This window comes from Coregonus clupeaformis, chromosome 20 (assembly GCF_020615455.1).
Source record: "Coregonus clupeaformis isolate EN_2021a chromosome 20, ASM2061545v1, whole genome shotgun sequence".
Lineage (NCBI taxonomy): Eukaryota > Metazoa > Chordata > Actinopteri > Salmoniformes > Salmonidae > Coregonus > Coregonus clupeaformis.
In genome coordinates, this window is record NC_059211.1 from 43,770,454 (window position 1) to 43,902,110 (window position 131,657).

Consider the following 131,657-nt stretch of genomic DNA (forward strand, 5'->3'; position numbering starts at 1 on the left):
TCAGTCAATACGGAACATTTCAAGAACTTTTAACGTTTCTTCAAGTGCAGTCGGAAAAACCATCAAGTGCTATGATGAAACTGACTCTCATGAGGACCGCCACAGGAATGGAAGACTCAGAGTTACCTCTGCTGCAGAGGATAAGTTAATTAGAGTTACCAGCCTCAGAAATTGCAGCCCAAATAAATGCTTCACAGAGTTCAAGTAAGAGACACATCTCAACATCAACTGTTCAGAGGGGACTGTGTGAATCAGGCCTTCATGGTCGAATTGCTACAAAGAAACCACTACTAAAGGACACCAATAAGAAGAAGAGACCTGCTTGGGCCAAGAAACACAAGCATTGGTCATTAGACCGGTGGAAATGTGTCCTTTGGTCTGGAGTCCAAATTGGAGATTTTTGGTTCCAACCACCGTGTCTTTGTGAGACGCGGTGTGGGTGAATGGATGATCTCCACATGTGTATTTCCCACCGTAAAGCATGGAGGAGGTGGTGTTTTGGTGTGGGGGTGCTTTGCTGGTGATACTGTCTGTGATTTATTTAGAATTCAAGGCACACTTAACCAGCATGGCTACCACAGCATTCTGCAACGATACGCCATCCCATCTGGTTTGGGCTTAGTGGGACTATCATTTGTTTTTCAACAGGACAATGACCCAACACAACTCCAGGCTGTGTAAGGGCTATTTTACCAAGAAGGACAGTGATGCATCAGATGACCTGGCCTCCACAATCCCCTGACCTCAACCCAATTGAGATGGTTTGGGATGAGTCGACACGGCAGAGTGAAGGAAAAGCAGCCAACAAGTGCTCAGCATATGTGGGAACTCCTTCAAGACTGTTGGAAAAGCATTCCAGGTGAAGCTGGTTGAGAGAATGCCAAGAGTGTGCAAAGCTGTCGTCAAGGCAAAGGGTGGCTATTTGAAGAATCTCAAATATAAAATATATTATGATTTGTTTAACACTTTTTTGGTTACTACATGATTCCATAAGTGTTATTTCATAGTTTGGATGTCTCCACTATTATTCTACAATGTAGAAAATAGTAAAAATAAAGAAATACCCTTGAATGAGTAGGTGTGTCCAAACTTTTGACTGGTACTGTATATACTAGGCGGTGTCAAAGGAAGGCCCAAAAAATTGTCAAAGACTCCAGTCACCCAAGGCATAGACTGTTCTCTTTGCTACCGCACGGCAAGTGGTACCGGAGCCCCAAGTCTAGGTCCAAAAGACTCATTAACAGATTTTACCCCCAAGCCATAAGACTGCTGAACTAATCAAATGGCCACCCGGACTATTTTACACTGCTGCTACTCGCTGTTTATTATCTATGCAGTCACTTTACCCATACCTACATGTACAAATGACCTCGACTAACCTGTACCCTCACACATTGGTCAATACCGGTACCCCCTGTATATAGCCTCATTATTGTTATTTTATTGTGTAACTTTTTATTTTATTTCTTACTTTAGTTTATTTAGTAAATATTTTCTTAACTCTATTTCTTGAACAGCACTGTTGGTTAAGGGCTTGTAAGTAAGCATTTCACGGTAAGGTACCTGTTGTATTCGGCGCATGTGACAAATACAATTTGATTTTGATTAGATTTACAGTTTTTTCCAACTGCTTACACACAAAATCTTTTCATGTCACACGATTTTTGAAACCTCTCACTCAAAGTGCAAAACTACACACTAAATCTCCAAAACCATAAGCTATTTCTCAGCCTTTGACTCAGTTGTCAATTGCATAAAACACTTTTTTCAAAACACTACACACAATTCTCTACCTAAAACACAAAAATCTAACAGGAAGTGACTTGCTTTCCTTTTGCAAACACAACCAATCAAAATGCTACACTTATTCACCAGGTCAAACACACTCTCCTCACATGTGCAAACACTAATTGCTTAACTGATCACTAACCAATCACTGCTTTACTGTAGTATAGGACTGTTTTGAACAATGGATGCCAACAATGGACAGAGAGCAAGAGGAGTAGGAGGGAGAGGCAGGGGACAACAACGAGGACAAATTCAAAGGCGAATAGTTGGAAGAGGAGGAGTAGGAGGAAGAGGAAGAGGAAGAAGAGGACGAGGGCAAAGAAGAGAAGGAAGGAGAGCCATCTCTGATGAGATTAGGGCAACACTTGTTGATCATATGATCAACCACGGTTTGACCATGAGAGAGGCTGGACTGAGAGTCCAGCCCAACTTGAGTCGATTTACAGTGGCGTACATAATTCGAACCTTCAGAAATGAGAACAGGTATGCAACTATCTAATGACTATTTTAGCATTACAGTAATGTACTGTAAAATACGTATGACTGCATAGTATTGCATAAACATTTGTAACTCTAAGCCATCCATTTACTGCACTGCATTGAATGAATGAGGTTGGTTATCATGCTGTACTACATTTTTGTGTACATTGTTTACAGTTCCTATGCTGAACACATACTGTGTTTGAATTCTGTACAGAGTGGAAAGGCAAAGACATCATGGAGGACGAGGACGCTTGTTTACAGATGTACAAGAGACTGCAATTATAAATATGGTTTTGGCCAACAATGCAATTAGGATTTGAGAGATGAGAGCATATCTTGAATAATGACACCATATTTAACAACATCAATGCTGTAAGCCTGTCGACCATACAACGCATCCTGCAATGGCACCAAGTGACGATGAAACAACTTTACAAGGTGCCATTTGAGAGAAACTCTGACAGTCAAGAATCTGCGAAAAACGGGGTCCTCCATCACAATGCCACACTGGGTCCGTACAACACCGGCCATATGCTCACTTTTTTGGATGCAATTTACACAATGCTTGTCCCTGATCCAGATCAGGAGCCTGCTAGATTTGTGGTTATATGGGACAATGTTAGTTTTCACCGGGCTGTTCTGGTCCAAAACTGTTTTGCCACCCATCCACAATTTGTAGTTTTGTACCTACCCCCATATTCACCTTTTCTAAATCCTATAGAGGAATTATTCTCAGCCTGGCGCTGGAAAGTGTATGATTGCCAACCCTATGCCCGCATGCCCCTTCTCCAGGCAATGGAGGACGCATGTGGGGACATAGAGGTTGCCTCTGTCCAAGGTTGGATACGCCATGCTAGGAGATACTTCCCTCGATGTTTGGCAAGAGAAAACGTATCTTGTGATGTGGACGAAGTATTGTGGCCAGACACAGCCCGGAGAAGAGATGAAGCGTAGCTTAGCACTGGTGACTGCCCCCCCCCCTACCATTTCCTGGACTGCCCCCCCCAGGACCCCCCACATACATTTGTGTTCTTTACTGTATTCTAAAGAATATACTTTTGGTTTACATATGTTTATGGTTTTATTGTATGCTACTGTATACAACAGTAATGTTTGGCCTAATAAATATTTTCTGTTTCTACATTGCATTGGTGTTTACAGTGTACTTGTTACCCCTCTCAGCAGATTACTTTCACTGTAGAACATTGTATTGAAATGTGTATATATAAGCCTATGAAAGACCTACGAGATTTAGAACAACAGTGTTTACATGGTATATCCAAAAATGTACAATTATGAAAGTAGTGTTTGCCATTTGATGCAAATGCTTCATTCTGACATGTGTTTATGGCATTTTGAATGCAGTGTTACATTTTGAAGGAGATGTGAGGCATTTTGGATTTTGTGTGTGCAGTTTTGGGAATTGTGTGTAGAGTTTTGAAAAAAGGCGACAGTTTTGAAACCGTGTGTAAGCAGTTGGAAAAAACTGTAAAACGGACGAGTCAGCGCCAAACGTAGCGGTATCTTGCCTTACCTGAGGAATAGGGTCAGAGCGCCCTCTAGTGATCGATTGGCCTTATTGGGCGGAGTCAATGCAGTATTCCCGCCCTCATTTTTTTTTTTTTTTTTTTATCCACTGACGTATGTAGGAGAGGGTAGCAACAGTTGCCTCGAGACCCCCGCGCCATAGTGACTGTAGCCGTGGAGACAGTTACTTACCAACGGGCGCAACACTCAGCAGCAACTGGAACACAACGAGCAAGTGATTTGAGAGAGTGGAAAGAGAACACAGCCAGGGCAGAACTTATACAAAGCAAAGGTGACTATATCTTTACAGAGTTGAGACGATACATTTATTCTAATTTGGCATAACGATACTGTGGTATTGAATGCATACCGCCATCAATCTCTTTCACACCCTACCTGCTACTTTCCCTTCGTCGCATTCACCCCATAAATCTTCTAATGTCAAGCATTAACGTTACGTAGACAGCCAGCTAACTAACGTCGTTTACTCCATCCAACGATTGCTTGTCAGTCATTTATATAAGTTTACCAGCAAGTTAACTGTCTTATTGCTAGCGATTTAGCTAAGTTAGTTCCACATTTTGTCGTAATGTTTCCATTGTTATACACACGGGTTTAAACCTTGTGCCAGATTGTGTGCAGACTGGAATGTTCAGTTTATTCTGCTATCATATTTGCTTGTTCTGATGTGGCCAAGCTTGCCAGCTACAGGTTGTAGCTAGTTAGCCAGGTTAGCTAGCTAGCTAACTTTAGCTAACTAATCTCATGACATGGGTGAAATGTTACCGTTACATTTTACCTTGTGGATGTGACTTGTGACAACTTGCTGAAATGTTGTCTAACTCAGTCTAAGCTAGCTAGCTCGATAACACATGATGCACAGCGAATTAATTAACCTAAACCAGCAGTCAAACTGTTTCACGCACAGTTTAACCGATTGAGTTAACGTTAGCTAGCCAGCTGGGCCAGGTAGCTAGCTAGCATTAGCCTACCTCAAATAGCTAGCCTAGCTGTTCCAAATTAATTATATTTTACCAACACCATCTCTAAAATCTGCTTACTGACGTTGATATACGTTGTCAATGTCAACTCAGGATGAGACCCATCATATTGCTTTTAAAACATGGAACAGTGGCGCGAGCTGATCTCCAATAGCTCACTAACGGTAGTACTCGTTATTTGCAATGTTTATTACCGATCCTGTTACCAACAAGCGGAAAGCTCGTCAACTTGCTGGCTACGTTAAATTCTGGATGCCACTGTCGTGTGTCAATCTCGTTTTGGGGAGGGCGTGCGATGGTGGAGTAGTTTATTTGGCATGATTTTAATAGGAGGCTGTGTGAGAACTGCTTTTGAAATCTGTAATTTGCCCATGGCAAATATACTGAACAAAAATATAAACGCAACATGTAAAGTGATGGTCCCATGTTTCATAAGCTGAAATAAAAGATCCCAGAAATGTTCCATACTCACAAAAAGCTTATTTCCCTCAAATTTTGTGAACAAATTTGTTTACATCCCTGTTAGTGAGCATTTCTCCTTTGCCAAGATAATCCATCCACTTGACAGGTGTGGCATATCAAGAAGCTGATTAAACGGCATGATCATTACACAGGTCCACCTTGTGCTGTGGACAATAACAGGCCACCCTAAAATGTGCGGTTTTGTCACACAACACAATGCCACAGATGTCTCAAGTTTTGTGGGAGCGTACTATTGGCATGCTGACTGCAGGAATGTTCACCAGAGCTGTTGCCAGAGAATTGAATGTTAATTTCTCTACCATAAACTGCCTCCAACACACCACAGACGACGTGTTTCAACGCCAGCCCAGGACCTCCACATCCAGCTTCTTCACCGGCGGGAAACCGTCTCAGGGAAGCTCATCTGCATTCTCGTCGTCCTTACAAGGGTCTTGACCTGATTGCAGTTCGGCGTCGTAACCGACTTCAGTGGGCAAGTGCTCACCTTCAATGGCAACTGGCACGCTGGAGAAGTGTGCTCTTCAAGGATTAATCCCGGTTTCAGCAGTACCGGGCAGATGGCAGTCAGCGTGAATGGCGTCGTGTGGGTGAGCGGTTTGCTGATGTCAACGTTGTGAACAGAGTGCCCCGTGGTGGGATTATGGTATGGGCAGGCATACGCTACGGGCAATGAACCCTATTGCATTTTATCGATGGCAATTTCAAGGCACAGAGATACTGTGACGAGATCCTGAGGCCCATTTGTCGTGCCATTCATCCGCCGCCATCACCTCATGTTTCAGCACGATAATGCATGGCTCGATGTCGCAAGAATCTGTACACAATTCCTAGAGGCCGAAAATGTCCCAGTTCTTCCATGCATACTCTGGATCGATGTGTACAACTGCATGTTCCAATTCCCGCCAATATCCAGCAACTTCGCACAGCCATTGAAGAGGAGTGGGACAACATTCCAAAGGCCACAATCAACAACCTGATCAACTATGCGAAGGAGATGTGTGGTGCTGCATAAGGCAAATGGTGGTCACACCAGATACTGACTGGTTTTCTGATCCACGCCCCTACCTTTTTTAAAGGTATCTGTGACCAATATATGGAATCCATAGCTTAGGGCCTAATTAATTTATTTCAATTGACTGATTTCCTTATATGAACTGTAACTCAGTAAAGTCTTTGAAATTGTTGCGTGTTGCGTTTTTATATTTTTGTTCAGTGTAGAGACTGTATTCTGCTATAACAAGATACTAACTAATAGTAATGCAATCACAGAATACAATTCTTAGCTAACTATCAATATTCCCCCTTTTCCACACCTTTAAAAACATAATTACCAAATAGATGTTACAGCTAGGTGGTGCTATGATAGTTATTCCTCCTTAGTGGACCTTTTCCATTTTGTTTTCTTTCCATCTTTGTGGGGAATAAGTTTGAGTGTGTTAATATAGATGGTCCATGTGGAAATTGTCAGTCAAATATTTTAGACATCTCACCTGAGAAACACATTTATTCATTATTGTACAATTCAGATGAATGTGGATCAGAATCACCTTTATTCACCAAGTACATTTACACATACTCAGAATTGTACTTAGTGATATGGTGCTGCTAGTGATAGAGTTTAAACAAAGTTGATACATCAAATCAACATTTTATTTGTCACATACACGTGTTTAGCAGATGTTATTGTGGCTGTAGCGAAATGCTTGTGCTTCTAGCTCTGACAGTGCAGTAATATCTAACAATTTCACAACATATACCCTATACACACAAATCTAGTAAGGAATGGAATTTAAGAATATATACATATATGGACAAGCAATGACAGAGCGGCATGGACTAAGATACAGTAGAATATTATAGAATACAGTATATACATATCAGATGAGTAGTGCAAGATATGTAAACATTATTAAAGTGACTAGTGTTCCATTTCTTAAAGTGGCCAGTGATTTCAATAGGCAGCAGCATCCTCTAATGTGCTAGTGATGGCTATTTAACAGTCTGATGGCCTTGAGATAGAAGCTGTTTTTCATTCTCTCTGTCCCAGCTTTGATGTACCTGTACTGACCTCGCCTTCTGGCGTCCCGAGTGGCGCAGTGGTCTAAGGCACTGCATTGCATTGCTAGCTGTGCCACTAGAGATCCTGGTTAGAATCCAGGCTCTGTCGTAGCCGGTCGCGACCGGGAGACCCATGGGGCGGCGCACAATTAGCCCAGCGTCGTCCAGGTTAGGGGAGGGAATGGCCGGCAGGGATGTAGCTCAGTTGGTAGAGCATGGCGTTTGCAACGCCAGGGTTGTGGGTTTGATTCCCACGGGGGTTACGAAAAAAAATAAAAAAATAAAAATAATAATGTATGCACTCACTAACTGTAAGTCGCTCTGGATAAGAGCGTCTGCTAAATGACTAAAATGTAAATGTAAAAAAATTGATGATCGCGGGGTGAACAGGCAGTGGCTCTGGTGGTTGATGTCCTTGATGATCTTTTTGGCCTTAATGTGACATCGGGTGCTGTAGATGTCTTGGAGGGTGGGTAGATTGACCCCGGTAATGCTGTCGGCAGACCGCACCACCCTCTGAAGAGCCCTGCGGTTGCGGGCGGTGCAGTTGCCGTACCAGGCGGTGATACAGCCCGACAGGATGCTCTCAATTGTGCATCTGTAAAAGTTTGAGGGTTTTAGGTGCCAAGCCAACTTTCTTCAGCCTCCTGAGGTTGAAGAGGCTCTGTTGCGCCTTCTTCACCACACTGTCTGCGTGGGTGGACCATTTCAGTTTGTCAGTGATGTGTACGCCAAGGAACTTGAAGCTTTCCACCTTCTCCACTGCAGTCCTGTCGATGTGGATAGGGGGGTGCACCCTCTGCTGTTTCCTGAAGTCCACGATCATCTCCTTTGTTTTGTTGACGTTGAGTGAGGTTATTTTCCTGGCACCACACTCCCAGAGCTCTCACCTCCTCCCTGTAGGCGGTCTCGTCATTGTTGGTAATCAAGCCTACTATTGTTGTGTCGTCATTATATGGATCCCAAACTAGCCCATATTCATTTGTCTCAAAGGTCAGATAGACTTCAGGAGACATTGACTGTAACAGCTTGACTCCGCTTGTCTGAGCTCAGTCCAATTTTCTAGGTACACGTCATCACTACGGGGATGTTACACCTATTCAACAGAGCCAAGGCAGTTAATGAGTCCTATCCATGATAGTGACACATTGTCCAGGTCTCATTGATTTCTCTTCAGAGCTGAGTGCCCATACCAGGGGCAACGGGTAGCCTAGCGGTGAAGACCATTGGGCCAGTGAACTCACTTTTCTAGACAGCTTTCAGACAGTCCTTTGTGAAACCAGTTTGCTGTAGCGGCAGCAGTTAAGTGTTTGCGGCATGAAAATTCACTCTTTTAATTAACTCTATCTGGTTTCTGGTAATGTCATACACCGTCACAGGTGCATGTCAACATAGGATTCATCTCTGAAGGCAGAGAACGGAATGATGCATGTTTTAGATGCATTATTGATAGGGCCCAGTACCCGTTTCCTTTCATGAAATGGGCCGTATATTGTTTTTTGTATTTTCATTAGCTGGTCTGTATATTTATGAGAATTAGGTTGATGGTGACTTTTTGAATGCCATCTGTTAATGGGTATTTTGTTGGAGAACGTTGGTAGCCAGCGCTACACTGAATATAGTTTCCTTCAAAACAACGTTTTTCCTTGCAGTCTAATAATTTTACTAATCACCTGATTTTGAACAAGTATTAAATCAATGTTTAAGGGATTATTGCACTTATTTTGACAAAGTAGCCTACTTATGAAAAAACCTAGCTTTGATTGGTCACACCCACACTAGCTACAAAGAAAATAATGTCCCTGAAACGCCATGCACCCAGAATCTCAGCATGCTGCTGTTATGTTTACATTGCAACTTTATATTTACAAATACACCCAAAGTCATGGAAAGAGAGGGGGTGGGCCAGGGGGGTAATGTGTTATTCTGTGAAAAGTCAGTGTTTTTAAATAGGTTATTTTTTTATCTCCCTGGATGTGACGGTATGCATCGTTTTGGCTTGCAGAGGCAGGTCAGGAGGAAAAGGTGCTCAATAGAGGAGAGTGAGACAGCATAGAAAGCAGTTGGTACTGCCTAGTTAAACCCGTTCTGAGGTTTTGTACTAATTTGTATTTTGGGAAGTGGTTGTCTTTCTTGTACTCTTGAAAAGAACAAGCCAAAAAAACGTTAATTTGGTGGTCCAGGTGAAAGAATACATGTGTTTTGGGTAACTTCCGACATGTTTTTTATTTTGCTCTGTCTGCCTGATATCTGTCTTCTCTTGCTACGTGTACACCAAACATACATTGACCTACACACATTCACATGTGCGCTACACCGTAGAGCCTACACTTGTATACTGAAGAGCAGCGAACCAGTGGTTTCGTTATTGACGCAGCCTGGGATCGTGGTCATGCTTCAGTGCCTCCCAGCGATGGATGCCATGGTGACCTGTGATTCACTGCTGCCGCCTGTGGTCCAGGTTTAGTCTTGTCTGTACTCCTCCCATGGTCCCCTGTCGTGAGCAGTGTCCACAGTAACCCTATACAATGTTGAGGTTTTAATGGACTCGTCTCTGGTACAGTGCAGCTCTCAAATGGACAGCTGCAGTTGTCCCTGGGTGGGGAGGGGGTTGACCCGAGACGGGTCACGTCCACTGTGTGTGTGTTCATGCTGTATTTAGCTTATCTGGATGAGGCCCAGCTCAGAGGAGAGGCTTTCAGTCCAATACCCGGCCAATGGCTGCCCGATCAGTTATTGAGAGAAGTCCTGCACAAACTGTAACAGACTGCTTGATAGAAGCAATTATGCGTGTCGCAAATTAAAAATGTTAGCCTAAGAACTTAATATTTTCAAAAAATTGATATCATGACAGAGTAATCTCTATTGTGGGCAATGGCTCACTGACGGTGCATTTGCCAGAACTCAATCAATCAATGTGTGTTGATGATGGCCCATTTTTTGTATTATCAGCCTTTGAATTGTCTTAGTAGCTTTGATTCACATCTTATTTTAAAAGCATATAGTTGGCACTGGCAGGCAGTGTGCCTAATTATATGTAGATGTCGTCACTTTACAGGTATGGTGTTTAGATCCAAGAGCATTTCAAATTGGGTTTCGTCCTTGCTGTGCTTACTGAACCATCTGGTCTCTGTACATTTGATTATCTGACATTAACTCAGATTTTTATGAGATGCACCAAAACTCCAGTCAGAAATGTCATGAGTTCACTGAACAGAGCTGAGGCACAGAGAATAGGATGAATACCTTTGGGGAGTTGTTAATGTGTGTAGGCCTACATTGAAAATATTGGCGTGGTGGTTTTCTATATAAGAAAGGGGCAGGACTCTGGTTAAGTTTTTCCTATTTTGTCATTACAACGTACAGAGACGACACTTGTACAAAACCAACGAACGAGAGGGAAATTGTTTCATCTCAAGTGTCCATGTGCAGTAAATGTGTTTTGTCTTGCAGACAGTGTTGAGTTGTCGACACAGGTAGTGCAGTTTGTAAATCATAAAGTAGGCTTTTGTCTCCAAGCTACTGAGAAACAGTCTCACCAGGTACAAAAAACATTACCCATGATTGGCTCTCAGTAGCAACATGTTAAAACTTGTTATGAAATGTTATTCAGTGTCTCTCTCTCTCTCTCTCTCTCTCTCTCGCTCTGTCACCAGGGGCATTCTTTACATTCCACCTCGTTTGTATCGTAGCTACACAACTGCTAATTGAATTTCCTGCCACAAACCGCAGACAGGGTTCAGATATTTGCATCACAATGATAGCCCCTCCTTTCCTTTCAGCCAGGGACAGTATACTCCCCCAACCCTATCCCCACTTTCTCTCTGGTTATTTTCTTTTGTGGAGCTTTCCTTGGTTAAAATCAATTTTTTAAATGTGGATGTTTTTTAATTTCTGAAGTAAAAAAAGCAACAAGTGTGACTGAACTTGCTTCAAAATAATGACTATGTCCTGTGAGTCATTGGGAAGAAATGTTCTCAGATTTCTGAGCAGGCTACTTACTGCTTCTTTGCAGTCTTCATTTGTCTGTAGGGCTGCACTTCAGAAGCCCTTTAATGAGATGATTTGACAAGGAACTGGGCAGAGGAGGCTCGCAGGCCTCTCAGGTGGAAGGCTTCCTGGGCTCCGGGTAGAAAGCACTCATCAAAGACTATTCTCACTACGAGATATTTACATTTGACATTTTTAGTCATTTTAGCAGATGCTCTTATCTAGAGCGACTTACAGTTAGTGAGTGCATACATTTTCATACTGGCCCCCCTGGGAAAAGAACCCACAACCCTGGCGTTACAAGCACCATGCTCTACCAACTGAGCTACACGGGGCTCTAGGGGTTTTGAGAAAATACCCTTGGCTAAACCTTTTACTGTAATGTATCCTGAGCCTTGTTCTAAGGTAACTTCAATATGCTATGTAGCACGGGTTGGAACAGAAATTATTTTCCAATCGTTTAGTTCTGAACAGAACCATTATTTTTTTTCGTTCTGTTCCACTGTTCCGACCTGCAAAATAACGTTTTTAACCGGTTCGAACCAAAAGAAAGTACCGCTTTATGTTGTTCCTTTTTAAACCTCTGAAATATATATTTTTAACATTTAGCTCGACAATAAATGACTTCACCAATCAGTGCGGATAGAGCAGGTTGCAATGGAGCGGGCAAGCTATAGACTAGTTATTTACATGTGTGATGGACAGACAAGCGTAGGGCGCTAGATGTAACTGAAATTTCCTGGTGGGGAGAGAACAATGGAGGGTAAGGAGGATGCTTGGCTTGAAGCGCTGGGCATCTTGGAATGACACAGCCTACATCAGCTGAATTAGGCCCACAGAATATACAGTGCATTCGGAAAGTATTCAGACCCCTTCCCTTTTTCCACATTTTGTTACGCTACAGCCTTATTCTAAAATTGATTAAATTAAACTTTTCCTCATCAATCTACACACAATACCCCATAATGACAAAGTGAAAACTGGTTTGTAGAAATAAACATATCTTATTTACATAAGTATTCAGACACTTTTCTATGAGACTCAAAATTGAGCTCCGGTGCATCCTGTTTCCATTGATCATCCTTGATGTTTCTAAAACTTGATTGGAGTCCAGCTGTGGTACATTTCAATTGATTGGACATGATTTGGAAAGGCACACACCTGTCTATATAAGGTCCCACAGTTGACAGTGCATGTCAGAGCAAAAACCAAGCCATGAGGTCGAAGGAATTGTCCGTAGAGATACGAGACAGGATTGTGTCGGCACAAATCTGGGGAAGTGTACCAAAACATTTCTGTAGCATTGAAGGTCCCCAAGAACACAGTGGCCTCCAACATTCTTAAATGGAAGAAGTTTGGAACCACCAAAACTCTTCCTAGAGCTGGCCGCCCGGCCAAACAGCAATTGTGGGAGAAGGGCCTTGGTGGGAGGTGACCAGGAACCCGATGGTTACTCTGATAGAGCTCCAGAGTTCCTCTATGGAGATGGGATAGCCTTCCAGAAGGACAACCATCACTGCAGCACTCCACCAATCAGGCCTTTATGGTAAAGTTGCCAGACTGAAGCTACTCCTCAGTAAAAGGAACATGACCGCCAACTTCAAGTTTGCCAAAAGGCACCTAAAGGACTCTCAGACCATGAGAAACAAGATTCTCTTGTCTGGTGAAACCAAGATTGAACTCTTTGGCCTGAATGCCAAGCATCTCGTCTGGAGGAAACCTGGCACCATCCCTACGGTGAAGCATGGTGGTGGCAGCATCATGCTGTGGGGATGTTTTTCAGTGGCAGGGACTGGGAGACTAGTCAGGATCAAGGGAGAGCTGAACAGAGCAAAGTACAGAGAGATCCTTGATGAAAACCTGCTCAGGACCTCCGACTGGGGCGAAGGTTCACCTTCCAACAAGACAACGACCCTAAGCACACAGCCAAGACAACACAGGAGTGGCTTCGGGACAAGTCTCTGAATGTCCTTCAGTGGCCCAGCCAGAGCCCGGACTTGAACCCGATCGAACATCTCTGGAGAGACCTGAAAAATAGCTGTGCAGAGACGCTCCCCATCCAACCTGACAGAGCTTGTGAGGATCTGCAGAGAAGAATGGGAGAAACTCCCCAAATACAGGTGTGCCAAGCTTGTAGCGTCATACCCAAGAAGACTTGAGGCTGTAACTGCTGCCAAAGGTACTTCAACAAAGTACTGAGTAAATGGTCTGAATACTTATGTATATGTGATATTTCTGTTTTTGCTTTGTCACTATGGGGTATTGTGTGTAGTTTGAGTGGGGAAAAAACAATTTAATCAATTTTAGAATAAGGCTGTAATGTAACAAAATGTGGAAAAAGTCAAGGGGTCTGAATACATTTACATTGAAGTCATTTAGCAGACGCTGTTATCCAGAGCGACTTACAAACGGGTGCATACTTTCCAAATGTACTGTACCAACAGAGGAGAGGCTTCTTGTGTGCAGCCTTATTAACTACCTTTTTTGTAGTTAATAAATCCAATCTGAAATGTGATAACTACAATATCCTTAACTAGCATTTAAATAATTAATCCATTCTGCTCTAATTAAAATCGATCCCTAATTTCTGAATCATGCTTGTAACGTTAGTAGGCTACAGTAGCCTATGCTTGGGATGGTTTGAGTGAGTGGGGGCTTTGCATAGGCGCTTTGTTGCGTTTTTTTTGTGGGACTGAACAAAATGGCTGTAATGTAAAATAACGTCATTAACCGGTTTCTATGCTTTTAAAACAACGGTTCTGTAACAGTATAGATCACTGTCGTTCCCTGTTCTGATTCTGTTCCTCGAAACATTTTGTTTTCGGTTCTGTTCCCTGAATCGGTTCCAACCCTTGCTATGTAGGCTGAAAAGCAATCTAGCTATGGTTCAGCTAACGTTGGCTGACATTAGCATTCCGCTAACTAACTTAGCTAGTAAGTTAGCGGCAGTAAGCCAGTAGTATGTGAGGAGGATGCAGACATTTTGTTTAGTTTGCTACCTTGCTCTGCATAATATGAATGACACTGAATGATAACATTACTGTACTTTTTATATTCGTCTGAGAGGGGTAAATGTTAATTTTTGCTATGCTTAAGTTACTTGATGAAGAAAATGTTGTTAGCTAGCTATAGTAGTAGCTGTGCAACCTTGTCTGTGTTATTTTCTTGCAGCTCAATTAATTAGTGTATGGATAAGAAAATGAAACATTTAAATGTCTACACATGGCTAATATGCTTGTGAATTGTTGCATTATTGTCCCCCGCGATGAAATCGGGGAGGGACTATGGATATGTCTCACGCGATATCTGACACCGCTGGCCCAATTTTGACAACTTGGGTGGATGATGAGTCTTGCCATAAAGATCTGCCATTTACAAAATTACACTGATTGGCCCAAGGGGGGCGCTATAGTAATCAACTGAAATTCATTAGTCACATGCGATATCTCAATTAGCCAAAGGGGGGGGCGCAGCATCATTCATGGGGGACGACATGTTTACTATTGCCTTGTTCAAGAGTGTAATAAGGTTTTGTTATATCCTAATCAAGAGTGTAATATGGTAAATGAAAAGTTGCTTGCATAGTTGAATAGGTTGCATGCTTACTGTCTAGAGGCTACTGTGATATTTAAGTTACATTTGAGCTTTGGAGCTAGAATGTCATGTCGACAAGCCCCCGAACCCTCTCTCGGCATGTGACATTCCATTGCTAATGCAAATAGAAACGTTTATGTACATATTATGTAAATTGATATTTAGTTGCTTCAACTCTCTTCAGTCTGAATAAACCCAAATTGTCATTCAGACAAATTGCCACATTTTCCTTCCTCTATGACTACATCAACCATTTTCAAATATTATTTTTTACCAATGTCAGGTTGTCATGGAGATGTAGTAACAACAGATGTTGTTTCTCTATTCAGAGAATGTCCTAACTGGCTGGGGCTTTCTTCTAACCTGATCTTAATAATCACGTTTGAACTGGCTCCAGACACATAGATTCAACGCCCACATGCTCACGCTGAGTCCTTGTACCAATGATGACACACCCTTTGTGCTTGACTGAAACAGCCCTTAAATAACTGCCAGGATAGTATTTGGCCACTTAGCAGTCATAGAGATTGTCACCTTATGATGTTGTTGTGTTGTGAGGATAAAAAAGACTGGTCGAGTCACGTCCGTCTGATAGTAGAAGAGGTCATCATACTATCCATTGCATGAGAAACCATTTGTACATTTTAATGAAAACAATTTACTGGGTGACTCATTGGTTTGTTTTAATGTAGTGCTCGTGAAAGCATTTGATCAATTGCTGTGTGTCATGTCTGTGTGGAGTGAATCCCCTGGCAAGGAAATGGAGATTCCTCTTGTGAGAACCTGCTACTTGGTTTCAGAGACAAGGGTGCTAGCTGGAGGCACTACCTCTGCCAGCTACGGAGGTAATCTCTCAGCTATCTCTCTCTGTGGAAAAAATTATTCACACCTGCACAAGAGCAACTGAAAAGAGATCTGAAATGCACTTTGTTTGTTTGACTGCTCTCAGCCTGTCTTCTACGGGCAGGTACTGCTTGCACATTTAGTCTTTGAAAGTGAAAATATAATATGCACATCTGGACAGGAAGCTAATGTGGGTTTATATTGAAATATTCCTGGGATATGATTATGAAAATTCATAGTCCATGGCGTTCCGTGATAGCGTTGGAAAACAGCAGAGGCATTGAATTTCACTGAGCCTGATGTTCATTAGTCTTGTCTCAAATCACAGCTGCAAGATTAGTCAACCTACCTCCATGGATATGGGTTTGTCTTAGATTTTAGGACCAGGTTAACACAAAGTGCATGCCATGGAGTAGGGCTGGCCGGTATACCGTATTTTACTATATACCGGTATTGATGCACGGACCGGTTTGTGTTTTTACTTTACCTTCTATAACGGTATTTAGATTTTAGTCATTTAGCAGACGCTCTTATCCAGAGAGACTTACAGTAGTGAGTGCATACATTTTCATACTTTTGAATGTTTGGTTTGTTAAATGTGATACGCTGTGTGTAACGTAAATTTTTTAAATAGTTTGCTTCACTACTTGAGTCCTCTCTCTCTCCATGCCACGCCACTTTCCCCTGTCACTCAAGGAGCGCATTTGTTCCTGTGATCAAGAGACATTTGTGTTCAGTCTCTGCATGGTCAATTCAGCACATGCAACAATGTTAATGACAACGATGCGGTTTTCACTTTGCTTCTTAATATAAATCCACTAGCGTTCTATAATTACACTAGTAGTTTGTGTTTTTTACATCTGCAAACAGCTAGTTTGTCTTTTCTTAGTAAGTTGGGCCGAAATCGTGTTAGCCGCTAATGCTAATCGCTAGCTAGCCAATAAATGTACTGCGTCAGAGCAAACGTAATTAGCTATACAGCCTGATAATACCAGTGATGGTGTAGAACTACATCTGCATAATTTTTGTGTAACAATATCTTCTAAATCAAAGAGGAATACACGAAGCAAGTGCTAGTGTAGTAAGAAATCCGAGGAAGATTTCTAACGAAAGCACACGTAATGTAGAGAATATTTCGCATGACAGAGTAGCTATAGTTGAGTTTTTCCTTTGCCAGTATGGGCTTTGCATCTTGCTGTGTACGATTCATAAGTTGCCGTTTCGACCTCTGTTTTGACACTCAAATATGGAAACAAGGGTATTCTGGAAAGCTTGAAAAGAGGTGTCTACAGTGCACACTTTACCCATTTACTAGTCGAGTCATACTGTCTAGGCTATGTCTTTAAATTTTGTGAAAGTCTACATTGTTAAATTCTAAATGGTAATTTAAGGCAACATGGGGCACTACAAAGCAGTTCTATTGTTTGCATTATAAGTGAATTATTATAGGAATGCCTTAGGTTGTGGTTTCATCAGATGCCCACAATCTGCTGGTGTATTTGTCTGCGCAGATAATGGCACCAATTCCATGGCATGAAAATATTTTTATTGGACTTTTGACATTGAGTTGGTAAATATGCATTGATGAGCATCACTTAGTGATGTTAAATTTGTTTTTGTCTATGCTATATTTTCTAAGCTATATGCTTTGTCTAGGCTATATATAACTCTGCATGCTAGCTGCCACGTGGGAACAGTTTTTTTGTTTTGTTTATTTTCACAAAGTTTTTCTATCTCTATGGGCAACAAGGTGGCATGAAAACAAAGACCTGATGTTCCCTCAACTCTGTCATCACCCCCGCTGGAAAAACAGGAGATAAATGTTCATTAAAGAGAGAGACACCCACATGCAACAGATTACCTTCAGGACTCTAGTTCCTCCCTGCCCTTCTGGTTTGTTTTCCAGCAGGTTGACTTCTCAGAACTATACTTTCTTATCCTTTAACACAGTATATTCAGCTTAGGGGTGGATGTAGAATGGGGATGGGAGGTGGTGGAAATCTGGAAAGGGTTACAGAGGTGGGGGATTGGGGGAGGTGTATGGGTGAACACAGTCTCTATGGCAACAGTTTCATAATTCTTGGTCTGTCAGGCCTGCACTCCACATGGTGACGGGCTGTGGGCTGTAGTGGTAACCAGAGGTGGAATCAGGGAAAGAGAGTGGATCCAGGATCAGTGGCTGGTTTAGCGGCTCCTTGAACGGCTCCTCTCCTCTGTTAGCTGGCCAGGTCCCCTCCTCTCCCTCCAGCCTCACCATCTGCAGACCCCAATAGCTGCTTTGATTGGATTAGCCATGAATTAATGAGACCGGCTTGAAGAACAGCCTCGTCGTGGAAATCTCTTATCATATCTTAATTCGCTTTTTGTGTGAGTGCAGCGCCTGTGTGCTATGGTTATGGGTTTTTTAATAGAATCAATAAGGAGCCAACCTGGGTTTCTTACAATGGGGATGGCTATTGGATTTGTTACCCAATAAAGATTACATTGATTGAACTCTTTTCAGAGTATAAATGCAGGTATTGAAAGCCTGTTCCTTCTCTGTTTAAGTATATTTATCTGTTATATAACTGAACAAATAGGCTAGGGATTGGGGGTGGGTGTGGGGGCAGGATATGGTGAACAGAGGACTCTTGGATAAAACTAAGTGCACAGACAGACAAGGCTAGCTGGAATACAAGCAGTGGTGTACAAATGTCCCCCCTAAACAGGACTTTAATGGCACCAAGTGTCTGCTTTATTGCCTGGTTGTTTCAACTTCCGATGTGCAGTAAAAGCCTCCGGAGTCGGACTAGTCTGTGCTCTCCTCTCCAAGGTCTCCTTTCTGCTGCATGGATTATAAAAGTTGGAAAAGTCATTTGTGCTTGATTTTCAAAGTAATTGTTGTTTTTGGAGCGGAGAGGTGTAAACCAAGCTTAGAGAATTGGCTGTTGCATTTCTGATGACTTAAACATTCCTCCTTTATTTGACCACTGAGTGCATAAAAAAGAAAACACTACATTCTGCCTTCAATCTAGTTGAAACCAGCATGGAGTTAACATTTTTATATAATCTTTCCTCTGCATGGTACTGGAATTAGCCTGCCCTCTGTGTCTTCCCCCCAGTGTCTGAAATTAATAGCTTACGTATTTATTGTTGTAAGTTTCTGCTTAGTGTGAGATAGAGGGATCAGTTGGGGGATGGCATTGTTTGGTTTGGGAAGTATTCTGTTGGTTGCATAGCAACAGGCTCCTGGAAACGGGAGTGGACGGTGTTGCCACTAGCAACCGTTGTTGCTCTGCAAACAATGTGGGCCAGTGCAAACAAGAGCCAAGACTGGGCTCCTGTTTTTAATTGAACATCTGTATGTGTTTTTCTCTGAGTGCTGTTTTCAGTTAGATTTGTCATTGACAGATGTTTAAATCTTGTCCATATTTTCATGCCAAATAGCAGGTATGTTTTATAGAACTGCACATTTAATTTTAGAAGTCTAAAATGGTCAAGTTCTTCATTCTTCCCTTTCCCTCACGATTCGGTTGACTCTTTAACAGAGGGAAATTGGTCCACTCACGCAATTGTCTTAATTGCTCATTTGTGATTTGCTTGAGTGAAAACCGGCTCCTTTTGTAGGGGTTTGTGTGTGAAGTTGTCTCGGGGCTGTGAGGAGAAAGGCTGTTTTTAAAGTGCAGCCCATTCACCGTTGGGTTCTACAGTGGTGTGCTGGGGCTCCCCGCTGTGTTCCGCCTTTGTGCCGCTCATAGCAGCTGGTGGGGAATTTGTGTGGCTTTTAACCTTTACTGGGGGTTCAGATCATATTGGCTGCCTGCCTGCCTGCACTTTCTCCCTCCTCCAGTCCAACGCATGGCGCACTTCACCACTCCTACCAAAGCTCCCATTTAATTGAGCTTTATGCATGAAAACCTAAAGGACAAAGCCCAGGTTTATGAGCTGCTGCACCACCCCACCCCACCGCTCCCTCTCCATCCCTTCATTGCATAATAACCGTGCTAAGGAAAGAAGTCCAAAGATAACTGCAGGGATTGTTACCAGTGTATTTATAACTCAAGTGACACTCTACGAACAAATGTATTTCCTTTTAAAACATCTGACCGCTGGAGCTTTAAATAAAAATGTTTTCCCTTTTAACTTAATTCAGAAAATCCTAAATGAGTTCTGCGATTATTTGCTTTGCCACAAGGAATAATGCAAGAAATGGACAAAGGAGGATTGTCTGTCTCTAGGGTCTACTCTGGACCCTTACAGAATGGTGTTAATTTTGCCTCCTCTCTGACAAATACATTTGAGAGGGACCAGAGGGGGCTGCACGTGACAGAAGTTGTTTGTGACTGTTTAGAGAGGTTACACAGAGAAGGACTTGGCTTTGTCTTCTCAAACAGCTTTACAGTGGGGGAAAAAAGTATTTAGTCAGCCACCAATTGTGCAAGTTCTCCCACTTAAAAAGATGAGAGGCCTGTAATTTTCAGCATAGGTACACGTCAACTATGACAGACAAATTGAGAAGAACAAAATCCAGAAAATCACATTGTAGGATTTTTAATGAATTTATTTGCAAATTATGGTGGAAAATAAGTATTTGGTCACCTACAAACAAGCAAGATTTCTGGCTCTCACAGACCTGTAACTTCTTCTTTAAGAGGCTCCTCTGTCCTCCACTTGTTACCTGTATTAATGGCACCTGTTTGAACTTGTTATCAGTATAAAAGACACCTGTCCACAACCTCAAACAGTCACACTCCAAACTCCACTATGGCCAAGACCAAAGAGCTGTCAAAGGACACCAGAAACAAAATTGTAGACCTGCACCAGTCTGGGAAGACTGAATCTGCAATAGGTAAGCAGCTTGGTTTGAAGAAATCAACTGTGGGAGCAATTATTAGGAAATGGAAGACATACAAGACCACTGATAATCTCCCTCGATCTGGGGCTCCACGCAAGATCTCACCCCGTGAGGTCAAAATGATCACAAGAACGGTGAGCAAAAATCCCAGAACCACACGGGAAAACCTAGTGAATGACCTGCAGAGAGCTGGGACCAAAGTAACAAAGCCTACCATCAGTAACACACTACGCCGCCAGGGACTCAAATCCTGCAGTGCCAGACGTGTCCCCCTGCTTAAGCCAGTACATGTCCAGGCCCGTCTGAAGTTTGCTAGAGTGCATTTGGATGATCCAGAAGAGGATTGGGAGAATGTCATATGTTCAGATGAAACCAAAATAGAACTTTTTGGTAAAAACTCAACTCGTCGTGTTTGGAGGACAAAGAATGCTGAGTTGCATCCAAAGAACAGCATACCTACTGTGAAGCATGGGGGTGGAAACATCATGCTTTGGGGCTGTTTTTCTGCAAAGGGACCAGGACGACTGATCCGTGTAAAGGAAAGAATGAATGGGGCCATGTATCGTGAGATTGAGTGAAAACCTCCTTCCATCAGCAAGGGCATTGAAGATGAAACGTGGCTGGGTCTTTCAGCATGACAATGATCCCAAACACACCGCCTGGGCAACGAAGGAGTGGCTTCGTAAGAAGCATTTCAAGGTCCTGGAGTGGCCTAGCCAGTCTCCAGATCTCAACCCCATAGAAAATCTTTGGAGGGAGTTGAAAGTCTGTGTTGCCCAGCGACAGCCCCAAAACATCACTGCTCTAGAGGAGATGTGCATGGAGGAATGGGCCAAAATACCAGCAACAGTGTGTGAAAACCTTGTGAAGACTTACAGAAAACGTTTGACCTGTGTCATTGCCAACAAAGGGTATATAACAAAGTATTGAGAAACTTTTGTTATTGACCAAATACTTATTTTCCACCATAATTTGCAAATAAATTCATAAAAAATCCTACAATGTGATTTTCTGGATTTTTTTTCTTCTCATTTTGTCTGTCATAGTTGACGTGTACCTATGATGAAAATTACAGGCCTCTCATCTTTTTAAGTGGGAGAACTTGCACAATTGGTGGCTGACTAAATACTTTTTTCCCCCACTGTATATTGAGTGAGTCCCTATTTGATCAATGGTTAGAAAACGATTGACACATGCCAGCCTAAAGTTTTTGAAGAATTTCAACATCAGCTCCACCATTGAGGCTATTACTCATCTAGACAGCCAATCCTCCTGTGTGGAAAATGTCAGTGGCACACCCGGCTCGGTCTGTTGTGGTGAAAAATAACATTTCACAATCATGTTTCACAATTTGTTGTTTGATTAGCCTAGGTATGGTGTTGCTCACAACTAATTGTCCTCATGCCCTAATGTTAATCTATTATTTGCCATCAGTCTTTAACTTGGTGTACAGCTCTGAAGCAATTTGCCACCAGAATATAAGCAATCGGCATTTTACATTCACTCACTGTTGAACGCTATTAGAACAAGTCTCTTAAGTGTCATAACAGATTTGTAAGAAATACTGGCATTTAAAGTGCTGGGGGTGTTCGAGCAGAGGAAGAGCTGAACAGCACCTGTTGCCCACCCACTATCTTGATTAAATCATTATTAATGACGGTCTAATCAAACCGTATTAAAAGCCGCCTGTTAATGTAAGCTATTCATGCTTCAGGCAGTGTAGTACTGATCTAACCGGCAGCAAGCAGTGTTACTGTTTACATATGAGCTTTGATTATGGTAGATATGATAAAGCTTTGTGTATTATTATCCTGTGTAATGATAGGGCTTTTATTGCAGTAATTGTAGCCTATATGTAGGGAGTGTTTATCAGTGTGTAAAATTATTTTCCTAATTCAGCCTGTGCCTGCCTGGTATGGTGGCCTTGTTTTAAAGTGGAACTGACAGCGGTTTAACTACTTTGCAGGTATGAAACAAACCGACAATCATATCAGTCAAAAATATAAAATTCCTAGTTTATGCTACAAAACCAGCTTTATAAGAGGTTTTAAAAATTGGTTCTGTTTGACAAAAAATTCCATGAAGCATTGTTGGCAGAATAGATGGATGCAGTTCAATCCGTGATTTAATATAATTCACCAATAACTTTTCATGGTAGTACACAAAATATTGCTATCAGGTTGTAAATCATAGCTGGCCTGATACATTGTTTGCTGCCTCCACCCATTTGGGATGCACTGTTTCAGTTTCAATGACTCAACATTTTGGACAAAAACAAACTAATGTAACTAAGGCTGGGAATGTCAATACAATCAAATTAGCAAGGGCAATGATCACAAGTCAATCATAACATGGCTAATAGGCAGGTGTATCTATTTATGTAGCTATTTAGCAAGCTAATAACACGGAGCCTAACGCTAGCTAGCTGCTGGGAGGATGCCATGTCATTGAAGGAGTGGGTGAGTGACCGACTTCTTCCCCTCATATCGTTTTTTTGGTGGCTACAGCTACAGATGCAGGTGTCATTTGGTTAGCTGGCAAGAAATGTGAATCGCTTTGCTAGCTACCTATGCTGACCTTTAACGACTGTTATCCAGTTAGCCAGAGTGAATTTACGAACACAAGAGATATGCTATCTACTCTGATTTCAGAGCTCTCTCGTCTGAGTGTGCCAGAGCGCAGAATAACTAATGAATTTACAAACACGCAACACCCGCTGAATATGTCCGGTGTCAGTAAACGTTGGCAAAAAGAGTAATTAAATTGTTGCCAGCAGCACAGTTAGTCACTAAAGCTCTAGATAACGTTAGTGACTACGTAATGTAAACAGCCTAACCAGCTCTGCTAGGGCGAGTAAAATGGTCAGTGAGGTGTTCTCTCATTTGTGTCTGGAAGTTGCTAGCCAACTTTAGCCAGTTAGCTTGGGGATTGACTGCCGTTGTGAGGAACGCTCGGTTTAACCCTACTTCTCGGCCAGAGTGTCCAGTGTCAATAGTGCAGTGTGCGCTCTGAACGCTCGGAGAGCGAAACGCTCTAAATCTACGAACAGACAATCTGACAACGCTCAATTTATGAACGACGCAGAGCGCACTCTGACACACTGGAGGCAATTTACGAACGCACCCTTAGTTGTAAATCAAAAGTATTTGGCATCGATCAAATGGGCGGGCAGGCAAGTTCCCATTCAGTTGTCAAAACGTGGTTTGGGACAAGCATGCCTTGGCAGGCAAGCTGCAGAAGGATGAGCAGGCTACTATTCCCCATTGTTTATTAGTGCAATTTTAATGGCCAATTAGCTGAAAAAGTTTGAGAGGGTTTATCGAATGTTCCCTGGTTAAATTCTAGCTCATCTCGCTCTGGCTAGCATTTAGTTGTTGATCTTGTTGTTGATGTGCATAAATGAGGGTGAGAGCCTACCTTTCCATGGTTGTTTGATCAATAGGACTGTAAAAGTTCCCATATATATGAGGACTCCCGTGGTATTTTCATATTTGCAGAAATCCATTCATGTGTATTTTGTGGCTTTTGGTGAATGCGTTCTAATGATCTGAAGTCGCGCTGTTGCTACTGCCTGCAAACACACAGTCCAGTTCAAAGTGAATAATGGCAGGCCCGTGTGGTAAATGGCTTATTTGTATTGTAGCTCTGATTGACTCTGGTGCACTGGTCTGCGTAGTCTCCGGTCCTGGATGAGACAGATGGTTTTATTTACTACAGTGTCTATTAATTGTCCAAACGCACGCTATAGAATTTTTATAAATGCCTTACTCTACATCATTCCCAAACATTCTATGAATTTATGAAAACGTGAAAATTACCATATCTAAGTGCTCGCGTGTCAGAAAATGTAAAATAAAGCGGTCATATTTTTCCTGGGGGTGTATATGAACAGATTTTACTAAGATTTCATGTTGCTAAAACGCTGGCAGTTCCACTTTAAGGCAGCTCCTCCTGGCGACTGACTGACCTGAGGATTAATAAGTAATGGCAGTGGCATGTCTAAGGAGCGATTTCAGTGCCAACAGAAATTGTATTTGAATTTGATTTCAGTGCCAACGGATTGTATTTGAATTCAAAAAAAAATTTGTATTAGGATATTGAATTAGTAATGCACAAATTGAATATATCAATTCATAAATTGAACTTTCATGACTTGAAACTGAATCTAATTAAAATTCAATTTAATTGAATATGTATACACTACTGTTCAAAAGTTTGGTCACTTAGAAATGTCCTTGTTTTCGAAAGAAAAGCAATTTTTTTAACCATTAAAATAACATCAAATTGATCAGAAATACAGTGTAGACATTGTTAATGTTGTAAATGGCTATTGTAGCTGGAAACGGCTGATTTTTAATGGAATATCTACATAGGCATACAGAGGCCCATTATCAGCAACCATCAGTCCTGTGTTCCAATGGCACGTTGTGTTTGCTAATCCAAGTTTATCATTTTAAAAGGCTAATTGATCATTAGAAAACCCTTTTTCAATTATGTTACCACAGCTGAAAACTGTTGTGCTGATTTAAAGAAGCAATAAAACTGGCTTTCTTGAGACTAGTTGAGTATCTGGAGCATCAGCAATTGTGGGTTCGATTACAGGCTCAAAATGGCCAGAAACAAAGAACTTTCTTCTGAAGCTCGTCAGTCTATACTTGTTCCGAGACATGAAGGCTATTCCATGCGAGAAATTGCCAAGAAACTGAAGATCTCGTACAACGCTGTGTAGTACTCCCTTCACAGAACAGCGCAAACTGGCTCTAACCAGAATAGAAAGAGGAGTGGGAGGCCCCGGTGCACAACTGTGCAAGAGGACAAATACATTAGTGTCTAGTTTGAGAAACAGGTGCCTCACAGGTCCTCAACTGGCAGTTTCATTAAATAGTACCCGCAAAACACCAGTCTCAACATCAACAGTGAAGAGGTGACTCCGGGATGCTGACCTTCTAGGCCGAGTTGCAAAGAAAAAGCCATATCTCAGACTGGCCAATAAAAAGAAAAGATTAAGATGGGCAAAAGAACACAGACACTGGACAGAGGAAGATTGGAAAAAAGTGTTATGGACAGACGAATCGAAGTTTGAGGTGTTCGGATCACAAAGAAGAACATTTGTGAGACGCAGACCAAATGAAAAGATGCTGGAGGAGTGCTTGATGCCATCTGTCAAGCATGGTGGAAGCAATGTGATGGTCTGGGGGAGCTTTGGTGGTGGTAAAGTGGGAGATTTGTACAGGGTAAAAGGGATCTTGAAGAAGGAAGGCTATCACTCCATTTTGCAAAACCATGCAATACCCTGTGGACGGCGCTTGATTAGAGACAATTTCCTCTTACAACAGGACAATGACCCAAAGCACAGCTCCCAGCTATGCAATAACTATTTAGGGAAGAAGCAGTCAGCTGGTATTCTGTCTATAATGTAGTGGCCAGCACTCTGAGCTGTTGTGGGAGCAGCTTGACCGTATGGTACGTAAGAAGTGCCCATCAAGCCAATCCAACTTGTGGGAGGTGCTTCAGGAAGCATGGGGTGAAATCTCTTCAGATTACCTCAACAAATTGACAACTAGAATGCCAAAGGTCTGCAAGGCTGTAATTGCTGCAAATGGAGAATTCTTTGACGAAAGCTAAGTTTGAAGGACAGAATTATTATTTATATTAAAAATCATTATTTCTAACCTTGTCAATGACTACATTTCCTATGCATTTTGCTATATTTCCTATTCAAACTCATTTCATGTATGTTTTCATGGAAAACAAGGACATTTCTAAGTGACCCCAAACTTTTGAACGTGTGTGTGTGTACATTGAGGGAAAAAAGTATTTGATCCCCTGCTGATTTTGTAAGTTTGCCCACTGACAAAGAAATGATCTGTCTATAATTGTAATGGTAGGTTTATTTGAACAGTGAGAGACAGAATAACAACAAAAAAATCCAGAAAAACGCATGTCAAAAATGTTATAAATTGATTTGCATTTTAATGAGGGAAATAAGAATTTGACCCCCTATCAATCAAAAAGAGTTCTGGCTCCCAGGTGTCTTTTATACAGGTAACGAGCTGAGATTAGGAGCACACTCTTAAAGGGAGTGCTCCTAATCTCAGTTTGTTACCTGTATAAAAGACACCTGTCCACAGAAGCAATCAATCAATCAGATTCCAAACTATCCACCATGGCCCAAAGAGCTCTCCAAGGATGTCAGGGACAAGATTGTAGACCTACACAAGGCTGGAATGGGCTACAAGACCATCGCCAAGCAGCTTGGTGAGAAGGTGACAACCGTTGGTGCGATTATTCGCAAATGGAAGAAACACAAAATAACTGTCAATCTCCCTCGGCCTGGGGCTCCATGCAAGATCTCACCTCGTGGAGTTGCAATGATCATGAGAACGGTGAGGAATCAGCCCAGAACTACACGGGAGGATCTTGTCAATGATCTCAAGGCAGCTGGGACCATAGTCACCAAGAAAACAATTGGTAACACACTACGGCGTGAAGGACTGAAATCCTGCAGCGCCCGCAAGGTCCCCCTGCTCAAGAAAGCACATATACAGGGCCATCTGAAGTTTGCCAATGAACATCTGAATGATTCAGAGGAGAACTGGGTGAAAGTGTTGTGGTCATATGAGACCAAAATTGAGCTCTTTGGCATCAACTCAACTCGCCTTGTTTGGAGGAGGAGGAATAATGCCTATGACCCCAAGAACACCTTCAAACGTGGAGGTGGAAACATTATGCTTTGGGGGTGTTTTTCTGCTAAGGGGACAGGACAACTTCACAGCATCAAAGGGACGATGGACGGGGCCATGTACCATCAAATCTTGGGTGAGAACCTCCTTCCCTCAGCCAGGGCATTGAAAATGGGTCGTGGATGGGTATTCCAGCATGACAATGACCCAAAACACACGGCCAAGGCAACAAAGGAGTGGCTCAAGAAGAAGCACATTAAGGTCCTGGAGTGGGCTAGCCAGTCTCCAGACCTTAATCCCATAGAAAATATGTGGAGGGAGCTGAAGGTTCAAGTTGCCAAACGTCAGCCTCGAAACCTTAATGACTTGGAGAAGATCTGCAAAGAGGAGTGGAACAAAATCCCTCCTGAGATGTGTGCAAACCTGGTGGGCAACTACAAGAAACGTCTGACCTCTGATTGCCAACAAGGGTTTTGCCACCAATTACTAAGTCATGTTTTGCAGAGGGGTCAAATACTTATTTCCCTCATTAAAATGCAAATCAATTTATAACATTTTTGACATGTGTTTTTCTGGATTTTTTTGTTGTTATTCTGTCTCTCACTGTTCAAATAAACCTACCATTAAAATTATAGACTGATCATGTCTTTGTCAGTGGGCAAACGTACAAAATCAGCAGGGATCAAATACTTTCTTCCCTCACTGTGTGTGTGTGTGTGTGTGTGTGTGTGTGTGTATATATTTTATATATATATATATATATATATATATATATATATATATATATATATATATATACACACACACACACACAGAGTTGGGAAAAAAAGTATTTAGTCAGCCACCAATTGTGCAAGTTCTCCCACTTAAAAAGATGAGAGAGGCCTGTAATTTTCATCATAGGTACACGTCAACTATGACAGGCAAAATGAGAAAAACAAATCCAGAAAATCACATTGTAGGATTTTTAATGAATTTATTTGCAAATTATGGTGGAAAATAAGTATTTGGTCAATAACAAAAGTTTCTCAATACTTTGTTATATACCCTTTGTTGGCAATGACACAGGTCAAACGTTTTCTGTAAGTCTTCACAAGGTTTTCACACACTGTTGCTGGTATTTTGGCCCATTCCTCCATGCAGATCTCCTCTAGAGCAGTGATGTTTTGGGGCTGTTGCTGGGCAACACAGACTTTCAACTCCCTCCAAAGATTTTCTATGGGGTTGAGATCTGGAGACTTGCTAGGCCACTCCAGGACCTTGAAATTATTCTTACGAAGCCACTCCTTCGTTGCCCGGGCGGTGTGTTTGGGATCATTGTCATGCTGAAAGACCCAGCCAATGCCCTTGCTGATGGAAGGAGGTTTTCACTCAAAATCTCACGATACATGGCCCCTTTACACGGATCAGTCATCCCTTTGCAGAAAAACAGCCCCAAAGCATGATGTTTCCACCCCCATGCTTCACAGTAGGTATGCTGTTCTTTGGATGCAACTCAGCATTCTTTGTCCTCCAAACACGACGAGTTGAGTTTTTACCAAAAAGTTCTATTTTGGTTTCATCTGAACATATGATATTCTCCCAATCCTCTTCTGGGTCATCCAAATGCACTCTAGCAAACTTCAGACGGGCCTGGACATGTACTGGCTTAAGCAGGGGGACACGTCTGGCACTGCAGGATTTGAGTCCCTGGCGGCGTAGTGTGTTACTGATGGTAGGCTTTGTTACTTTGGTCCCAGCTCTCTGCAGGTCATTCACTAGGTCCCCCCGTGTGGTTCTGGGATTTTTGCTCACCGTTCTTGTGATCATTTTGACCCACGGGGTGAGATCTTGCGTGGAGCCCCAGATCGAGGGAGATTATCAGTGGTCTTGTATGTCTTCCATTTCCTAATAATTGCTCCCACAGTTGATTTCTTCAAACCAAGCTGCTTACCTATTGCAGATTCAGTCTTCCCAGCCTAGTGCAGGTCTACAATTTTGTTTTTGGTGTCCTTTGACAGCTCTTTGGTCTTGGCCATAGTGGAGTTTGGAGTGTGACTGTTTGAGGTTGTGGACAGGTGTCTTTTATACTGATAACAAGTTCAAACAGGTGCCATTAATACAGGTAACGAGTGGAGGACAGAGGAGCCTCTTAAAGAAGAAGTTACAGGTCTTCGAGAGCCAGAAATCTTGCTTGTTTGTAGGTGACCAAATACTTATTTTCCACCATAATTTGCAAATAAATTCATAAAAAATCCTACAATGTGATTTTCTGGATTTTTTTTCCTCATTTTGTCTGTCATAGTTGACGTGTACCTATGATGAAAATTACAGGCCTCTCATCTTTTTAAGTGGGAGAACTTGCACAATTGGTGGCTGACTAAATACTTTTTTTCCCCCACTGTAAAGCTGTTTGAGAAGACAAAGCCAAGTCCTTCTCTGTGTAACCTCTTTAAACAGTCACAAAACTTCTGTCACGTGCAGCCCCCTCTGGTATTAGTACCAGTCAAAAGTTTGGACACCTACTCATTCAAGGGGTTTTCTTTATTTTTACTATTTTCTACATTGTAGAATAATAGTGAAGACATCAAAACTATGAAATAACACATATGGAATCATGTAACGAAAAAAGTGTTAAACAAATCAAAATATATTTTGTATTTGAGATTCTTCAAATAGCCACCCTTTGCCTTGACAGCTTTGCACATTCTTGGCATTCTCTCAACCAGCTTCACCTGGAATGCTTTTCCAACAATCTTGAAGGAGTTCCCACATATGCTGAGCACTTGTTGGCTGCTTTTCCTTCACTCTGCCGTCCGACTCATCCCAAACCATCTCAATTGGGTTGAGGTCTGGGGATTGTGGAGGCCAGGTCATCTGATGCAGCACTCCATCACTGTCCTTCTTGGTAAAATAGCCCTTACACAGCCTAGAGGTGTGTTGGGTCATTGTCCTGTTGAAAAACAAATGATAGTCCCACGAAGCCCAAACCAGATGGGATGGCGTATCGCTGCAGAATGCTGTGGTAGCCATGCTGGTTAAGTGTGCCTTGAATTCTAAATGAATCACAGTGTCACCAGCAAAGCACCCTCACACCATAACACCACCTCCTCCATGCTTTACGGTGGGAACTACACATGCAGAGATCATCCGTTCACCCACACCGCATGTCACAAAGACACGGCAGTTGGAACTAAAAATCTCCAATTTGGACTCCAGACCAAAGGACACATTTCCACCGGTCCAATGTCCATTGCTCGTGTTTCTTGGCCCAAGCAGGTCTCTTCTTGTTATTGGTGTCCTTTGACCATGAAGGCCTGCTTCACACAGTGTGTCTGTTACTTGAACTCTGTGAAGTAATTATTTGGGCTGCAATTTCTGAGACTGGTAACGCTAATGAACTTATCCTCTGCAGCAGAGGTAACTCTGGGTCTTCCATTCCTGTGGCGGTCCTCATGAGAGCCAGTTTCATCATAGCGCTTGATTGTTTTTCTGACTGCACTTGAAGAAACTTTAAAAGTTCTTGAAATTGTATTTTCCGTATTGACTGACCTTCATGTCTTAAAGTAATGATGGACTGTTGTTTCTCTTTGCTTATTTGAGCTGCTCTTACCATAATATGGACTTAGCCCTATTTGGTAAAATACCATTTTCTGTATACCCCCCCATACTTGTCACAACACAACTGATTGGCTCAAACGCATTAAGAAGGAAAGAAATTACACAAATTAACTTTTAAGAAGGCACACCTGTTAATTTAAATGCATTCCAGGTGACTTCCTCATGAAGCTGGTTTAGAGAATGCCAAGAGTGTGCAAAGCTGTCATCAAGGCGAAGGGTGGCTATTTGAAATATATTTTGATTTGTTTAACACTTTTTGGGTTACTACATGATTCCATATGTATTATTTCATAGTTTTGATGTCTTCACTATTATTCTACAATGTAGAAAATAGTAAAAATAAAGAAAAACCCTTGAATGAGTAGGCGTTTCCAAACTTTTGACTGGTACTGTATATATATTCCCTAATCACTCAGAGATCGATAGATCTAGAGACACCATATTTTATCACATAAACTAGATTAACCATAATTTTCTCAACTCACTTTAATGGGAATGTAGTGATGTTTTTCACAATTTTCAATGACTATTCATGCTTAGCCCTACAAATCAGGTGCACTCCAGCTGTTGTCATTTGCACTGCTCGTGTCTTGATAGAATTAACGTTTTTAATCTCTTCACTAACGGCAAACTCATCTTATTATGACATTTCCATGGCTTGACACAAGGTAATTGACCCCCAGAATCATAAAGATGTATATTTTTTACTTAGGCTTGTGTGTGGCTGCTCGGCCATGTAAACCCATTTCATGAAGCTCCCGACTAACAGTTATTGTGCTGACGTTGCTTCCAGAGGCAGTTTGGAACTCAGGAGTGAGTGTTGCAACTGAGGACAGATGATTTTTACGCGCTACACGCTTCAGCACATTGGCGGTCCCGTTCTGTGCGCTTGTGTGGCCTACCACTTCGCGGCTGAGCCGTTGTTGCTCCTAGAAGTTTCCACTTCACAATAACAGCACTTACAGTTGACCGCGGCAGCTCTAGCAGGGCAGAAAGGTGGCATCCTATGACGGTGCCACGTTGAAAGTCACTGAGCTCTTCAGTAAGGCCATTCTACTGCCAATGTTTGTCTATGGAGATTGCATGGCGGTGTGCTCGAATTTATACACCTGTCGGCAATGGGTTTGGCTGAAATAGCCGAATCTAATAATTTGAAGGGGTGTAGGTAGGTAGGTAGCATTCGGAAAGTATTCAGACCCCTTCACTTTTTCCACATTTTGTTACGTTACAGCCTTATTCTAAAATTGATTAAATAGCTCCTGAGTGGCGCAGTGGTCTAAGGCACTGCATCGCAGTGCTAACTGTGCTACTAGAGATCCTGGTTCGAATCCAGGCTCTGTCGCAGCCGGCCGCGACCGGGAGACTCATGGGCGGCGCACAATTGGCCCAGCGTCGTCCAGGGTAGGGGAGGGAATGGCCGGCAGGGATGTAGCTCAGTTGATAGAGCATGGCGTTTGCAACGCCAGGGTTGTGGGTTCGTTTCCCATGGGGGGCCAGTATAAAAAAAAAAAAAAAAATGTATTCACTAACTGTAAGTCGCTCTGGATAAGAGCGTCTGCTAAATGACTAAAATGTAAATGTAAATGTTTTTGTCCTCATCAATTCCCCATAATGACAAAGCAAAAACAGGTTTTTAGAAATGTTTGCTAATTTATTAAAAATGAAAGGTCCCACAGAGAACAGTGCATGTCAGAGCAAAAACCAAGCCATGTGGTCGAATGAATTGTCCGTAGGGCTCCGAGACAGGATTGTGTCAAGGCACAGATCTGGGTAAGGGTGCCAAAAAATGTCTGCAGCATTGAAGGTCCCCAAGAACACAGTGGCCTCCATCATTCTTAAGAAGTTTAGAACAACCAAGACTCTTCCTAGAGCTGGCCACCTGGCGAAACTGAGCAATCGGGGGAAAAGGGCCTTGTTCAGGTAGGTGACCAAGATCCCGATGGTCACTGACAGAGCTCCAGTTCCTCTGTGGAGATGGGAGAACCTTCCAGAAGGACAACCATCTCTGCAGCACTCCACCAATCAGGCCTTTATGGTAGAGTTGCCAGATGGAAGCCACTCCTCAGTAAAAGGCACATGACAGCCCGCTTGGAGTTTGCCAAAAGGCACCTAAAGGACTCAGACAATGAGAAAGAAGATTCTCTGGTCTGATGAAACCAAGATTGAACTCTTTGGCCTGAATGCGAGGTGCCACGTCTGGAGGTAACCTGGCACCATCCCTACAGTGAAGCATGGTGGTGGCAGCATCATGCTGCGGCAGGGACTGGGAGACTAGTCAGGATGAAGGGAAAGATGAATGGAGCAAAGTACAGAGAGATCCTTGATGAAAACCTGCTCCAGAGCGCTCAGGACCTCAGACTGGGGAGAAGGTTCACCTTCCAACAGGACAAGACCGTGAACACACAGCCAAGACAACGCAGGAGTGGCTTCGGGACAAGTCTCTGAATGTCCTTGAGTGGCCCAGTCAGAGCCCGGAATTGAACCCGATCAAACATCTCTGGAGAGACCTGAAAATAGCTGTGCAGCGATGCTCCCCATCCAACCTAACAGAGGTTGAGAGGATCTGCAGAGAAGAATGGGAGAAACAACCCAAATACAGGTGTGCCAAGCTTGTAGCGTCATACCCAAGAAGACTCAAGGCTGTAATCGCTGCTAAAGGTGCTTCAACAAAGTACTGAGTAAATGGTCTGAATACTTATGAAAATGTAATATTTCTGTTTTAATTATTTTATAAATTTTTATAAAAAAACGGTTTTTGCTTTGTCATTATGGGGTATTGTGTGTAGATTGATGAGAATAAAAAAACTATTTAATCAATTTTAGAATAAGGTTGTAACGTAACAAAATGTGGAAAAATTGAAGGGGTCTGAATACTTTCCGAATGCACTGTGTTTTTTTGGTTTTGGGGGGGTTGGGGGCACCCCCGCCTTGCAGGGCCTGCGGGTGCGTGCTATGCCACTACTTATAAGTGAGGTATAACTATAAGAAATCTAAGATGTCCAATTTTATCCAGCTCAGGGCTCCAGCTATGCATTTGATTTGCTAACTTGCTAGCTAAGTGGTTAGATGTCAAGATCAAGCTTCTTGGTACAGCCGAGACATTCAATCCCCTCCTGGATCAAGATCCCTGTTGCCTAAATAGTTTTGTGCGTACATAAAAAAATGTATTTTTATAGCGCCCCTTGTGTGCACATTCGGTAATACCGTATACCCCGGTTTGGTACAGAAACTGAATGACGGTATGAAAATCTGGATACCTACCAACCCTAATTGTTAGGGCGGAGACATGAGCATCTCCTCATTATGTACAGATCTCTAACTAAGGTAACATCTTTTAGGGAGCGGTAATGAAGTGACCAATAATGGTTGCAATTGAGATCAGCTGTGTGCTATTAAGGGTTTAACGAGACATCAGCTTTCGATAATCTAGTGCCATTGATCGTTGCAATAGGCCGCTTGTTATTTGATTATATTCCTATAGGCTACATTCTGTAGGCTACCCGTGTGAAAACCAATAATTAACTGTTTATTACCCTGGTTGAGTTGATGAGCTGATTTGGGACATCAGTTGATTGACAGATGTAGGCCAACTGTAGAACGATCAACTTTTCTCCAGTGTAGATGCTCACGCTATATATAAAATAAAATAAAATAAAATTGCAGAGGTGGGTAGAGTACCTTAAATCTGTACTTAAGTAAAAGTACCGTTACTTATATTGTAATTTACTCAAGTAAAAGTAGCCCTCTTAAGAAACCACTTGAGTGAAAAAGTGTCTGGTCAGAAAACAAAGTACTAGTTACAAATTTAGTTTAGTAATTTTTTACACCTTCTGGTAAGCTATGACAACAAACAAAAAGGACAACAACTTTCAAGTACATGTGATGGTGAATGTTTAATTTTTCACTCAGAATGAAATATCAAGGGACAGGTAAGTATTACAACAGTCAAACAACAATCAATATCGAAATTTCACTATCAATCATATTACTAGTATGAAAATCGGACACATTTTAGCATGGAATTAAACATCAACGTAGGTATTTAAGTAAGAATCGTGTTGGTAATAAATAATCAAACAGTGCAGATATCAATTGCCATAGTCGACTCAATCATCTTTTTCCTGCCAAGGTAGGATTTACCCTCCATCCTCCTTCTCTTGCGAACCTCTCCTTTCCACTTTGAAGGGTATTTTCATTTCTTGGCTGGCCTATTTTCCTCACCCTCGGTTGTTTCACTACAAGCTGTAAATAAAGACATACACACAAAATGTATTTCTAGAATATGGCACAAAAAGCGTACTGAGATGATACACTGACTGTATGCCGTGCGTATAGGCCTTGTCATAAAAACAATGACACACACACACACACACACACACAAAGCTTACTGAGATGATACACTGACTGTATGACGTGCGTATAGGCCTTGTCATAAAAACACAATGACACACACACACAGAGTGAGAGAGAGAGCAATGGAGTGGGAGGATGCTGCGCTGGACTGACCGGATGATCTAGCTAACGTTAGCTAGCAACATGGTTGACACTGCAGCTAGTTAGCTTGCGCAACTTGCCACATTGGCTTCAGAAACCGCCAGAAGCTTCTGTTTACCACAGAGAGCGTTTGAGTCTATCTGTTCTCCGCTACCTTTCCTAACTGGCAAAGAACAAGGATGTTGTCTCTGGTTTTGAATCTGAATTTAGAGAACTGAATCTGAATGCATCTGAGAAGTTGAATATATGAACTTGAAATGATAGTTTGTAAACTTCATACACAGACAATGAATGCAATATCTACCGTATTGAAAATGAATATATACATACTGAATTTGAATATTCAAATTGAATTTGAAAACTGAACGCAATATTAATTACATTCAGTTTTAAATAATGAAATGCAAGTTAAATTTCTTAATTCAATGATCCAATTTGTGCATTGCAAATTCAAATTTTTTAAAATTCAAATTCAGTGTTATAATACAAATTCAAAATTATGGAATTCAAATACAATTTAATTTTGCACTGAAATCACTCCATACTTATCCATGTCTGCTGACTGATTAGGCATTTGTTTTAGCTCCCGATCTTCTAGAGGTGTGCTGCCTTCTTCCCTCCTGCAAGACCCTCAACCCCTTTCTTTATTCCTCTCTCCTTCACCTCCTCCCTTGCTTTGTGGCCACATTTGAAAGTTCCTGTGCATGAGCTTTATAAATAAGAGAAAGGACAGCACAGTGGGGGGAGGGAGGAGAGCGGGGCAGAGTTAGGGGTGGTCGTCATGGATTCCTCACCATAGCAACCGGCAAACGTTTACAAAGCATTGAGGAATTTCCTGATATCAGCTGGATTATTGGAGCCCCCAGAGAACAGTTCTCATTAGAAACAAACACTGGATATCATCAGGCCCTGGCGGGGGTAGGAGCCCCACTGCCATTTCAATCTTTTTTCTCTCTTCTTTGGAGGGGCTGTGAAAGTTTTTTTAGTTTTTTTTATCCCCCCAAAAAAGTTTCCCCTTGCAGTTCCATTCTTCTCAACAACCCATCCCTCTCCCCTCTCCCCTCTCCCTCTCTTTCTCGCTCTGAAAGAGAGAGCCTTTGTGTCACTACATTTTTAGCTCGCCTCACTCCCTTTTGCCATGCTGTGCACATTTTCACCCAATGTTGGAGAGAGAGAGTGTTTACAGTTTGGAGGACCGGGCCTCCTAAATCCTGACGATACTCACAACTGTTTTCACCACAACTTTTTAATCTGCTTCTTTCCTAGCAGCTGGACTTATACTAAGCAGCTGCTTAGTGTTGCTGGCTTTACCAGTGTTGTTAATATTCCAGTAATAAAGGCCAGAGGTGAGGTGTCTCTAGGACTCTGAGGTGACTTGGCAGGGGCCTGGGGCCTGGTCTGGACCCCCTCCTGGGCAATATGAAAGCCCTGGCCCTTCTCTCAGGCACGCTGTGAAAAGCCCATTTGTTTGGCATGGCAGCACATGCGCAGACCAGGCTCTGAGTAGGGATGCATGCTGGCTGTTCTCCTGTCCTGTCTGGCAGGGCTGTGTGTCTTGTCTCTTGCCTTGGATATCCTTGTGCTCACTCCTCCTCTTCCCTCACTCCCCCATCTCTCCTCATCCCTCTCTCCCCGTAGGTTCCCAGCATGCAGAGTTCAGAGGGAGGGTCCGATTCGTCATCCAGTGTGGCGCTGCGTACGTCCACCTCCGCCCAGGCCCCCGTGGTGCAGCCTGTCCCAGCCTCACAACAGGTAAACTACTACACTATCAACAAGGCAGGTCCTACAGGCCCTAGTTTTGTCTCACCTGGACAACTGTTCAGTCGTGTGGCAGGTGCCACAAAGAGGGACCTCGGAAAATTACAATTGGCTCAGAACAGGGCAGCAAGGCTGGCCCTTAAATGTTTTATGTATTTAGTTTTGTTTTGGTACTTTATACCCCTTTTTCTCCCCAATTTTGTGATATCCAATTGGTAGTTAGTCTAGTCCCATCGCTGCAACTCCCGTATGGACTCCGGAGAGGCAAAGGTCGAGAGCCATGCGTCCTCCGAAACATGACCCTGCCAAGCCGCACTGCTTCTTGACACACTGCTCGCTTAACCCGGAAGCCAGCCGCACCAATGTGTCAGAGGAAACACTGTAGCCACAGGAGTCGCTAGAGCGTGATGGGACAAGGACATCCCGGCCAGCCAAACCCTCCCCTAACCCGGATGACGCTGGACCAATTGTGCGCCGTCTCATGGGTCTCCCGGTCGCAGCCAGCTGCAACACAGCCCGGGATCGAACCCGGATCTGTAGTGACGCCTCAAGCACTGCAATGCATTGCCTTAGACCGCTGCGCCACTCGGGAGGCCCCGTGGCCCTTAAATGTACACGGAGAGCTAACATTAATAATATGCATGTAAATCTCTCATGGCTCAAAGTGGAGGAGAGATTGACTTCTTCACTACTTGTTTTTGTAAGAAGTGTTGACATGCTGAATGCACCGAGGTGTCTGTTTTTAAACTACTAGCACACAGCTCGGACACCCATGCATACCCCCACAAGACACCAGAGGTCTCTTCACAATCCCCAAGTCAAGAACAGACTATGGGAGGTGCACAGTACTACATAGAGCCATGGCTACATGGAACTCTATTCCACATGATGCAAGACGTAGAATCAGATTTTAAAAAATGGATAAAAAATACACCTTATGGAACAGCGGGGACTGTGAAGAGACACACACGCTTACACATACACATGGATTGTGTATTGTAGGTATGTGGTAGTAGAGTGGTGGCCTGAGGGAACACAATGTGTAGTGAAAAGTGTTATGAAATGTAATCTAGTATTTTAAATTGTGTATATAACTGCCTTAATGTTGCTGGACCCCAGGAAGAGTAGCTGCTGCCTTGGCACCAGCTAATGGGGATCCTTAATAAATCAATACACAAAACCAGGCTGTACTCTCTCACATGCAGCGCAGTGGGTCTTTCTCACTCAACCATAACTCTACCTCACAGTACTAGGGCTGTGGCGGTCATTACATTTTGTCAGCCGGTTATTGACCGTTAATTAACACATTTAGCATCTCCAGGCCTCCACACATACAAGCCACTGATGTGCGCCTTTGGAACATCTACATTAAAACAATTATAATCAAATTTTTTAATAAACATCACAATAAATCCATTATTTATTTTAGTCGGGTGTAAAGAAACATTATGATATGAATAAAAAATATGCTAAAAAATGACTAAAATGTATTTCAGAAGAACAGAGTAGGAGTTAGCCTAATGTAGGCCTATGTTATCTGGCTATGCTCCATGCCATAGGCTGTAGGCTTGTTCATTTAGCTGACAAGATATGCTTCTAAATCCCGTGACATTATTTTATGATTGTATAGTAAGAAGAATATAATTTAACTTAGCTGACTAAAATAGTAAGGATCTTTTTCCCATTACAGAGCGAGTGTGCATATGAAGTGGTTATGTTGAGCTAAAAGTGAACATTTGAAACAGGTCCTATATGCTAGATTTAGAGTTATTTGGCAACTTTAGTTGTGAATGATACAAACCTTAGAATGTGTTAGAAATCAAACATATATGGGCTGCATGGTATGACTGTAGGCTATTGATGATTTGAGAAAGTAGAAAAAAAAGCTTGAGCTCTGTTCCTTGCTTCAGGCTGCACAGCTGTTCTCTCATCAAGTGATCATATTTTCACCCATCAGACTATTCTCAATTTAATCTACTCTTTACTAATATGTAAAATTAGTTTAGATTTAGAATGGCCCACCATCAAATGAGCAGGGGAAAAAATACATGTCATCTGTATGCACTCGAATAGCGAATGGAGGCCGCGTCGGTCCGTTTTGTAGGCTACTTCGGGTTTATTGCAGAGCATGAGCTTAATATGAGCAGCTAGGGCTGGGCGGTATACCGTATTTTACGATATACCGGTATTGATGTACAGACCGGTTTGGGTTTTTACTTTACCTTCTGTAACGGTATTTGAATGTTTAGTTTGTTAAATGTGATACACTGTGTGTAACATCTATTTTTATAGTTTACTTCGCTACTTGAGTATCTCTCCGCTCTCTCTCTCTCCATGCCGCTTTCCACACTGACATAGCCCCGCCCCTGTCACTCGAGCGCATTTGTTGTTCCTCGACCACTAGACTTTTGCGTTCAGTCTGCGTGCTCAATGCAGCACATGCAACAGTATTAATGACAAGGATGCTGTTTTCACTTTGCTTCTTAATATAAATCCACTAGCGTTCTATAATTACATTGTAGTTTGTGTTTCTTACATCTGCAAACTGCTAACTTTGTATTTTATTAGCAAGTTGGGCCTAAATCTTGTTAGCCGCTAATTGTTAGCTGCTAATGCTAATCGCTAGCTAGCTAGCTAGCTAATAAATGTAAGAGTAAGAGCAAATGTAATTAGCTACAGTGGGGAGAACAAGTATTTGATACACTGCCGATTTTGCAGGTTTACCTACTTACAAAGCATGTAGAGGTCTGTAATTTGTATCATAGGTACACTTCAACTGTGAGAGACGGAATCTAAAACAAAAATCCAGAAAATCATATTGTATTATTTTTTAAGTAATTAATTTGCATTTTATTGCATGACATAAGTATTTGATCACCTACCAACCAGTAAGAATTACGGCTCTCACAGACCTGTTAGTTTTTCTTTAAGAAGCCCTCCTGTTCTCCACTCATTACCTGTATTAACTGCACCTGTTTGAACTCGTTACCTGTATAAAAGACACCTGTCCACACACTCAATCAAACAGACTCCAACCTCTCCACAATGGCCAAGACCAGAGAGCTGTGTAAAGACATCAGGGATACAATTGTAGACCTGCACAAGGCTGGGATGGGCTACAGGACAATAGGCAAGCAGCTTGGTGAGAAGGCAACAACTGTTGGCGCAATTATTAGAAAATGGAAGAAGTTCAAGATGACGGTCAATCACCCTCGGTCTGGGGCTCCATGCAAGATCTCACCTCGTGGGGCATCAATGATCATGAGGAAGGTGAGGGATCAGCCCAGAACTACACGGCAGGACCTGGTCAATGACCTGAAGAGAGCTGGGACCACAGTCTCAAAGAAAACCATTAGTAACACACTACGCCGTCATGGATTAAAATCCTGCAGCGCACGCAAGGTCCCCCTGCTCAAGCCAGCGCATGTCCAGGCCCGTCTGAAGTTTGCCAATGACCATCTGGATGATCCAGAGGAGGAATGGGAGAAGGTCATGTGGTCTGATGAGACAAAAATAGAGCTTTTTGGTCTAAACTCCACTTGCCGTGTTTGGAGGAAGAAGAAGGATGAGTACAACCCCAAGAACACCATCCCAACCGTGAAGCATGGAAGTGGAAACATCATTCTTTGGGGATGCTTTTCTGCAAAGGGGACAGGACGACTCCACCGTATTGAGGGGAGGATGGATGGGGCCATGTATCGCGAGATCTTGGCCAACAACCTCCTTCCCTCAGTAAGAGCATTGAAGATGGGTTGTGGCTGGGTCTTCCAGCATGACAACGACCCGAAAAACACAGCCAGGGCAACTAAGGAGTGGCTCCGAAAGAAGCATCTCAAGGTCCTGGAGTGGCCTAGCCAGTCTCCAGACCTGAACCCAATAGAAAATCTTTGGAGGGAGCTGAAAGTCTGTATTGCCCAGCGACAGCCCCGAAACCTGAAGGATCTGGAGAAGGTCTGTATGGAGGAGTGGGCCAAAATCCCTGCTGCAGTGTGTGCAAACCTGGTCAAGACCTACAGGAAACGTATGATCTCTGTAATTGCAAACAAAGGTTTCTGTACCAAATATTAAGTTCTGCTTTTCTGATGTATCAAATACTTATGTCATGCAATAAAATGCAAATTAATTACTTAAAAATCATACAATGTGATTTTCTGGATTTTTTTTTTAGATTCTGTCTCTCACAGTTGAAGTGTACCTATGATAAAAATGACAGACCTCTACATGCTTTGTAAGTAGGAAAACCTGCAAAATCGGCAGTGTATCATATACTTGTTCTCCCCACTGTATACAGCCTGATAATACCAGTGAAGGTGTAGACCTAAATCAGCATGTTGTTTGTGCAACAGTACCTTCTAAATCAAAGAGGAATACGCAAAGCAAGAATGTTAGCTACATGAAGTAGCTAAGAGAACATTCAATGTAGCCAAATATTATAGGGTCCCCTAGGAAACACTTAAGTGATAATGCCAGAGAAGCCTGTGTTTTGGAGGATATATTGGCACGGGTGTTGTTTGTTGAGGGACGGCAAACCGTGCCAATATATCCTCCAAACACCGGCTTCGAGGGCATTATCACTTTTGTACAACGGGTTACCAACATATTCAAATAATGATTGACATATTTTCATTAAACGTTATTTTGATGAATTTATTCATACTATTTAATCCTTCCACAAGATGTAGTCCCGACACAAATCTAGGGCTGCTACCCAAGCCGGCTGGTCGTTCGTTATATCGGTTGCCAGAGACGCGACCCAGTCGTTCGTTCTAAATGTTCCATTGCCATATTGGCCGGCAACATTCTTATCCCTTGCTTGCTAGCTAGCCAACTACGGCTAATTTATAGTAACGTCAAACAGTGTAGCCAGAATAACAACAGTAGTTGCATTTGTTTTAAGCTGTTTTCTAGTGACATTTATTTGGATACATCCATAACAATGAGCTAATGAAGCGCGATGTCGCCTGGCATAGAAAATGTGCTCTCTCGTCAGGACACTGTTGTTCAGAGGAGCTAGACAAGAACACAGCTAACACAATTACTTCAAACTGAAGCTGGGAAGACTGCAAACTAGCTGCACTTTGTTTCGTTTGACCTTTCTTTCAATTTATATTGATTTGTATATATCCATTAAAATGATGCCAGCCCGACTCCTGTGGTGGGCTTGGTGCAGTGCACGCTGACACTGTCGCCAGGTGTACGGTGTTTCCTCCGACACATTGGTGCGGCTGGCTTCCGGGTTAAATGGGCATTGTGTCAAGAAGCAGTGCGGCTTGGCTGGGTTGTGTTTCGGAGGACGCACGGCTCTCGACCTTCGCCTCTTCCGAGTCCGTACAGGAGTTGCAGCGATGGGTCAAGACTGTAACTACCAATTGGATACCACAAAATTGGGGAGAAAAAGGGGTAAAAATGATGCCAGCTGACTGGCTGAGAAACGCTGCCTGCCTGTCTGTCTCGTCTAGACTCCCGACACGTTCATTACTATGGGACAGCTGGAGATAAAAATTTAATATTGAAACAATGTTGCAAATGTCGGAGACGGAGGCAAGGTTTTTACAAATCTCTGCTGTTGAAAACTAAATGTTACTCTAAAATAAATGAGATAATGTCTAGATGCTTTTTTATAGTCGAGATCAAGTTTATAAATTGCCTGGCTGGGCTGATGAGACAATGGATTGCACAGTCAGATGGAGCAGAATAAATCAGCATTTTAAGATCATAGATTTAGCCGGTGGTAACTTGTGGAATAGACACCGGCTGGAATGCGGTTTTAACCAATCAGCATTCGGGATTAGAACCACCCGTTGTCAACAATTGTCAACATCCTACCATATCACAATAACTCCTCCCTGGCATTTTCATTCGTTGTCATGTCAAACAACACTATTCAAAGTGGCCACTATTATATTCTAACTATAGAATTTGAATAATCATTCTATTTCCATGATTCCAACAGTTCACCCAAATGTTTTGCTCTAAATCGCAAGTCAAATCACAATTACAACATTTGGTTAAAAATAAGGCCTCGATTGTTTGCCCATATCGTGTAGCCCTACGTGGCAGTGTGGAAATGATCTCGAATGAGTGCAGGAAATGCAGAAATTGCTGAACGTTTAATTGAACAGTATAAAACAATCAGAATGGAGAAAGACCCATTTGAAATCACTTAGAATGTATGCATTACCACCCTGTCATACCGTCCAATTTTTAAAAAAATACCGTGATATGATATTTGGGCCATATTGCCCAGCCCTATGAGCAGCTGAGAAATAAATATAAGAACACTTATTTCACGCCACGCATCAACCACTGTTTGAGGAGCATGCACTCTCTGCCCGACAGGTGATATTCCGCCTAAACTCTGTATGCCATGGGGTCTCCAACTTTGTTCCTGCAGCTACCCAGTGCTTAATTTGGGAAACCAAGTGAAATCTGTTCATGAACATCGATAGTAACATGTTTTCAAAACGAAACATATTTCACTAAACTGTTGACAGCCCGTCTGCACGCTCTGGAAAGGCATAAAGGAGAGAGAGGAGGAGATGGAAACGCATGGTGGTGAGATATTCTGTATAGCCAATTTAATGATGGAAATATAAAAAATACCCTTACCAGGCTATTAAAAATCAAATTCACTAATTGTAGGCTAACAGTAAGCTACCCTGCACAATCAATGAACCAACAGCATTGCCTAGGGCTATACATTCTCTCCCAGACTCATGGATTGACATTTTGGAGCGTAGCATAAGGTAACCAGTCCATCCAGTATGCATAATAATACGGTCCACACTCAAAGGCGATTATTCAAATTTGTTTAATTTTGGAGTATAGGCTAGACCAATTATGTACCAAAGACATCTTAAATCAGTTTTGTTTTCGTTTTTTGCCATGCGGAATATGTAGTAGGCTTTGTATAATGGCACAATCATAATTTTAATTCAGGATTTATTTTTCTGGCTTGGGCTCATAAGCCTATGCATAAGCTCTAATATGCGTATGAGAGTTTTGAATCAATAATCACCTTAGAAAGCACTGCCCATTTCATTGTGTTAGTCTTTGAAACAACATCCACAACAACCATGTTTTACACTGTTTCAACCTGCTGTTGAACTTCTTTCTTCAAATTGATCATCACAGTTATGTGAGTTTTAAAAGTATGATAGGCCTACTGTTTTGATAAGTGTTTGATGTGATTTTCAATTGCATTTGCATTGATGTCAGAGTGGTTAGAGGGACAATAGAGCCCGGAGTACCAGGCCATTAGGACCTGATGGTAGTTAGCAAGTTGGGTACTACCAAGGCATGTCCAGAGTTCATAAAAGGAGATTACCGTGACTCAACGGTCACGTGGAATTTTACTGTGGTCATGACTCATGACTGCCGGTGTGGCAGTAATATGGTCACTGCAACAGCCCTACACAGTACGCTACATCACAGCATCCCACCTCACTCCCAACACACAATATTCTCCCCAGGGGAGCCAAGCCCCTCACACAATGTACTGGGAAAGAGCAGCAGAATGTTAAAAGGGAATTCTCAACAGATTTATTATACTGCAGAGCAATCCTTTTAATGTGAATTTATTTCCAGTGTACAGTATATTAAGAACCACCAAAATATATCAACAAGCATTAGCTTAGATGTGGCTGAAGGCATCATGAATCATTTGATATCATGTTGTCGTGTGTGATCAGATCTGGCTAGGCAGGAGTTTCTGATCAGTACAAGTAGGACCTGTAACCTTGTATTGCCACAGCTGTTCGGGGAAAAGGACATTGGTCGACGAGAGAATCCGTAGAAACCAAGCAGTAAATATCCTTATGTTAATATTTTTGGATAGTGCATTGTATGTGCCTTGACAGCTGGCTATGCTTGAGAGAAGCCATTGCTGAACTATATGCCTATACTACACCACAGTCTGCCTCTCACATACTGTATCTCAGGCTCTTAGAGGGAAACATATTTTAGTTGTCATGAACACACATCTCCATTAACACTCCCCTGAAGAGGGATACCAGGAGTGGTCGTCTGCGACCGCCAAAGAAAAACGTTGGATCCAAACGAACATACATTGTGGTCGCCTGTAATTAGTGAAAGCCTAGAATGGACTTGCACAAAAAGATGTTGGCTGCACTGCTGCTGGATAGGAAATCATTGTATTTCCCACCAGCATTCACTTCATATTTGTCTTAGTTGACAGAAGAAAGGTTTTGCACAGTATACAGTGAGGAAAAAAAGTATTTAGTCAGCCACCAATTGTGCAAGTTCTCTCACTTAAAAAGATGAGAGAGGCCTGTAATTTTCATCATAGGTACAGGTCAACTATGACAGACAAATTGAGAAAAAAAATTCCAGAAAATCACATTGTAGGATTTTTAATGAATTTATTTGCAAATTATGGTGGAAAATAAGTATTTGGTCACCTACAAACAAGCAAGATTTCTGGCTCTCACAGACCTGTAACTTCTTCTTTAAGAGGCTCCTCTGTCCTCCACTCGTTACCTGTATTAATGGCACATGTTTGAACTTGTTATCAGTATAAAAGACACCTGTCCACAACCTCAAACAGTCACACTCCAAACTCCACTATGGCCAAGACCAAAGAGCTGTCAAAGGACACCAGAAACAAAATTGTAGACCTGCACCAGGCTGGGAAGACTGAATCTGCAATAGGTAAGCAGCTTGGTTTGAAGAAATCAACTGTGGGAGCAATTATTAGGAAATGGAAGACATACAAGACCACTGATAATCTCCCTCGATCTGGGGCTCCACGCAAGATCTCACCCCGTGGGGTCAAAATGATCACAAGAACGGTGAGCAAAAATCCCAGAACCACACGGGGGGACCTAGTGAATGACCTGCAGAGAGCTGGGACCAAAGTAACAAAGCCTACCATCAGTAACACACTACGCCGCCAGGGACTCAAGTGCCAGACGTGTCCCCCTGCTTAAGCCAGTACATGTCCAGGCCCGTCTGAAGTTTGCTAGAGTGCATTTGGATGATCCAGAAGAGGATTGGGAGAATGTCATATGGTCAGATGAAACCAAAATAGAACTTTTTGGTAAAAACTCAACTCGTCGTGTTTGGAGGACAAAGAATGCTGAGTTGCATCCAAAGAACACCATACCTACTGTGAAGCATGGGGGTGGAAACATCATGCTTTGGGGCTGTTTTTCTGCAAAGGGACCAGGACGACTGATCCGTGTAAAGGAAAGAATGAATGGGGCCATGTATCGTGAGATTTTGAGTGAAAACCTCCTTCCATCAGCAAGGGCATTGAAGATGAAACGTGGCTGGGTCTTTCAGCATGACAATGATCCCAAACACACCGCCCGGGCAACGAAGGAGTGGCTTCGTAAGAAGCATTTCAAGGTCCTGGAGTGGCTAGCCAGTCTCCAGATCTCAACCCCATAGAAAATCTTTGGAGGGAGTTGAAAGTCCGTGTTTCCCAGCGACAGCCCCAAAACATCACTGCTCTAGAGGAGATCTGCATGGAGGAATGGGCCAAAATACCAGCAACAGTGTGTGAAAACCTTGTGAAGACTTACAGAAAACGTTTGACCTGTGTCATTGCCAACAAAGGGTATATAACAAAGTATTGAGAAACTTTTGTTATTGACCAAATACTTATTTTCCACCATAATTTGCAAATAAATTCATTAAAAATCCTACAATGTGATTTTCTGGATTTTTTCTCTCTCATTTTGTCTGTCATATTTGACGTGTACATATGATGAAAATTACAGGCCTCTCTCATCTTTTTAAGTGGGAGAACTTGCACAATTGGTGGCTGACTAAATACTTTTTTTCCCCACTGTACATATAATAAGGAAGGATATTCTACCAAAAGTCATGTAGAAATTCCAGTCAAACTCCCTGTTTCGTTTGTGATTTTCTGGTGCTCTTTAGGGGCTTAAGGATTTGTATTTTTTCTTTTTTTGTGTCGATTGGCATAGTGTGTGTTTGCTTGTGCATCTTATGTGCTTACCAATAATGGTGCGTGTCCTCTCCACCCAGAGAGTGCTGGTTCAGGCCACAGGCTCGGCCCAGAAGGGAGCGCAGGTGCAGCAGCTGTCAGTCCCCCGGGTGCAACAGGTCCCTCAGCAGGTACACACTCTCATCACCACCCCTCCTTCCTTCTCTCCAGCTCCCAGGACACTCAGTCAGTCAGGCTTTATCCACACGCACAGCATGGCTCCAGCACAGTAGCATCAGACATATTGATACCGATCACATTCTCCACTGTATTGTAAGCTTTGTTGCTTTTGAATGGTATGGGTTTCTAACTGATATAATTGCTGTTAGATCTCAATCTGTTGTGCTTCAAGTGCTCAGCATGGATTTTCTTTATTCTCAGTATGACACTTTGGTCCCACTGCCACCTACTGCCAGTACTGTGGTAATATATGATCAAGATAATGATTATGGAAGACATGAGTTACTCTGTTTCTTTTGATTACTAACAAGCATAGGATATCTATCTAATTTCAAGGAATGAAAAACAGCCTAGAAGTGGATACTCCCTCTTGATAATAATGCTCAAAGGTTGTGTTTCTCTCTCCATAGGTCCAGCAGATCCATCATGTCTACCCCTCCCAGGTTCAATATGTAGGAGAGGGAGGAGAAACAGTTTACACTAATGGAACCATGTAAGTACTGCGGTGCTCTTCATTTAAGGCAATGGAACGTGTTCCAGCTGCCTTTAAAATACTTCTAAATAGAATACCATTAAAAGATGCACTATGCAGAAATCGCTCCGCCATTTCCTGGTTGCTAAAATTCTAATAGTTTGGCTATTTTCAGTTTGTGACAAAACAAGCAAGTATAGTGTAGAGAATCATTGTACCATCTAAACCGCTGTGAAAAATATTTTCCATAACCAAAAATATTATATTTTCAGCTGTTGGAAGCTGGTGTACAAAAACGAAACCGATCTACCGCTTCTTAGACTTGCTTTCAATGAGTGACAAATCTATAACACATATTTCTATGTGAATTTGGTCGAGTCACCCAAAAAGTTACATATTGCAGCTTTTAAAGCTAATTGAACCCCTAACGTGAGATTGTAGATGTGTAATATTATAATAGAAACACAAACTAAGTGAATGTAATGTTATGTGATTGCTGTTTCATTCTGTATAGATCTGAGGTCATACCTTTACATTATGGCACCTCTCTCCCTAGCCGGACAGCCTACTCCTATAACCCTGAGGCCCACCTGTATGGCCAGGGCAGTGGAGGAGCCTATTTTGACTCTCAGGGCGGGGGTGCCCAGGTCACCACGGTGGTCTCCTCGGCCAGCGGTGTGCCGCCCCACGGCATGGTGGGCATCGCCATGGATGTGGGCGGCAGTCAGATCATCTCAGGCGGCAGCACCTACCTGATCCACGGCGGGGGCATGGAGGGAGGCCGCCACCACGCCTCACACTCCTCCCGCTCCTCCTCCACTATGGTGAGCACCTTGGATGAGTTGCATATACTCTGTGTCCTTGTTGGGACTTAAGGATTTAGTAGGAAGAATTATGTTTCCAGTCCAGTAGGTATCTCCGTGAAATTATTATGATGTGATTATGTAAGTCCATCAAACCTGATGGAATAGAAGAGGCACCAACACCTTTAGAAATGAATGCCCATGTCTGAGAGTCAGTTATTCCAACTCATCCCAAACATGAGGGATGGTTTATGGTTTCCATTACTAAACTGCTTTTTAAGCCGTGCATGGATGAAAGTATTCTCTATGAAGTGTGTATAAATCATTAGTTACACCAACAAACAAATTGCCCTGCCGTAGCAGACACATTCCCTGCCTTGCGCTGCTGTGCCTGTGACGCACACTGGTGTGCCTTTCCTCACCGCTGCCTGCCTGGCCGATCTACTGAGCCTCAGGGAAACCTGAGTATGGGGGTGGGCCTCAGCCTTCCCAGTGCCCAATGGAGTTACGAGAGAAGCGGGACAGGGGAAGCAAGGCGCAAGCTGGTTTAAGTAATTCAGCTATGCCTTGTTTTGGAGTTTTTCACAGGCACTTGTGCGCCCTGCAAAACAAAGCAACCCCTGGGCCTCATTACCATTTGGCCAACAGCCATTGGGAGCCTTTTTAAGGCTTTGGAAGGATGCCAGGTTTTTTTTTTCTCAAGTTTGGCCGCTATACCACACATCTTTCTGTGGGTGTTTCCCCCCCCCCCCTCTTTTCTTTTACCCCCTAAGCTTTAAAGCCCATGGTTTTGTAATTCGCTATGCCTGCTAGTTTAACTCCTATTTTCTCTAGTCCATGAGACTGCAGAAAAAAAGTCTAAATGATCTGGTAAATTCATTGAAATGGTCCCTTTGGGATAACAAATGGAAAGAAAAGATGGGGGATGATATAAAATATGGAAATCTGTTGCTCCTGTAGGAAAACATTTCTATTAGGACAGTATTTGTGTTTATAAATGGGTTTCAACAGTGACTTTTACATATAACTTCTCAAGTTTTGCATTGTGTGATGATTTTCTTTGGGTGTTAGGTGGAATTTGTTGACTCATTGTCATTGAGCATGGTGTGACCCGTGGCCCTGATTGCAGAGTTAATTTGCATATGTTAGTGTCAGACAAGGAGGGCCTTCAGTCAGCAGCTTAACCCCTTGAGTCCCTCTCATTTGCATGCTTTTTCAGCCAATAATGAATTTGGCCGCAACACTGACAGTGTAATGGAAATGCAGAGATCTGGCTGCTGCTAACCTTCTTATTTCCTTTCTGTTTTGTGTTTTTGTTTTTCCCTGTCTACCCCCCTTCTTTCATTTTCCTCATTTTTTTTCTTCCTCCTGTTTCATTTTTTGCATGCTCATTTTTTTTCTTTAGCTTGAAATGGCGATTGAAAACCTCCAAAAGTCGGAAGGGATTGCAACTCACAAAAGCAGCCTGCTCAACAGCCATGTAAGTCAATCAGGAACTTTCTTTGAAAAGGACAAGAAAGACCTGCCTTTGTCTCCCTGGCGCTACCTTACCTCTTCACTGTGATCTTTTCTCTTTCTGATGAAGGGTACATACTTACAGACTACTGCTAGCCTCAGTGTGCTGTGACCCAAAACACTACATTGTCTGACCAGAGATGTTCTTTGCATCTGCTGCCACTTGTTTCTCAACAACAACTTATTGATTGGGTGACTTGCTGCTGGCTGAGCTTGCCTTGTCCTTGTCTTGACAGAAGCTACACATGTATTTAACCTGTTGCTTTTTCAGATTCTCCATCCTCCACATGGTGACAGCTACGTGATTGTTATAGCCACATAACGCCCTCCACCTTTTTCTACTGTCAGTGAAGCACACATTCCCACTCGAATTAAGACACACTCACTATTTGTCAACAATTACATGTTGTATAATGTGAGTCGGTGTGTTGGCGACACATCTCCATAATAACAGTGTGATATGGTAATGAGATGCAGTACTACTTGACTCTACTTTATTACTCCATCAGAGCTGCCATTCAAACCAGCTATTTTATTAGACGTTAGGGGGTTATTCTCCATTCCAGTTCTTAACCCTCGGTCACCTCTAGAATCTCTATATTATTGTCATCAACTCCACGCTGTGTCTGTCACACTCAGTCTGGCCACCCTGTATATTGAGATAAATATCCATGTGTTTTATATTTCTTCTTTTTACGTACCATTCACCATCCACACAGACGGGTAAATCATTGTATCTACCCTGTTGGGGAATAGGGGACAGCAGAGTTCTATTTTTCTCTAGTGGACAGGTATAAAATGAGTGAGCAATTATCACATTAAATATACTCATTCACTCCCTCTGACAGTTTTAACCCAAAATCTAAATTCTCTCTCTCATGTTTAAACTCACTAAACAGGTGGTTGGAGTGTGTGTGTGTTTCTGCTCTCTGTTGATGTGGTAATAGAAGATGGTGCACTCTCTCTCCCTCTGGTTGGGCAGACAGCTGCAGGATTGGAGTAGGGTTGAATATTTTCCCGGTATTTTACAAATGTTCCATCCCGAGAATAGATCATTTTCCTCCCAGGTAACCCAGTATTTCCCGCCAAAACCGGAAGTGTCATTCAAAAGCATTATAAAGCACATAAATGTCTGGATTTGATAAGAGCTTTGAACAGCATGAAAATTCTAACCTGATGCTACCTGAGCCTGATTAGCCTTATATTAAATACATTTTATGAGCCCTACATTAACGACATTTAATGAGCCCAAGCCCAAAAAATACCAAATGATTGTACCGTTATCCAATAAATATATGATATAGGCTACTGCACATTAAGCACGACAGAAAAACATAAAAGCACATACAGTTGAAGTCGGAAGTTTACATACACTTAGGTTGGAGTCATTAAAACTTGTTTTTTCAATCACTCCACAAATTTATTTTTAACAAACTAGTTTTGGCAAGTCGGTTAGGACGTACTTTGTGCATGACAAAAGTAATTTTTCAAACAATTGTTTACAGTCAGATTATTTCACTTATAATTCACTGTATCACAATTCCAGTGGGTCAGAAGTTTACATACACTAAGTTGACTGTGCCTTTAAACAGCTTGGAAAATTCCAGAAAATGATGTCATGGCTATAGAAGCTTCTGATAGGCTAATTGACATCATTTGAGTCAATTGGAGGTGTACCTATGGATGTATTTCAAGGCCTACCTTCAAACTCCGTGCCCCTTTGCTTGACATCATTAGAAAATCAAAAGAAATCAGCCGACCTCAGAAAATACCTCCACAAGTCTGGTTCATAATTGGGAGCAATTTCCAAACGCCTGAAGGTACCACATTCATCTGTACAAACAATTGTACGCAAGTATAAACACCATGGGACCACGCAGCCGTCATACCGCTCAGGAAGGAGATGTGTTCTGTCTCCTAGAGATGAACATACTTTGGTGCGAAAAGTGCAAATCAATCCCAGAACAACAGCAAAGGACCTTGTGAAGATGCTGGAGGAAACAGGTACAAAAGTATCTATATCCATTGTAAAACAAGTCCTATATCGACATAACCTGAAAGGCCGCTCAGCAAGGAAGAAGCCAAAACCGCCATAAAAAAGCCAGACTACGGTTTGCAACTGCACATGGGGACAAAGATCGTGCTTTTTTGAGAAATGTCCTCTGGTCTGATGAAACAAAAATAGAACTGTTTGGCCATAATGACCATTGTTATGTTTGGAAGAAAAAGAGGGGGAGCTTGCAAGCCGAAGAACACCATCCCAACCGTGAAGCACGGGGGTGGCAGCATCATGCTGTGGGGGTGCTTTGCTGCAGGAGTGACTAGGATCTAGTTCTCAAAATAGATGGCATCATGAGAAAGGAAAATTATGTGTATATATTGAAGCAACAGCTCAAGACATCAGTCAGGAAGTTAAAGCTTGGTCGCAAATGGGTCTTCCAAATAGACAATGACCCCAAGCATACTTCCAAAGTTGTGGCAAAATGGCTTAAGGACAACAAAGTCAAGGTATTGGAGTGGCCATCACAAAGCCCTGACCTCAATCCTATAGAAAATGTGTGGGCAGAACTGAAAAAGCGTTTGCGAGCAAGGAGGCCTACAAACCTGACTCAGTTACACCAGCTCTGTCAGGAGGAATGGGCCAAAATTCCCCCAACTTATTGTGGGAAGCTTGTGGAAGGCTACCCGAAACGTTTGACCCAAGTTAAACAATTTAAAGGCAACGCTACCAAATACTAATTGAGTGTATGTAAACCTCTGACCCACTGGGAATGTGATGAAAGAAATAAAAGCTGAAATAAATCATTCTCTACTATTATTCTGACATTTCACATTCTTAAAATAAAGTGGTACTGACCTAAGACATGGAATTTTTACTAGGGTTAAATGTCAGGAATTGTGAAAAACTGAGTTTAAATGTCTTTGGCTAAGGTGTATGTAAACTTCCGACTTCAACTGTAGATGTAGCTAGCTATAGGCTCCAGTAGGCTAATCTTTCTGCGTTGAACTTTATTATTATTGTATTATATGGGCTGGAATTACGCACATCGTTCAAACCACGATAAAGTGGAAGAGAACATGCAATTCTGGTGCAGCACATGCAGCCTACAAAGTAACATGTATAGGCTAGCGAATTTGATTTTAATTTTGAAATATAATAGGGCCTATTTGTATAATAAGTAGGCTGATGCATATATACCTTTCATAATATTTCCCATTTTTTAGCCTACCTCTTTCTCTCTCGTTGCTTCATTCTTTTCTCGCTTTCAACATTTAAATGAAATAAGTTTTGTTGTCCTTATCTTAATCATTTTAATGACATCCTTGAATAATATACAGTAGGACTGGAATTTGATCCAAAATGCTTTCACTTCTCTTCACGAAGATTGAATAGTTATGGGTCTGAATAAATAACTGCTATGGCTTACCGCCATCGCACATTCGCTCTTCTTTCAAACTACCCGTGAGTTCTATTGGCTGCTGTATTTAACATTCAGCCAAAAAGAACTTGCGTCCTCTTCGAATAGTCTATTGGTATAAGAAATGCACACAAAAAAAAAGTATGCCGCATTGAAGGTCCCCAAGAACACAGTGGCCTCCATCATTCTTAAACGGAAGAAGTTAAGAACCACCAAGACTCTTCCTAGAGCTTGCCGCCCGGCCAAACTGAGCAATTGGGGGAGAAGGGCCTTGGTCATGGAGGTGACCAAGAACCCAATAGTCACTGACAGAGCTCCAGAGTTCCTCTGTGGAGATGGGAGAACCTTCCAGAAGGACAACCATCTCGGCAGCACTCCACCAATCAGGCAGAGTGGCCAGATGGAAGCCGCTCCTCAGTAAAAGGCACATGACAGCCTGCTTGTAGTTTGCCAAAAGGCATCTAAAGTACTCAGACCATGAGAAACAAGATTCTCTGGTCTGATGAAACCAAGATTGAACTCTTTGGCCTGAATTCCAAGCGTCACGTCTGGAGGAAACCAGGCACCATCCCTACGGTAAAGCATGGTGGTGGCAGCATCATGCTGTGGGGATGTTTTTCAGCGGCAGGGACTGGGAGACTAGTCGGGATCGAGGGAAAGATGAACGGAGCAAAGTACAGAGAGATCCTTGGTGAAAACCTGCTTCAGAGCGCTCAGGACCTCAGACTGGGGCAAAGGTTCACCTTCCAACAGGACAATGACCCTAAGCACACAGCCAAGACAACGCAGGAGTGGCTTTGGGACAAGTCTCTGAATGTCCTTGAGTGGCCCAGCCAGAGCCCGGACTTGAACCCAATCGAACATCTCCGTAGAGACCTGAAAATAGCTGTGCAGCGACGCTTCCCATCCAACCTGACAGAGCTTGAGAGGATCTGCAGAGAAGAATTGGAGAAACTCCCCAAATACAGGTGTGCCAAGCTTGTAGCGTCATACCCAAGAACACTCAAGGCTGTAATCGCTGCCAAAGGTGCTTCAACAAAGTACTGAGTAAAGGGTCTGAATACTTATGTAAATGTGATATTTTAGTTTCTTATTTTAAATACTTTTGCAAACATTTCTAAAAACCTGTTTTTGCTTTGTCATTATGGGGTATTGTATGTAGATTGATGGGGGAAAAACAATTTAATCAATTTTATAATATGGCTGTAACGTAATAAAATGTGGAAAAAGTCAAGGAATACTTTCCGAATGCATTGTATTTTGGATGCAATTTTCAATGGAGTTGATGGAGAGAGCGAGGGACTGCGAGAGAGTGCTCGTACGTGCAGTGATTTAAAGCAACGATATTCGAGTGATAGGCTGTTTTTTAAAACTCTACAGCTGCAATAAAACAAAAAAATAATATTTTTACAATTTAAAAAAACAATGTGACCTCTGAAAGCCAGATGGATGGGTAAATTAAATGCGCGTTCGGTCTTTATATTACTGTAACATAGGCTATGCTGCAGCAAGTGTAGGCCTACCTGTCACAAGAAAAAAAGTTACCATGAGATGATAGGTCTACATGCATTGTGAACTGCACACCATACTCAGATGGGTCTGTCCCCACCCTGAGTGTTTCTTCATAATGCAGAGGCCGTAGTGAACCCAGATTTAGACATCGCATATAATTTAACAGTTCCATTTCACGCCATGTTGTTCATATGAATAATAATTTACCGGTGTCTCAGTTATTTATCCTGGGGAAAAAGGAGTGGTTTTGGCCGGTAAATCTCGGTAACCGGGTTCCCGCCATTCCACGCTAGGATGGAGGTGTACTGTAAGGATCAGAGTGCAGCAGACATGGCCCAGTAGGTGTGACTAACTGTGTTTCTGTGCTGTGTGTGTTTAGCTGCAGTGGCTGCTGGATAACTATGAGACAGCGGAGGGGGTGAGCCTGCCCCGGAGCTCCCTCTACAACCACTACCTGCGCCACTGTCAGGAGCAGAAACTGGACCCGGTCAACGCTGCCTCCTTCGGGAAACTCATCCGCTCCGTCTTCATGGGCCTCAGGACCCGCCGTCTCGGCACTAGGTAAGACCATGATGATAAGGGTGAGGGTGATGAAGAGCAGGATAGTGTTAATGATGGATTGGAATGATTGATTGATGTGGTGATAATTAGTATTTATTCTGATAAGACTGATTACAAAGCTGACTACAATATTTGCTTATTAACCCCCGATGTTCCTGTTTGTTCCAGGGGCAACTCCAAATACCACTACTATGGCATCAGACTGAAGCCAGACTCTCCACTCAACAGACTGCAAGAGGACTCTCAGTACATGGCCATGAGACAGCAGCCTGTGCACCAGAAACAAAGGTGAGCCCTCCCTCTCACATCCTCCTCTTCTCTAGTTCTCTTTAATCTGTCCATACTGTCAGCCAGAACTTTAATCAAGTTCATTTTTAGCTTTAAAAAAAAAAAGATTTGACTTCATGTCCCCTGCCTCTGCCCAAATAACTTTTGTGGATTTTTAAATGCTTCTCTGCAGCAGAGTGAAATGGTGCACTCACCCATATTTCAGATACATGCTTTATTTAACCTCTCACACCTGTCTTCATTCTCCACCCTCTCCTCTCCACTGTTCTTTTGTGCTTCCTCTCCTCTCCCAGTCATCCATTAGTTCTTCCCAGCCCCACCCAACATAGCTGTGCTGCCCTCTCCCCTCTCCGCAGGTTCAAGCCCCTCCAGAAGGTGGATGGCATGGGGGACAGCCTGTCAGGAGGCTCCCAGCATTCAGCCAGCACCCCAGAGCAGTCTGTGGCAGCCCAGAGCCAGCACCATCAGCAGTACATTGGTAAGGAGCGCCGCTAGCCACACTAACACTCAGACAGAGCATCAGGTCCCCTGTACCAAAACGGAGCTCACATTAATGCCATAGTTTGTGAACACAGGATAAAACTGTGGTGATTTTTAAAAATCACCTCACTTCAAAGGATTATTAGACACCACTTTGTTGTTTGGGATTTAACCGTGTGTCATTGTGTCTGCAGATGTGTCCCATGTCCTGCCCCCGTTCCCAACCCCTGACCTAGGCACCCAGCCCCTCCCCGAGCGCATCAACATGAACGATGTGAAGAAGTTGCAGAACCTGTACAGGGACCACTGTGAGGTACGTACACAACAGCGCCAACTAGCTGCAAACTCTGCACTGCTCTGGTGTGGTCTGGTCTGGTGCAACAAGCGCTGCCAGAGAGAGAGGCTGCAGCCATCAACAGGTGTCCCGTTCAATGTTCTTTCTAAGCCACACAGCTCCTGGAGACAAGAATTTGCTAGCCCACGTAGATGAACGAGATTGATCTTCACTAAAATGTACACTAGCTTTCCTTATTTGCTGTGGAAATTGGGATTGAATCAACATAATCAATATTTTTCTGTGAAACAAACCAAATGTAACTTCATGACTGAGTTGGTGATTTTGTTTTAGGCTGAGGAGCAGTTTTGTTCTCTTATAAGTGTTTTTTTCCATCACCCCCCATCGGAGAGTAGCCTATATGCGCATTTGAGATCCCAGAGCAGCGTGTAGCCGCGTGTGCACATTTGTTGATATTCTTTGCTAGTTAGTGAGTTACTAGCCCGGTTATAGCTAATTTTGGTCAGGAATGGGGGAGTTTTTGCTTCCTACAAGAGCACAAAACTTGAACATACAGTGCCTTCAGAAAGTATTCACACCCCTTGACTTTTTCCACAATTTGTTGTGTTTCTGTCTGAATTTAAAATGGATTACATTGATATTTTGTGTCACTGGCCTACGCACAATACCCCATAATGTCAGTGGAATTATGTTTTTAGAAATGTTTACCTGAAATGTATTTAGTCAATAAGTATTCAACCCCTTTGTTATGGCAAGCCTAAATAAGTTCAGGAGTAAAAATGTGCTTAACAAGTCACATAATAAGTTGCATGGACTCACACTGTGTGCAATAATAGTGTTTAACATGACTAGCTCATCTCTACCCCACACATACAATTATCTGTAAGGTACCTCAGTCGAGCAGTGAATTTCAAACACAGATTTGAGACCAGGGAGGTTTTCCAATGCCTCGCAAAGAAGGGCAACTATTGGTAGATGGCAAGAAAAAAAGCAGACATGGAATATCCCTTTGAGCATGGTGAAGTTATTAATTACACTTTGGATGGTGTATCAATACACCCAGTCACTACAAAGATACAGGCGTCCTTCCTAACACAGTTGCCGGAGAGGTAGGAAATCGCTCAGGGATTTCACCATGAGGCCAATGGTGACTTTAAAACAGTTACAGAGTTTAATGGCTGTAATGAGAGAACTGAGGATGGATTAACAACATTGTAGTTACTCCACAATACTAACCTAAATGACAGAGTGAAAAGAACGAAGCCTGTACAGGATACAAATATTCCAAAACATGCATCCTGTTTGCAACAAGACACTAAAGTAAAACTGCAAAGAAAGGAACATTATGTCCTGAATACAAAGCGTTATGTTTGGGGCAAATCCAACACAACACAACACAACACATCACTGAGTACCACTCTTTATATTTTCAAGCATGGTGGTGGCTGCATCATGTTATGCGTATGCTTGTCATAGACTAGGGTGTTTTTTATGATAAAAATAAACTTAATAGAGCTAAGCACAGGTAAAATCCTAGAGGAAAACCTGGTTGTCTGCTTTCCAACAGACACTGGGAGACAAATTCACCTTTCAGCATGACAATAACCTAAAACACAAGAACAAATATACACTGGAGTTGCTTACCAAGACGACATTGAATGTTCCTGAGTGGCCTAATTACAGAACCTTACAGATAATTGTATGTGTGGGGTACAGAGATGAGGTAGTCATTCAAAAATCTAGAAATGTTTAATTCATTTGTAAAAATGTCTAACAACAATTCCACTTTGACATTATGGGGTATTGTGTGTAGGCCAGTGACACAAAATCTCAATGTAATCCATTTAAAAATGCAGGCTGTAACACAACAAAATATAGAAAAAGTCAAAGGGTGTGATTACTTTCTGAATCCATGTGGAAATGTTATTGCATTTTCTCCATTGGTTTTGTTGATAGGCCACTCTAATAGGCTTACATTATGCTCAAATAGCCACAATAGCCTATTGGCCACTGTCTGAAACTGTAACTTAAAGTGGGTATAGCCTCTGTGTTCACAGTTCATGTGTGCCGGAAGTTGCACAGAATGTTTGCAAAATTTGTTTCTGCTCACAAGACCTGTAATTTGCTCAGTGCCAAAACCTTTTTTGGGAATATTTGAGGGAATATTGGTCCTGTCCTAGTTTATGTACAGTGGCTTGCAAAAGTATTCACCCCCCTTGGCATTTTTCCTATTTTGTTGCCTTACAACCTGGAATTAAAATTGATTTTTTTGGGGGGGGTTCGTATCATTTTGATCTACACAACATGCCTACCACTTTGAAGATGCAAAATATTTTTGGGTGAAACAAACAACAAACAACAAATAAAACAAAAAAACTGAACTTGAGCGTGCAGAACTATTCACCCCCCCAAAGTCAATACTTTGTATGTCTCTATAAGCTTGGCACATCTAGCCACTGGGATTTTTGCCCATTCTTCAAGGCAAAACTGCTCCAGCTCCTTCAAGTTGGATGGGGTTCCGCTGGTGTACAGCAATCTTTAAGTCATACCACAGATTCTCAATTGGATTGAGGTCTGGGCTTTGACTAGGCCATTCCAAGACATTTCCCCTTAAACCACTCGAGTGTTGCTTTAGCAGAATGCTTAGGGTCATTGTCCTGCTGGAAGGTGAACCTCCGTCCCAGTCTCAAATCGCTGGAAGACTTTCCCTGTATTTAGCGCCATCCATCATTCCTTCAATTCTGACCAACATCCCCACAGCATGATGCTGCCACCACCATGCTTCACTGTGGGGATGGTGTTCTCGGGTGATGAGAGGTGTTGGGTTTGCGCCAGACATTTTCCTTGATGGCCAAAAAGCTCAATTTTAGTCTCATCTGACCAGAGTACCTTCTTCCATATGTTTGGGGAGTCTCCCACATGCCTTTTGGCGAACACCAAACGTGTTTGCTTATTTATTTCTTTAAGCAATGGCGCTTTTCTGGCCACTCTTCCATAAAGCCCAGTTCTGTGGAGTGTACGGCTTAAAGTGGTCCTATGGACAGATACTCCAATCTCCGCTGTGGAGCTTTGTAGCTCCTTCAGGGTTATCTTTGGTCTCTTTGTTGCCTCTCTGATTAATGCCCTCCTTGCCTGGTCCGTGAGTTTTGGTGGGCGGCCCTCTCTTGGCAGGTTTGTTGTGGTGCCATATTCTTTCCATTTTTTAATAATGGATTTAAAATGGTAGGATGTTCAAAGTTTCGGATATTCTTATAGAACCCAACCCTGATCTGTACTTCTCCACAACCTTGTCCCTGACCTGTTTCCAGAGCTCCTTGGTCTTCGTGGTTTCCCTTGCTTAGTGGTGTTGCAGACTCTGGGGCCTTTCAGAACAGGTGTGTGTGTGTATATATACTGAGATCATGTGACACTTAGATTGCACACAGGTGGACTTTATTTAACTAATTATGTGACTTCTGAAGGTAATTGGTTGCACCAGATATTATTTAGGGGCTTCATAGCAAAGGGGGTGAATACATATGCACGCACCACTTTTCCATTATTAATTTCTTAGAATGTTTTGAAACCAAGTAATTTTTTTCACTTCACCAATTTGGACGATTTTGTGTATGTCCATTATGTGAAATCCAAATAAAAATCCATTTAAATTACAGGTTGTAATGCAACAAAATAGGAAAAACGCCAAGGTGGATGAATACTTTTGCAAGGCACTGTATGGGGGAAGTGACATTTCAGAGCTGGTGCTAGAACCTCCTTAGTTACTGTTGAATGTGGCTGATGAGAATACCAACTCCCTGGATGGGATACAATGATCAGTGAGTGAAATATTTAATGGTAATTTTTGGGGGACTTTTCAAGCTACAGAGAGCGAGAAGGAGAGATACAGAAAGGGAGAGGGCCCTGAAAAGCTTAATTAAAGCGCTGAAGCCGTGGGTTTATCATATTATCCGTGGCCTCCCCCTGTCCAGCCACACCACGCTCCTATTGTTCCAGCCTCCTTTCATCTCAGCGAAGCCTTTAAGACATGCCAATTAACCTTTCAGCGCGCTGGGTGGACATCTTGGTGTCTTTGTGCTCACCTCCCCCTGGGCCTTTGTGTTGCCTTGTCTGTGGATGGGCACATGGGCTCCTGCCTTTATCTTCCCGGTGCATTTCTGTCACTCTCACAGCACTCTGTGTGTGCATTTGAATGTTTATGCGCTTTTTTCTTTGTGAGCAAACAACGATCTGTTAACTTTATACTAGGAGGATTATTAATGGTAATTGAAATTTACACAGCAAATAAAGGTAACAAGTGTACAAAGGACAAATCAAGGTGTAGTTTCAGGAATAACCTATTCCTCACCCTGCATTAAGTGGAAACAAAGCTGTAGATTTTGTATTTGAACATTTGTTCAAGCAAGCAATGCATTAATTATCTCTACACATCCATATTCATTGGCTTTGGCTTCCATACTTGCATTTATTAATGTCAAAGTTGATATTGATAAGAGCCAAATATCCTGTATCAACCACGCCAATTAATCCTGCTGTTGAATCTGAGTTGAATGATAAAATGAGTAATAAAAACTCCAGCCTGAAAGGAATAAATCACAATCAAAACCACATTAAGAAATGAATGTGTGTTGGGGCAGCGTTAAGGAACCTCAGTCCCAGCCTGCTCCTCTTTCTCTCTGCCTCTCTTGCTCTCTGTCTCTCTCCAGCACGCAGTTTTTCCTGTGTGGTGAAACTGGGGAGGTAAAACACTTGTTTGTAGGGGCAGGGGAATTCTCCTTTTTGTTTTGGAGTTCAGTGTTTTAAGCTGTTGCTGGGGCAACGGTAAACACGGTTGCCATGGTGATCCTAGGAGAGGAAGCAAAAACATCATGTGATTGAAGGAAAGCCTATACTGTGCTGGGCTGTAACTGGAGAAGGGGAGCATGTCCTGCCAAAGGAGAATCTCTGGGCATGGTGTGAATCATAGTGAAGAGAGACACTGTGCCACAGAGCACTGATAGATAAAACATACAGCTCACTGCTCATCCGTTACTGTGAGGGTGGCCTGCGGCTTCGCTGTCTAAATGATGTGCTATTAGAACCTACCGTAGGCTATATCTGTGACCTTTGTTGTGTGTACCATCTGGAATGTTATATGAAATTATTTTTTACAAATTCTCACTGAAGTTGTCTCCTTTTAGCCCATGAAGTTACTGGAAACTTGTATAGAGTTAGTAAATCTGTAGTATAATAAATCTGTCATGGATGTGTTGCAGTGGAGTGTTGATTATAGTGTGTAGCACATGCTCTAAGTGAGAGTTCAAACAGGAATGAGGAAGTCACGTGTGGGTGGGGAGTTGAGCCTGCCAATGTCACAGGGAGGTAAACGCTTATAGCACACACTATAATCATTAAGGCCGGGATGATACTAGTATCGCAATATTTTTTTCCATGGCAAAAATGAAAACACGAAGCAGACAACTCTTTGGTCATTTAAAAACCTGCTGTATGTAAAATATTGTGTGCTTTAGCTTGGAAAATAAATACATGTGACTGGATGACAACATAATGATGTTTGTTTCCAACATTAGGGCTGTTTTCCTAAATAAGTTAAATCCGCTTCATGTTTTGTTTCCTTGCCACGATACCGCGATACTGGTATCATCCTGGCCCTATAATCCATGCTATAAAAAGATTTACATTAAATTCATATTAGTTTAATTCGTAGTAAATATCACTCTCAAATATGATCCTCGTTGTGGTTTGGGATCAATGCGTTGGAAGGAAGGCAGCGTTAAGCTTGGCCTCAGACTCTAACTGAGGGTTCAGTTGGGAGGCTGCTGCAGAGAAACTTTGTGTGTCTGGTTGCCATGGCTCAGCTCTGTGTGTTTTGTCCTCCCCCTCCTCCCCTCCTCTAGGCTACTCTGGATGTGGTGATGAACCTCCAGTTCCACTACATTGAGAAGCTGTGGCAGACCTTCTGGTATTCAACAGCGCCATCTAGTGACGGAACCACCACCATCCCCAACAGGTCAAACAACTGAAGTACTCTATTTTAATTAGGAAAAACATGCAGGCATTATATGTATGTTTTCTGTGATTTTAAAACTGTGCTTTTAGTGATTATATGTTGTGTGTCTGCAGTGATGAGGACATGGAGGGGGTGATCCCCAGGCAGAAGCTGATTGCGCTGTGCAAGTATGAGCCTGTCAAGCTCTGGATGAGGAACTGTGACCACATCTTGTACCAGGCCCTGGTGGAGATCCTCATCCCCGATGTGCTGCGGCCTGTCCCCAGTACGTTCACCTAAATACATTCAACACTATTACTACACTTCATCACTGCTACTCCAACTCAAACACATACTCCTCCCTAGTCATTTATATTTATTCAGGTTCTGTTTTGTATTACAGGCACTCTCACTCAGGCCATCCGCAACTTTGCCAAGAGTCTGGAGGGCTGGCTGACCACAGCTATGAGCGACTTTCCCAATGAGATTGTCCGCACCAAGGTACAGAAAACACTCCAACATCCTGATAGTCTCCCTGGATACTCCCAGATATACAGTAGTAACGGTACACTGAGAGACATTCCCTGGTGAAGTCAACCATCTCTCCCCTGTGCGTCTTCTAGGCGGCGGTGGTGAGTGCATTTGCCCAGACCCTGCGTCGGTACACCTCTCTGAACCACTTGGCCCAGGCGGCCCGCGCCGTGCTGCAGAACACCTCTCAGATTAACCAGATGCTCAGCGACCTCAACCGTGTCGACTTCGCCAACGTACAGGTACGCCTTTTACCTATCAACACCTGTTGATAGTTATGACTTCTGACTCTGTGTCTATTCATATGTGTTTGTACCTCCTACTTTGTATATCCTCTCTGATGTGTTTTGTGTGTGTTGGTGAACAGGAGCAGGCGTCGTGGGTCTGCCAGTGTGACGAGAGCGTGGTTCAGCGGCTGGAGCAGGACTTCAAGGTGACCCTGCAGCAGCAGAGCTCTCTGGACCAGTGGGCCGCCTGGCTGGACAACGTGGTCAACCAGGTCCTTAAGCCCCACGAGGGCAGCCCCAGCTTCCCCAGGGCCGCACGACAGTTCCTGCTCAAGTGGTCCTTCTATAGGTACGGACCCAATCTATATATGTATACAGTTTATTAGGTATCCCACCCTGTTCACGAAAACGGTTCACTCCTACAGACAGTGAGGCACGTGGTCGTGGCTTGCTATATAAAGCAGGCAGACAGGCATCAAGGCATTTACAGTGCCTTCGGAAAGTATTCAGACCCCTTGACTTTTTCCACATTTTGTTACTTTACAGCATTATTCTAAAATAAATAAATAAAAATCAACAGCAATCTACACACAATACCCCATAATGGCAAAGAGAAAACAGGTTTTTAGACATTTTTGAAAATGTATTTAAAAAAACAGAAATACCTTATTTACATAAGTATTCAGACCCTTTGCTATGAGACTCGAAATTGAGCTCAGGTGCATCCTGTTTCCATTTGTTCATCCTTGAGATGTTTCTACAACTTGATTGGAGTTCACATGTGGTAAATTCAATTGATTGGACATGATTTGGAAAGGCACACACCTGTCTACAGTGAGGGAAAAACGTATTTGATCCCCTGCTGATTTTGTACGTTTGCCCACTGACAAAGACATGATCAGTCTATAATTTTAATGGTATGTTTATTTGAACAGTGAGAGACAGAATAACAACAAAAAAATGATTTGCATTTTAATGATGGAAATAAGTATTTGACCCCTCTGCAAAACATGACTTAGTACTTGGTGGCAAAACCCTTGTTGGCAATCACAGATGTCAGACGTTTCTTGTAGTTGCCCACCAGGTTTGCACACATCTCAGGAGGGATTTTGTTCCACTCCTCTTTGCAGATCTTCTCCAAGTCATTAAGGTTTCGAGGCTGACGTTTGGCAACTCGAACCTTCAGCTCCCTCCACAGATTTTCTATGGGATTAAGGTCTGGAGACTGGCTGAGCCACTCCTTTGTTGCCTTGGCCGTGTGTTTTGGGTCATTGTCATGCTGGAATACCCATCCACGACCCATTTTCAATGCCCTGGCTGAGGGAAGGAGGTTCTCACCCAAGATTTGACGGTACATGGCCCCGTCCATCGTCCCTTTGATGCAGTGAAGTTGTCCTGTCCGCTTAGCAGAAAAACACCCCCAAAGCATAATGTTTCCACCTCCATGTTTGACGGTGGGGATGGTATTCTTGGGGTCATAGGCAGCATTCCTCCTCCTCCAAACACGGCAAGTTGAGTTGATGCCAAAGAGCTCCATTTTGGTCTCATCTGACCACAACACTTTCACCCAGCTCTCCTCTGAATCATTCAGATGTTCATTAGCAAACTTCAGATGGCCCTGTATATGTGCTTTCTTGAGCAGGGGGACCTTTTGGGCGCTGCATGATTTCAGTCCTTCACGGCGTAGTGTGTTACCAATTGTTTTCTTGGTGACTATGGTCCCAGCTGCCTTGAGATCATTGACAAGATCCTCCCGTGTAGTTCTGGGCTGATTCCTCACCGTTCTCATGATCATTGCAACTCCACGAGGTGAGATCTTGCATGGAGCCCCAGGCCGAGGGAGATTGACAGTTATTTTGTGTTTCTTCCATTTGCGAATAATCGCACCAACTGTTGTCACCTCCTCACCAAGTTGCTTGGCGATGGTCTTGTAGCCCATTCCAGCCTTGTATAGGTCTACTGTCTTGTCCCTGACATCCTTGGAGAGCTCTTTGGTCTTGGCCATGGTGGAGAGTTTGGAATCTGATTGATTGCTTCTGTGGACAGGTGTCTTTTATACAGGTAACAAGCTGAGATTAGGAGCACTCCCTTTAAGAGTGTGCTCCTAATCTCAGCTCGTTACCTGTATTAAAGACACCTGGGAGCCAGAAATCTTTCTGATTGAGAGGGGGTCAAATACTTATTTCCCTCATTAAAATACAAATCAATTTATAAAATTTTTGACATGCGTTTTTCTGGATTTTGTTGTTATTCTGTCTCTCAATGTTCAAATAAACCTACCATTAAAATTATAGACTGATCATTTCTTTGTCAGTGGGCAAACGTACAAAATCAGCAGGGGATCAAATACTTTTTTCCCTCACTGTATATAAGGTCCCACAGCTGACAGTGCATATCAGAGCAAAAACCAAGCCTTGAGGTTGAAGGAAACTCTGCCTAGAAGGTCAGCATCCCGGAGTCGCCTCTTAACTGTTGACATTGAGACTGGTGTTTTGCGGGTACTATTTAATGAAGCTGCCAGTTGAGGACCTGTGAGGCGTCTGTTTCTCAAACTAGACCCTCTAATGTATTTGTCCTCTTGCTCAGTTGTGCACCGGGGCCTCCCACTCCTCTTTCTATTCTGGTTAGAGCCAGTTTGTGCTGTTCTGTGAAGGGAGTAGTACACAGCGTTGTACGAGATCTTCAGTTTCTTGGCAATTTCTTGCATGGAATAGTCTTAATTTCTCAGAACAAGAATAGACTGACGAGTTTCAGAAGAAAGTTATTTGTTTCTAGCTATTTTGAGCCTGTAATCGAACCCACAATTGCTGATGCTCCAGATACTCAACTAGTCTCAAGAAGGCCCGTTTTATTGCTTCTTTAATCAGCACAACAGTTTTCAGCTGTGCTAACATAATTGCAAAAGGGTTTTCTAATGATCAATCAGCCTTTTAAAATGATAAACTTGGATTAGCAAACACAACGTGCAATTGGAACACAGGACTGATGGTTGCTGATAATGTGCCTCTGTAAGCCTATGTAGATATTCCTTTAAAAATCAGCCGTTTCCAGCTACAATAGCCATTTACAACATTAACAATGTCTACACTGTATTTCTGATCAATTTGATGTAATTTTAATGGACAAAAAATTTGCTTTTCTTTAGAAAACAAGGACATTTCTAAGTGACCCCAAACTTTTGAACGGTAGTGTCTATATATATATATATATATATATACACACACACGTTTCCCCTATATTAATTTATCGTTGCCACCAAATCATGTCCACTGCAAAAAATTCTAATAAAAACATGTTTAGAATGTAGACGTATGCCCCAGGAAGACCATTTGCGGCCAAATATATTGGCACCCTTGCACTTTTCTTAGATATGTTGGAAATGAAAAATACTTTGTCTCCACATCTTGTTATTGTATTTGACGTTGCAGAACCAATTTTATTTTGTAACCTTATGTCAAATGGCATGGACAAAATGATTGGCACCCCAGAGCTAGTAATTTGTTGAAGAGCCTTTGGCCAAGATAACTGAGCTTGCTATACCTTTCTACTGTCCATTTTCACCACTTTTCAGCAGCAAACTGCTCAAATTATTCAATGTTTGAGGTGTACCCTACACCAACTTCTGTTTTCAGCTCTCGCCATAGGTTATGGATGTGATTCAGATCTGTACTCTTTAGCAGTCTTCACATCGGCAGTTAGAAGTGACTTATATTCTATTTCTTTGCATATCCGATTCGAATCTAACTAGTTTAATTGTTTTCAAACAAATTAGTGAATGTGCTGGAAAGCTAAACAGCTACCTAGCTAGCTGGTTGACTGCTCAGGCGAGCCAAAAATGACTTGTTTTGAAAGTTGGATCATCTTATACTTTTGAGGCTAAGTGTTCTTACCCTATGATTTTGAACATTCAAAGCAACTGGGAAACTTCCATGGCAGGCATTGTTGTCACCTTAGCTTGCTACATAACTTCTGAGTGATACGAAACACAAGCACCACCACCAGCCTACACCTCTGCACACCTGTCGTTACTATGACAACTAGCGTAGCCTTGTCAGCAAATGACTGCTGTCTGACACACACATCTGATTTGGTCACTTGTAACTTTGCCATTTGGACAGTCAGTAGTCCAAAACGGATTTGAAAAACAAAACGGATTTGAGCATTAAGGCCTGCAGTGTGAACAAGGCTTTAGCTGGCTACTCCAGAACAGTCCAGTCTTCTTGAACCATTCCATGGTGCTTTTGATGTGCGTTTGGGGTTGTTGTCCTGCTGGAAGACCCACAACCTTCAACAGAGACAGTTTTTGGACACTGGGTTGAACATTGCACTCCAAAACACCTTGATAATCAGCTGATTTCATGATGTCTTGCACACGTTCAAGGCCCCCAGTACCAGAGGCAGCAAAGCAACCCCACAGCATTATCGAGCCTCCCCCATGTTTGATTGTAGGGAGGGTGTTATTTTCTTTGAATGCTGACATGTGGGCAAAATTGCCATTAGAAAGGAGCAGCAAGCTCAGATGGCTACACGAAGAGTTTGTCTACAGTCATCTTGGCCAAAGACTGTGCACCCAATTACTAGCTCCGGCGTGCCAATCTGCAATGTTGAAAATCCCAATTACAAGGTGTGGGGACAAAGTTTTTTCAATTTGAACTTATTTTAGAAGAAATGGGTAATTATTTAAGAAAAGTGCAAGTGTGCCAATATCTTTGTCCGCAACTAAATATGCAGCATAAATGTAAAATGTAGCTGCTTTTCACTAAGGTGTGGTAGTATTTGCAGGCTGATGAATGTGGTTAGCTTTGTGTGGCAGGGGCACATTAAAGCTCAGTGGGGCTGCGTTAATGTAATCTCTCTCTGATGGCCCTCTCTTTCTCTCTTCCCCACAGCTCCATGGTAATCAGGGACTTGACCCTGCGTAGTGCAGCTAGTTTTGGCTCCTTCCACCTAATCAGGCTGCTCTACGATGAGTACATGTTCTACCTGGTGGAGCACCGCGTCGCCCAGGCAACCGGAGAGACGCCCATCGCTGTCATGGGAGAGGTGAGTGGGAGGGCTTTTATGTACCCGTTTCCTTGAGCGATTCTGTGGAACTCCTGCAAAATTCACTGAAATAATTATGCGTATTTCATGGCACACCAGTTTCCGTGGTCTAAGTTTTTGGTAATGAGTAATATAGCCTGTTTGTTGACAGCATATAAATCTGTTAGTCCATTACTAATCAAATTTCTCCTCTCTTCTGAAACACAGTTCAGTGACCTTAACTCGATGATGCTCATGGACAAAGGTAGGTCTGCTCCCCCTGGCTCCTAGTGTTTGACTTGTTTTCTCTATCAGTCTCAATGTGGTATAGAACTAGACGTTACCTAGCTCGTTAACTGCTGTTTTTCCCATCTCAGACCCGTCCTTCTCCGATGACATGAGTGACATAGGCAGTGACGAGGGCCGAGGGCCCAACGAGCCGGCCGTGAAAAGGGAGAGGATCGAAATCAACCACTCGCTGCAGGAGATCTGAGACCGGATGAGGCAAGGCGAGGGCCATAGCCCAACACCCCAGGAGCCCTGCTGCCGCCCTGGGCCCTTCTGGTCCTGTCAGCACACTGAGAGTGGCTAGGCTAGCCCGCTACACTGCCAGTGTGTTCAGTGTATATAGAGAAGAGTACTAGGCTCAGCCCCTACCCTACCACCCCTCCTAGTTAGTGTAGTTAAAGGGGGGGGGGGGATCTTTATCCCAGGGAAAACAATGAATGCTCACCAAGGGAGGCTGGTTTGACCTTTATAGGGGTATACAGTTCTAATTTCTCTCCGTTCACTTGTTCCCGTTTTGCAACTGTGAATAAGGATGACTTTGTGCAGTACCCATGTTGGATACGTGTAACTTGGTATGAGTGGTGTGTGTTTCTTATCCTTTATTAGCTGTGTAATTTCAGTGCCTTAGATAACTCTTTAACCGCCACTACTACAGATGTCTATCTCCTCCCTCAGCTGTGCCTCTACCGCAGTATGAATGTATTGTTTCAGAACCTCAGACATTCTAAAGCACCTTTAAACCTGTAGGTGTAGGAGTATACTATACATGTTGCCTCTGTTGCTACTGGCAGCTCAACCCACATTGATGCAACCCACTGACCCAAAGGACTTGTCCCTCTCCTACCAGCGCGGCCACTCTTGGCTCTGTCAGTAAGCCCCTCATAATTGATTGGGAGGGAGGGACCTCTATCACCCTGGCCGTATGAGATGATTAGTTACCTCATCCTTTTCTATGTTCCGTTCTTATGAGGCAACTAAAAGAGAGAAGCCACTGTTACTGTTAATTCTACCAACTCCCCCTAACTCAAGTAACCTTCTCCATGTATATATCACTTTTCATCCAAATGATAACGATTCTATGGTGCCATTTGGCAGAAACTCAATTTCAGGATGCACACAAGGCTAGTCTCATTGATCCATGACTGTAGAACTTTGGGGGTGTTTCTACATGTCACATCCCAGAGTCTAGGACAAGCCAGTTGCATCTATGTTGATGAGACATTTAGATATGTTTAAAAGACAAAGGAGAGTGGTTGACTGTGTTCAGGAAACCACCAGATTGTACGTATATATGATGATCTACCTTCTGGGTTAACTGGAGGTGTCTGGCATCCATTTTGTGGAGCTGTATGTCTGGCCCAAACTGGGCCAAATCAAATTTCTTAAGGGATGTAAAATAGTATGTATTTACCAAAACGTGAAAGAGCGTTGGACCTCCGAAGCCAAAACCCTCAAAGGAAACTCTAGATGCATCTGTTCAGTTCAACTGATGCTGTTAGTTCAGATAGGCTTTCCCCCTTACCGTTACTGAAATGGACTCATTCCATATTGATTGGAGGGAAATATTCAGAATCTCCCAATCCATGTTTATTCATTCATATTGCTTGATATATGAAAATGCAAACTGCTTTTGAGTCGGTTACTCTTAAGATTTTATGATATAGCCGTACAATTGTACTGTAGGAGGCCTGATTGTGCAAAACCAACAAACTGTTAAACTTTCAAATATAAATATTTCTTAATAAGATGTAAAAAATGTGTGTTCATCAATGGCCTTTGGTATCGCTTGGTCTTTCCCCAATCATTTATCTCTCCCCACACTGTATGGTTTGTGTTTTTAAAGGGGATGTCCTCCTTGCTTTGATTATTTAGTGGCTGGGACTGATGTGTACGACGCAGACGTTTGTCTTGTTTTGATAATTTTCTGTGTCATCTGGTCAACACATCAATATTTAACTAACAACGTTGATATTTGGGGTATAAGTGCCCAATTAAGCTATGAAACGGCATTCGCGGAGACTGCATTCACAGTAAACTGTGCATATGTCTGCTCAACCGGAAATTACAACTGACATGGAGCTTTTATTTCTAAACACTTTTGTTTGAGTTTCCCCTGTTCCCCCTCAGATTTTGTAGTAGCTATGAGACTTCTGAGCTTGAGTTATTGAAGGCTCTTTGTAACTCGTGCCTGTCACAGTACTTTGCCTTTAAGTGCGTTGGAAAGTAATTTCTGTGTGTACTTTAATGTTTCTTGTAAATCTGTTTTGACTTGGCTGAGGATAATTTTTTTATAGAACTAGATCTGGTTCTTCTGTATTTTGAACCCTTATTTTTAAACCTGTTCTTGACTACACTTTACCTAGCCTGAGGGCAGACAAGTCTGTAACAAACTGCATAGTTCAACTGTATTTTGTACTGGTCAATGTGTAATAAATTGGTATTAAACCATCTGTTTGGCCAAGTTTGTATTTATTTCTTAAATATCAATGTCGAATGAAACATTTTGGAAAAACAGCAGCTTTACTAGCATTTGTGTCCTGGCAAAAGAAACGTTATTACTGGAACCGCTCACAATGATTAAGTGCTCTTTTAAATTCGTATCGCGGAAGTTCAGCGTTGGTGTGATTGCCTTTAAATTGTAGTGTTCCGCGTGACCTTTACATTTCTATCGTGCAATCTGTAACCCTTTAGCGATAGATTGAATAGAGAATAAATATTCCTTATTTACATTTAAAATTCACGTTTCCATGGCAATTCTGTTCGACAAGTATGTTTATTTATTCATACACAATTGATCTCTTCAATAAAACCAACTTCATACATCCAGTTTTCAAACTCCTGATATAAAGGCACACGAACACAATGCAAACAGAACAAGATTCTGTACAAAGAGAAAAGGGTACACTCCCCTGGAAAATGGCGAGGATTGTGTGTACAACGCAGAGCTGAACGCCAAAAAAAATAAAGGCTAGGTCCCAAAATGAGTTTGGTCCATAGCGGCCAGGACACCATACACGTCAAGTGCAGGAGAATGAGTCTGAGCACGGTGCGTGGTCCCAACGTCAAAACCATCCCAGTCTGTCTGTCCTCTCCCTCCTGGAGGAATAGGTCGATATGGCCCAGAGGGCTAAAAGTGCAATGTGTAATCCAGTAACTCCCAACGGTGACCTGGGCACTCCTACTCCTCCTCACAAGGTGCAGCCTGCCATGTACTTCCCTGCCAAGGAGACAAACATATGAACATTTCATGGATTTCACACGTCATACTACCTTGTGAAACTCCAGGGCCCACATACTGTATCTTATTGGCCAGGCCTAGTAACAGATGGTGTTCCTCTACCTGTGGCAAATCTCTTCTTTACCAGGGACATACGGTAGTGGTTGCCCACCAGTTCCACGTCCATGCCTGAAAGAGAGGCCCCGGATCCAACAAACTGGACTGCCAGGCTGGGGGGAGGGCCGCGAGGAACCTCTAGGCACTGCCAGCTGGCACACAGAGTGCCAGAGCCTGGAACAACCAACAAGTGACACATTCTTCAGTTCCCCTCCACTAACAGGAGCAAGTTAATCACACTGACTTGTGGTATTGTCTATGTGGCAATCGGACAGTACAATCTGTTATCACCAGGTAGATTGGTGGCCAGACTGGCCACTGAAATGATTGCAATGAGTGCCTTCAGAAAGTATTCATACCCATTGACTTATTCCACATTTTGTTGTGTTATAGCTTGAATTGAAAATGGATAAAATATTTTTCACACAATACCCCATAATGACAGTGAAAACATGTTTTTAGAAATGTTAGCAAATTTATTGAAAATGCAATACAGAAATATCTAATTTACATAAGTATTCACACCCCTTTGCTATGACACTCCACATTGAGCTCAGGTGCATCCAATTTCCTTTGATCATCCTTGAGATGTCACTACAACTTGATTGGAGTCCACCTGTGGCCAATTCAATTGTTTGGACATAATTTAGAAAGAAACACACCTGTCTATATGACAGTGCACGTCAGAGCAGAAACTATACCATGAAGTCCAAGGAACTGTCCGTAGATCGCCGATATAGAATTTTCACAGGCCTATATCTGGGGAAGGGTATAAAACAATTTATATAGTGTTGAAAGTTTCCAAGACCACTCATCATTGGGAAATGAAAAATATGAAACTACCCAGACTCTGCCTTGGGCTGCTGTCTGACCAAACTGAGCAACCGGGCAAGAAGGACCTTGTTCAGGGAGGTGACCAAGAACCCAATGACCACTCTGACAGAACTACAGAGTTCCTTGGCTGAGATGGGAGAACCTGCTAGAAGGACAACAGCCTCTACAGCGCTTCACCAATCTGGGCTTTATGGGAGAGTGGCCAGAAGGAAGTCACTCCTGAGAAAAAGGCTTGACCGCACGCCTGGAGTTTGCAAAAAGGCACGTGAAAGAGAAAAAAATGGAACTCTGAATGCAAAGCACTATGTCTGGAGAAAACCAGACACAGCTCATCACCTGTCTAACACCATCCCTACTGTGAAAAATGGTGGTGGCAGAATGGGGATGCTTTTCAGCAGTAGGGACTGAAAAACTGGTAAGGAAAGAGGGAGCCAAATACAGGCAAATCCTTGATGAGAACTTGCTTCAGAGTGCAAACGACCTTGGAATGTAAATCTTCGCACCCAGTCTAACAGGACAATGACTGCAAGCATACAACCAAAACGACGCAGAAATGGCTTCAGAACAAGAATGTGAACGTCCTTGAGTATACAAAAGTATTGACTCGGGTGTGAATACTTATGTTGTGTTTAGATGGTACGAGGTAGACAGCAAACCGGATGTCATTGTTTTCAATGAGAGCACGACAGTAAATGCCGTTGAGGCTGGCGGTGAATGCTGTCTGCCGCCACGGTTAAAATATTTCAACTTTTGCAGTCTGCTGTTGCGATGTTTTCTACCGGATGTAGATTTGCACTGTTTATTTGCACCGGATGTTTGTTTACTGAAATCACCATAGCACGCATACCGTTGTGCTGGCTTGCTTTTGCCGTCAGTCTTTCTTGCCCCGCTATGCCGACTGGTATGATATTTTTTGCGTCCTTCGTCTAAATGCAGCATTATGTAAATGAGATATTTTTGTATATAATTTAATGAAATTTGCTAAAATGTATAAAAACATGTTTTCACTGTCATTATGGGGTACTGTGTGTAGATGTGTGAGGATTTAAAAAAAATCGAATCCATTTTGAATTCAGGCTGTAACACAACAAAGTGGAATAAGTCAAGGGGTATGAATACTTTCTGAAGGCACTGTACCAAGGAGAAAAAGGTATTTGTATAGGGCGAACAGTAAAGGAGTTATTGTAACCTTTCCGAGATTCTGATCACTGCCTATAAATGATGATGTTCAGGCATTAATATTCCCCAAACTTCCCTCTATTCATAAGGCATATAAATAGCCGTGTTACCCATCTCTCACTCACGGGCTCAGCTTTCATATGCTAATCTTGATATTTAGGACTATGACACCTTCATAGAGGCTGCATATTAAAATAGAGAAAAGGGTGGCACTCAATGCAATTATGTTGTCAAAGACTTGTAAGAATGTACATTATACTGCATTTATATGTCCTTATCTATCATTTCTATGGCTAGAATATGACCGATATGTGGCCATTAAGTGAGATGGGTGTACTGTTGACAGGTCAGTAACCTTTGCTTTGGTTGGTGGGGGAGAGGTTGGGTAGTTTCCACAGTAGCCGTCGTTCCTCAGTATTCCTGTGAAGGCAGACAACAAAAGGTCAGTGAGGCCCACCCAGTCTAAAGTATCCACACCCTCTCCCTTGACCTTCTACCATCCGCCCATTCTCCTGTTCTCCCCATTCATCCACCCTTCATCTCTCTGCCTCCCTTCCTTCCCTTTCCATTTCTCCTCCCACTCCCCACCCATTCATCCTTTCTCCTTCCCTCTATCCCTTCATCCCTCCTTCCATTCCCACCTCCCACTGCTCACCAGGATGCGGGGGGCTGGCACTGCAGGTCTGTGGCGGTGTGGTCGAGGGGTAGCAGCACCTGCACAGCAGTGAGCTGGGTGGAGGGGGCGGTGGCCGGGCAGCAGTGGTAGTCCAGGGACACACGGGTCACTGTGCCACTCCGCTGGCACTCTGCTGACAACAGGAGGGGAGCGCGACCAGGGTCCTGGGACGACACCTGAGAAGGGAGGGAGGGAGAGAGAGAAAGGAGAGAAGGAAGGAAGGAATGAGAAAAGAAGAACAGAGTTGGGAGAGGTTGTTGATGTTAGGACAATGCTGTCATTTGGAAGATAAGGGAAAATGTGTTTCTTGAAGAATACTTGAAACTTCAGATGACAGAGGGTAAGAGAGTTCCACTGTACTTCACTCACTCACCTGGTACTTGAGTAGGGCCACGTTATAGTAGGACGCCTGGGGGTTGAGCTCAGCCTCTCTCTGCAGGTAAAGGTTCAGTGCCTGCATGTTGAACCAGAAGTCCCTGGTGTCTGGGTCACTCTGAGAGGGGTCACTGTGGAGAATAACACACTCAAGAGAATGAGATATATCCTACCATTTCAGCAATCTGTCTATATATCATAACACCACAACCAATCCCATAGCCCATATTAATCTACCTGTAGAGCAGCTTCTGATTGGGCAGAAAGTGGTCAACCCGGGAGATGTTGACCAATCGAAAGCTGAGGACCGGGGTGTTGGGGTTAGCAGTGAAGATACGAGTGATTCCAGCAGGAAAAGACATGGTGAGATCGCCTGTGATCTTCACCAGACACCTGGAGAAGAGAGAAGAGAAACACGCACACGCTTCGCCTTCAGCAGGCCCATGTATAAAAGGTAATAACATTGGATCTGGTGTAGAGAGAGCTTATGTATACTGACCGGTTATGCTGTCCACCTTTGAAGTAAGCGTTGATGTATTCTGTGATGGCTGCAGCCACAGGCCAGGACTCTTGGGTGCTCAGGGAGATCGGGCTCGGCCCGCGAGACAGATGCACTGTGGGAAAAATAGCCATGTCTAAGACACAAGTTCAAAGCACAATGTCCTTATTCATAAGTGCTTTATGCTATCTTTAAAATATTGGTATGAAAATGGTTGTGTTCAGACTAACTGTGTAGGCGTGTGTGGTCTTGGTGCAGGTGTGAGAGGGGGGAGGGCAGCCCACCTCTGGCAGGGCTGGTGGTGCGGGTCTGGGCCCCCCACTCACTGGGGCTGGAGGAAGAGGATGAGGTGAAGTCTGGGCTGGGATCCGGCAGAGGAGATGAGCACACTGACCTGGACTGAAACACAACAGGGATAAATAAGGGTTACAGTGTGGAGGAACCAGAGAGGATGTGTGGAGAATGTCATCGTTCAGAACATACCCCCTTCACTGAACATTTTCTCTGCTCAGCTCAATCAGAAACATATTTTAGTTGTAACTTTTTTTTTTCTACAGTCATCAATCATGTTTGGAAGAATGAACAGGACTACTGTTCTAGCCTTGCTTGTCAGACTTATAGCTGTAAAAGCCACAGGTCTGTGAGTGAGACCAGACCGGAGCTGCTGTAGTCAGGTTGATTTCCCTGAGGACACTCACTCTCTCACAGCCACTCAGTCTGCCTGAGGACCTCTTGGCTCTGGCTGGTCTGGGAGGGGCTGCCACCAGCAGCTCTGCACTGTGCTGCCTGAAGCTATGCTTCAAACCTGGAGAGGAAGGAGAGAGGAAAGACCAATATTACAACCTGTAAGACAAGAGGAAGTAGTCTAAAAGACTGTGTGGCGTTTTGAATAGTGTGAAATATATTTGGGGAAATATATATTTTAAAAAATATACAATCTCAAAATATAGCTAGTGCATAGACATTTGAGCCCAGTAGTGCAGTGTGTAACATTTGTACCTTTGTGTGAGCCCATGTTGCAGGATTGCTGTGGTGCGTTCAGGTCCAGACAGTTTTGGTCTTTGTCAGTAGAGAAGCACAGGTCCTCCTGTGGCCCAGAATGCAGTGTGAGAGGCAGGCCACTCCTGCGTGGCTCGCTTTCACTGCGTGACTCGCGCTGCTTCCTCCCTCCCTCATTCACCACTCCACCCAGGGCCAGAGACGCAGCAGAGGTCCCCTCACTGAAGGGGTTGTGGACAGAGTTCCAGTGGACCAGCTCCTTCTTCGGCTGGGATAAGGGGAGGGAGTTGGAGGTCAGCCAACTACTGCTGACACTGTGGGTCAGGACCCCTGTCGCAGCAGCCAGGGCTGACTGGTGGGTGGGGCTGCCAATCATAGTGATGGCGAATGGGTCGTCAGGTGATTCTGGGGGCGGGACGCTACGGTCTCGTTTCCTGTCCATGTCCTTGCAAAAGGAGGAGGAGGGGGTGGGGAGGGTTTTACTGTCACTTAGGGAGATGGCAAAGGGATCGCTCCGTACCTCTATCCCCCTCCCGTCTCTGGAGGGGCGCGGGGGTGGGGGGGCCCAGGCGTCAGGGGGGGGCAGGGTCTCTTGGGTGATGGTCCTCTCAAAGGCGGCCAGAAAGGGGTCCTCAGGAGGGATGTGTTTACAGCTCCACAGGGCCGGGTCCGGCTCTGGAGGGGCCAGGGACTGGGAGAAGACTGGGAAGCGGAGGGCCGAGAGGTCCATGTCAGGAGGGAGGCGGGGGGACCGAGAAGCAGCTGCCCAGATACTGGCAGGGTCGTCCTGGGGGTGGGTGCTGCGTCCTGGGGAGGGGTCTCTAAAGGCAGTAAGGAAGGGGTCTGCTGGCCTGCCCAGTCCTGCTGGTTCTTTACTCTGACCTGCTGATGGCCACGCTGCCCAACCAGCCGTCTCAGGGGAGGGGCCCAGGGTCTGATGGGAAGGTGAATCCAGCCCAGAGTCCTCTACGTTTTCAGGAGAGGAGGAGTCAGTGGAGAAGGCAGCATCTGGAGAGAACAAGGGCAGACGATCATTCTACTATCTGAAACAGTATGTATCATACATGCATACATAGGACCAGGAGTTTTTACTGACTATGTGATGGGGAAAAGCTTCTGTCCCTAATTTTCATCAATCATATATAATATTATTAGTATTATTATATTATCATTCAATTATTATTAATATTATCATATTAACATGAACTATATTTACATTCAGATGCACCAAAGACACTCTCTGCTCTCGGTAGCTGCTCTCTACTAGCAAAGCTTTTAGACTTAAAGGCCGACTCCAGAGGAGGTCCAAAGAGACTGTCTGAGCGTGATGCAGTAGAACTCAACCTAGAGGGTGGGATGGAATGAGAGAGGGGAAGAGAGCGGGAGATTATGCATTACCAGGAGCCAATAAAAAGCATAGCCAGAGATAATGTCAGGATTTGACAGAGTGATGCAGCACAATCATCAGATCTCGGGCTGGCTTCCTCTCCCACAGCATCTCTCTACCTCTCTATCTCCCTGCAGCTCACAGCTACAGCTATGAACGTCAGAGAGAGGAGAGAAGAGACGAGACTGACTGACATTCACTCACCTGCTGTGATCCGGACTTGAGGTGGATCTGCGTAGGCCGTCCTGCTCTCCCTCTGCAAAGTGTACGCACACACAGACAGTTAGTGAAGTTTAATTCGTGACTGCTCCCCAATCAGTCCCAATCAGGAGGAGATGTGATTAACTAGCGTGCTTATGGAGGGCAGTGCCGTAAGGGAATGCCCATTATCTTCTATAATGATAAATAGCAGCCATTAGCCTGGATCTCTAAGCAGCATCAGCCCAGCGCTTTATGCTACTGTTTTAATCAAGGCACTCATCGTTAATCATGCCTGCTCATTTCCCCTGCTTTATCCCATCTCCTCCGCAAATAGCCTCCTACTGTAGCATCACAGGCTGCTATTCCCCTCCTAATAAACCATGTTCCAGGCAGACCGAGGTGTGACTAATAGACAGTGTCATTCAGCCAAGGTCAGCCACCTCTAGGATGTATTACTGGACGGATACGCACTGCTAAGACTAGCCAGAAGCAATACAGTAAATCACATTCACAACATCACTTCAGACTGGTAGTAACATTAAAGATTGGGTAATAGTATCCTTGTGCATGAATACCATATGAAATGGACGTTTATGACCTTTCAACGCTGATAGAATACATTGTGGTGAAATGATAAAGTAAGTAAGAGGCAGGGCAGTGGAGAGTGGACTGCTGATGCTGCAGAAACAGTCGTGTGGAGAGAGTGCTAACTCCACTTACCCCTGTGGGGGGCGCCCTCTCCCTCCCCCTCTGAACAGCCTGTAGTACTGCCGTTTCCTGTGGAGGAGACAAGGATTCAGAGAACGTGCGCGCGCCCACATCCACATATAAATGTACACGTACAACACAGACAGAGACAGACAGAAACCCAACTATTTTCAACAAGAGTTTAATGGAACTTACTGGAGAGATGACGTTTCACTGACACCTGGAACAGAGGGAGAGCAGATGTGTTAATTACACTTTCTGGAAGCATCTAAATAATGAAGAATGTTTATATGTTACAACAACATGATGACATAATACCAGGAGAAACAAACATGGCACAATAAACAGATAAGCATTTCTGAGCTCCTCTTTTTCATCAATTAATCAATTGGTCCTCTGTAGCTCAATTGGTAGAGCATGGCGCTTGTAACGCCAGGGTAGTGGGTTCGATCCCCGGGACCACCCATACGTAAAAAATGTATGCACACATGACTGTAATTCGCTTTGGATAAAAGCGTCTGCTAAATGGCATATTATATTATATTCTGATACCACCATGTGAAAATGAGCGACACATTTCACCTCATCCATGCTTCCCCTCTGGTCCTGTATCCCCTCCTTCCCCCTTTTCTTTTCCCATCGTACCCCTCTGTTGGGGGGCAGTGTGAGTGCTCCCACAGTGGCCTTCAGCTCCATCTCTGTAGCAGCAGAGTTGCTGCTGCCCACCGGGCGGATCTGGATGTGGAACTTCTTGGGCTCTTCGTCGTCAAAGTCAGAGTCGCTGGAGTAGAAGTCGTTCTCCTTGTCCTCCGTCGAGCAGCGTAAGGACAGAGAGCTGGGTTAAGGAGCAGTGACCTGAGATAGAGGCTTGAATGGAGGGAAGAAGGCCTAATGCAGCTTGCCAAGGACAACTTTGGGAGTGTCAGGGTTTCCATTGTCCTATATTATACAGACACAGTGACAACCTCATCTATGAGTTTAGAAAGCAGTGGAAAATGTTCCTGTAGGCTTGCTTGAGCTTTATTGCAAAAATGTTTTCACTCAGGCATTTTATTGAGGATAATCCTATATGGCTTTATTAATCCCCTCTGGGGCCAGAAAATCAATGCATGTAGACTAGAGAGTACAGGACTGCTGTGACAAACACAGAGCTGGAGTGCACCAGAGGTGACAGCGTATAAAACAGACAACCACAACATCCTGCACCTCCAGCCAACCTTATCTCCATCCTGTTCTTACACGTTCATCTGCATGCATGTGTGTTTGTGTCGGTTTGTTCACAGGTGTGTTGTGCCTGAGAGAGAAACAGATCTAGTGTCAGTATATTTGGCCGTTACATAAAAGGCCTGATGGGTCTAACAACTGTGCTCTGCTGAGGAGACAGTGACAGAATGACAAGGTAGCCTGCTATCATGGCCCCCATCGCCCCAGCCTCATAATGGACTGGAGTTGGACTAAGGACAGAGAGAGCATTTCAGTCCATTTAAATGTCCCTTAGGGAAAGGGACAAGGGAAAAGGGGATACCTAGTCAGTTGTACAACAATGCAACTAAAATGTGTCTTTCGCATTTAACCCAACCCCTCTGAATCAGAAAGGTGCGGGGGGCTGCCTTAATCAATATCCACGTCATCGGCGCCCGGGGAACAGTGGGTTAACTGCCTTGCTCAGGGGCAGAACGACCAATATTTACCTTGTCAGCTCGGGGATTTGATCCAGCAACCTTTCAGTTACTGGCCCAACGCTCCTACCAGCCAGGCGCCAGGGAGACCTAGCTAATGTTCTATTAATCTAATAGGAGACGGTCTAGAGCAGGGTTCCCCAACTGGACATAAAAAACTGTAAAAACACCAGGAAATCAGCTCCAGGTTATTTTAATTTGGGAAATCTGTTCCCAAGTATTTCCACGCATAATAGAGAGACACGGGATCATATACAAATGTAAGGAAGGTTTGAAATTATTACGTTTTAGTCAAATATTATATCTGTTTGGGCTTCTTGCGGTCAATTTGCAGTCTACAAATTATTTGTAATTATGTTCCAGCCCCCCGACCATCCGCTCAAGCAAATAATCATCCCACGGCTGAATCTAGTTGATGATCCCAGGTCTAGAGTGCTTTATAAAGACAGAATACTCTCTTACACAGTGGCAGGAAGCCTTGTTTTCATTATGACAATAAAGAGGTCTGTCAAAGGCAAATATTACTACAATATAGTAGAGAGATAGCCTCTCATCTGATAGTCAGTGTCACTGCCTGGAAAGGATATCATTCTGATTGACGTCGCCTCGGATGACAAACCCCTCCTCATCCACCTCCAGGGGAGAGTTCTGTATGCAGAATAGAGAATACCCAGCAATGTCAGACACTAACATAAATACTTGATCCTAGTGTTTGATATGCTTAATAACAACCCCCCCCCCCATGTGACACTTGTCTGTTAAAACAGTCCTGGCAGCCCACTGATCTCCACCCAACCTCAAAAGCCCCTTCTCAGAAGGATAAAAATAGGCAAGGTAACCCAACACTGCCAGACACGTCATTGTCACACATATGACTACTCTCCCTTGCTCATACACACGCACAAATGCACACCGTGACACACACACGTCGATGTGTCTGTCAGTAAGTTGGCAGGGGGAGCAAAGTGATGTGCTGTTTAAACCACCACCACCACGTATGTAGAACTGATAATGGATAAACTGCCATTGACTTGATGGTTTTCGTGCCACTGTGTACAAGTGTAAATTAGCATATACTCACTGGTGTCTCCGTCACAGCCGAATCCCTGCAAAAAGCAACACATAGGTGAATGTAAGTGACAAGATAATATCACAGATGAAGCTGACAAAAGAGAGTGCGGGTAATTGGGATTTATCATCCGTTTGTGTGTGTGTCTGGGCTCACGTTGAGTCTGGCTCTTTGTCCCTCTTGCCCAGTCCAGGAATCCTGAAGGCTTTTCCTCGACTCTTCTTACTCCCCTCCGGTACTAAAGCTGTCATGTACTCCTCAAACCCCACCAGGGCTGCCACACATAGGGACACACCACAGTGAGGACAAATGGGACACATGCTGGGATCAAACCATCTGTTTTTGGTGTCTGTGTGATATACCTGGTCTGTCCTTCCCTGTGCTCTTCTGCTCTGTAAACTTCTGGATGAGGTTATCTATGCCGATGTTCTCCACGTTCTGTTTGAACTCCTCATGGACCTGAACAGAGGACAGAGGGGCTCGTTACAGTCTGAAGAGAGAATAAGCATGCCTGAGAGAGAGGGGTTTGGAGTGTGTGTGTTGTGGATGTGAAGTTTGACTATAGCAGGAGATAACCCCTCAGAGAGGGCAGTTAAATCCCTCCAACCAGACTCATCCTGTGGCCTCCTGGGTCAGTGCCTGGGTGACCTACCTGTCCCACCTGGACGTGGGTGTCCTCTATGGAGTGGGAGTATCCCTTGACCAGCTGTTTCATCTGCCTCAGGTGGGCCTCCTCAATGTCCTGGAACTTCTGTACCCAAGAAGGGAACACAAGAGTGTTCAAACACCAAGATCGGTCCTAATTACAGCAAACTACCCCAAAGCACACCAAAACGCTACTCAAAATACCCACAAAACATCACAAAATGCTAGCACAAACTACCTCAAAGTGCAGTTAAGTAGTAAGAACTGAAACCCAAAGAACCCCAAGACACAAAAACAAAAGGCACTTATCAGCCATGGCAACTGTAAAGGAATAGAACCAGGCACAGACCAAAGCAGGGGAGCAGGGAGCATAATCGTTCCCATCCCAGGTAATAACCTGGTACTAATCACAACACTGCATGTGGGCTAGAGTAATGGCTTGAAAGAACAGGTCATTTCCCCCTGTCATGTTCTGGGCTGTAGTCTTCATAAAGCCACACTGAGCTCTCTCTACCTCACTCATAATTAGGGACATATCTCCCATTGTAGCTATTAAACAGGTAATTGGTCACCAGGATTCCAATCATCATTTCATACCCAAATATAGCAACGTTCATCGGGTTTGTTAAGGGTTTCCTTGGAAACTGCAGGTAGCCATGGAGATGTGTTCATTGTGAATAAAAGGGGTTTATGTTAATTTAAGGGAACTGCAGGATTGGGACAAAGTGTTATAACATGTCTGGTTCCTCCAGGGCGTCTGTCTAACCCGCCCCAGGACCAGTGGACTGACTGACCTGAGCTGATTCGCTCATCTTCTGCTCAAAGTCTCCCCCCACGCGGTTATACTTCTCTATACACACAGCAAACAACTCGGCAGCTTTCTTAGACTTCAGCTCCGCCTAGTGAGAGGAGAGAGAGGATGATTATAGCCTTTATCCAGTCATTAGTTAAACCTTTATTTATCCTGGTGAGAACAAATGATCTGTTATAATAATAACCTTGTTTGACTATCTATCTTAGCCTACCATTAGTAGTCAGTAAACTTCCAGCAACCATTCATTTATAAACAGTAGGCACCCTGTGGTTATATAACAGTTAAGACAGCTCTACTGTAGTTATACAGAATGACGCCTAGTGGACAGACCTTCTCCAGTTCTTTCTGGGGGGCTCCCTCTTTCCTCAGTCTGTCTAGCTCAATACACTTGGCGTGGTAGCCCTCCCTGGACTTCTGGAGATAACCATTTTGGACCTGAACCGCCTGAACAGCCTCCAGGGTCCCTACCTGCTCCTCCTTGGTCTGTGAGAAACAAACCACGCACATATTATTAAATGATTGTAGATTGGCCGTTATAGATGAGAATATAGTGAGTGATTCATGGGGGGGATAGTTTGGGCATGATCATGGAAATAAATATATGGTGAGAAGAGGGGCTTCATCATGTTACCTTGCGGTGAACTTTGACCTGCTCGTCACCATACTTGTTGATGTCCCGGATGAGGTCATTCATCTTGCGCATCAGCTCTAGGTGGCAGAGAGACAGCTTGTCTGATGACACCCGGAACACGTCCCACATAGGAGCAAACGTCCTGAGGGCCACACAGCAATATGTCACCTACATTATATAAAGTCCTAAGGCCAACTTTTTTAAATCTAATAATGACATATACTGAGTGTACAAACATTAGGAACACCTTCCTAATATTGAGTTCCACCCCCTTTTGCCCTTAGAACAGCATCAATTAGTCGGGGCATGGACTCTACAAAGTGTCGAAAGCGTTCCACAGAGATGCTGGCCCATGTTGCTTCCAATGCTTCCCACAATTGTGTCAAGTTGGCTGGATGTCCTTTGAGTGGTGGACCATTCTTGATGCACACGGGAAACTGTTGAGCGTGAAAAACCCAGCAGCTTTGCAGTTCTTAACACACTCAAACCGGTGCGCCTGGCACCTACTACCATACCCCGTTCAAAGGCACTTCAATCTTCTGTCTTGCCCATTCACCCTCTGAATGGCACACATACACAATCCATGTCTCAATTGTCTCAAGGCTTAAAATTCCTTATTTAACCTGTCTCCTCCCCTTCATCTACACTGATTGAAGTGGACAAGGGATCATAGCTTTCATCTGGATTCACCTGGTCAGTTTGTCATGAAAAGAGCATGTTGTATACTGTGTACATTTTCAGAGGTGACTTTTGTTTGAATGGTAATATGACATTAAAGTCCATCTTTATGGTGCATTTCTAGAGTTAAACAAACCAAAGCAACCCAAAACAACACACACAGGAAGTGAAGAAGACAGAGAGTTCTGGGATGATGGAGTAGATCACATCCCTGACCTATGACCCAGTAATCATAGACCCTAGAGAATCATAGACCCTAATCATACAGACAAACTACTGTACATCCTGTAGGCAGCCTGCCAACATATGGAACAGTTGATTTCATTATGATAAGAATACTGCTCTCTAAACTGAGATGTTGATGACAACAGTTGTCTAATATACTCACCCTAGTGGGCTTCCATTGCTTGCCATCTTGGCCAGTTTGCTCATGGACTTGGAGTAGGTTTCCTCGATGGCAGCCCTGAGAACCCACAGATAGATAAGAGTCATTCCCTATGAGCCCCTGGCTGGCCAGTAACAAACCAGGCAGAGTGATATTCTACACAGTCTCAGCATTGGAAATCCTGCATCCATGGCTAAGGCACTGCATCTCAGTGCTTGAGGCGTCACTACAGACCCCCTGGTTCGATTCCAGGCTGTATCACAATCGGCCGTGATTGGGAGTCCCATAGGGCAGCGCACAATTGGCCCAGTGTCGTCCGGGTTTGGCCGGTGTAGGCCGTCATTGTAAATAAGAATTTGTTCTTAACTGACTTGCCTAGTTAAATAAAGGTAAAAAAAAAAAATCCAACTGCAGTTGAGCTACTAAACCTACACTCGTACCCTTCTGGCTCACAGAAAAACTATTGCATATCTTACTAGCATAATACGTCATATTATTATGTACAGAGCATAATAAAGAACAAACATAGTGCTTAAAACAGCCAGGCAAAGGGAAATAAATATTTAGCTTCCGTACTGTGTAAATGTTGCCCAAACCCACATTTGAATAATAAATGGTCTCATTTTGCAGGAGGAACATAGACCTTTAATAACCATCTGTAGTCCCGTGGAGAAAAATTACAAAAGTAGACGAGGAAAGAGCAAAGAAATAAATAAATCGAAAACAAATCGCTGCAGTTTCACAAGCCTCCGGCAACAGAGAAATCCCTTTTTAAATTATATCGAGAAGTAGTACACCCTGGGGTAGCTACGCCTACAGAAAGTTAGAATATCTGACATTTCTAATCAACCACTCCTAGATTGACCTTTTAGATACATCAAACTTCCCCATCCAGATTGAGAGCGAGCTTTAGGCCCATTGAGAAGAGCGTGGGAAATCAATCAGCTCAATCGGTTACTCCGTCTGTCCTGAGGGGAAACACAGCTTCTCTACAATGTCTCATTTCATTTCCTGACTGCCACTTTGTTGTCTCCACGTAGATAACCAAATTTCCTCCCGCCTGTGGGGAATGTGCAGTGGTTCGGATCTTATGAATAAAAGTCAAGATTATGACATTGGTCTGACAGTCCCAGGCTTAAATACTACAATGAGTCTTCTACCTCCAGCTAATTTACTCATTAAGAGATTGAATAAATACAGAGGACTGCAGGGAAAACAACCGAGAAGGAAGATTATTCAGACTGAGCATGTTACCTGAGCTGAGTGCCCAGATAACATGCAAAACACTGCTACTGCAAATGTGTGTGTGTGTGGTAAGACAGGGAGCTCCTTGTCTTGTGGGCTGGGTCTTGTCTTGTGTGAGAGTGTGTGCATCTGTTAGCACTCCTGTGTGCTGGTCTGTCCAAATGCAGCACAGTCGTGTGGGTTAGAGGGTAGGGGTGACAGGGGAGAGGAGCGGCTCCATCAAAGACATTACTATGTAAGGAAACGGCAAGGCCCTGTATCCTGTATTGGATAAAATTCTTTATATAATATTTTTATTCACAATGAATGAAAGATAAAATGTAAAGACATTGTACATTCTTCCCCTTTTTGTCCCCCCTCAGAATGCCTCCAAACACAAAGTAATTGAGTTACAGTGGGGGGGAAAAGTATTTAGTCAGCCACCAATTGTGCAAGTTCTCCAACTTAAAAAGATGAGAGGCCTGTAACTTTCATCATAGGTACACGTCAACTATGACAGACAAATTGAGGAAAAAAAATCCAGAAAATCACATTGTAGGATTTGTTATGAATTTATTTGCAAATTATGGTGGAAAATAAGTATTTGGTCACCTACAAACAAGCAAGATTTCTGGCTCTCACAGACCTGTAACTTCTTCTTTAAGAGGCTCCTCTGTCCTCCACTCGTTACCTGTATTAATGGCACCTGTTTGAACTTGTTATCAGTATAAAAGACACCTGTCCACAACCTCAAACAGTCACACTCCAAACTCCACTATGGCCAAGACCAAAGAGCTGTCAAAGGACACCAGAAACAAAATTGTAGACCTGCACCAGGCTGGGAAGACTGAATCTGCAATAGGTAAGCAGCTTGGTTTGAAGAAATCAACTGTGGGAGCAATTATTAGGAAATGGAAGACATACAAGACCACTGATAATCTCCCTCGATCTGGGGCTCACGCAAGATCTCACCCCGTGGGGTCAAAATGATCACAAGAACGGTGAGCAAAAATCCCAGAACCACACGGGGGGACCTAGTGAATGACCTGCAGAGAGCTGGGACCAAAGTAACAAAGCCTACCATCAGTAACACACTCGCCGCCAGGGACTCAAATCCTGCAGTGCCAGACGTGTCCCCCTGCTTAAGCCAGTACATGTCCAGGCCCGTCTGAAGTTTGCTAGAGTGCATTTGGATGATCCAGAAGAGGATTGGGAGAATGTCATATGGTCAGATGAAACCAAAATAGAACTTTTTGGTAAAAACTCAACTCGTCGTGTTTGAAGGACAAAGAATGCCGAGTTGCATCCAAAGAACACCATACATACTGTGAAGCATGGGGGTGGAAACATCATGCTTTGGGGCTGTTTTTCTGCAAAGGGACCAGGACGACTGATCCGTGTAAAGGAAAGAATGAATGGGGCCATGTATCGTGAGATTTTGAGTGAAAACCTCCTTCCATCAGCAAGGTAATTGAAGATGAAACGTGGCTGGGTCTTTCAGCATGACAATGATCCCAAACACACCGCCCGGGCAACGAAGGAGTGGCTTCGTAAGAAGCATTTCAAGGTCCTGGAGTGGCCTAGCCAGTCTCCAGATCTCAACCCCATAGAAAATCTTTGGAGGGAGTTGAAAGTCCGTGTTGCCCAGCGACAGCCCTAAAACATCACTGCTCTAGAGGAGATCTGCATGGAGGAATGGGCCAAAACACCAGCAACAATGTGTGAAAACCTTGTGAAGACTTACAGAAAACGTTTGACCTGTGTCATTGCCAACAAAGGGTATATAACAAAGTATTGAGAAACTTTTGTTATTGACCAAATACTTATTTTCCACCATAATTTGCAAATAAATTCATAAAAAATCCTACAATGTGATTTTCTGGAGAAAAAAAAATCTCATTTTGTCTGTCATAGTTGACGTGTACCTATGATGAAAATTACAGGCCTCTCTCATCTTTTTAAGTGGGAGAACTTGCACAATTGGTGGCTGACTAAATACTTTTTTTCCCCACTGTACATGTCAGAAAACAAAACAAAAGTGTACAACAATGTTACTTCAATACAAGCAAAAATGTAATAGCCTAACAATTTCAGGTGATTAGGTGATCTTCTAGGCCTATAGCAGTAATCTCAAAGGGTGGGGGTGGGGCCAAGAGTACTAATCTGGAGGAAGTGTTTTGCAGCTGGTCAAAATAGGATATCATTGGGTACCAGGTGGAATAATATGAGTTGGTTGACCCTCGAATGGTATACTTAATTTTTTCTAATTTTAGGAACAGCATCAGATCTTTGAGCCAAAGAGAGGCTAATGGAGGATTGATAGATTTCCAATCCAATAAAATCCTTCTGCAGGCTAACAGGGAGGCAAAGGCAATGGCATCCAGCTGTCTATTGGTCAGAGGATTGTTGTTTGGTACTCCAAAAATAGCAATTTCTGCACTAGGCTGCAACTTTATATCAAATGCTTCAGAAAGGGTTTTAAATATAATGGACCAATAATCTGCCAGACAGGGACAGGACCAGAACATGTGGGTCAAGTCTGCCAAGGAGCCTTTACACCTGTCACAGGTACCATCAATATTTGGGTAGAATTTGGACAATCTGGCCTTACTGAAATGGATACAGTGAAGTACCTTAAACTGTATAAGGCTGAGCAGGGCACAAGAGGAGCTTCCATTTACCCTAAGTAAGGCACCATTCCAGACTTCATCAGAGATCTCTCCACCAAGTTCCCTTTCCCACTCAGATCTGATTTTATTGAGTGACGGGTTATCAAGGGACATTATTATCTCAAAAATACGGGATATGAGTCACTTTAGTTGAAAAGGTGTTTTCCAAAGGGCATCCAGACCCGATCCGGGTGATAGAATTAGAAAGGTTGGGCTTTGAGTGCGAATAAACTGGCGGATTTGGAAATACCTAAATAAACTTGAATGGGGTAGATTCAATTTGATAAAGGTCTTCGAAATTGGCAAAGGTGCCATCAATATAAAGATAATTAAACTTAGTAAGGCCAATCCGCTGCCACAGCCTGAAAGCTGAATCCAGTTTGCCTGGAAGGAAGAGGTGATTATTACATATAGGACCTTGAATAGAGAAATCACAGAATTTAAAATGTTGACGGAATTGAGTCCAAATTTTAAGAGTATTGACAACAATTGGATTGGATGTGTAGCGCAAAGCTGAAAGAGGGAGATTGGAGGTGACTAAAGCTGACAAAGAGGAGGAGAAATAGGAGTTGGCTTCTGTTTGACACCAGTCAGTTTCTAGGGTACAAAGCCAGTAAACAATCATTTGTATATTCACTGCCCAGTAATAATACATAAAGTTAGGAAGGGCTATTCCTCGGTGTGTTCTATCTCTCTGGAGGAATGCTTTATGTATTCTTGGATTCCCACCGCCCCATAAAAAAAAAGATATAAGCTTATCCACTGAAGTGAAAAAAGCCTTTGGTAAAAAAAGAGGGAGACATTGGAACAAATACAGAAATCTGGGCAATACATTAATCTTGATACAATTCACTTTACCAGCTAAAGTAAAATGGAGAATACTCCATCTCTGAAAGTCCAGTTTAAGTTTGCTAATCAGGGGAGTAAAGTTCTCATCATGGAGGGAAAACAAGGTATAGGTGATCCTGATCCCTAAATATTTAAAGCCAGACTTGGACATGGAATAGTATCCCGTGGAATTTGTAATGCTATTTAATGAATAGGAAAACATTCACTTTTTGAGAAATTCAATTTTTAACCCGAAAACACACCAAACATACGCAGTAGGTCCACACGCTTCAGGGTCTGAGATATATAAAAGCAAGTAATCTGCATACAAGGAAACTTTGTGTTCCAGTCCCCATCTGTAGATACCATGTATTGAGGGTGTGTCCTTTAGCATAATAGAAAGGGGTGAGGGCGGCAGGTAGCTTAGTGGGTAAGAGCCTTGTGCCAGTAACCGAAAGGTTGCTGGTTCTAATCCCCGAGCCGACTAGGTGAAAAATCTGTCGATGTGCCCTTAAGCAACGCACTTAACCCTAATTGCTCCTGTAAGTCGCTCTGGATAAGAGCGTCTGCTAAATCACTGTAAATGTAAAATGGGTTCCATCGCCAGGACAAATAACAGAGGGGACATTGGACATCCCTGGTGTGTGGCCCTTGATAATGGGAAATACTGTGAACGAAGTTTGTTTGTAAGTACTGATGCCTTGGGTGATGAGTACAACAGTCGGACCCAGGAAATGAAGTTTGCATCAAAGCCACATTTTCCCAGTACAGAGAATAAATATTCCCATTCTACCCTGTCAAATGCCTTCTCCGCATCTAAAGCGATAACTACTTCAGGAACGTCCGAAGATGCAGGAGAGTGTATGACATTAAGCAGACGTCGAATGTTAGAAAAGGAGTGGCAACCCTTAATTTACATTTACATTTACGTCATTTAGCAGACGCTCTTATCCAGAGCCTATCTGATCCGTTGATATGATGTCTGTCATAGTGGATTCTTTTCAAGAGGCAAGCAATTTCGCTAATATTTTTACATCTGCATTTAAAAGGGAGATCGGTCTGTATGAGCACACTCAGATGCATATTTACCGGGTTTTAACAAAAGTGTGATCGACGCCTCTGTCAGGGTTTGGGATAAAACACCCTGGTCCAGGGCATTTTCAAACACAAGCAGGAGGGGGGCCAGTTTGGCAGAAAACCTATTGTAGAATTCTATTTTTTTTGTTGAAAATATTATTGATTTCAGTAGGACTAACTGTTAAGACACCCGAGGTGTTGTGAATGAGGGATCAGCTGTGAGGCAGATTTGCACTTGAGTTGATGAGCTAGAAGTCGACCAGCCTTTTCTCCATGTTCGTAAACAAAACCGCGTGCGCGGAGTAGCTGCTGCTCAGCCTTATCTGTGGATAGTAAATTGTACTGAGTTTGAAGACTCAGCCTTTCTTTGTAAAGTTCTGGTGATGGAGAGGCAGAGTATTGTTGGTCTAATTCCAGAATTGCGTTGATCAGCTGTTGTTGTTTAATTTTCCGTGGTTTATTGAGAAGACAGGAATAGGAAATTATTTCGCCTCTAAGAACAACTTTAAGTTTTTCCCAAAGTGTAGATGGAGAGATCGATTCTGTTCTATTTGTCTCAATAAAGACATCAATTACATTCGATAGAATGGTGCAGAATTAATTGTTTGAAAGAAAAGATGAGTTAAGTCTCCATGGGGGGCGATCTGTATAGTTTACATTTACATTTTAGTCATTTAGCAGACGCTCTTATCCAGAGCGACTTACAGTTAGTGAGTGCATACATTTTTCATACTGCCCCCCGTGGGAATCGAACCCACAACCCTGGCGTTGCAAGCGCCATGCTCTACCCAACAATGAGAATGAGAGGTCGAGCGACAGAGGAGCATGGTCACTAATAACAATGGCAGAGTATTCTACTTTCTTAACAGAGGGGAGAAGGGGAGTGGTGCACATGTGAAAAGAAAGACAAATCTTTGTTACTGGGAAAAAGGAATCTCCATGGATCGACACATCCCGCCTGGCTCATGAATGCAGACAAAACGCTGGTCATTTTTGAGGGAGATATTGATGTAGGGTTTGAGCGGTCCAAGACTGGGTGTACCACACAATTCAATTAAATAGTGTGAGTTGAGATTGGGCAGCAAAGAAATAAGTTTGTTAATAAAATCAACATCATCCCAATTGGGAGCATAAACATTTACAAGCAAAACAGAGGTGTAAAAGAGAGAACCAGATACCATAACAAAACGCCCCTGTGGATCAGAGTCAGCAGCGGTACATTTAACCTTTTTATGAATAAGTATTGCTGTTCCCTTGCCTTAGCATTGCATTTTGAATGGAATATTTGTCCTACCCAAGCTTTATGGAGTCTACTATGATCTGCTGTACACAGATGTATTTCTTGTAAGAATGCTGGAATCAGTATTTTTAAAGGCAAACTTCAAAACCTTAATGAACGTTTGAAAACTAACTTTTTCAAATGGACTGATGTGTTGAAAGAAAAAACTAATTGAGAAACATCTCACTCCTCCCCCATATCCCATCACTACTGTACCACCCCTCCCACACGTCCCAGCCCAAACAACACCTCACCTCTCACGGACAAACTCTGCCAGCTCCTTGGTAGCAATCTGACCATGCTTCATGTTGTGGTACAGCACATCAAAACCTGCATTCTTCTCCCCCTGCAAAAACACAAACACCTTGGGTGAGCCACAGAATTATATTATGCTGTATCTCTATGGGGTGAGCTTTATAGATTCTTCAATATGGGAGATGTGATTATTTTTTATATTTATTTCATATAAAAATTCTGTCAACACTTCTCTCTGTTACTTATTGCTTGAGGTCCTTGGAGCATAGTAACATGGATTGTTAAAGGTATAAAGGAGGTGAAAGATGAACACAAACAAAACGAATACTGTTTTCTTTCATCATGGCTTTATCTTGGCCAGGTCGCAGTTGTAAATGAGAACTTGTTCTCTACTGGCTGACCTGGTTAAATAAAGGTGAAATAAAATAAAAAATATTGTGGATGTGGACGCTTCTCTTGTTGTTAAGAAACCAGAACCAAGCTTGACATATGGTTGGAGAAAACAGAAATGTCTATCTCTCCACCAGAAGCATTCCTGGGAGGAGGTGATGACACAAGCAAATCATTTTGTTTTCTTCCATGACCTTTAGTACTGTGGATGTTTTTCTTGTTTCTCTTGTTGGCGGGGAACCACAAGCAACCATGACACTGGTTTGAAGAAACAAAAATCTATGTATTCTTCCTCCAGCTTTCAGAGGAAGGCAGACAGGGCAAGCTGAGTGGTTCTTCAAAAATGCTATTTCTTCCCACAGGGTCAATGCACATTTTAGATTTATTGTGCTACAATAGAATACATCTGAATTTGCATAGACCCAAAGCCTTTCTTCATTTCACCCCCCCTCCCCCCTGCACCTTAGCAGCCTGGTGCAGATGTCTTTATTTTCTACAAGACTGGCATAAGCAAGCCAATACCACACATGTAAAGAAAAACCAGGAGCCGTGCTTGTTTCAAAGACGGGATTCCCTCCCTACATATAACACTAACAAAGTTATCACATAACAGGTGCGTTAGGCTAACTGAGGCAGCATTAAAAATAGCCCATACCTTGAAGCACCCACTTTGATGTCAACAGTGGATCTGTTGTGGAGGCTGTCCAGACAGGCAGGCAGCTGCTCCTCAACACTATAAATACGGTGCTAGAGGGACACACACTTTTCCCAAGTAGCAGGGGAATGGCTGGAATGCCAAGGGTCCGGGATAGAGGCTAAGAGCAGGCCAAAACCACAACCACCCAAAGTCACAGACACCAAACACAGTCGTTGCGTTGAGACATCTGTCTACAGACAGGACAGTGGTGGTGGGCTGGAGGCCTCAATAGGGTTCAGAGGATTTGGGTTCAAACCCATTTGATTATTTAACAACAGTACACTACGTAATACACAGACTTTAATTCACATGTGATTCTCCAAAACCTTTCCTTCTCTATGGAAGGGCAGTTATGCCGTATTCTGTCTCTCGCTCTCTCTCTCCCATCTGCTCCAGTATTTGTGTAACCGAAGCCAGAGAAAGGTGAGCTGCCCTGCTCGGTCCTAAACACAAAGCAGGTATATAGTTCCCTTAACTACGCTAACATGTACATGTCTCTGATCAGGTGTAGCATCGCCTGTGTGAGTGCAATAATTACAAATAATTTGTAGACTGCAAATTGACTGCAAGAAGCCCAAACTGATATTTTTGACTAAAAGATAATAATTTCAAACCTTGCTTACATTTGTATATGATTACATACACTACATGGCCAAACGTATGTGGACACCCCTTCAAATTAGTGGATTTGGCTATTTCAGCCACACCTGTTGCTGACAGGTGTATAAAATCAAGCACACAGCCATGCAACCTCCATAGACAAACATTGGAAGTAGAATGGCCTTACTGAGGAGCTAAGTGACTTTCAACGTTCCAAACTGCCTCTGGAAGCAACACACACAGTTTGGGAACCCTGATCTAAAACATACAGCATCTAAACTTAGAGTAGCCTGCAGTATATAGAAATAAGGCATAGGCCATCATTGAAACATATTTGCAAATAGTCAAATTAGACCCATCAGGTCCCAAGCAGTTTTCCATGCAATGAATGTAACGATGAGTGACATGGGACAAACAATAGGCAAACAATAGGCCTACATAAAGCTACTACTGTTCAGTCTGTTTAACTGCCAAATAACTTATCTGTGAAAGGAGCTTAAGTCACACACCAACTCAGTAATAACACCCAGACAGAAGAGATTAGACTTATTTCACAGAAACAAAATAGCCTAATCTAAAAAGGTTAGGCCTAATTCTCATTTGACTCTCTTGGTCTCAATTGAGACGGACGATTATGGACACATTTGTCTTTAGAAATTAGTATGAAAGTAATCCCAATGGATTTTCTTATCAATTAATGAGACCAGAGATACATTTAATATGGTGGCTTGGCTTTATGAACAACTATTATGCCTTTGTGTTTCCAGAAAGGATAAATAATTGCTAGCTAATCAGAAGTTGACCTCCCAGAGAGTTATCATTCACCCCATGGCTCATTGTCCCAGCAACAGAGTTCCCCTGCTAAAAGACACAGTGGGACAGAAGTATGACAGCTCTTTAATTTATGTGACAGACAGGTGTGTGTGTGTGTGTGTGTAATAATAATAATAATTATTATTATTTGGGGTGGTTCTTATATTTGTCCTGTTACAAACAAGTGTGCAATGGAAATGTGTTTCTTGCATATCCCAACTCCCCCTGAGACACCCGCAGGGAGTAGGATCACGGCCAGGGTCACTATTCTACAGCGCCCCGGGAGCAATTAGGGTTAAATGCCTTGCTCAAGGGCACATAGGCAGATCTTTTTTTTCACTGTGTGCGTGCGTGTGTCAGACCTGGAACAACTATAGTTTTAACTATGCTTTTGGAAAGCAATACATTTTCCCGGGGGAATAAAGTTTAATTACTACTTTAATATTTGAAAGTGATGACCTTTTAAAACCTATTTGAATACAGATCTTAGAAAGCAACTACTTAAAAAATATATATTTGAATACAGATCTCAGGAAGTGATTACTTTTCTGAAACTATTAGATTAGATGCCTTCAACTAATGGCAGGGCTGTATCAGGGCTGTAACTGCATGTTGAAGATAGAAATAGAATGAATAGAACACACAATCTCCTGTACTATTCCAATCTGACAGTCATATTTGATCTACACAATACATTTCTATCTGAACATTTTGTAAATGTCCATTCTCCTGAATGTCTATTGCCCCAGGTAATCAAGTAGATAATCAAGTCAAACCAATTAACCAATGATATTTTGTACAGATAAGTATAAATAAAGTTGTGACGCTCAATTACTGTATGACTCTTTCAACATGCCACTGAAAAGGTTGAAAGCTGCAATTAATTTTATGACACCTGAAAATACTGCAGAGTAATTCAAAGCCATTTGCAAACAGCAAGTTGGATGCTTAGCAAAAACAACTTCTTTACCTTTTTGTCCATCTGATGGTAAGTGTTCTTGTATCAAACACACAATATACCATCTTTAAAGGGATAGTTTACTCAGAATACAAACTAACATGATTTTCCACCTACCCTGGCTGTAGCTGTTCAGGTTTCTGCGTCTTATCCTTTCGGTTTTTTACACCAGCTTCAAACAGCTGAAAACACAATATTTTTGGTTATGGAAAATATATTTCACGGCGGTTTAGATAGTACAATGATTCTCTACACCAGGGGTACTCAACTCTTACCCTACGAGGTCCGGAGCCTGCTGGTTTTCTGTTCTACCTGATAATTAATTGCACACACCTGGTGTCCCAGGTCTAAATCAATCCCTGATTAGAGGGGAACAATTAAAAAATGCAGTGGAACTGGCTTCAAGACCCAGAGTTGAGTTTGAGGGCTCTACACTACACTTGCTGGTTTTGTCACATAAACTGAAATTAGGTGAACTATTAGAATTTTAGCAACCAGGAAATAGCGGAGCGATTTCTGCTTAGTGCATATTTAACAGCCATATTTTGTTACTTTTTATTTTCATGTTACATAACACTTTGGTAATTGCATTTTAATTGCATAGCAATGAGCTGACCGTTTTTGTAACTACTGTACACAAGAGGAATAGTGACTGTTCCTTATTCCACTTATGTAATAACTCCATTATTATGCAATTATAAAGCAATTTCCAAAGATCTTGATGTCAAGTGTTACTGTATTACCTTGTGTCTCACTCATTATGAACATATTTGTGTTAGCCATTTTAAAGCTGCAAAAGTGGTCTACTCTGTTTGTCTCTTCATCAAATATTTGGCAGCCATCAAATAAATATTTTTTGGTTTTCAAATAACTTGCATATATTCAAATACCTTCAAATATTATTTGGTTTTCTGAGAGGTACTCAAAATATTTTCAAGTCTTATATGTTTTTCAGAGACCTGTATTTGAATATCAGTTGAAACTCTATATAAACTATATTCAACTACCTCGAGTACTTGAAAAGTTGCCCAGGTATGGTGTATGCGTGTGTCAGTATCACAGCTTAAACAAGTTCTCATCCAAAGATGTCCTAAGAGTTAAATCCATGACCAAAATGATTAATTATAGCACATGTCATGATCTTCCATCTGAGATCATTCATCACACAGGTCTGTTTCATATTCCACTCCATGGCCAGTGGTCTTTGACAGATCTCTTTGTCTGATTTATGCAGGCCCCCTCTTCTCCCTCCCTACTCCTTTTAATCAATTAAGATGAGAGTTTTCTCTCACGCAAGAGAGAGCACATTACAATGACAATGTCGTGAGCTGTGGGAGATGAGAGGAGAGACGGAGGCATCAAGACAACTCACAACTTTCTCACCATGGCTGAGATTCCTTTGTACTCCATGAAACACTGAGAAGCTCTGTCTGTCAGTCTAGTCTGTGTGGTCAGGTAGTGACCAGGTTCATGTTTTACAGCTATTAAACTTTAAAAACACACATCACAGGACTGATTAGTTCCTGAGGAGCAGGGTACCCCGTGGGAGGTTTGGGTTGGGGGAGGGGGTCTTCTCCCTCACTCCTTCCATAACTCCCTAATCTATCCCCCAGCGAGCGGTGCTCCCAAGTCAAACAGCCTCCCCTCGACTTACTCTGCCTCCCTCCCTGCCTCCCTCCCTGCCTCCCTCCCTATTGCAGTTAGCCAGCCAAGACTTGCAGCACCATTTCATCTGTGTGTACTGTGCATAGCAGCCAGCTAACGACTCTCACTTGATTCTAATTAGAAGTATCCTTGGCTTTACCCCTCAGACCTGAACAAAGCTAATTACTGCACAGACGAGGCCTGGGATGCTGCTTTAAACAGTGTGATGAAGGCAGGCCTCGTTTGGAACTGGCGTGGTTAGCTGTGTCTGGATCCCCCTGCTAGAGCGTGTCCGGCTTAATTGGGTAAGTGGTGTTACCTCCCGGTGGGGAGGTGTTCCTCACAGGCTCACTAGCCACAGCAGAGACCTCAGCCTCAGCTGCAGTGTTGGTGTGGTTCAAGGGTTGACCAGAGTAGAGCTATACTATGGGTTGCGGTTCACTCCCTGACCAGTGTCGGAGGACATTCTTGTGCTGTGATGCAAGCGGGCAGAAAGGCAGGCAGGCAATAGGCAGCCATGGAGTCATGTGAAACCTGGCACACAGTGACACAGAGTACAGAACAGCCAGTCTGTCCTCTCACTGGTCAGCAGCATAAACAACACTGCCTGCCAATCCATCTATCAACAACTACCAAGAACTATCAGACCTGGATAGTAAAGGAAACATTTCCTATCCTATGTTCAGAGTTGGATATAATAGGGAGTGGTATGACATAGCATAGGCCTATATGGTATGATAATGATCTACTATAATATAGTTGAATGACTGGATAGCCCCAGGTCAGTGTCAGTGGAAAGAGACAGTCTAGCTGACTCATTGAGGTTTTGTGCTTACGGTGCAGTTTGGGCTCAATGGGCAATCCCACAGCAGAGTGTCAGCAGCACTGATGATGGCCCTCTAGTATCTCGTCACACCACTTTCACATCTAAAAGGACAGCGTCATTGAGTCCCCATAACAAACCCATCATCTGCTCTAGTCATTACCTGGTCCACAGTGCCTGGAAGAGACCAGCAGCATCCATGTAGAACTATACTGCACTGGACATCACTTCAGATCAGAACAAACACACAGTCCTGTTGCCGCATTGATTAATGGCTTCAGTGTCCCATTGGGCAACAGGCAAGTGGATTGAGCCCTGTGGTACACGTGACACCCTAAGTGCAGGACCAACCCATGACAGAGACTGAGCACAATGCAGTCACACTCACGCTTTTCTTACCATCACCAGTGCATTTGCATCTGGCCTCAGGAACCTGAAGGCAAATTCCCTGAATTGGCTCTTTATCTAACGGGACAGTGAGCGACTATCCTGCTGCCATTAATCTAATTTAGCAGAGCAAAGAACAGCTCAACAAGGAGGGAGAGAGGGAAAGATGGAGAGAGGAGAGAGAGGAGAAAGATGTGAAGAGAGAGGGAGCGAGTTTGTCCTCTGGTAACGTGGTATTCCGACCGTGCCGCCTACGGACACAGACTGATGTGAGACTGTCTGAGAAAGAGTTACATCCCTCCTGGTTTGGGTTGGAGGGAAGCGTCTTTGACCTGGCTTTGTTCCACACAAAGGAGTTATCCTCTCCTCTCCATAGGCATGGAGGCCCTGCTGCCTGCAGCCACACAAAGGCAGCCAGGATCACATGACTTGCTGCTGGTCAGTCAGCAGGCAGGCAGGCTGGCAGAGCAGACAGACAGACAGCCCAGCTCGCTCTGCTGCTCACAATAACACACTCAACTCTGCCTCTGTCTCTGTCACAGTCAGTCACACAACACAACTCTACACAATGGAGCCAGGGGGATCCAGCACCACTGATATAGAGGCTTCATGTACACACACGCGCGTGCGCACACACACACACACACACACACACACACACACACACACACACACACACGCGCACAAGTATGAGAGCATGCACAAATACAAAGACACACAAACCCCACCACTACCAAACAAGCACACACTATCTGATGCACAATGAATGAGGAATGGGGAGTTAGAGAAACCAACAACAATCATATATAATCAGATATCCCCCAACAACTGAATGAAAAAAAAAAAAACATTAGATTCTCTAAATATTATGACCTATAAAAACCTCTCAATTCAATCAATGATAGGAATCTCATTTCCCTAACCAAATTAAATTCCTGACTCGCTTCCGCTCCCAGACCCAATTGTTACTTGACTTTTAGTTACATTTTTTGGCACAGCGTCCTCCTCTAAATATCCCTCCTTCACGGTGAACGGGCAGAGTGGTGTATCAGAACTAGGGCACGCCAGGTGTGCAGAGGAGAGCAGAACACAGCCATAGTCCCCTTGGGAGCAGCTGACAAACGCCTGGCCTGTTCCAGTCTCTCCTTCTATCCCTCTAAGACTAGGGGGTTACAGTCAGTGGTACATTGATGTCATGCTTATTCTCTGCAGTTTCTGTCCAGGTTATAACATATTGATGTGGTTCCTGTTGGTTTCTTTTCCAGGTATTGTAAAGATATGATGATATGTGTTAATCTGCATGTCAGGAATTAACCCTGTGCCTCTACTCCTGCCATCACTAAGGAGACCAAGCAGCCTCAGTTCTATGAAAGAAAGAAAGAAAGAAAGAAAGAAAGAAAGAAAGAAAGAAAGAAAGAAAGAAAGAAAGAAAGAAAGAAAGAAAGAAAGAAAGAAAGAAAGAAAGAAAGAAAGAAAGAAAGAAAGAAAGAAAGAAAGAAAGAAAGAAAGAAAGAAAGAAAGAAAGAAAGAAAGAAAGAAAGAAAGAAAGAAAGAAAGAAAGAAAGAAAGAAAGAAAGAAAGAAAGAAAGAAAGAAAGAAAGAAAGAAAGAAAGAAAGAAAGAAAGAAAGAAAGAAAGAAAGAAAGAAAGAAAGAAAGAAAATCACTCAGGGGACTGGTAGAGTGCAACATGTGCAGCATGGTGGTGGTTCAGTATCATTCACAGATTAATGATTGAGAAAGTAAGGCATCATAACTCAGGGAAATTGGATGGAATTGTTCTGTCAGCCTACATGCATTTGTCCCCTTTAAATATGTATGTGTCCCCTTTAAATATAATGCTGTACAAAAGTTGTATATTTAAAAAAGCATTATGTTTAACTGTAAAAGGCAGGCCTATTATTGCTACGTTCACATACAGTTAGTGAGTTTTTATTAGCTACTGCAATCTGTATAGAAATGAGTGGTAAAAGGGTCTAAAGTTTGCATGCATAATAGCTAAATAAAATAAAACAATGACTAATCTTTACATAACCCAATCTCTGATTGTTGGTTTTCACCTCTCCATGTTGAGTTGCCAATGATCCTCATAGAATGTAATACATCAAATAGACTCACCCAGAAGTTGTTTTTAAAGAACGCCATCTTCACTCAGAGAGTTTTATAGGGATCTGCAATTATGAGAGAGGGGAGGAAACCATTAGGGACAGTACAGAAATGAGGCTAGAGCCCTCAGCTCTCCTCTGTATCAGTGACCAGAGTTAGCCGGTGGCACGGAACCAACATTCACACCAATAATGAGACAACTCTACAAATGGATTGTTGTTTTCCCTGTGCTGAATTGCTATTGATCTCTAGCTGTGGGCTGAATCTCCCCTTGTACAGACACTGTAACAATAAATTGGGCAATGTGAAAAGCCTCCTCTCAGACCCAAAAAGAGACAGAGACACTGTAGTGTATAAAGAATAAAGTGGAAACTTCTGTTGCGGTCTTATTAAAAACAAGCTGGCGTAGGCAAGGCGACAATAGACAGCTTTAGTTCAATGCACAGCCCGGGTTTAACAGTTCACTTCAAAGAGATGGAGGCTGACACAGGGAGGAGAAAGGGAAGAGAGAGAGCTCTGACACAGCCACCAAGGAGAGGGTGCCCTATCAAGATGAATAAAGATCTCTACAGTGTGATCACTCACTCTGGCTGTATGTGCAGTAGAGAGCTGAGAGACTAAGGGACTAGCCAATAGCCATATCTCTAATACCATCCCCCAGAGTCACCTCCCAGAGAGCTAGACAAGCAGCAGGTATACTTTGGTGAGGACACACAATGAATCAACAGGAACCATGTTCTCTTTTCTGACTGTGAAGTGAGAATTGCGACTATGGGCTTCTATGGGATGGGACTATGGGAGGCAGGAGGAAACATAGCAACAGCTGAGCATACACCCTTTGACCCCCTATAGCGTTTCTCCACCCACCCACACTGCTGTGGGGGATTTCATTCCTGCTCAAGTAGCTCCTAGCTATCTGCTCATCATGAATAATAGTAGCCGGAAGAGCTTCTAAGCATATAGCAAAGGTGAATGAGTGTGTGAGCTAGTGTGACTGCGTACAGGTGAATGTGTGTGTGTGGTGACCCTGCAGGCACAGTGTTTCCCCGGGGAAGGCTGTGGGTTCCTATTATTCTGAGGAGAGGAGAGGAGAGAGGGCTTTATCTTTGCTGGCACAGAGGAGCGACTGGCCCTAGCTCAGGCAGGGCGACCTGGTGTTGGACAGGGGAACACACAGGCAAAAGCGCTCTCGCTCGCTCACTCACACACACCTCCCCTCTCACACCCTGTTAATTAACTCAGTGCTTGGAGTCGTTTGGCAGCGTGGCTCAGGGCTGAAAGTGAGACGCCGCAGCCAGCTACCAAGTACCCACTCTGTTCTAGGCAACACAGAACCAGGGGGATAGAGGAGAGGAGACGTGGCAGTGATGGAATCAGTAAGACAGAGGGGTCTGTTTGGCTGTTAGTTGGATCACAGGCTGGTGGTGGTGGTGAGGGGCAAGCATATTGTGCCAGGCTTCACACAGGGCTGCTGAGGAGAGACTGGTGAGGGGCTAGAATAGATGACATTCAGCTAACTTCATCAGGAATCACCCTGACCTTTACAGAAATCACACCTCTACTCAGCGGTAAACAAAGACTAGAACAGTGTTGTGCATTGGGATTCCTCTGGTTAATTAATATTCCAAAAGAACTGAGGCTGAAGCTGATCATGGTGGGCTGCTGTGGATGTTGCTGTGGTGGAACCATCTGGTACACACTGAGTCACTGAGACTCACAGAGGGTCAGAGAGAGAGAAGCATTCTCCACAGCCCAGAGCCTCAACAGACGTGGGAGGACTGATAAGGAATATGATTAAAAAAGCACATAAAAAATATATATATTTCCACCAATGCATGATCTTTTCGGGTAAAGGAATGGAAAGCTCCCAAGAATACCTTGTGGGTTAAAGGATACACTTGACGGGACACAATAACAGGCTAGCTAGCCTAGCAATATGTCCAGTAGACATAACGTTTGTTCCTTTCTGTGTCTCCACAGCTCAGTATTAGTGAGTTTGAAACAGTAACGCGTCATGCTGCCTCCACCCTGGGCTGGGCTTCTGCCATTTCCCCTGCTGATTGTGAGAGCGTGGCAGACAGGCTAGTGGTGGCTTAGTCTAAGACCACAGCTAGGGCCGCGCTACGCTATCACCAGCACACAGTAGTGGAGAAGAAGCCTTATCAGCACCCCAGTCTAGATGGCCTGCCATGAAAAACTAGGGCTAAACATTTTTCGTCTTTCCAGTCCCCCCCACAAACTGTTCCTTCCTCTTGTTTTGGCAGTAAATAACTGGCATCTCTCCACCCATATTCAGCCTCCCTCAATTTTCCCCGTGGTGGTGGTCATTGGAGTGGGGCTACTGGCAGATGCTTCTCACTGGGTTGACAGTTCAGCGGTGGCTCCCTGCCTGGTCCTTATATCCCCACACCACCCTCTTTCAGCTCATCTCTGTTAAGGCATGAGGCTGAGAGGGAACTGACTAACTCCCATAGCCATCTTCACTGACAAATGACAACCCCAGAGATCTGCCTCCTCCATCTAAGAGAAGAGAGAAAGTGAACAAGACAAATGGAAGAGAACTGAGGAGAGAGCAACCACCAATCAACACACTCTCCTACACTAAATAACAGACAGATACAGCAGTAGAGCTCTAAAATGCATGTGATGATAGCAGTGACCTTTAGCTAAATCCTCTCTCTCAGGTCTAACACATATATGACGTGTCTTGCCCAACTTTCGTAGCTGTAGGTGTTTTCCTGGACAGCGACAGGGAGAGTAGCTACTGCACTGCAGTGTCTGTCACTCTGTCCTTCATCAAACCTGATTTGGCAGGGAGCGGAGCAGGGATAATTTCATCAGACCCATTATGCAGTCCATTACCCTCCCTGCCAATGACGATGCTTCCAGAGCCATTGTGAGTCATCACAGTGACTGCCACATCTGGGCACAGTGGGCAGAGCACTACCCGTTAGAGAGCTGGCCGGGATATGGACGAACGCCTATGTTCATCAGAACAGTCTTAGCACAAACGCCTGTGTTAATCAGAATTGCCATTAATTGTAGCCTACATGCAATCATTGATTGCCCTATTCACTAGCTTGATGTAATGTGCTGTTGCTGCATCAATTCTGACATCATTACTAGAACAACATCAAGCTGTACACACATGAACAAACCTCTGCTTGTGTAAAATGCTCTCTCCCTTCTCTACCCAGGCAGCAGCAGAATCATCAAGCAGAACCAAAGTATGCTCTCCTCCCTACCCTTCCATTGTTTGGAGCTGAATGTGTTGTTGTCCCTGTAGCATATCGTCTATGACACTGAGCCAGCCTGCCAGGCATCACTTCAAGCACAGACCCTCCACTGAGCAGAGCATGACAGCATGGTGAGCACTGGCAGTCCATTCAGAATGGATGGATGTCTGTGTACAAGGCATCAAGGGCGTAACAAAACATTCAAAACAACAACACACAAATCAATACATTTGAGACCCGAATAAAACAAATATGTAAATCCAAATGTATACACAATAAGGCTCTCTCTCGCATCTCATCTCCTTCACCATGTTTTCTTTTGGGTCACCATGTGCTTTTGGGGGCGACCCAGATTAGAAACATAACTGATAACACAAAATCAGAGCTTCTCTTTTTCTACTGCAACACAAACAGCAACATCCATATTATATGGAATTACACAAAATAGATTTGACATCACAGTAGTCAGCCACCATGTCAACAACATGTGATGCATTTCGACCCGACTTCGCAATCCTAATATTGAGCTCCTCTTAGTTATCACTGGTCCACATAGCACAGCTTGAAGTGGACCAGTAACCCAGAATAGAGTGAGGTCTGTTCCTGCAGCCAGCAGCCATCCCCATGGTAGATACTGGTGGCCAGGGAGCTCCATCTGCTAGAGACCCTATGCTTAGCAGCATGGCCACCGGCTGCACAGGCCCTGCCTCCTGCCTCCTGCCTCCTGCCTCCAGGCTCTGCCCTGCTTGACAAGATCAAAGGGAGGCCACGGCCAGCGGCTCCGTATCCTACATTACAGGCAGGGGATCTCCATAATTAATTAATCCACCATTCAGTAGCACAATACTGTGTGGGAGAGCTGGGAAGGGAGAGAGAGGGAGCCAGCTAGATCATGAGGACAGAAAATCCTTAAAGGGATACTTTGGAATTTTGGCAATGAGGCCCTTTATCTACTTCCCCAGGGTCAGATGAACTCGTGACTAGGTATCCACGAGTTCATCTGACTCTGGGGAGGTAGATAAAGGGGCTCATTGTCAAAATCCCGAAGTATCCCTTTAAGGATCAAGTGAGAAGCTTCTTTTCCCCAGTGACATAAAATGTGTGATTTGAGTGCTACGATTGCAGAGCGGAGTTAGTTATATTGATGTGGTATTTTCCTCGCATGCTGAGGCGGACAGCTCTGCAGGAAGGCTATGATCAGGCTTTGGGCTAATCAACAGCACAACACAGAGAGACACACAGTCAATTCAAATCTAAATGAAAGTAGGGCTCTTACTCCCCCTGACCTTGACTTCCTTCTCTCCCTTCTTGCTGCTCCCAACATCGCAGCCTTTCAGGGGCTGAGGCGAGGCTGGGTGGTGATGGATGGTGTCGGACTGGGCTGTAATTGCGGCAGGCTTCAGATGTGTCTCTGTTCTGGGAGGAGAGCTAGCAGGGACCTGATGATGGCAGCGGGTAGAGAGAGAGGCTGCTGAGGTCCCAGCCTGGCCCCAGATCAACAAGCCTGATGGGGGTCAAAGCAAAGCCTCCTCTGTTCAGCTCAGAGTTATCTCCAGCAGTAAGGGCCTACCTGCTGCTGCCTGAGAGACCTGCTGGAGCCAGCAGCAGCAAGCAGCACTCAGCTCACCCCTTAAGAGAAGCTGGATGGTTATGGTTTCAGATGCAGAGGTTCTCAGACTAAAGGGATGCTTTACTGGCTTCAATAGGTAGCTGATTAGAAACCAGACCTCAACCCACCCATATTTCCCACTATGATTATCAGGTGAATTTCTGCCTCTGGTCAAACTAAAGCTGATAGAAATCTCCATAATGAAAAGCTAACAGAGACGAGACAGAAAGGTAGGTAGAGTTTTCAGAGTGCAAATCATAAATAAACATTCCTTTTCTAAAGATAAAATGCTTTGCGAAATACATACCTAAGTACTCAACTACTCAAGAAATCAACTGGCAAGAGGCCATGAAGTTGGTACATATTTCTTCATCTAATTGAAACCCCTCTCTTCATTCCCAGTCCCGCCCATATGGAGCGATTTCAGTGCCAACAGAAATTGTATTTGAATTCCATCATTTTTTATTTGTATTAGGATATTGATTTAGAATTTCCTATTTTTTCATTTGTAATGCACAAATTGAATTTGTAAATTGAACTTGCATTTCAGGATTTGGAACTGGATTGAAAATTGCATTCATTTTAAAATTATATTTAAATTCAATTAAATATTTATATTGGCCTATTCAGTTTCAATACTGTAGATATTGCATTCATTGTCTGTGTATCAAGTTTACAAACTATCATTTCAAGTTTGTCAAAGTATCATATATTCAACTTCTCAGATGCATTCAGATTCAGTTTTCAAATTCAGTTCTCTAAATTCAGATTCAAAACCTGAGACAACATCCTGATATTTTGCCAGCCAGGAAAAGGAGAGGAGAATAGATAGAATCAAACACTCACTGTGGTAAACAGAAACTTATGGCGGTTTCTGAAGCCAATGTGGCATGTTGAATTTATTTTCTTATAATGAATTTGGCTCTAGCATTAGAACCATTTTGGCTATGAGCTATTATGACCCCATTCCTGAAAGCTAAGACTCTGGAGCCTTCTATTCCCCTCTATGATGATTACAGGCTGCGTTAGAAGGCAGTGTCACAAAAAACTAAATTTGGCCCCCATAAGAATATAGTTTAAATGCCCTGTCACAGCCCTTCTAATGATAGCCTTTCCACTCCCTATTTAATGTTGCTCTTGTGACTGACTGGGTTCGAACCAGGTCTCCTGCATGTCACAAGACACTGTTAGCCCACTTTGCTAAAGCCTATAGGGAGAAGTTCAGGAAGTTCATGTAAAGGACGACCCGCTGCTTGCTTAACGAGTAACGCTTCCCCCTGATTCAGCTCATACCGAGACTCGAACTCAGGATCTCTGCCTCATAAACACACGTGATCCACCATCCTTAAGCATTCTAATCCACCGCGCTACTGAAAAAGGCCTTCTTCAATTGCGCAAGGAGTGACACTTCAGGCTGATGAGTGAGTTTCACAGATCCCCATCTGTTACATTCCCCCCCTTAACTCACTCCACAGTGACCCCAGTGGTTGAACCAGCTCAACTGTAGATCTGAGTCCAGTGGCACCATTGTAAAGGACGTCATGCCCGAAATGCCAGACTGGCTGGTCCATTTTTAGCCCAGTGGCCGTCGAAATTGTTTTTTTTTGCGTGCAAAATTATAATTATCTGGCTAATAATGGGGGCCTCAAGGAAATAATGGGCCAGTATGGTGGCCTGGAGAAAAATAATGGGTCGGTGTGGGGGCCTCAAGGTAAAGAATGGTCCGGTGTGTTAGAAATGCCAGGGCTGATTTTTGGTCCCAGTCCTCCGCTGGTTTGAACTCTCTGGCATGGGTAGTCATTATAAGGTTAACATGTGACTGGCTGGGTTAAGAATGTGTTAGCCTGTTGAGCTAAAGCCTAGATATTGGTCCTGTGACTTGGATGGGTCTCTTCAAGGAGGAGGTCAAAGGGGGGTAAAGTGTAACACAGGTGGTTCGGTGACCACGCTTGTGTGATGAGTAACTTGTCTAAGACCTGAAAAGTTGCATTGTCTGGTGCACAGGAGACCTGGGTTAGAACCTCATCAGTCAAACTAATGTCTTCATGTCTCAGCCAAGGTTGCTCATCACATAGCCTCGTGAGCGACCTGATCCCACGAGCTTACATGAATGTTTCGCTTCACATGGTAATATGTCTGCTTCCGTTTGCCACAGAAAGTGTTGTCGTTGTGCAGGAGGCCTGATTTCGAACCCAGTCAGTTATATTGGTGCCGTGATCGCTCCATACACCCACACCTCCATGACTCACTACCCTCTCACCCATCAGCACTAGCAGAGGAAAGGGTTTCACTGGAGCAAGACAGCAGGGAGGGTTTTCTTCACCTCTCAATGTATATGTATATTACTTCTTCAACACTCAGTTCCCTTTTTAGAAAGACACAAAAATTGCAATATGGATACAGAAACACAACATCAAATGAGCATTCATCAACTTCTCCTATTGCATTTTCATATAACCTGGTTGGTTTCGAACCAACTTTAGAATAGGACAGCATTACAACTTTTGCTTTGAGAAGGTTAGAACACAATTGGAGAACAAGTGTCAATGTGGAATTTTACTTCCACTATCATCATTATGTTCAAAATGTTAGAGGGTATTCCATACAACGTTAAATAGAAAACCTGGCAATTTCTGGGACAGTTTTGCCTTTTACAAACATCATGCTCATTCGATAAGTCTTTCTAAGGTCATTGATGTCATTGCTGTTGACATATTGGACTATCCCAGGAGGATATGATTCTACCAAGGGATAGTCTACTCACTGTTTAAAAAAGTCTTGTTGTTTTTTAACATGAAAAACACCAGTCAGAAGTTACTTTTAGTTCTTGCAACCAGCAATATCATCAACTTAGCCAAGTGTCTCATGATCAAAATAAACATTTTCAAAACATTCGATTTGAAGAGTAATGAGAGTCTAATTACCTTACAGTATCTTTATAAATGATACATTATGCATACAATCAATCTTTTTTTTTACTCTCAAAAGTATTAGCTGGCAGCTTTGCGAACGGAGTTCAGTTTTTCTAAAGTAATTAGCAATTAAAGTGACTACTTAACAAATACAAGTAAAGCTAAATCTATATGTCTGATCATTTAATAATATAACATTCACCAATATCCAGTTAGAGATGTTGGCAGCAAGCTTAGCTTAAAAACGTTTTTAGTTGTCTGCTGCTGTTAGCGTGCAAGCTTGAATTCTACATTGTCTTCTGTCATGCTGCTGAAGTCGGTATTATGCAGTTCCTCGCGCTAGTTATAAACCAAGCTATTTTTCAGGACGTAGCCTAAATAATGGTTCATTACCTGTATGTATTTCCTGGAAAACCTTTATAGTACATTTTCCATCCTGAGTCATTCACCTGTCCAGCTCCAGCAGCACGGTGAAGCCTGCCCAAAGTGATTTGATAGTAAGCACCAGGCGGTTGCACAAATTCTCTGGGCAGATTTCAGTGTGCGAGCAAATTCCCACCCATCTCTGTCCCTATTGGTTGACATACTTTTCAATCAAGCCTAGAGGAGAACGTGTTATAGGCATTGCATCCGTTTGGAGGCAGGTCTTCTAGAATTTCTATGCGCCAATTGGATAAAAATATATTTTTTAAGATAACGCCCACCTGTTAGTGAGTGGCTGTATCTGGCAATGCTGGCTTCAATCAATAAAACGGACGTATTGAAAGCCAGATTAAAGATGGAACTCTTAATGAAAGCAATAACAAAGCAGTTACCGCGCCTGTTTTAGTAAAAAGCTGAGGGATGGTCCAGGAGAAATGTAACCACTCTCAACTTCAAAGCGAGAGCTAGGTATGCAAGGACTGACCATCCATTATATCACAATTATAGTTTGAATCATGTTTTGAGGCTATACACTTGCCCCCCTTCCCCAATTCATGTGTAAATATTGTACTATAAGTTATGTATTATACTTGTACTAAAATGTTTCTTCTATTCTACTGCCATTTACTTTATGTTGCATTGTCGAGAAGGAACCTTAAAGTATGGATTTAGTTGGACGGTGTATGTATACCATGCGTATTCTGTACATACGACTACTAAAACGTAACTATACAGTATTAGTTTACATGTGCTTTGTTTACAAATATTGGAGCATAACAAGCTCATATTTTGGGTTCTGATGGGGTACGACAGTTGAACTAAGCTCATGAGGCGTGTATAAGTTATATTCTTCAAGGATAGATGGGTATATATCATTAATGTATGAGTCCAAAAATGGATGTAGAAACTACAGATTCTAGCTTTAAAGGGGGTTTAGTCATATATTCACAAAATAGATAAAATGTGTAATGTGATTAGTCTGGTAATTCAAGATCATGCAAGATCATAAAACTAAATGTAAAACACAAACGTTTTATTTCCCCCCTTCCTTCCCTTTGACATACTGTACCTTCCTCATAAATAAAGCTATATAGTAATAGATTTATACAAACGCAACACCCAAAGATGGTCTTCTCAATCATTACCCTTCTTTACAAAAAAACATTGGGTCATGTAACAAAAACACACACAGGGACGAAGGGGTGACTGCTTGTATTCAGTATGAACATTGTCCATGGACTGCATAGGAGCCACTGACCTGCTGGCCATTTGGGTCACAAAAGACCAAAGGGGGCATTATTTACAGTCAATAGAGTGACCCTGCCAAGCCATTGGCTGGCTGCATACACTTTCTACAGGTGTAAACATTGGGCAAAACACAGCATCATTGTTTCATGTCACGCCAAGGATAAAGCAGTCGTCTGTTGCTGTGCCTGTGGTGGTGTGGTCATTGCAGTGCAGGGACAGGGAAGGAGCGTGAGTCAGTGTTGGGGATGGTGGTGATGGTGAGGCTCAAGGTCTAGTCAGGGTCAGGGTGACTTTTGCGGTGGTGAGCGGTCAGGTTGTAACTCTTCTCAAAGCGCCGGCCGCAGACCTCACAGGGGAACTGGTAACTGCTCTCAGCGTTGTGCTTCTTCATGTGCCAGTTGAGAGAGGCCTTCTGGCGGCAGGTGAAGCCACACACCTCACACCTGGTAGAGAGGGAGAGAGGACGAGGGATGAACACTCATAAGGATCACTACAGATGTACAGAAAGAGTGTTATATAATATATACAGGATCCATAGTAGAAGTCCTAATAATAGTGTTACTACTCTCGACAAACAGTATGCCAGAGAATACTCACTGTATAGGTTTCTCTCCGGTGTGGATGCGGCGGTGGATGAGAAGGTGGCTGTTGGTGCGGAACGCCCGGGCACAGAACTCACAGATGAAGTCCCTCTGGTCTCAATACACAAAAGCCAGAACGAGTGATTACATACAGTACCAGGTTCAGAGCATATGTGGTTGCTCTGTACTGTATATCAAACAGTTAGGGCCCTGAGTTCTTCCTGACTATACGACTGAAGAAACACAAGTCCCTACAAATAGCTACTCAGACAATCATTATTTCAGCATGATGAGCAGAAGCAAAGGATGATAATGAAGAATCCTAGAAGTTAAATGTTACGCCTCACTGCTGTGCAGTTTCTCATGCTCTTTCAGGTGCTTCTTGAAGTTGAAGGACTTCCCACAGGGAGTGTGAGAGCAGGTGAACGTCCTCTGGTGGAAGTGCTGGTACTTCATATGATGCTTCATTAAGGGTGAGATAAGATAGAATGGAGTTTTGTGTATTTTACCTTAATAAGTAGATAGTAAGAGGTCATCTTCAGCTATTCTGGTGAACTCACATTGAGGTACTGCCGAGAGGAGAAGATCTTCCCACAGCCGTCAAACTCACAAGGCAAGATTGCTTTGGGTGTTGTTTTTCTGGGAACATTAAATTAGGATGAACAGTAAACAGTAAACAGATGGAAATATACAAGTGAGAAATACATAAATTAGTAATAAACAGTAATCTAGACAATAACTTTTAAGTGATAATGCACAAACCTTTTCTTTTTGCTGACAATCTGAGAAACATTGTCGGCTGGCTCCGGTCTATAAAATCCAAATCAAATGAAAGAAAATGTATTACATTTATTGCACAGTATGTGGTAATAGGAATCCTTTTAACCATGTTCGCTTTCATGACTTTCATCTCAATAATCTTTTACTTGAATATCCATTTAATCGTTTTAATCATATAATTCAATCTGGCAAATTAAGGAAGTGTGAGAAAATACTATCAAAAGCCACCCGTTGCTATCAAAAGCCACCTCTCCTTGTCCCCGACTTACTGTATCTCTCTCTGGCTGTGTTTCACTGGCAGCCCTATTCTGATCTTTTTTCCACTAATTGGCCTTTTGACCAATCACAAAGATCTTTTCAAATCTGATCAGAGCTGATCTGATTGGTCAAAAGATCAATTAGTGAAAAAAAGATCAGAATTGGGCTGCCTGTGTAAACGCAGCCTCTCTGCCTCTGACTGAACTGCTTTACTCTGTGTCCCCCTTCAGGTTCTCGTGTGCTACAGTTACATCACTATGAAGTTCAATAAAGTGGTCATTAATTTTTCCAACATGTTCATTCACATTTTATTTCCTTCTTAGATGATTAAACTGTGCAATTAAAACCTGCCGGGTGAAGGGTCATCCTTCTCTCCAGTGATGTTGTCGGGGTTGTGCTCTTTATCATCATCATGATCATCACATTCCATAGGCAGCCGCCTATGAAAATATCAAATTAGATCACCATGAGGTTGGGTTGATTATGATTTCAACAACAAATTCATCCAAGGAGTTGTGCATGAAGCAAACTATTCAACTTTACCAATCCTCCAATGACTGCAAGGACTCCGCTGGCAATGTGTTACTTCCTGCCACTGACACTTCCTGTGTATTCTCATTTTCTGGATGTGACCAAACAACATAGTGATGTTGAGTCAACACTGGCATTTCAGAACTAATCAGGAAATTCAAAATAATATTTCTTAATGAACCTCTTGAGTTGCTCTCTCCAGAGGTTATGGTTGTCAGGTCCATCATCTCCTCTCCTGGCTGCTGTGCCTCCTCTTGGGTCACCACAGACCTTGCTCCACCACGACCCCTAGTCCTCCTCACAGTAAGATGACCCATCCCTGTGACACTCTCCTTCTTGGGCTCCATAGCTCCTCTCCTCCCTTTGGACCTAGTTGGACCTGCAGGGGTAATATCCCCCTCCACAGTCTCTCCTTCCCTCTCTCCTGCCCCCTTCTCGTCATCACAGCCATTCTGACTAGGTTGCCATGAAAGCAGATGCCCTCCCTCACAAACATAGCGCAGACACAGTTCTGCCTCTAACACATCTGAGGGTTCTCTCATTTCCTTCCCCTGAGCACATGGGGAGAGGCCCTCCTCTGGAGAGCTACAGTCCTTCACATCTGTCTGAGGTGGTAAATGCATTGGGCCTGTTCTCTGCTTCACTGTCTCTCCCTTTGACTGTCTCTCCTCTGTGTCAGCTGCCTGCTTCTCTCTGGCAGTGTCAGACTGGAGAGTGGGTGGGAAGGGGCACTGTTGCCCGTGAGTGTGGACCAATAGGACAAAGCGATGCAGAGATTCTCTTGATGTCACCAAGACAGCCTTGTCCCCTTTCATACTGTCTAGTGGACCAAGACCAAACACATGTTTACATCATCATACAAAAAACACAGGCTTTGGACATACATATTCACATTAATGAAACTGTAAACTGTATGTCATGGGAAAATGTCTTTACCTGAGCATTTGGCACACACTTTAGAAAAATAGCTGAAGAGAAGAGAGGGGGAATAAATTTAGCAAACTGAATAATAGCCAACATCATATTACTCCAATGTTATAGTTGTGTAATAAAGATGAGCCATGACGACTGTATGCTGTTTGTTACCAGTGCCACCACCAGCCCATTCTCGTCTGAGGCCTTACCTCTGCAGTAGGTAGTTGGCGAGCTCAGAGTGCAGAGAGAATCCCAGGTGGTTCTTCAGCTGACCCCAGCTCTGCAGGCATGACCCCAGACGCACACGAGACTTACTCCGCCGAGCGTCCAGCTCCCTGCGCCGCTGCCGTCTGACGGTGTCTGGAGTAGACTCCGACACCATGGTCAAAGGGTCATTAACCTGCTCCATCACCCCTGGCATGAACAACAAGAAAGATGGCAGTTTTACGAAATATCTCGATGTTAACTTCACGCTGGCCACTATAATAATTATTGTCAAAATATGACAGCTGAAATTATTTCCCCCATTCTTTGACACCTGACAGAAGAGCTGTTCAGAATCAGAGGGTAAACTGAAATGTGTGAAACACTCACGACTACATTCATGTGATAATGTATTTTTGAAGATTACTGTGTAAATGTATGTTTCATTTTATTACACATTTGCTAATTCTAAAAGAGGGGTCCACCTCACCTCGTTATGTTTAGTTGACTCAGTCTTGTACATTCTAAGGGGTCCCACCCGCCATGATTCAGTTGCCCTTTTAAGATCTAAGACGCAAACCCTGGTAGTAGATTCCAATCGACTACTGTCTGTACGATTGTGGAGTGATGTTGCCGCTAAAAGACTAAACTATAAGAAATCACACTGCCTTTCATTCATCACTCTACTCAAAGCTCGATCAATAATGACAACTGAATCGGGAGAAATATCAACAGGAACAGAGGAAGTGGGAGGTGGCTACTTTTTCTTCCCATGAACCACCACGGCACATTTGTTACATTATAACCAGAGAGGAAAAGGCGAAGCGAGAGGGATAACTGGGCCAAAATCTGTCTTCTCCAGAGGTGGCTTTTTTTCGCTCACCAAGCGAGGGGGTTTTGTATGGAGGTCAATGAGAGAATGTCGAATTTAGTTAACAAAACATTGAATGGCTTATTTGCTACGTGTGGCTTATTTGATCGAATAGAAGTTTCGCAACGACTAGGTTATTACGAGTGTACTGATATAAGTAGGACCCGTGATATCCCGGAAACTTTGAGAAAAAAACGCTGCCGTGGGCCCCACCCATGTCCCAAAGCACTCACAGGCGGCCCAGTCCTCGCGCAGCAGTCCCTCCCAGCTGCAGTCAGAGCAGGAGATGTTCACACCTCCGCGTCCAGACTGCACATGAATCGCGCATGCGGGAAGCATGCAACAACAACAAAAATAATATAAAAAAATTAAATAAAAAAGAAGTAACTCCGCCAGAGTGTCTCTTTTGGGTCACTTTTGCCCGTCCCAAACCCGGATTAAGGAGGAGGGTTGGAATTGTGACATAAAAAAAACAAGAATCGACAGAAAAAAGTTCATTTGTAATTCTAAACATATTTAGGGTGTTTTTTACTCACTTTTTGTCTCTCCCACAACGTTATTCCTCTCTCCTATAGCGTCCATCACAATTACATGCACATGGCCAATTATGCAAATTGGGTGATGACGTCATTCAGCGACTTCTAGCGACTTTTAGGACAGCCAATAGCTACTTTCCTTACTGAGGAGTTGGCAACACTGGAGGTGCATCTGCGACAGCCGAAAGTCGGACACTGATGTGGTTTTCCAAGAGTAAGGCTCAGTGCAACATTGCAGTTTTGCCATTGTTTGTAAAAGTTTTTCTTTATAGTCGAAATAAACATGTTTCCAACCCCCATATCACACACTCACAAACTGAAAATATATGTGTGTACATTGTACAATCAATTGGTGAGAGAGCCTGAAGTATCACATTCACACATTTTTACATTTCGCACTGCTTTGTTTTATCTTAGCCAGGTTGCAGTTGTGAATGAGAACTTGTTCTCATTCACAACTGGCATACCTGGTTAAATAAAGGTGAAATAAAATTAAAATAAACATGAATTGCGTGAATTACGGCAAAGTTGGTTTCTGTTTTAGTCATGTCTTTGGTCACGTCTTTGGTTGTGTAGGTCAAACAAAAACACCCTAATGATTGGTTGACAATAGTCTCCCACAATGCAGGCGATGGCTGCAGGATAAAGTTGGTGAAGAGCAACTGCAGAAACTTGCAGTCAAAACGTCATTACCTTTGATCACATGGCTTTTAACATATTATGAAAATCCATAAGGGCTATTGAAAATATTAGCATATTTTTCTTACAATCAAAATTTCACATTCAACCTTTTAGAGTGAAGAACAAAATAAAACCACCTTAAGCATGTTTTATAATATTTCAAAACATTTATTTGAACATCCAAATATCATCATCAATATAAACGACAACACTAACAATTGTAAATTTAGAAAATATAAACACTAAAAGGAACAAAGTGTGTGTCCGTGTGTGTGCGTGTGTGTGTGTGTGTCATGCTTACTTATGCTGTCTTTGTCCATGCATTTGTTACAAACCACAAGCATGTGACTGTGCTCTTTGCAGACGGGTGTGTTGCACAAAAATGAACCCCAAAAGGTTCTTCAAAAGGTTATTTGAGGATCCATTAAAAGGGGTTCTTCGAAGAACTAAAGGATACTCCAGGAACCTTTTATTTTTAGAGAGTAGGATACAGTTTATTTTCATCTTCTGTAAAACACAAATTGCTAGAATAATACCTCTAATTTGCTCCAGGGGCAGCGTTCTACTATGGTTGACCATGTAAAACAACACATTTCACTGAACGTATCCGGTGTAAGTGAAAAATAATAAATAAAAGTTTTTTTGGGGAGATCTCAGTCGGGGTCTCAATGTTGAGAGTTAGAATAGTAGAATACGGACAGTTTTTTGGCCAGTTATCTAAACTTGTTATCATGGCCGAATTACCTTTTGGGATGTGGGTACGCAGACCCACGAGCAATTGCAGCCCCTCATGATGAGTTCAGATTTTCTGTGGCACCTACCCCCATCAAAGTTGCCGATCCCTGATATAACTGGATATGAAACGCATTATGCTGTCATAATAAAGTAATGATGCTCACAAAATGAACTCATTATGTCATCACACAATTACACTGTAATAATGCCATTATATTGGGATGTCATGATGTCAAAAATGTTTGGCATTATGTAATAAATATGCAATAATCTATGTTGTCATAAATATGTCTACGGAAAAACCTTCCCATTATGTTATCATATTGAACTATTATGAAGTGGAACAATCTATTCACCTATGTTACACCATTATTAAGCACAACTATCTTAAAGTTAAATAAACGTTGAATCTTTCCCTATTCCATTTTCAGATAAGGGGGACTGCTCTCTCACCTTTCATATTGATAGTTGACCATTTAACCCATATATCATCAGCATTTAGAAGATAGCGGTTGATAAAACATTTATGTACATACAACCTGTGCTTTGTAAAACTACTCACCAGATCATAAATTGACATTTTATTAAGAACATGAGTAGAAATATCTTAGATGGTATCCAGTGTCTTCAGGAAGGTAGCAGTGCACTCAGAGAAATTCAAGTTAACAAAAAAAACTGACAACAGGAAATGACCTGATTAAAGGGATAATTCAAGATTTTGGCAATGAGGCCCTTTATCTATTTCCCCAGAGTCAGATGAACTTGTGGACACCATTGCCAAGTATCCTTTTAAGATGTGGGCCAATTAACTGGCAGTAAACTAACACACACACACATACACACACACACACACACACACACACACACACACACACACACACACACACACACACACACAGACAGACACAGACACCGACACACACACACAGTCTTGCGCAGTTAACCTTGTGGGGACGTACAATTCAGTCCCATTCAAAATCCTATTTTCCTTAACCCCTAACCCCAAACCTAATCCTAACCCTAGCTCCTAACCCTAACCCTAATCCTAACCCTATCTCCTAACCCTAACCCTAAACCTATTTCTAACCTTAACCCTAAACCCCCTAAAAATAGCATTTTACCTTGTGGGGACCAACAAAATGTCCCCAGTTGGTCAAATATGTCTTGGTTTACTATTCTTGTGGGGACTTCTGGTCCCCACAAGTATAGTTAAACACGTCCACACACACACACACACACACACACACACACACACACACACACACACACACACACACACACACACACACACACACACACACACACGTAGGCTCATTCACACAGTGCACAAGTATATTGAGCAAGCATGGATGAGCTGGGTGAGTATTCTTTCCTCTGCTGCTGTTTTATATATTAAATATAAAACAAAATACAATAGATAAAACTATGAGGGAATACACATTGATAGGTTTGAGCACAAATAAGATGCAAAAGTTATGAAGTTGCTCAGGAGGTTTACATGAAAAATGTTGTGGTGTGTGGTGAATGAAGCTTGCCTTGCATTACATTGGGCACGCTGATCATATCATGTGTCTTATCATATCTATTTAAATTGTATTCTTGTTAATATGATTGTCAATGTAAATTCACAGTGAATCACAGAAGGTTCTCTCCGTTAAGAGACAGATGGATTCTTGATGTTGTTGACGGAAGTCACTGATATAATTCCGTTCCACTACCAACCAAATTTTGAGAATTATTAATAGAAGTGTTTGTTTTTAGTTATTTTTTATGGATTTGCGCTCCACCAGTGTAGTTATGATTTACTTATGAAGAACTTATGATAAAATGTATTTTAAAATTAACACAAGTACTTAGTAGTTATATGTAACGTTCACTTTCATACTGTCAGTCATAGAGGGTTGCATCAGTGTCAGAAGTTTCACTTCTGGTGTGAGGATCTTGTCTGTAACTATAGCATATCTTCTACCACTTCCTCAGGAAGCAGCACTGTATGCAGCAACCACAGCAGATCAATTGGTGCACCTTGCAATATGCAAGAGGTGACTGTAATGAGGCACTGTAACTTACCTCAGTGGAAATCTGTTAGAAATGCCTTTTCTGAATTATAGTACCTACAGTACCATATCATATAAACTCAGCAAAAAAAGAAACTCTCACTGTCAACTGCGTTTATTTTCAGCAAACTTAACATGTGTAAATATTTGTATGAACATAACAAGATTCAACAACTGAGACATAAACGGAAAAAGTTCCACAGACATGTGACTAACAGAAATGGAATAATGTGTCCCTGAACAACGGGGGGTCAAAATCAAAAGTAACAGTCAGTATCTGGTAATGCAGTGCATCTCCTCCTCATGGACTGCACCATATTTGCCAGTTCTTGCTGTGAGATGTTACCCCACTCTTCCACCAAGGCACCTGCAAGTTCCCAGACATTTCTGGGAGGAATGGCCCTAGCCCTCACCCTCCGATCCAACAGGTCCCAGACGTGCTCAATGGGATCGAGATCCGGGCTCTTCGCTGGCCATGGCTGAACACTGACATTCCTGTATTGCAGGAAATCATGCACAGAACGAGCAGTATGGCATTGTCATGCTGGAGGGTCATGTCAGGATGAGCCTGCAGGAAGGGTACCACATGAGGGAGGAGGATGTCTTCCCTGTAACGCCCAGCATTGAGATTACCTGCAATGACAACAAGCTCAGTCCGATGATGCTGTGACACACTGCCCCAGACCATGACGGACCCTCCACCTCGATCCCACTCCAGAGTACAAGCCTTGGTGTAACGCTCATTCCTTCGACGATAAACGCGAATCCGACCATCACCCCTGGTGAGACAAAATCGCGACTCGTCAGTGAAGAGTACTTTTTGCCAGTCCTGTCTGGTCTAGCGACGGTGGGTTTGTGCCCATAGGCGACGTTGTTGCCGGTGATGTCTGGTGAGGACCTGCCTTACAACAGGCCTACAAGCCCTCAGTCCAGCCTCTCAGCCTATTGCGGACAGTCTGAGCACTGATGGAGGGATTGTGTGTTCCTGGTGTAACTCCGGCAGTTGTTGTTGCCATCCTGTACCTGTCCCGCAGGTGTGATGTTCGGATGTACCGATCCTGTGCAGGTGTTGTTACACGTGATCTGCCACTGCGAGGACGATCAGCTGTCCGTCTTGTCTCCCTGTAGCGCTGTCTTAGGCGTTTCACAGGACGGACATTGCAATTTATTGCCCTGGCCACACCTGCAGTCCTCATGCCTCCTTGCAGCATGCCTAAGGCACGTTCACGCAGATGAGCAGGGACCCTGGGCATCTTTCTTTTTGTGTTTTTCAGAGTCAGTAGAAAGGCCTCTTTAGTGTCCTAAGTTTTCATAACTGTGACCTTAATTGCCTACCGTCTGTAAGCTGTTAGTGTCTTAACGACCGTTCCACCGGTGCATGTTCATTAATTGTTTATGGTTCATTGAACAAGCATGGGAAACAGTGTTTAAACCCTTTACAATGAAGATCTGTGAAGTTATTTGGATTTTCACAAATTATCTTTGAAAGACAGGGTCCTGAAAAAGGGATGTTTCTTTTTTATATGTATGTGTGTTTGTTACAGACCTTATCCTAGAGGAGTTGGCTTTCAAGTCAGCTGGTCCAGAGTCGGCTCCTCAGAAGAAAGAAAGTGATACAGCCAACACATATGGACAGGTAATGACAAAATCCCCTCTGGCAGTTGTTGTTTAATCTTTTGTCCAATTACTACAACTGGATGTATTTTCTAGCCGGATGTGTTAAGTGGAATTTCCTGCAGGTCCCAAAGGTGTGTCCTGTTGGTCTCCCTCCAAGGAAAGGAAAGGAGCCAGATAGCACCAATGATACAGATAGCACCAATGTATACAGGTCAGCAACTGGTATAGCCCATAGATAGCCAAACGTTATGACCCTGGGTGAGACCATACAGATAGAGCTGAGACTCAGATTCATCATCACCATAGATTTAAGTAACTGTCCAGTGTCCACTGTATACCAGTGCTCATCTGTGGTTTGCTCTGTGTGTTTGTCAGTGAGTTACCAGCTCCAGTGGAGGCCAGTCTGCTGAGCCCTCGCTCTGCTTCCAGAGAGCTGGACTCCATAATGGATGAATTGCTGCTTGACCTGGTGATGGGGGTGAGGAAACATCTATCAGTGAATAAATACACTGTTGGTCAGAGCATGAAAAGAGGACGACTGTGCCTTTTAGTGAAGTTGACTTGATCTGACAGCAGAGGGCAGTATAAGCAAGCTAAACAAATATTGGAAGCTACTACTAGTGCCACCAACATTATTTTTATGTATATGAATGGATGCAAGTCTGTTTTGTGGACACATTGATTTTTCTCATCTTTAGCTGCCAGACCCTTCCCCTCCCTCAACCCCACCACCACTTGTCCAGAAGTCAGTCAAAAAGAAACAGGTTGGAGAAAAGAAAGAAATGGATGACACACAAGTGAAAGAGGAGAGCACAAACAGCCCAAAGACTTCTGATCTGGAGCACAAGGTGTCAACACAGAGAAAAACGGACACCATAGATTTCCTTCTGGGAGGCCTGAGCTCTGATATGGAGAAGATGGGTGTACGCACCACGGCCAAGGGCCACTGTGCTTCTTGTGGAAAAGTCATTGTGGGAAAGGTAAACAGTTTGAGCTGACAAAAAACGGACAAAATCCTGCTTTCAAAATAGGCTAAGATGATCAATTGCCAGTATATGAAACAAGCCACTGGGCACACACTGGTTGAATCAACGTTGTTTCCTCGCCATTTCATTGAAATTATGTTGAACCAACGTGGAATAGATGTTGAATTGATGTCTGTGCCAAGTGGGAATATAGTATCACCTTTTCTTTCTATCATTCTGCAGATGATCACAGCCCTAGGCCAGGTGTGGCACCCAGAACACTTTGCTTGTGTGGTGTGTCAGGCGGAGCTAGGCACCAGTGGCTTCTTCGAGAGGGAGGGGAAGGCCTACTGTGAGAAAGACTACCAGCATCTCTTTTCACCCCGCTGTGGTTACTGCAAGGGCCCTATTCTGCAGGTACAACACCTTCTCTTTGGATTGGACTGTATCACCATTATCTAACGCTGCATCTGTTAAGCTGTTGTTGGGTTTACCTCACCGCATGCTGGGCTCTTTGACCTCTCTCTCAGAACATCCTGACAGCGATGGACTGCACCTGGCACCCTGAGCACTTCTTCTGTTCCCACTGTGGGGAGCTCTTTGGGCCTGAAGGTGAGAGAGCACACATCTATCTACCTGACATATAGCACCACAACCACTACTGTTCCCTACAGAGTAACATAAGTTATAGACCACAGTGTGACTGAGAACACTCTCCTCTCTTTGTGTGTGTGTCCTTTGCTGTGCCATAGGTTTTCTGGAGAAGGACGGGAAGCCGTACTGCCACAGAGACTTTTACCATCTCTTTGCTCCAAAGTGCTCTGGCTGCGGAGAGCCTGTGAGAGAGAACTACCTGACTGCAGCCAACGGCACCTGGCATCCCAACTGCTTTGTCTGCTCAGTGAGTCTCTCACCACAGATCACACACATGGCTTCGGCTTAGAAACTTCTACCATTACTCAAACAATACGCTTTGAACAGCCAACAGTCACAATACGTCATTGTCCTGACATTACCCATTTACCATAATCCTCCTCAATCTCCAAAAAAAGAGTAGGCCTACTATATCAACTAGATAGAATAAGTGTTCTCTCTCTCTTTCTCCTTCTCTCTATCGCTCTCTAACCAGGACTGTCTGAAGCCCTTCACCGATGGTTGTTTCCTGGAGCTGGATGGTCGTCCCCTGTGCTCTCTACACTTCCACTCCCGCCAGGGTACACTGTGTGGGGGCTGTAGAGAGCCCATCTCTGGGCGCTGCATCTCGGCTATGGAGCGCAAGTTCCACCCTGAGCACTTTGTGTGTGCTTTCTGTCTGAGGAAACTCAGTCAGGGAGTGTTCAAGGAGCAGGCAGGGAAACCCTACTGCTCAGCCTGCCACACCAAACTGTTTGTGTGAGACTTATACTGTAATAATAATACGCGGTTAATACATAAGGTAATCAATTAACCTGAATTAAAGTCCTACTTACAAAGTATGTGGAAAATCCCACACAAATCATCAAGGCAATATCTGCATAGGAATCTAAAAATAAACTATTAATTTAATCAGTTGGTAGAGCATGGCGTTTGCAACGCCAGGGTTGTGGGTTCGATTCCCACGGGGAGTATAAAAAATCATGTATGCACTAACTGTAAGTCGCTCTGGATAAGAACGTCTGCTAAATGACTAAAATGTAAAAATGGGGGGGTCTTGGAGGGCTGGTGGCCTGGCGGTTGGGAGCTTGTGAGCTTGGGCCGGTGGCTGATGGATCGCTGGTTCGGGTCCCCGTTTTTGACCTTGGGGAGATCTGTCGACGTGCCCTTGAGCAGGGCGTTGAACCTGGTTGCTTCTGTGTGTCGCTCTGGATGGGAGTCTGTTAGATGACTAATGTGATATAGTTGTTGAGCGGCTTCACTGCAAGTATATTGTATGTTTTAAATATTCAATAAATAAATAAATAAAAATAATAATAATCTCTTTGTGTTCTGTGCTGTTTTGCATGTGGATATACACTGTGTACAACACATTAGGAACACCTGCTCTTTCCATGACATAGACTGACCAGGTGAATCCAGGTCAAAGCTATGATCCCTTATTGATGTCACTTGTTAAATCCACTTCAATCAGTGTAGATGAAGGGGAGGAGACAGGCCCCTAGAGTCGATTGACGCACATAACGTAACATAACAACAAGCTCTCAAGTCCTGTGTAGCTCAGTTGGAAGAGCATGGCGCTTGCAACGCCAGGGTTGTGGGTTCGATTCCCATGGGGGGCCAGTATGAAAATGTATGCACTCACTAACTGTAAGTCGCTCTGCTAAATGACTAAAATGTAAAATAATACAACAATTGTTCAGTTTAAACTAGAGATATCTTTTACATTGGATGCGTCTCAATCCACCACATCCGCCAATGTCGCACTTCCACATCTGCGGTGAAAGGTGGCAGAGCTAGAGCGGTGTTTGTCTGAAGTCAGTACAGTCGATGTGACAACTTCTGTTTGTAGCATCCAAACCATTTGCGCTACAAACTAATGTGAAAGGGGAGTTTCTCACGAACTTGATGGTGTTGTCCGTTTTGCTCTATGACCCCCACAAGTGTCACGGGACTCGTCTGCAGGTAACCAGTACTGGTTTTAAAAAATGAATGGAAGTACAGTATGAAGGTAGTTTTGTGCCTACCCAAAAAAGGGGTTAAATATGTGTATAAAATAAAATAATAATACAAAAATAAAATAATAATATATATATATATTTCCTGAGCTTTCTTATATCTCCTAGATATAGGACAAACACTTCAAAACCTTGTTTCTTATTATTATTCCTTGACTGTCTTTTTTGCCATTTATGAATGTGTTATTCATGCGTTTCTCTGGACTATAGTAGTAGGGCCAAATTCAATATTTTGTTTTCATAACTAAAGGGGTCCTAAAATTCTAAATCAAATAGCTGAATAATCCTTAGTATGACCATCTTAAAACAATTCCATATGTCAGCTTAGAACTACCCCCCCTCCCCCAATGGCTTAGACTTTTATTAAAGAAGGATTTTCAAGCCTTGAGTCAATTGAGACATGGGTTGTGTATATGTACCATTCAAAGGGTGAATGGGCAAGACAAAATATTTAAGTTCCTTTGAACGGGGTATGATAGTAGGTGCCAGGCACCTGTGTGTCAAGAACTGCAACGCTGCTGGGTTTTTCATTCTCAACAGTTTCCCATGTGTATCAAGAATGGTCCACCACCCAAAGGACATTCCGCCAACTTGACACAACTGTGGGAAGCATTGGAGTCAACATGGGCCAGCATCCCTGTGGAACGCTTTCGACACCTTGTAGAATCCATGCCCTGACGAATTGGAATGTTCTGAGAGCAAAAGGGGGTGCAACTCAAAATAAGGAAGGTGTTCCTAATGTTTGGTACACTCAGTGTATAACCACGTATTCGTGGCAATGAACAGAAGTGTGGGAACAGAGTGAGATAAATGGTTTAGAATAAGCTTACCAAGGAAAATAGTTACCATCTGAATACCTCATTGACATCTGGTAACATAACAGACAACCTAATAGAGTAGATCATGAAAATACCATGAAACATGAAATTAAATTATACATTTGTGAACTTTGGATCAATTTATCATTTTGAATTAATGTTGAGTTTTTCCTGGAGGAGGAAAAACTCCATAGGTTTCATAAAGATGTCCTCAGTGCCACGGGTTGGCAGACGGGTGATCGATGCTAGCAGAGCCGAGGCTGCTTTTCCCACTGTAGTTTATCAAGAGACTTCTCTATGGCTCTGACAGCTTAAATTGGCATATTCTCTCTGGTAACAAGTTACATATCTAGACCCTGGATTGAACACTTATCCTGGCAAATGGCAGGTTTAGAAGAATTATCCACACTGACCCTTCTATTGCAGTCCATGAGAGATTGATGAAAGTGATGAAACTAATAGCGAAGGTTCCAGGAGAAGCTTTAACAACAGCAGTGAGAACGTGCATACCACTTAACTCAAGCTCCACAGCCAGGGTGTAATATGGTATAATACTGGGGCCCTACAAAGGAGGGACTTCTCTGCTGAAGTATAGGACTACTGGCTGTGTGCAGGCAGTGTGTGACTGGACATTGAGGAGGGGATAAATCATGTTGTCATCAGCACATCAGATGGAAAGTCTCCTGGTCTACAACCCTGGATTAATGTGGGCTGCTGTCACAACATACTACTGTGCCTGGCCAAGCCCTCTGCTCGGTTTGCTACTGTACCTCTCTCTCACGAATGCTAAGCCTTGATTAACACACCGTTTCCTGTATAAAAGCTTTTAATAGCCGTAAACTTATTGGTCAGCTTAAATTTAGATTTCAGTGAAATACCTCTGACATACACGCTGACACTAATCCTGGCTGTGGTGTCAGGTCTTTTTGACCAGACAGCAATGAAGACAGTCTCAAACAACATTAAAACAGAAAATGAATTAAGATATAGACGAAACAGGCCAAAAATACACAAGAACATTTCATACTTGAAGGGGCGTGATTCAACTGAGAGAGAAAGTGGGGAGGAAAAGGTTCTTGGGGCATAATAAACCTAGCAAACATGAAATGTGAGCGGTGGCTCTTATAAAAGGCGGTGAATAAAGGTCTGTCTGGGGGTGCTGGGGGGAGTGTAACTCAGGTGACATTTACTGCTGTGTAACGAGGTAACAGAGACCCGTGGAGTGCACTGGGGCATGGATACTGAGATGGGCTGGGGGCTGTGGGGAGAAGGAGGGCAATAGGGAGAGTTACCCCAGTGTGACACTGAAACCCTACCCTCACCTCAAACTGCCCGTGGCCCCTGTGTCACCCCACTGGGGGTAGGGGGGTACACAGACAGGCACAGTCCCACTGTGGATCACAACCAGGTGAGGGTGGCCCTCTACCTTGTAAACCTTGAGTTGACATGCACCCTCAATCAACATTTCAGCCAATAACTGTCTAAACACTTCAGTTAATCAGCTCGACAGCCAGCAGACCCCTACTATGGCCATGTATGTATTAACACATGTAGATGACAGTTCAGCTCTGTTTATTAAACCCCCTAAGGTCGATGTCCGTGCCCCCTGCAGAAATCTAATGAGCTTAATAAAATAATCCCCATAAAAATCTGTCAGTTTAAACTAGAGATATCCGTTTTTTGCATTGGATTACTATCAATCCACCGCATCCACCTATGTCGCACTTCTGCATCTGAGGTGAAAGGTGACAGAGCTAGAGCGGTGTTTGTCAGACCATGAGACATCCCGAAAATCGTTATTCTCACAAAATCGTCTGTAGCAACCGAACGGTTTGGCCTAGAAACTATTATGACCCCTCTATGGAAAGACGAGACTCTCACGAATACGATGGTGTTCTCCCCCACAAGCGTCTTGGGACTCGTCTGAAGTCGGTACAGCCGATCTGCCAACTTCTGTCTGTAGTGTCCGAACAGTTTGCTGTAGGACGCCCAGAGGCCTCACAAGACTCGTCTGAAGCTCCCCCGGTACCAGTTGAAAAAATGAATAGAAGTATATATGGAGACTATTTAGTACCAAAAATAAGGGGTTAAATACATGTAAAAAAAATTACAAATGTTTCCTGATCTTTCTTATATCTCTCAGATATAGGACCGACACTTCAGAATATACTTGGGACTATCTGTTGTTCCATGTAGTGAATCTGTTATTCAATGTGTTTGAATGGGCTAATAGCAGTAAGGCCAAATAAAATGTTTAATTAAATATTTTTGATACTTCAAGGGGTCTTAAAATTCTAAATCAAATAGCAAAATGATGACCTTCTTTAAACAATTCCATTTAGCTTAGTACAGGGCTTAGACTGCCAAAGGGGTTAAATACATCAAATCAAATCAAATCAAATTTTATTGGTCACATGCGCCGAATACAACAGGTGCAGACATTACAGTGAAATGCTTACTTACAGCCCTTAACCAACAGTGCATTTATTTTTAACTAAAAAAGTAAAAATAAAACAACAACAAAAAAAGTGTTGAGAAAAAAATGAGCAGAAGTAAAATAAAATAACAGTAGGGAGGCTATATATACAGGGGGGTACCGTTGCAGAGTCAATGTGCGGGGGCACCGGCTAGTTGAGGTAGTTGAGGTAATATGTAAAGTGACTATGCATAAATAATTAACAGAGTAGCAGCAGCGTAAAAAGGATGGGGTGGGGGGGCAGTGCAAATAGTCCGGGTAGCCATGATTAGCTGTTCAGGAGTCTTATGGCTTGGGGGTAGAAGCTGTTGAGAAGTCTTTTGGACCTAGACTTGGCACTCCGGTACCGCTTGCCGTGCGGTAGCAGAGAGAACAGTCTATGACTAGGGTGGCTGGAGTCTTTGACAATTTTGAGGGCCTTCCTCTGACACCGCCTGGTATAGAGGTCCTGGATGGCAGGAAGCTTGGCCCCAGTGATGTACTGGGCCGTACGCACTACCCTCTGTAGTGCCTTGCGGTCGGAGGCCAAGCAGTTGCCATACCAGGCGGTGATGCAACCAGTCAGGATGCTCTCGATGGTGCAGCTGTATAATTTTTTGAGGATCTGAGGACCCATGCCAAATCTTTTCAGTCTCCTGAGGGGGAATAGGCTTTGTCGTGCCCTCTTCACGACTGTCTTGGTGTGTTTGGACCATGATAGTTCGTTGGTGATGTGGACACCAAGGAACTTTAAGCTCTCAACCTGTTCCACTACAGCCCCGTCGATGAGAATGGGGGCGTGCTCAGTCCTCTTTTTTTTCCTGTAGTCCACAATCATCTCCTTTGTCTTGGTCACGTTGAGGGAGAGGTTGTTGTCCTGGCACCACACGGCCAGGTCTCTGACCTCCTCCCTATAGGCTGTCTCATCGTTGTCGGTGATCAGGCCTACCACTGTTGTGTCGTCGGCAAACTTAATGATGGTGTTGGAGTCGTGCCTGGCCATGCAGTCATGGGTGAACAGAGAGTACAGGAGGGGACTGAGCACGCACCCCTGAGGGGCCCCCGTGTTCGTGATCTTTCTGATATCTCTCAGATATACTTCAGAAAAAACTTCCTTTAGCTTTTTTTGGGGGGACTATCTGTTGTTCCATGTAGTGAATCTGTTATTCAATGTGTTTGTATGGGCTTATAGCACTAAGGCAAAAATATTTTTCCATCAAATAATTTTGTAATATATTTTTTTGGGGGATACTTCAAGGGGTCTTAAAATTCAAAATCAAGTAGCAAAATGATCCTTGCTATGACCTTCTTAAAACAATTCCATATAGCTTAGTAGTACCCCCCCTCCCCCGGCTTAGACTCTTATGGGTTAAAAAGGAGTCCATATGGTGATGAGAGCAGTGCCTTGCAAAAGTATTCATTCACCTTGGCACTTTTCATATTTTGTTGCATTACAACCTGTAATTTAAATGGATTTTATTTGGATTTCATGTAATGGACATACACAAAATAGTCAAAATTGGTGAAGTGAAATGAAAAAAATGACTTGTTTCAAAGAATGCTAAAAAAGAAATAACGGAAAAGTGGTGCGTGCATATGTATTCACCCCCTTTGCTATGAAGCCCCTAAATAAGATCTGGTGCAACCAATTACCTTCAGAAGTCACATAATTAGTTAAATTAAGTCCACCTGTGTGTAATCTAAGTGTCACATGATCTCAGTATACCTGTTCTGAAAGGCCCCAGAGTCTGCAACACCACTAAGCAAGGGGCACCACCAAGCAATCTGCACCATGAAGACCAAGGAGCTCTACAAACAGGTCAGGGACAAAGTTGTGGAGAAGTACAGATCAGGGTTGGGTTAAATTTTTTTATCAGAAACTTTGAACATCCCACGGAGCACCATTCAATCCATTATTAAAAAATTGAAAGAATATGGCACCACAACAAACCTGCCAAGAGAGGGCCGCCCACCAAAAAGGAGGGCATTAATCAGAGAGGCAACAAAGAGACCAACGATAACCCTGAAGGTGCTGCAAAGCTCCACAGCGGAGATTGGAGTATCTGTCCATAGGACCACTTTAAGCCGTACACTCCACAGAGCTGGGCTTTACGGAAGAGTGGCCAGAAAAAAGCCATTGCTTAAAGATTTAAATAAGCAAACACGTTTGGTGTTCGCCAAAAGGCATGTGGGAGACTCCCCAAACATATGGAAGAAGGTACTCTGGTCAGATGAGACTGAAATTGAGCTTTTTGGCCATCAAGGAAAACGCTATGTCTGGCGCAAACCCAACACCTCTCATCACCCCGAGAACACCATCCCCACAGTGAAGCATGGTGGTGGCAGCATCATGCTGTGGGGATGTTTTTCATCGGCAGGGACTGGGAAACTGGTCAGAATTGAAGGAATGATGGATGGCGCTAAATACAGGAAAATTCTCGAGGGAAACCTGTTTCAGTCTTCCAGAGATTTGAGACTGGGACGGAGGTTCACCTTCCAGCAGGACAATGACCCTAAGCATACTGCTAAATCAACACTCAAGTGGTTTAAGGGGAAACATTTAAATGTCTTGGAATGGCCTAGTCAAAGCCCAGACCTCAATCCAATTGAGAATCTGTGGTATGACTTAAAGATTGCTGTACACCAGCGGAACCCATCCAACTTGAAGGAGCTGGAGCAGTTTTGCCTTGAAGAATGGGCTAGATGGCTAGATATGCCAAGCTTATAGAGACATACCCCAAGAGACGTGCAGCTGTAATTGCTGCAAAAGATGGCTCTACAAAGTATTGACTTTGGGGGGGTGAATAGTTATGCACGCTGAAGTTTTCTGTTTTTTTGTCTTATTTCTTGTTTGTTCGAGGAACGTACAAGGGAAGTGGATGCAGGCAAATCTGAAAAAGACAAAATGGCGGAAAGATAGGCTCACAATAACTGGTGATGTGTCCTTAGACTACAGTACTAAGGCTTCTTCTCCACAGTTGATTTACCTCTGTGTGTGTCTGTGTGAGCATCATGGGTATGGAATTAGTAGCCTGCTGTCAGACACAGTCATGATTAATTGGGGAGCAGAAAAAAATGTAATATGTTGCCAACCACAATAATGGCCCTGGTGCACATTTCAAGCACAAATAGGCCCGTATCCACGGTTACCCTGGTCAGCATCACCGACTTTCATAAATAACTAAATTAGCACAGCTTCAGTGCTCAGCTTGAACACAGGCACTGACGATGCAGAGTAGTCTGTTATTTTAACTGACCAAACAGAGAAAAAAGCCTGTGAAGATATTCACTTCAACAAATGGAGACCATTTTAACAAGACTCAGTGGTCCATGTCTGTTTAAAAGTGTTAAAACATTACCTCGCATTATCTTACACTGGGAAATACGTTTATTTTGACTGAAGCAAGGGTAAATAATAAGGATATTGGTTTACAAGGTGGTCCTATAGGGAATACCTGGGATAGGCTAAAGTATTTCTTCTAACCCCCCCCCCCCCAAATTGTAAAGTGGTTATCCCACTGGCTATAGGGTGAACGCACCAATTTGTGAGTCGCTCTGGCTAAGAGCGTCTGCTAAATGACGTTAATGTGCCCTTGAGCAAGGCACTTAACCCTAATTGCTCCTGTAAGTCGCTCTGGTTAAGAGCGTCTGCTAAATGACTAAAATGTAAATGTAAATGTCCTTGGTATGTACGTCAGACTCCATGCCCATTTATGAAGGGTCAGTGTTCCTGGAGTTGTGAATAGATGTGTCTTTTAAGTGAACAGGAAAATTTCAACACCCCTATAATTACTTCCACAGTAACACGGAGGGTGACTTAGCAGCAGGGAAGTTAATTAGGCCAGTGGATTCACGCTGGGGCCGGTCCAATCCTGGTCCCTCTGTGCTGTGGGCTGGCTGTGTTTGGCTTGGCCCAGTGCTGCTGGGCTGGTGGAGGGTGGAGGGTGCAGCTATCACACCTGATTAATGACTGGCTCCTCTGTCCTCAGGCACTTCCTGTTGTCCTTGGCTGAGCCTCCTCGATCTGCTCTCTTCGCTCACTTTCTAACACGAATAGTACAGACACATTGACACACACATACGTGCACGGATGCATACACACACTAACACATGTACACACATGCAACCACACTTTAAACTTAACTAATGTGTTATTAATGTGTTGTAATCAATTTCGTGAATGTGTTGTACACATCATTGTGTGCATTTCTGACCTGCTGTGTGTCCTTTACATTCCTCTATGTGTGACCTCGGTGTCTAGTGTTATAGGGGTTAAACGGGTTAGTGGAGTCAGTGGAGTGCTCGCTTGGGAAACATTGAGGGAGGTTCTCATAACAGCCTCCAAACTCATTCCTCCATTCCACATTTCAGTGCCTCGGTCTCATCTTTCTCCCATCTGCTGCCAAAAGTCTCAGTCAGCCCTTGTGTTTCCCCTCACCAAGATTCCCCCTATCAGCGTGAGAGAGCGAAAGAGAGAGAGAGAGAGAGAGAGAGAGAGAGAGAGAGAGAGAGAGAGAGAGAGAGAGAGAGAGAGAGAGAGAGAGAGAGAGCAAGAGAGAGAGCAAGAGAGGGTGAGAGAACAAAAGACGTGAGAGAAACTAGATAGAGAGTGAGAGAGAGACAGATAGAGAGAGTGAGAGAGCTGCCTAGTCTGTGTGTCCCATTGAAGGGACTGACAAGAGCACACACTAAATTCAGGGCATGAGACAGATTTATAGGACAATGGACCACTTCTGTTTGTCGGCTTCCAGTGTCAAGAAGATAAATAGTTCATTATACAATTTATGTGAGTGGGTGTGAGGACTCTATGAGAATATGTGAATGGCTGAGTATGTTTAACTATATTTGTGTATGTTTTTAATCATGGCTGGGACTAGGTCTGAAGCTCTGGCTGAAGTCTAGATGTGGATGGGGCTGGGGCTGGGCCTAGGGCCGTTTGTCGAGGCAGGGTATATCCTCTGCAGTGGGTTGAGACCAGATCATTATGAGATTTGTTTTAAAGAGGGATGGTTAACCACATAACGGCCCTGCTGACGGAGAGTTGA

The 131,657-nt window shown here is 43.2% G+C and overlaps 4 protein-coding genes and 1 long non-coding RNA gene across 17 annotated transcripts; 2 read left to right on the forward strand and 3 right to left on the reverse strand.

Annotated features, from left to right (window-relative positions):
* The first annotated feature begins 3,956 nt into the window (after nucleotides 1–3,956).
* Nucleotides 3,957–71,138, forward strand: rfx2 (regulatory factor X, 2 (influences HLA class II expression)). 6 transcript variants are annotated; one of them, XM_041839421.1, is made up of 18 exons: nucleotides 3,957–4,090; nucleotides 37,017–37,130; nucleotides 47,151–47,240; nucleotides 47,700–47,782; nucleotides 48,276–48,585; nucleotides 49,970–50,044; nucleotides 55,390–55,571; nucleotides 55,740–55,859; nucleotides 56,153–56,337; nucleotides 56,534–56,652; nucleotides 62,529–62,641; nucleotides 62,755–62,906; nucleotides 63,024–63,121; nucleotides 63,244–63,393; nucleotides 63,519–63,727; nucleotides 68,268–68,421; nucleotides 68,629–68,665; nucleotides 68,778–71,138. In XM_041839421.1, exons 2-18 carry the CDS (start codon nucleotides 37,026–37,028, stop codon nucleotides 68,891–68,893), a joined length of 2,298 nt encoding a protein of 765 aa, XP_041695355.1. In that variant the 5' UTR covers nucleotides 3,957–4,090; nucleotides 37,017–37,025; the 3' UTR covers nucleotides 68,894–71,138. The 6 variants fall into 6 exon arrangements, with proteins under 6 accessions (XP_041695355.1, XP_041695358.1, XP_041695357.1 ...); XM_041839424.1 differs by having other exon boundaries at nucleotides 56,216–56,337; XM_041839423.1 differs by having other exon boundaries at nucleotides 48,318–48,585.
* Nucleotides 34,759–36,053, reverse strand: LOC121533465. The gene is made up of 2 exons (XR_005994467.1): nucleotides 35,924–36,053; nucleotides 34,759–35,126 (listed from the first exon to the last, which is right to left on the reverse strand). It is a non-coding gene; the product is annotated as an uncharacterized LOC121533465 (long non-coding RNA).
* Nucleotides 71,139–71,239: 101 nt separating the features above from the next.
* On the reverse strand, nucleotides 71,240–108,809 carry LOC121533464 (F-BAR domain only protein 1-like). Of its 5 annotated transcripts, none has more exons than XM_045205503.1 (27): nucleotides 108,680–108,809; nucleotides 100,542–100,594; nucleotides 92,113–92,204; nucleotides 84,785–84,859; nucleotides 83,719–83,860; nucleotides 83,418–83,570; nucleotides 83,068–83,172; nucleotides 82,281–82,379; nucleotides 81,991–82,087; nucleotides 81,785–81,902; nucleotides 81,641–81,665; nucleotides 81,147–81,207; nucleotides 79,526–79,701; nucleotides 79,076–79,100; nucleotides 78,893–78,949; nucleotides 78,176–78,227; nucleotides 77,801–77,928; nucleotides 76,585–77,592; nucleotides 76,284–76,390; nucleotides 75,816–75,984; nucleotides 75,586–75,700; nucleotides 75,324–75,479; nucleotides 75,085–75,217; nucleotides 74,691–74,887; nucleotides 74,391–74,455; nucleotides 72,029–72,196; nucleotides 71,240–71,905 (listed from the first exon to the last, which is right to left on the reverse strand). In XM_045205503.1, the coding sequence occupies exons 2-27, from the start codon at nucleotides 100,566–100,568 to the stop codon at nucleotides 71,877–71,879; spliced, it is 3,579 nt and encodes a 1,192-aa protein (XP_045061438.1). In that variant the 5' UTR covers nucleotides 100,569–100,594; nucleotides 108,680–108,809; the 3' UTR covers nucleotides 71,240–71,876. The 5 variants fall into 5 exon arrangements, with proteins under 5 accessions (XP_045061438.1, XP_045061437.1, XP_041695362.2 ...); XM_045205502.1 differs by having other exon boundaries at nucleotides 75,870–75,984; nucleotides 79,463–79,701; XM_041839428.2 differs by having other exon boundaries at nucleotides 79,463–79,701.
* Nucleotides 108,810–109,721: 912 nt separating this feature from the next.
* On the reverse strand, nucleotides 109,722–113,988 carry znf692 (zinc finger protein 692). Of its 3 annotated transcripts, none has more exons than XM_041839429.2 (11): nucleotides 113,717–113,984; nucleotides 113,232–113,436; nucleotides 113,044–113,075; nucleotides 112,289–112,927; nucleotides 112,120–112,198; nucleotides 111,924–112,016; nucleotides 111,301–111,348; nucleotides 111,099–111,177; nucleotides 110,886–111,000; nucleotides 110,555–110,654; nucleotides 109,722–110,400 (listed from the first exon to the last, which is right to left on the reverse strand). In XM_041839429.2, exons 2-11 carry the CDS (start codon nucleotides 113,429–113,431, stop codon nucleotides 110,229–110,231), a joined length of 1,557 nt encoding a protein of 518 aa, XP_041695363.1. In that variant the 5' UTR covers nucleotides 113,432–113,436; nucleotides 113,717–113,984; the 3' UTR covers nucleotides 109,722–110,228. The 3 variants fall into 3 exon arrangements, 2 of the variants coding, with proteins under 2 accessions (XP_041695363.1, XP_041695364.1); XR_005994468.2 differs by having other exon boundaries at nucleotides 110,309–110,400; nucleotides 110,555–110,649; nucleotides 113,717–113,988; XM_041839430.2 differs by lacking the exon at nucleotides 113,717–113,984 and having other exon boundaries at nucleotides 112,289–112,923; nucleotides 113,232–113,283.
* Nucleotides 113,989–117,359: 3,371 nt separating this feature from the next.
* Nucleotides 117,360–122,307, forward strand: lpxn (leupaxin). 2 transcript variants are annotated; one of them, XM_041838485.1, is made up of 9 exons: nucleotides 117,360–117,407; nucleotides 119,651–119,742; nucleotides 119,846–119,934; nucleotides 120,099–120,201; nucleotides 120,422–120,703; nucleotides 120,932–121,105; nucleotides 121,219–121,300; nucleotides 121,441–121,589; nucleotides 121,818–122,307. In XM_041838485.1, exons 1-9 carry the CDS (start codon nucleotides 117,395–117,397, stop codon nucleotides 122,082–122,084), a joined length of 1,251 nt encoding a protein of 416 aa, XP_041694419.1. In that variant the 5' UTR covers nucleotides 117,360–117,394; the 3' UTR covers nucleotides 122,085–122,307. The 2 variants fall into 2 exon arrangements, with proteins under 2 accessions (XP_041694419.1, XP_041694420.1); XM_041838486.1 differs by lacking the exons at nucleotides 117,360–117,407; nucleotides 119,846–119,934 and having other exon boundaries at nucleotides 119,656–119,742.
* Nucleotides 122,308–131,657: the final 9,350 nt, after the last annotated feature.

What these genes read in the sequence shown, in the direction of transcription:
- rfx2 (XM_041839421.1), top strand. Translation starts at nt 37,026, where the DNA reads ATGCAGAGTTCAGAGGGAGGGTCCGATTCGTCATCCAGTGTGGCGCTG. An exon ending in GTTTACACTAATGGAACCAT is followed by an intron (nt 47,783 to 48,275) that starts GTAAGTACTGCG and finishes CATTCTGTATAG; the next exon opens with ATCTGAGGTCATACCTTTAC. An exon ending in GCACCATCAGCAGTACATTG is followed by an intron (nt 56,338 to 56,533) that starts GTAAGGAGCGCC and finishes TTGTGTCTGCAG; the next exon opens with ATGTGTCCCATGTCCTGCCC.
- LOC121533464 (XM_041839428.2), bottom strand. Translation starts at nt 100,568, where the DNA reads ATGGCGTTCTTTAAAAACAACTTCTGG. An exon ending in TGGCCCTACTCAAGTACCAG is followed by an intron (nt 74,888 to 75,084) that starts GTGAGTGAGTGA and finishes CTCCCTTCTCAG; the next exon opens with GTGTCGTCCCAGGACCCTGG. An exon ending in AAAGAAGAGATTTGCCACAG is followed by an intron (nt 71,906 to 72,028) that starts GTAGAGGAACAC and finishes TCTCCTTGGCAG; the next exon opens with GGAAGTACATGGCAGGCTGC.
- znf692 (XM_041839429.2), bottom strand. Translation starts at nt 113,431, where the DNA reads ATGGAGCAGGTTAATGACCCTTTGACCATGGTGTCGGAGTCTACTCCA. An exon ending in GCCAACTACCTACTGCAGAG is followed by an intron (nt 113,076 to 113,231) that starts GTAAGGCCTCAG and finishes TCTTCTCTTCAG; the next exon opens with CTATTTTTCTAAAGTGTGTG. An exon ending in AGTGTGTGCCAAATGCTCAG is followed by an intron (nt 112,928 to 113,043) that starts GTAAAGACATTT and finishes TTGGTCCACTAG; the next exon opens with ACAGTATGAAAGGGGACAAG.
- lpxn (XM_041838485.1), top strand. An exon ending in TGCTTGACCTGGTGATGGGG is followed by an intron (nt 120,202 to 120,421) that starts GTGAGGAAACAT and finishes TCTCATCTTTAG; the next exon opens with CTGCCAGACCCTTCCCCTCC. An exon ending in GGAGCTCTTTGGGCCTGAAG is followed by an intron (nt 121,301 to 121,440) that starts GTGAGAGAGCAC and finishes GCTGTGCCATAG; the next exon opens with GTTTTCTGGAGAAGGACGGG.